Raw genomic sequence first — 140,312 nt, forward strand, 5'->3', positions numbered from 1 at the left:
TGAAGCGACGCGACTGTGGCAGGGAGGAGAGGGCAAGCGGAGCACCAACGGAGGATCCATCTTTTATTGGCGAGGCGCTCTTGTCATGAAGAGCTTTTCCGCTGGCTGCTACCGCCAGTGGCCCCCGTTAAAAATTAACCAGCTGTTAAAAATTAACCACCTGCCCGGGGAGATGAGCCGGGGAAAAAGAAGAGAAAAAGTGGAAACAGAGGTGGCGGAGGATTTCTTTGTGGTGCCAGCCTTTGGGATGCTTCCCGGAGCGGTGTCGCGGGGACACCAGGAAGAAACCCCCAGTGTGGGGTGGGAAGAGGCAGCTGCCTCCCCAGCAGCCGTGCTGGATGTCATCCCAGCTTTTGCTCCTTGCTGCTGGCTCCGGCGTCGTGGCGAGCAGGAGGAAACGAGCGCATGGAAACAAGATTTGCCGGATAAGCCGCATCCAACAGGTTTTTCTGGCCCTGGCCCACCGGGATCAAGCTGGGTTATCCAGAACCACCATCACTGGGAGATGGTGGCAGCTGGGGACTGGTTGGAGAGGGAGTACAGGGAAAAGCACTCGGTGTACGAACCAGCCGCAGCCTTTGGATGAAACTCCGGCTTTTCGGGTCCTGCTGTTTATAGGAAGAGCGGCGGTAAATATTATTGCAGCTACGTACTCGCCTTGTCAAATAACCACTAACAGGCAGCACCTGCGCTGCTCGGGAGGCCGGGACAACGGCCGGCGAAGGAAACGGAGACGTCAGGGGGTTCCAAGGGGAAACCCAGGCTGAGACCTGGTGGTGGACAGTGTTACAAGAAACATGATCTGCCGTGGTTACGGAGCCAGCGTGGCGGAGGGGCTGCTGGTCGCACCTCCCTCCTGCAAGCCCCTGGGTGCTGCGGTGAATCCGGCAGCGCTCCCCTGCTGGGGTCCGCAGCCCTTCCCTGTCCCCCGGCACGGTGGGTTTGGTGGGGGATGCTGGAGAGGGGTGTCACCACCCAAATGGCAGCTGCTTGCTGCAGGGTGGCCTCCCCAGCTGGGTCCTGCAGAGAGCGGTGGGACAGGGAACCTCAGGATGGTGGGGCCGGCGCAGCGTTATCCGGCAGGACACCGAGCACCCACGGGATTTGGCGTGTGATGGGCAGCCGCAGCTCACTGGGAAAGCGGTGGCTCTGGGGTGGGTGGATGTTTTCCTGTCCGTCTCACGTGGGTTTTGCCAGTGTTAAGAGGGGATGAACCCACCTCCTGCTTGGTGAGACCGCGGTGCTGCCGTCCCGGCTCCGCACTCGGCCCCAGTCGGTGTTACTGGCCGAACTGGAGCTGGGATGGCTGCATGATTTGTGTTTTGACCTCCCTGCGCCGGGGGAAGGCTGGGAAAGTGGAGCTCAGAGGTGGCCACCCCCCCGCTCACCCTGTGCCCGTCTTGTCTTTGCAGATGCGCTGGCTCCCTCCCTCCGAGGCTGGTTCTCAGGGCTGGAAGTCCCGTCAGTTCTGCTGAATGCCGGGTGAGTGCCACCTCCTCGCTCCCATCCTCCTGCGCTGGCACGGTGGGCTGCAGGCCACCTCCACCCTTACCCTGAGCAGCTCAGGGTGGGGGGCCAGACCCTATGCCCGCTTTCTGGCAGGCACCATAGGTCCCGAAAAAGCCCTGCAAGGGAGGTCGGGAAGATACACTCTGCAAATAACTCAGGATAAATAAACAAAGGGGATTGGAATGGAAGAGGGGAAGGAGGCTCGGAGGATGCGGAGCATCGCTTGCCCTGCGATCCCAGCCTGCCCTGACCATCCCAGAGCTGCGTTCGCACCCACCTCCTGGATCAGCGGATCCAGCCAGGCTCCAGCACCCGCTGCCCGCGCTCCTGGGCCACCGCTCTGCCTGTGCGCCCTGCCCCCGCGGCCCTGCACCGTGGCCACGAGACTCACGCATCCCAGGAGGGCAGGAGGAGCGGCTGCAGCCGAGCTGAGACTTGGATCTGCAAAGCCTTTACCGGTTATTTTAGGCCCAGCAGATAAAACCAGGGAGCGGCGAAGCTTTGGGAACCAGTGGTTCTTCCAAAATACAGAGTGTGCCAATGCTTCCCTTATTTGGGAAGGGGAGATGAATGAACCTCTCGGAACAGGTCCACCTGCCCGCAGCAACCCCGGTTGCCGCGATGGGCGGTGAGGATGGAGGGTCAGGGACCTCCTGGCTCCCCACCACGCTCCTCCAGCCGGGAAGGGCTATGGCACAGCCCAGCGAAGGGTTTTGCTGCCGCCCCAGCTCTCCCATCCACATCCTCCTCGTATTTACCACGTGGAGCCCATCAGGGCAGGGTTAAGCTGCAAACAACCCCTTTGGGAAACGCCAACCCCAACCACGGCAAAACAAACCCTCTTGGCAGCACACCGACCTCGGTGTCCTGGTGTCCCTGACCCTCCGCCGTGTCCTCTCGCAGGTCTCAGGTGTGTGATGGTGGCCTACAGTCAGTCTTGTGGGTATTAACGGAGTCTTCCAAGGCGGCTACTGGGTTGGCGCGCTCTCCGCAAAACCACAGTGTGCTGGTAAGGCTGCGGTACGGCATCCGGCTGGACACAGCCCCCTGGGATTTACTGCTTTGGGGAGGGGGTAAAGGGGTGAGGAAGCCAACACCATGTCCCTGAGGAAAGGGGCAGCGAGGCGGGCGCGTCCCTGGGATCGATCCCTGCAGGGTGGCACCGCTGCGCCCGCTGCGGCACCGAGGCACGGCTCCGCCGTTGCCGCGTTTTATCATCGTTATCTGGGGCGAGGGTTTCGAGAGCCGAGGAATGCTTCTCGGCTTTGAATTACTCCCGGTAATCTCATCTCACCGCCGTCCTCGCTTCCTGCCTTGGATCAACAAGAGACTGAATTCCTCTTAAGCACAAAATTCAACTCCAACTTAACTCTCAGCTTCCCAGCTGGTGCCTCCTCAGTTAAAATCCCAGGGGCTACAGCCATTGGGAGGGGCAAACTCTGGGACCAGCGGGGTCCTTCCCCTCTGCTTGGCCGACTGACCCGGGGTGCCGACAGCCCCGGCTCTCCCCGCTGGCACTTCCCACCTTGCCCTTTCCCAGTGAAACAAATGCTCTTGGAGCGGGCTGCTCTCCCTTCCAAAAAGAGCCTCCTTCTCCCCACAAAGCCTCCCCACCAAGAAAGCGAGATTAACCACAGCCCCTTTTCTGCTCTGCTTCAGCCCAAAATCGCAGCTGCGTTTTGGTGGTTGTTGTTGTTAACACCTCTCTCTATTGTTACAGGCTTGAAAAAAAAAAAAAAAAAAAAGCAAACCCAAAAACCTCACACAAGTTTGGATTCCTCCAAGACTTTCCCACAGCCTCTATCACACATCTGCTCTCCTAGAAGAAAAAACAAAAAGCATACCTAGTAATAATAATATTTTCCTCTTTTACACTGTATATTTGTAAGAAAGAGCGTGTTACTTCTGAAAGCATGGTTTGACAGGCATCGCTGTAGTGTTTGAAAAGTCTTTTCAAACGGAACCATAGGAAAGCAGATTCCAAAAAAAAAAAAAAAAAGGCAAAACTAGAGCAAGTATTTTTGTACCAAACCTCCTAAATAGGACAATCTTACACCGGGTCGGACCACAGGTTCCGTGCTTGACTTCCGAATGCGTGTAACGAAGAGTCTCCATCCCCTTCCTGCCCCGCCAGCTGCACGTCGAGGGCACGACGGCCACGCGCACGCGGATGTCGGCGACGCACGCTTGGGGTTTGTAGGACTCGTGCTCCGGCTGCGTCGGCAAGATGTCTGCGGACGCTTCCAGTATTACCCAGATTTCTTCCCGGTCGTACCACACGACAACCAGGCAGGACAATCAGCAACTTTCTTCTGGTGTTTTTTTTTTGTTTTGTTTTTTTGTTTTTACCTTAGGGCTATGGTAATAGCTTGCTGTGCAAAGCTTCGGCATGGTACAACGGCTCGGATCAGGGACGGGCAGAGACAGCCCGCACATGTAGCAAGGTGACAATTTGCCTCCTCCTCCTCCTCCTCCTCCTGCCATGACTGCTTGAAGTTGTTACGGGCAACGTAAACTGCTGTACGAGATAAAAAAACCAAGGAAGCCTCGGTTCGCCCGGCTCGCTCGAGGTGGGGCGCGCGTGCCGAGCGAGCCGAGGGGCTTAGGTGCTTACCATTACGCCAAAGCACTGGGCTGAACTGGGGCTTTGGTGGCAAGGTTATGCTGGTCCGGTGGCTTCCTGCGTAGCGTTTCCACGTGCCAAGACAAGAAGGGAGGCTGCCAACACCCTTGGGGCTGTATCTTTAGAGAGATGGCATCCAGGCAAAGAGACCACTTGATGTACTAGTCTCTCCTTCTCCTTGCTCCAGGAGGAATTCGGAAAAAGAAAGAGCAAAGCAAAACCAAACCCCAACCCCAAAGAGATTTCAGTTTGCTAAAGGAGGCACGAAACTCTTCTCCTTTCATTGCCTTTCCCCACTGCCTGACCCCATCCCTCGGGTGCACCGAGCTCCGCCGCCGGCCGGGCTTCGCCATTGCCGGTTTCCCTGTGAAGACACAGGGTGCCCGTGGCCCTGTCAAACATCGTTAACCCTTTTCTTCCTCCTTCCTCTCATTCTGTGGGTGGGCCAAAAAAAAGGCGGCTGAGATTCCGGCTGCCGAAGCCAGGGTGGGGGGTGAGATGGCACGACGGAAAACTGTCCCGTTGAGGTCTTCTGTAAAAAGTGGGATTGATAAAAGCGACATGAGAAGAAATCAATTCCAAGACAAACCTCTGAGCAGCTCTAAAAGGAACGATACCAGCGTTTCCAAGCGACAGACTAACTCTTTTAGCAAACTATTTCCTGTACTTTGTCTTGTGGAGAGGAGAGAAGGTTCCACATTGTCTACTCCGCTTTTGGAAATACGTTTAAAGGTACTTTTCTATTGTAATTTTTTAAAAATAAAACCAGTGATTATTGTAAGTTACACGCAGAGCGTTGCCGTGTGCTGTGTATCTGGCTGGGAACAGGGAGAAGGATCCCAACACGCACCCTTCGGGGGGGAGCAGCAGCCTCCTTCCTCCCTCCCTCGGGTATCCGAAGGCAACGCTCCTGAGGGATGTGGCGATTTTTCAGGGCAGATACCATGCCCGTTTGGCTCGCTCGGATCCCTAGGAAATCTCCAAAATCCAGGCTGGAAAGGATCAGCAGGCTTTAAAGAAATGACTCCAAGTTTACAAAGATGTTATCGGTTAGTTTTTAAACCTACTAATCTTGGCACGGAGCACAGGAGCTAAGCTGCGATTTTCCATGAGCTCAGCCACAGCAGAGGCAAACGTAACCTAGAGACCGAGGCCAGATTATTTACTTAATTTTTTAATTTTTTTTTTTCCCTAACACGCTGAGAATTTTGAAAAACTCTCTTCCTAAGCCCAGCCTAGAAATTCCTCCCTCTTCCCTCCGCTCGCTCCACCCCCGCCGCGATAAATGTGACCAGTGTCCCCAGGAGCCTCAGCCAAGAGGCCAGACTCCGAAAACAAAGTACCAGGAGCGAGCTCCAGCTTAGCAAACCCAGCCCGGAGAACGGCGCGTTATTAAAGCAGGCTACAAACTGTCGAGGGTGGAAGAAGGCGGCACGGTGGTCTTCCTTGAAACCCCTGGCTAGCGGGGACGAGCCGGGGAGTTCAGCCCTTAACGTTGGATGCTAATCCCCCCGGCAGCCACCCGAGCCACAGCTGTCTTTCCGAATGGCGTTCAGGGCAGCGGTTTGTCGGCAGTCCCAGGGTAGGAAGGGAAGAGAGCGCCGAGCTGCGAGCGTGATGCCAACGCTTGCCGGTCAGAGCGGCGGTAACCGGCCGATGCCACCGGCCCCGGCACCACTCGGGACATGCAGACGCTTTCGGGAGCAGATTCAACAGCCAACATCCTCCAGCGACGAAAAAAAAGCGACGAAACACGCGCGCATCCTCCTGGACTTTGCCCGGGCACAGCATCTGCTCCCGTATCTGCCCTGCGAAAGGAAGCGTGGCCTTGCCAAAAATATTTAACCTCTTGAACTGTTTTTGTTTTTTGTTTTGTTTTGTTTTCTTAAATTTCCCCTGTAAGCCAAAACCGTTTTCAGCTCCGTGCTGGTCGGCGTTGCCCTCATCGGTGAGGGGTGGGAGGGGAAAGCTGCTCGCCCGGTCCCGGCGTCCCCTTTGCCCGCGGTGACCTTTCCCCATGCGGCCGGGGGAACATTCCTTCCCCGTGACCGTCGGGACGCTTACAGGAAGGCCCGAGCTGCTGGCTGACACCGGGAGATTGCAAAACGCGACCAGGGACTCCCGGGCCAGTGCTGGCATCCGATACCACAGATAAGTCCCAGGGGGTACAAACAGGCAGAGCTGGAAAAACCAAAATGAGAAAATTTCGCCCTCTCATTGTTTCCACTTTCCCAAATCTTTCTCTCTCCATCCCCCTAACACCGAGGCTCAGCTCAGGGATGTGAACGGTTCCTTCCTACGTGTCCCTGCATCCCTGCGCGGAGGTTTGCTACCTCAAGGCTGCTCACCGGGCTGGAAGCACGGCGAGGGCAGGGAACGGGCCGGGAAGGTCCGCGGAGAAAAACACAGCGCTAACTCCCCGCGTCAGACGGACGCAACCGAGCGGCTGAGGAACGGGAACAAGATGGGAGAAGGAGAGCTGGATCTCCCAGAGGACTGGCCGGGGGGTGGGCAGGCAGCCTGCACAGGCAGCGGTGAAGGCAGGCGGGCAGCAGTTGGAGCAGGGATTAGGGGATCGTGCAGCCGGGACAGGGAGAGCAAAGGGCAGACAGAGCCGGCGCCGAGGCCGGCTGGCAGCACCCGCAGCCCGGACGGGGCAGGGAGGAGGAGCGAGGCCAGCACCCTAACCCTTGGGAGAAGGAGGAGGGGAAGGAATAACACGGCCGGGAGAGGAAAGATGAGATAGCCCTGAGGTTTGGCCAGGCAGCTTAAGAGGCTGAGACACAGGCTGGGAGGGAAGCCGCAGATGCGTGCCCTGCAACCGTGGGCTGCCCGGAGAGCCAGGAATCAGCCGAGGTTTAAACACCCTTATCTGCCTTGCTGCCACGCTCCGGCTAGGAACCAAGATGACGGTGGAGCTTAAGAAGCAAAAGCTAAGAAACACCATTAGCAGATCCCTGAAATGCAGCTTCTAAAACATGGGGAAGTGAACCATTAGCAGAGTCTGGATGTCATCCCTGCAGTCTCCATAATTAATAACGAGCTCAGGAGGGAATAGAGACTACAACCTAACCGATGGAGGCAGGAGGAAATCGCACAACTCCTTCAGGCCTTGGATGTAAGCCCAGAAGTGCAGGTAGAGTCAAAAAATTAACTTAATGGAAGAACGACCTCCTGCCTTAACCATCCTTTTCCCCTGCCGCACTTGCACTCTGCACAACGTCCAACCACGAGGCTGGTGCAGTCCGACACGTGGGTGATGGGTTTTCAGAGGCACGGCTGGTTTTTTTCAGCCTTGCAAGCCAAAGCAGCAGAACACAAGCCAGCGAGAAACAAGGAGAACTGCTCTTACAGTGAGCCGGGCAGCACCGAAGGAAGCGGGGCTCGGACCCACAGGAGCACGTGGGTAAAAGGGGCCGCTGGAGGTCTTCGATCCAACCTCCCTCTTGCAGCAGGACTGTTGCCAATAAGACATCTGGGCAGCCTGGTCTTGTCTGAGCAATGCTTGAAACCTCCATGGATGGAGACACCTCCCCACTAGCTTTTTTTTCCTAATATCCAAGCCAAACTTCCCACGTTGCCCTATTATGTCATCTGCCATGGCTGCCAAAAAAGAGTTTGACCGCATTGTCTTCCAAATTGCCCTTCGTATCGCTGTACCTGCGATTAGATGTGCCCCCAGCTGCCTCTTCACCACGCCGAGCTGTCTCAGCTCCCCACTCTCCCCCAGGTCCTGACCAGCCCAGGAGCCCCAACCAGACCCTCCCCAGCACCCCTCTTGACCGCTGGGGTGGGGAAGGCCCAAATGGGACAGTTTCCAGTTGTGACCTCCCCAGTGGTGAGCAGAGAGCCAACAGCTTCCCCTGCTTGGCCGGCCCTTGCCGGAGCAGCGTGGGCTGCGTTGGCCTCATTCGGGAAGAGAGCACCTACAGCTATGAGGATACTCAGCGCGATGGAGAAGTTGCCTTCCCAACGAGAGCCCTGCTGCATCCAGACAAGCCCTCTCCTCCAGGGAACTGCCACTCTTCCTTATCTGCTTTACGGAGATGTGTCCAGAGAGCCTGTGCGGGACTGACAAGACAGACAGGGTTAGGGATGCACCTACGGAGCCTGCACAAGACCCGAGAAGCAGCGCAGCAGCAGACCCTCTCTCCCCCGGGGAGATCAAGCCCCAAACCACCTGGCCTTCTGCATGACACCAAAACACCAGGCCAGGGCTCCTGGCTGGTACGGCGCTGCCTTTTCCGAGCACCCTTAGGGCCAGGCTGGGCAGTGCCGCAGGAATGCCAGCTACCTGGGGTGGCTGGAAATGCTGTTTTCAGGCTCATCCCTCTCTTGCTGGCAACTCAGTGGTATGCCTGGACAATCCAGCCGTATCCCTGACTTGGCCAGCAGTAGAAAGCCAGTACCAGCAGATTGGGGTCCGAGCTCTCCTCTCCTTGACAGTCGTTAGCAGTTAGTCTTGCCCATCTTAACCAGTCAACAGTAAGCACTCAGCTCTACTGGACATCCTCCCCTAGATGCAGGAGCTGCCAGAGGCCCCCCAGGCAGTAGCACACAAAGGAATTTGGGCCTGCTACATTAGCAGCGACCGGAAAGCAAGCAACAAAGCTGGAAATAACGAGATGTCAGTGCCATAGTCGCTTCTAGTCATCTGCAAATGCAGCCCATCCTCATCAGCAGGGACCGGGAGCCTGGCTCTCCCTGGTGACCCCACACTGCCTGCCTGCGCTCATCGGAAGTGACAGCCCTCGCCGGCTATATCCACGTGTGGGGTTTTATACCGTTTGTCAGGGCTCCCTTGCCTCTCTCTCCTCCGCTCTCTAAAAGCCTTGAATGATCATGATGAATTATAGATTAGCTCTGCTACAAACCACCTTATGTCAGTTTTCTCATTCAACCATACAGAATCCTGCTGTTTTCCATCCCCTTCCAGAACAATCATCGTAACGGAGAGGGAAGTGGAATAACTCTTCAGTTAGAGCAACTTTTAGGAGAGAAGCCAGCAGAGCTCCGTGTTTAGAGGTGTGACACCCCTGGGCTATTCAACTTGTACCTTAAGAAAACAACAGTTCTTTTATTTCGGTGTGAGGAGGAACAGACGAAATAAAAGGTCTGGTTCATGTATACAGACACAAAGAAATCCTAATGAGCTTCTCCCGAAGGGCCAGCGCAGCCCCTGATCCCCACGGGCAGGTATGCTGACATTGCTATCGGATGCCCTACGAGATCCCTCCTCCAGAAGCAAATCCTGGACCAGCAATGCCTGGCTAGAGAGACAGAGCTATCGGCGATGTGATTCGGCTTACCCCGCTGGCTGCCTCCTCCTCCGGCTTCATCATGGGGGAAACATCTCCCTCCCAACGAGATGAACTATGGAGGGGGAAACAGAGGACCGGTGCACCCCTCTGGCTGCTTGCAGACCTCTAAAGAGCTGTATTCTCTTGGGAACAGCACTAGTGACTGCTGCAGATGCTGTCCTCACAGCCACAGGCTTAAGAGGCAATTGTGCAAGCCAAAGGATGATGAAGACAGCCAAGACATAACTCAGAGAGCTCCCATCGTTGAGACAGAGCGTCCTCCTTTTCCCCTGGACCCTGTCCATACGTCCATCAGCGTCGCAGGAGGTGGAAGTTGAATGCTTCTCTGCCCTGGCTGATGTGGCAGGGGGAGAAGCGAAGGGTGCTGCATCAGAAGAACTGCTCATCAGTGCCTGCATTCCTCCATTGCCCCAAAGGGTCAAACAGGCTCAAATGACAGCCCCACCAGGATCCACATGCCAAATCCTAGAGCTGAGGGAACAACATCATGGCTGGAGAGGATGTGCATCATGTGAGGAGCCTCAGGAGAGTGGAAGAGGCAAGTCCTCACCTGGCAGGGACAGGTAAAGGCCACACTGAGATGGGTTTGCCGAAGAGCCATGAGACGAAGGCGCCTGCCACGGATTAGATGACTGTTGTAGGTCCCTTCCAACTGAAACGCTCCACTCTGTGTTCCGTCTTTGACAAGGGCAGCCCGAGTCTCTTTACCTCCCTGGTTAGCAGCAGATGCTCCCAGGGAAGGACGAGAAAAATGGAGTAATAGGCCCACGGCCCCCAGGGGAGAGCACGATCCCCCTCAGCAGCCGGTCACACTGCCAGACTGAGGGAACAAGGACTTTGCCAAAGAAAGCAAGCTGAGGGCATGAGGGCTTTGGCTGCTGGGAGAACCATCTTGCCGGACACGGAATACATGAGAAAAACTTACTTTGTCTTCCTCCGAGGTGAAATTTTTAACTCTTATGCTGAACTTCAGCAAAAAGCCCGATTTGGACGTTACGCCGTGAAGGGACTGGAGGTGAACTAAAATGCTTTCAGCGAACAGACTCACGATGATATCGTCTGAGACGTTTTCAAGTCGCACCACCTGATTTTTAAAAGGTCGTGGAAAAAACCCATAAGGGCCGCTGGGAGCATCTTTGATAGAGAAACAAAAACCAACTCCTCAAACCCCCACCGAAGAGAGGAGGTCATGCTTATTTCCTGAACTTGTTTTTCTCACGACTGCTTGTCTATATTCCACGTCATCTCTAATGGGCCAACGTGAGCTTCCCTTAAGCCATTTTTGAGACTGTGCCCTAACAAGCTGTAAAACTTATTATGCCCTCCCTGCTAAGACAGCAGAGGAGAAGACTTCCTCCAGAGAGACAAAGCATCTAATCCAGTTTTTCCAACTGGACATCAACTGGACCATTTTGTTCCTTCGAACACTGCAGCCTGACAATGCCAGGACAGCACACGGAGCTGGTAGTCAATCCTCCTTCCCTGCTCTCCTATTTTTTGACCTAACATATTTTCCATCTTCTAAAGTAGCTGGAGGCGTTTTCTTTGGACTCCTCTATTATCTTAATCACTTGAGCAGAGAAAGAAACCAGGTAGCCTACCTTACAGTCTACTTTGCAAGCTTTGGTTCGCAGAGAAAAGGTAATGCCATATAAGATGACTGAGAAGTCACCCCATAAAAGCCCCCAAAGGAATGAAAGGCAACTCAGCACTCCCTAAAAGCTCTGCTTTTCTTCCAAGCACCACCACCAAAAAAAAAACCAAAACCAAATCAAAGCTCAAAAATCTGGCAGATGGAAGGGAACCTTTTTTTTTTTTTTCATCTTTTTTCAGTGAAGATGACAGAAGAGAGGTGAACAGTTTTGCAAGCGTGCCACGGGTGCTTTAAAGCAGAGCTGTAACGGAAAACTAAAAAGCTCCAAGAGGAACCACTTGTGCTGACCTGGAAGATATAGGAAACAAAAACAGCTTCAAAACCAGCTGCAGCAGCATGCTTTTTTATATAGATATATATATAAAGCATGAAAAAAAAATAATAGAAGAAACCTCTGACAGGCATTTAGCAACTCTTTAAACAGGGCTGACGTGCAGTGCTGGAAGCATGGTTTGCTTCTCAGAAGAGCCCTTTTTAAAATCAGGTGTATTACCCAGAAGGATAAATGCTACACTTACAGAAACATATTTCTCCTCCTGCGCTTCCCCAAGCAGACATAACTTGTTCAGCACTACAGCAACCAAGCCTTCTTCTTCACCTGTTCCTGTGTCCAGATCTGACGGCCTCTGCTTCAACCCCCCGTACACCGAGCAAGACGACGGCTCACGTGCACGCAGCAGCAACCCGCTGTCGGTGGGATAGTGCAGTCACCTATTTTATCTTTGATCCTAACCCTAGAAGAGCAGAGAAACAGCTCCTCTCCCACAGTGCCACGAAAACAGTATCAGCATTGACTGAATCTGGTTCAGTACATAAAAATAAGTTATCGAGAGGACGCAATTTGGCCACGTTCCACGTCGGTTTGTACTGCAGAGAACATCAGGCATCTACAGGGAGCTTTCATTTAAGGTGGTTCTTCCCCTTTCCCCAACCAAGAACGAGAAAAAGTTGACAGCCCAGAACAATAAGTCATTGAGAAGATAAAAACATAGCAAAGATTCCTTTACCTCCTCGAAAAGGAAAACGCAACAAGCACAAAAAGACCTTGATTCACTCATTCTTTAAGGAGGCAACACTGGAAACCAGCATTGTAAGTTTATTACTTTAAAAAAAAAAAAAAAATTGCTTCAGTATTACACTGTCATTTTATTTCCCTCCTGTCCATACAGTAGAACTGTGCAGCACTGCGCAACACACGTGCATCCACTACAGTGAGGAGAAACTGCCGAGGGCAATTTCTGATCAGCATTCGGAAGCTACAGCAGCATTGCCACCCTGTAGCCTGCTGGGAGCTGGGGAGAGGGTTTTCTTCTGAGTTTGCACCTCAGATGTCACCGCTGTTCAGTAAAGCTCAGTCCCATGGCAAGGAAGGAGCACACAAACTGTGGGTGTGTTTGACTGCGAAAGAAACTTGCCTGCAGTGATTTTAGGAAAAGGTTTTCCTGATATAGGTAAAACAAATGCCATATTCGATTCTGCTGGAAAGCCCCTTGGAAGGAATTTCAGGTAAATACCCATTAAGCACTGTAAAAGCAGAGTGAAACACTGACCAGGAACTCCTGCACTACATGCTGAGCACTGTTTATCACTCTATGCCAAGAGGCAACTGGTGAGAACCTCTTACCTAAAGACACATTTCCCATTAGCTAATTAAATTAAATTCTAAATTTAATAGTTCATACTTGCTCTTAAACTGACCTGTTCCATCTCGGCAGCTGCTGGGATGGGGGAAACACATCACATTACTATATACAGTCAGTCTTCCTGCGAGCGGACACCGAGCTCGAGTGTATAAAAATGCATGTTTGCTCCAGAACTCAACCGGTCACTGTTTGCCAGGAACGACATCGGAGTAATCTTTTAATACTCCAGCCAAGTGGTCATTGTGAGTCTTAAAGCGACGTTTCTTCTGAGAAGCGGGTTTCTTCCTCCTCTGAATAGGAACCTGCAAGAAGAAAGGAACAGAAGTCAAAAAGATCTGCCCTCCCGCTGCGACATCTGACCTGACGGGTGATGCTGCACAAGTCATCACTTCTAAAAAAGAAGAGCCCTGCTCCAACCAGGGGTGGGCAGGTGGGGAAGGTCCTCGCTTGTTTTTGTGAGAAGCAACAGCGTTGGATTCAAATCCAGGCAGGGAGACGACCCTGGGGACAGACCAGAGCCTCCGTATCCCATGCAACAGCAGTAAAGGTGGTGTTTATAAGTGCAGCTTCCAAACGCTCCCATGCAGCTACGGAACAAGGTACGTGCCCCATAATTCCATCCACAATTACGTGGTCAAAGACACATTTAGCATAAGAGGAATCCAAGAGGAGTGCCTACATGACGACAGGCATTAAAGCATCTAGTGTAGGGACTAGCAGAAACCAGGAATAAGTCCTGTGGGGAAGGGCTCCCAGGAAAGGGCAGTTTGAAGCCGAGTGCTGAAGAGGAAAGACGTGGTATATCACACACAAATAAATGCTAAAAAAATACTTGTTTGAAGCCAGGAAGAAAGCATCTTTGGAGAGCCTGCAGCCATTTTGGCCTCCCAGTAAAAGATAAGTGTATCACACCCAGTTTGGAGAACGATGCATGTGTGGTGGGAGGCAAGTTACATAGTTCCTATCAGGATTTCAAAGCTATTTAGCAGAAAAGTGAAAAAAACCCAACCCCATCCTTCTCCTAAAAAAAGTAATGATTCTTCTACTCCTTATGTATTGCACAGCTTGGAGTAGAAGCTTCCACTTTGGAGCTCACAGGGATTTCTGGCATTTTCCCTCTTCTTGATGCTGCTTGGATTACACTGGCTCAAACAAGTTATAAAAACACTGACTGCTGGCTACAGCATTGTGTTTTGCAACTTCTTAAAAATCGGTCACGCTTCCCCGAGCTACACAAAGCAGCTGTGCAGAGGCTCACCGACATGTTTTGGGATTAACACTGCGGGGTCAGGAAGGGGGAAATCTCCTAGAAAGATCTGTAATCTGTATCTCTTACTATTTTCTTTGGTCCGGTTTCTTGCATGGAAGAAATACCCTGTCGTTTCAGATACTCTTCGATTTTCTCCTCATCCATAGAATCCACGGGAATGCTCCTCCACAGCTTCTGAAATTCTGCAACACCAAACGAACCTTCCTTTTATATCTCAGTGAACAAATCCCGGGCGAAGCCCCCGCACGAAGGGAAAAAGACTCAATTTCAAACACCGAAGCATTCTGGCACGTCAGCCTGTGACCGTACAGACGCAGGGATCGCTGCCAGCAGGAACTCGATCAGCACAGCCTTTACCCACTCCAAACGCCAAAAAAACACCAAAAAAACCCAAACCTCAGCCAACAAAACAACAACAAACCACCCCCGGTGCTTAATGGGAAAAGATGAGTTGATCCTCATCCGTGCTAACGGCACTCCAGCATCTCAGCACCCACGGGCAACGTGCTTTGAACGTTAATTTGCTACGGAGTCTCTTTCTCTGCCTCCCATCTCTACAGCTGTGTAGACTGTCAACGTGTTTTATAAGCCCCGGTTCAAAAGATCTTGGTGAAGGGTAATAACTAACCATAAAGGGCAGCTTCATTTACACATCTCCAGCTGCCATTGTCTTGGGAGACTCGTCATCTCACAGTCCAATTTACTGAAGATTCAAGACATTGACTTCAGTGGGTTTAAGCTCGTTCATCACTGCAATATAATACGTACCGCGCTGTACAGATAATAAATTACTAAAATTCCTCTGGTGTTAAAAAGAAGAGAGATACCTTAAAAGCCACAGCAGCAGGAAAGAAGACAGAGACAGTAAGTCTTAATTAGAGCAGCTGCCATCTGCCTGCACACTTTCTGCCGCATGTAAAGTTTCGCAGAGCCTCTGGAATGCCTTCTCCAGGCAGAGGCTGGTACGATCCTACCTCCCTTCATTCCCCAGGCAGTTAAGTCAGATACATCCTGTCAGCAGGTTTGGCTAACAAACTATAAATAAAACACGAGGCGCACACAGCAAGGCAAGACTCAATTTTTCCCTTTATTTCCAGATAAATTTAGTATACAGTTGTCAAAACAACCCCAACTTCTGCATGCTTAAGAAGCTGTCCTGTGTGGCAGGCGATGAAACGCTCCGGCGACGCTCTGCCACAGGCACACTGGCTCCAGGGGCACCGCAACGAAACGGTGCCGTACAAAAGGTGTACCTAACGGTTCCCGTGCTCGGACCGGTTCCCTTCCTAAGGCATCTTGGTTTTTGTACGAAAGTACGCGCTTTAAGACTCAGGTCTTTCTTTTCTTCCCATTGCCAACAGCAAGGGAGCTGTTCGAGCTTTCCAGGAAATAAAGGAGTTTCTCCAGCGAAGAATAACAACGTTCATTTTTGGTAATGCAGCGTTTTTGAAGAGAACTAAATCCTGTCAAAGCACCACTTTTGGTTGCAGGTTACAGCCTGCTTCTCGCAGAGGCTATACGGCACGGCGGGATCATCGAGATGGCAGTTTTGATTTAACTGAACGCAAGGGCTGACACTGTAGTCAAGACATTCTCTGTCTGCTCATCCATTTGGAGTGTGATTCCGGGCTTTTGGCACAGCTCGCGGTACCCGCTATCGCAGATCAGCTCTCACCTAATCCCGTTGCGGCAGGCGGAGAAGGTTGTGTTACGATCAAAGCCGAACGGACAACAGAGAGATTTCTCAGTGATGAGCGCTCAGATTAAGTCCCGAGAGCAGAACATGCTTTTTCCAGCTATTTCCTTTCTGTTCATGCCCCCTCCCTGTCCTCAACACCCAAGCTGCACACAGCTGGACACCGAGAGCCGGTGGTGGCGGAAAGATGAACCAGACAACGGGGGTGCAAACGCAGTATCGCGCTCGGCGAGTCGCCGTTATCTCAAATCACACGTTTCTGCAGTTCACACGTGAGGCGACAAGGCTGCACGTAAAGGCAGGACTATTAAACCGATCCCGGTTAGAGACACTTGGAGGTTGTGCTGTGCTATAATGCCTTTGGCCCTGCACAGACGGCTTCGATGGGAGCTGATGAGATGCAGGTCAGTCCTCCAAGATGCACGACAGGCACATGTACACGAGGTGACAGCAGCTGAGGGACTTGATAACTCTGAACTTTTACATGACAGTGTCCTTTTATTTACCATGTTCTGCACAACCACAGATGACGTGTCTCCTTATTGGAGTTCAAGATATATGGACAAATACACCCCGACGCCAAAAAAAAAAAAAAACACCAAAAAAATTGCTGAGCATAGGTGCTTAAGGTTAAACTGGTCTACATTCTTCTGGGGAACAGAAGTGAAAGATTAAACACTAGAAAATAAATGGTCAGCTCTTCAAGGATCAGCATGCAGAGAAGTGCAGATCGCAGTTAATATCTAACCACGGCGTTTCGCGTTTCTTGTAATGCAGCGGTTACGCTATCATTACAGCTTCACGTTCACCTTTTACACTCGGCCAAGAAACACGAACCTAACAGTCATCAAGAATCAAAACCGCAGAGCTGAAATGGACTTCACATACAGATAATTTAATCCACTAATTGGCCCCACCAGAGTCACTACACAGTATTCTGCAACTCCATTGAAAAACTCCTCCATAAATCAGGATGCTTTCAGCACTACTGATTGATTGCGGTAACTGCAAAAGAACCTTCTTCCCACGCTGAAGCTCCATGTAGGGCGTTAAAACACCTTATTGCCTAGGAAAGGGGGGAGTCACAACAACACGGCCCCGCCATGGAAGCACTCAGCATTAAAGGATTGGTTCAGAACTAAAAGCACGGGATGAAGGTGGAGAAGAGTATGGAGCTGCCCCCCTCCATACGGCTGTTTGCATTTAGGGTGCCACCTAAAGGGAAACGGAGATGGTATGTCTGTCATCTCATCCCAAAGCCCATTCCGTGTAACACCAGACACCGAGCTAAAAGGCAAGAACCGAAGAAAAAGAGCAGCTGTCTGGCTGGCACTGAACCATTTCCACATTACCTGTCAGATTTATTCGGAAGTCCCCAAGGACTATGCCCCTATCAGCTAGTGAAAGTTGAGACCTTGGGAACACGCTATCTGAATTATTGTGACATCCTCTCTGAAATATGAGAACCTATGGGAAAAGTCAGCAAGAACGACAGCTCTCACGAAACAACCCTCCACATTTGTAGCTGTGGTATTTCTGCACCTCAAAATTCATACCCTTGACCCAAGACAGATTTCTCCAGCTTCTTTGAGGAGCATCTGAAATACGGTCACCTTGGCCTTCGTGGTGGCTCCAAGCAACAAAGGGGGTCACCACCTGTGAAGAGCAGTTCACAAGAGGGGGCAGGTAGGAGAAAATGGCACGCGACGAGCCCATTGCTGTCACGCAACAACCTGCTTCCTGTCCTCCACCACCTGTGGAAGTGTCCACACTTACAGCTGGAGGATGCGGCAGGCTGACCTGTCTCTGGGGAGGGGAGAAGACAGAAAGAAAAATGCTGTGACGAGCTGATGTGTCTGAAGAGCAGACGACAGTGAGAGAAGGCAGCTCCTAGAGATGGTTTCCATATGCCTGATCCATTTTTTCACAACGTCTTTCTTTTCTCTGTGGACAGGGTGGAGGGAATTCGGTACTGGTGTGAGGGGTGGGAAGGGGATTGTTGGAGCAGGAAGCTCACTACACGCTGGCCTGCTTCAGTCAGGCATGGAGAACAGGTTCAGATACACGCATTCCTGCCGCGCACGTAACCGTTACCATTACAGAGCACATCCAATTTTCCTTCTCCATGTCCTGTCAACTGCTAGGTGATCTTTACATCATTGGAGCACGGCAAAGGTGAGAGAGTCTTCTATCAGAGCCACTAAACTATTTGATAGATCAGACAGAACAAGTGTGTGATAGCTAAGGAAGGGAAGAAACCGCGCAGCAGCCAAGACAGCAAGGCTTCACCTGACCACAGCAGGCAGCATTCAGACAAGCTGACAACTTCTCCGACCGCTTAGGCTTCTACGGCAAGATGGAGCCCAGAAAAAAATCCCCCAGGGAGAGATTTCCAAAGAGTTTCTGGCGAAAGCAACGCAAGTGCTATGAACATGAGAACAAGGAGACACGTATGTTTTCAGAGGAGCTTTTAAGTCCTGATGCCAATGCAGCTCTTCCTCAGAAGAGGCAAAAAGTTGTGATCCTGGTACCGGAGGCAGGTGCTTGGTGTCTTGCCTGGACTAAGAACAAATCCTATGTGCAATATCTTGCAATTTGATCACTAAAATATTTTAACTCAGAAGCTTGACAGAATCAACACTACTCACTCCCTTGCTCCTCCAGATCGATAACTTCTGGTCTTTCAAGTAACGAGGGGAGGGAATGACACCATGAGCTGATAGAAAGGCCAGTTTAGACGTCTGCTAACGTCTCCAGCATCGTGATGTCTGCATGCACTGACTTAAAACAAGAAGCTTTGACCAGCAGTAACCGACACGCAGCAAAGCAGAGGGCAGCACACAAAGATTTTCCAAACGCCTTCTCTCTCCGAAATACCCGAGGGGTAAGGATGCACAGTTCCCTCAACTTCACTGCATCGCAGGGTGCCTCACATACGAAAACAATTCGTGCTGCCATTCCCTGAGTGATTATACTCACGTTCCCTTTCTGTAAACGCTTCCATTTGGGGAACAAAGTCATGGGTAAATGGCTGCGCGGTGACTTCAGCGCAGCTTACCCTGCACTTCTGACTGCCTCACCTGCTTTAGCAAAAAGGTTGAGATGGCTTCTGGAGATAAACTGCTATATCACGCTGGTAATAAAATCTGCCAGAGATTAATAACAGCTTAAAAACCTTCGCTGAGCTGAGCCAAAATCTGAGCACAGGACAAGAACAGACAATAACAGGGCAGAAGGGAAGAAATAACTGAGTTGCGGGGAAGATGGGAGTCCTGCTGCGTTAACAGTCCCAGGGAACACAGCACTAGATTTATACTAGAAGGAAAAAGGTGATTGATATTAATTTGTGCTGCCCCTGGACCACCTTGGAATTCAAAGCCAGAGCCGTAAGTCATCACTGATCCCAAGCAATTTTTATACCGTTAAATTTAAGAGGCTTTGGCCATTCTTTAAATCTGTTCAAAGGCGCTTAGGAAGAATATTGAAACCATGTATAATGAAGTACCCAAATTTTTAGGCATTAAAATACTTCCGATATTGCATTCAGATGTGAAAGACACCATCTCTAAGAGTTAAGCAATCACACTGGCCTTTCAGAACTCAGCCTGCACGGGTGAAAGCTTGGTTCACACGCACGGTGCTTAGTCCCAGCACAAAAAGGCAGTGCTTGACTTGGCTGAAGCACCTGAAATCTAGCCCGGCTCTTATAAACGCTTTCAGCTCCACGCTACTGACAGAAGATTAATTGGTCAGGAAGTCAAGAAGGAACACATGCAATCTGAACCTTCCTTGGCTAATCACATAAGAGGAAGAACAAAAGCCGTTCCTTACTGCAAAAAACCTTTTCCAGTACCCCTGAGATCACAATATATAGGTACCGCACCGCTGCCGCAGTACATTTGGATTTATTTTTGAAAGGTTTTTCAGCCATGAAAACAACTGGAGCCAGGGCAGAGGTAGGCACTGCCAGAAAGCAGTTCCTCCCAGCTGCTTCAGCCAGCAACCCCCACGTTGCCCCTGCAGCTCCTCTTTCTCTGCTTGACTCCTGATGGAGCTCCGACAGCGATGGGAGAGGGCGCCGAACTTTCAGAGGATATTCATCTCAGCCAACATGTGTTCGAAACCGGTGAGTGTCATGTGGCAGAATCATGCACCGAGGAGCGCAGAGCCTTCATTTCTAAGGATAAAGATTAAACTAGAAACATATTTTGAACTGTCATCAGCTGCTAGATCAAAGAGTCCGACAACACTTCAAGGCTTATTTTGCAGCCTTCTAGAAACTTTGATTTAACGTTGCTGGAGATAATGAGCTGAAAGAGCACCGCTAACGCAGAAACGTGTCATAACTCATCCTGTACACAGACAATTCTACCTAAAAGACATGCTTCTGGTGCTCTGGAAAGAATCATAAAGCAAAACTGCTCGGGAAGGATGGGTTTTCTTCATCACAGGACAACAGGGATGGAAAAAGGACCCATTCCAGCTGCAGTAAGTAAGCGAACCCACTCAGGAGTGTTTTAAGAGTTGTGGCATAAGCAGGTAGATCACAAAACTGCACAAAAGTATTCCTGTCCCCTCTCAGAACAAAGCATCATCATCCCCATGAAAAGAAAAAGCAAACCCAGGAGGAACAGAACAAAAAACCACTTTTTGATCAGATGGGAAGGTGCTGCCACCTGCAGATGAAAGACAGCAAAGCCACCTTGAACTACAAGCAATCCGGATGCTCACCGTCCCTTCCTTAAACGCCTGCCTTCATCCGGAGATTGAACCCAACAGCTTAAACGCTTTGTCTCAAGGGGTTTTAGAGTTTGTTTGGGTTTGTTTTTTTTTTTTTTAATCTTTTCCCCCCTTTCATAGCAACAGCCTGCATTGCTTGTTCCTAAACACAGATCCGTGCTGGGTGTGCTAAAACATAATGTATATGAGCAGACTTGGATTTATACTGGCTACCTGATGGAAGAGTTGGCAGACATCTCTTGCTACGTCTTAGTAAAATGGGCTCTTTCATTAAATTTCACAGTTAATCCTGGAGTTATTAAAAACTAAGAGCAACAGGGTAGAGATCTCCCTCTGTTAACTCAAATTGTAGGATGGCTGGGTGCCAGTTAGCTGGAAAAAATGCACAAGAAGAAATGATAAGCATTTGTGACTGTAATATAACCAGTAGCTGCTAAAAACTTAAAAGCTTTGTCTTAACAGTTACTGCAATAGCACTGATTTCTATATGTTTTGGCCATGTTTGGATCCCTAAAAGCTGTGGGCTGGTGGACGGAAGAGACACTATCTGAGCAGGATGACAGCGTTAAGGGCAAACTCACGGTCGTTCCGGAGGTTACAAATTCCTCAGTGAATGCAGACTAAAGGCTTCTCATTCTGCATTTCACGTCTAGTTCTGACTGCTACTATCAAGAAGTGACAGAAATGATGGTTTAAAACGAAGTTCGCTTCAATATTTTGAGTCAATTTTTATATTCTTAAATGCTGTAGGTGTCACATCTACTTAATTATCTTTGTGGAAGAAAGCTATTATTACTGAGGGTACAAGCGTGGTACATAACAAATAAGTTAACGATACACATTCCCAGTTGCTTCATTCTATGGAAAATGAAGAGTCTCTCTGAGCTAGACAAAGAAAAAGAGAGCTTTATGCTTTGTTCTACGGTCTAGTTCAAGTTTCTATCAAAACTCTTCTTTTTTTACCATAATGTGACGTTATATGGTAAGATGGCTCTATGTGGCACGTTACAGGAACATTATGTTAACAACAGGAAGTGTTCAGTGTCACTGAGTCATTTAAAATGAGATCTTTTGACACAGATTGCCTTCTCCTTTCCCTACTTACGGGCATCTGACGTTGGCATAAATATAATTACTGGAACACGCCCCAACCGTCTAATTAATTTCTCTGCACAAACAGGCACATGGCACCAAAGGATTTTACCACTCTCTGTTAAACAGAAAACACATGCTGAACTTCTGAAGTCCCAAATCCACTCCAAGTCTAGGCAGCAGCACTCCCCACATCTGCACTCTTCTCCCAGTTGTAAACTACCACTTCTCAGGACTTTTGCTCACATCTCCTCCCCATTTGCTTCCTCCTTCTGTTCCGTTCGTGGCTTCTCGTTGCATTCACCAATGAAAGGCACGTGATTAATAAACTGGAAAAAAACCTCAACAAACGTGCACCCAGAAGCCATTCTTATGGGTTTTTTTTGGCTGCCCTTTACACAGCCAAATGTTAGATGCCATTTTAGTCACAGTCAGGTGATTTTCATTCTCTTCTATACTGCAATACTTGAAGAGAATTGTTGGTTTTCTGGTGCCATGTTCCAATGTATCCATCACAGAATCATAGAATGGTTTGGGTTGGAAGGGGCCTCAAAGATCATCTAGTTCCAAACCCCTGCCATGGGCAGGGATGCCTTCCACTACACCAGGTTGCTCAAAGCCTCATCCAGCCTGGCCTTGAACATCTCCAGGGATGGGGCAGCCACAACTTCTCTGACCAACCTGTTCCAGTGCCTCACCACCCTCAATGTAAAAAATTTCTTCCTTATATCTAATTGAAATCTCCCCTCCTTCAGTTTAAATCCATTGCCCCTTGTCCTATCACTACACGCCCTTGTAAAAAGTCCCTCTCCAGCTTTCTTGCAGGCCTCTTTGAGGTACTGGACGGCTGCTATAAGATCACCCGAGAGCCTTCTCTTCTCCAGGCTGAACAGTCCCAACTCTCTCAGCCTGTCTTCATAGCAGAGGTGCTCCAGCCCTCGGATCATCTTCGTGGCCCTCTTCTGGCCTTGCTCCAACAGCTCCATGTCCTTGTGTTGGGGACCCCAGAGATGAACGCAGTACTGCACGTGGGGTTTCACTGGAGCAGAGGGGCAGAATCCCTCCCTCGACCTGCTGCCCACACTGCTTTGGATGCAGCCCAGGACATGGTTGGCTTTCTGGGCTGCCAGTGCACGTTGCTGGCTCATGTTGAGCTTCTCATCAACCAACACCCCCAAGTCCTTCTCCTCAGAGCTGTTCTCCATCCATTCTCCGCCCAGCCTGTACTTGTGCTTGGGATTGCCCCAACCCATGTGCAGGACCTTTCACTTGGCCTTGTTGAACTTCACAAGGTTGTCACAGGCCACCTCTCCAGTCTGTCAAGGTCCCTCTGGATGGCATCCCTTCCCTCCAGCGTGTCCACCACACCACACAGCTTGGTGTCATCTGCAAACTTGCTGAGGCTGCACTCAATCCCACCATCCATGTCGTCGACAAAGATGTTACAGCACCGGGCCCAGTACTGCCCCCTGAGGAACACCACTTCTCACTGTTCTCCACTTGGACATCAAGTCTTTGACTGCAACTCTTTGAGTGCGACCATCCATCCAATTCTCTATCCACCGAGTGGTCCATCCTTCAAATCCACGTCTCTCCAGTTTAGGGAAAAGGTTGTCATGCGGGACGGTGTCAATTGCTTAGCACATGTCCAGGTAGACGATGTCAGTTGCTCTTCCCTTATCCACCAAAGCTGTAACCCCATCAGAGAAGGCCAGCAAGATTTGCCCTTAGTGAAACCATGTTGGCTGTCACCAATCACCCCCTTATTTTCCATGTGCCTTAGCACAGTCACCAGGAGGATCATAAACCAGAGAGTACTACCCCTGAGCTCAGTTGCTAGGGTTGTTAGTCTCGTGTTAATATAAACCATTCTCCTGACATCTGGATACACCTAATGTTCCATTATCACCATAAAAGACTGCTACACCTGAAAACTGCTTATACATGTAGGTGCTTAAGATGAGTTCGAACCAATTATCGTGGAAACACAGGTAGACAATGACCTACCTTCATCCACAGTAAACTGGCAGCTCTTGTCATTGTAGAAAAGAATTTTCTTCTTATCGGGGCGATTAACGAAGATGATCTGGTCCCCTAAAGCCTCAAAAACAAATGCGAAAGAACAACTCAAAATCACTTTGCTTCCAAGAATAAGGATTCCAATTTAAACAGACCGAGATCTTGCGCTACGAAAAGCCCAACAAACCAGAGAAGCAGCAAAGTAACCGGCAATGAAAAGCATCGAAAGCGGATGCTGGCGATAAGTACACCAAGAAAGCAAAGATGAGACATGGAGAACTGAGATCAAGGTATAAAAGCAGAACTAAACGCCTGTAGTCGGAACGCGGAAGATCAAGAATCTTTCGGGAGAAAGAGGTTTGACAGCTGTGCAGAGACATTGCCAAATCTGAAAGCGAAGGGCAATGCAAACAAAGGAAATGCAGAAACAGCTGCAACATTAGACATTCTGAAATAGCTTTTGAGTACTAAAAGAACAGAAACAACTCAGGAGGAAATTCTCTCTTAGCCACTCCCTCCCCTCCGAGGCACTAAGGGGAACGGGCTCCTCGCGGAATCGCGGACACGCACTACTCACCTTTATCGCTTTCTGTGCGTTGGGCAGCCCTTCCTCAATATCTTCTAAGAGGATTCCTCCCAGCCCTCGCTGGTCATGCTTGTCCAAGAGCCTGAGCAGAGCCTTTTTATCTTTCAAGTTGTACTTGGGCTTGAAAGCATACTTCCCATCTACAACTTCTATTTTGGGATTGTTGACTAGAGCCTGTAATAAGGACATAAATTTTAAACCTTGCAAAAGAGCACACGCTAGCACTTTTTTTTGTACTGTGCTTCCGAGCAGCTAGAGCACATCAGCCACACGTTATGGCTGCCAGTTTGGATGTTTGAGTTTGAAATGGATTTTAAATCCTTGGATCCTAGATCCACCAGCCCAAGCATAATTCTCCACAACGTAAAGCACAAAGGAGGCTTAGCATCGTTCACTTCGTGCCTTTGGGCTCCAAGGTCCGTGACGCCTCTTCCGGCAGAAAGCTGCACGTGTTCTTTTTTGAGAAAAGGATGAACAAAACAGGAGCCAGTCTTTGCCAACTGCTGTCAACTGGCACCAGCAGCTGTAGAAGAAATTCAGAAGAGCCGACCTCCTGCACAGTAGGATTTTACCTAGGTCAGAGTGAAGCTGACCAGAAGCTGATGGACAACTGAAATGTTTTAAGATATTCCCCGAATCAGTTTTGCTGTGCAGCCAGTACCACAATGGAAGTTCACCTGTAACAGAGGGCAACCCTACTTAGTTTCTTCTGCAGATGCCAGCCTGACCCTGAAAGGAGAAAGAGAAGAGACACAGAAAGACAAAAGCAGGGAGAAAACACCCGTAACAGAGAAGGTGACTAACTTGGGCACTGCAGGGTATTTGTTCACCTTTTCTCATCCAGTAACAAATCAGTGATAATTTTATATACACTTCTTAGGAAGAGCTTTTTCATTCCATTTTGATATTCTGGTTCACTATGGAAAAAACCTGGAGCTACCTTTCAAAAGACTTCAGCAAAGTCAAGCTTCCATCACAACTAACACTGCCAGCTTGGAGGTTTCTGTATCCCAGAACATTACTACTGGTAGCAAAGGAATGCTACAGGATAGATTAGTTAAAACCATCGTGGTTTTACTACGCAGAGACTTTTTTTTCCTCCGTGTCTCAACAGCCTTTACCACTCTGTTGCAAGGATTTTAAATATGATCTGAGCAAAACCAGGTACGCCGATCGAGTATAAATACCAAATATGGTATTTTGCTGATTTATTATTCTTGAAATTCCATGATGACATTCAATTAAGCAGGAAGATTAATATGGTGGCCAGTTACAGTGAACCTGTAAGACAGAAACCTAGCATCTAGAGTGAGACTAATGAACTCCAGCAGTGGAATTTGCAGACCTGGTATTATCCCACCATTTCAGACATAAATTTCACATCGGAATTCTTCATTTCATTAGGTAATAAAGAAGTGTAAGCCTGTGACTTTTGTTCCACAGTCCTATGATTTAGCTATTTTAACATCCTTGATACTGGAGGAGCTCTCCACTTGAAATGTTTTTTCAAAGAAATCCCGTAAGAAAAACAGCTGGTTTATATAAAATTAGTAACCAATAAATTCCCTTGACTTAAAATGTACTCTCTGTGTGACAATTCTAACAGGTCCTTAAAAATGTCAGAATAGCTTTCGTTCCACAGTGACCTCAACAGCAGGAAGTATAAGACAGACAGACGTGACGCAACGTACTTTCTTAACAGGGGGGATTACATATTTAAAGAGCTTGTAATTAAATAAACGTGGATAATTCAGGTTTATCACAATCCTTTATCTCTAATTAAAATATAAACACACGGGTTTTTTACCTCGCTCATTAACCATTGTTTCTGTTTGAGTCCAATATCTAAATGCTGCGTTTCATCCAAAATCTCTTCTAGGGTTAAGGGATGCGTATCACCACGCTGGTGCCGAGTCTGCAAAAGTAAACAGGATCTATTAGAGTTCTGTACTTGTTTTATTCAGTGCCTCAATTATCATTAAGTAACTACAACTGGTGTAACGTGCTGACAAAACGACTCTTGCAAAACCAGGACAGACACAGTACACGTAGCACAGGGGTTTCAATTTAGGATTTTTGAGAATACGAGGGAAAAAAGTTAGTACCAGCTGAGATTGATGACTGAGTCACCTGTCAAGCACCAAATTATAAGTTACTCTGATAAACAGCTCATGAATCCTAAAAGCTGACAGAGTTTTGCAATTCCTATTTCTACTGCAACTAAAAACCGTTATCCTGGGTTTTAAGTGACTTGGAATAATTAGGATTTCAGTAATGGAACAGTATGCTGACCATTTTGTTTATTGACAGCGTTTTGAATTTAACAAGCAAGTTTCTTGAAATTCTCCCTCTTGCAGTAAAAGAATTTTCGAGTTTGAAATATTCAGCATCTTTCAGCGACCACAGGAGAAAAACTAACTACAGTATCTAAAACCATTTTAATTTCACACCAAAACACCGTACCTTCATATAATTCACTATTTTAGCGAGGACTCCAAATTTGTAGCCAGAGCCTCCCGAAAGGGCTTTCAAGTTAAACGATCCATTGCTGTGATCTACAAAAGGAGAAAACAAACAATTCAACGACGCTTTCAACACCACCTTGTTGGCTTTGCACTCCATCTCTCAGTCTACTTCCATAAGCGTTCCGAAAGACAACTATGGACGGAAAGGCATGTTTCAGGGGCGGTCACCTCAGAGGACACTGTGCTAGCAAACGCGTTGATTTTATTTTGTGTTGATTTTTGAGTTACCTGTCAAGAGACACTGCTCTGGAACACCTCTGAGCAGAGCTCCATAAATATGAAGTTACTGGGAGTCGACCTTTAAGGAAACACTGAGCAACTGCAGCGTTACTACCGTGAGTACACGTTTAATTCCGTGGCTGAACATATCACAATCGGTAACGCTACGTGAATTCATAGAATCATAGAATCATAGAATGGTTAGGGCTGGAAGGGACCTTCAAAGGTCATCTAGTCCAACCCCCCTGCAAGGAACAGGGATATCTCCAACTAGATCAGGTTGCTCAGGGCCTTGTCCAACCTGGCCTTGAACGTCTCCAGGGATGGAGCATCCACCACCTCTCTGGGCAACCTGTTCCAGTGTTCTACCACTCTCATAGTAAAAAATTTTTTCCTAATATCCAACCTGAACCTACCTCCCTCTATTTTAAAACCATTACCCCTTGTCCTATATTTCATTCACGTTGAAATAGTGCACTGCATTTTTTGCTCAACAACCAGCTCTACTGATGGCTTCGTGCTCCTGAGACAGGAGCAGCCAGTTTCACTTATTCCAAAATGGTATTCAACAGTTACACACCAGGTAAAGGAAGGCTGTGCTTGTTGTGCTGGGCTTTTTTTTTTTTTTTAAAAAATAGCACTAATGGATAATTTATTTTAAAAAACCCCACACATTCAAAACAATTCAGCTTGATGTGTTGCACCACTGGAACAACAATTCAGAATCCTCTTTGTCGTCAAGTCTAGTTCTGTCTTCATGTATTGTGAGGTTTGCTAGTGTGCAAAGCTTGTTTCAAAAATTCTTGCAAGGTTGTTAATGGCTATTTCATTAACCGTGGCAATTAGCACAGCACAGGAAATGGAAATATCCACAAACCGCTATTGAAAGCCACAGACCTGTTACCAGCATAATGTTGCTCAAATTTAATGGTTATAGCTTTGCAGAATTTCACTTACTCCACAAAAAGAACATTTCCTCTTCGCCACCACAGGAATTTTTTAATCCATTGGTGATTTTTCATCAAATCTGACAGGACATACGTGTACCAGAGATACTGAGCTCCTATTATTTCTGTGAAAAAGTCAGTCGAGGGGGAGAAAAGAACAATTAAAGTCAGCGTTATTGACCGAGGGAGAGGTTGCAGCGGGTGCTGAGCAGAGCTGCTAAGCAAAGTCTTTGCTCTGCTGGGCAGCTGGAAGGTATGGATGAGAGTGGTGATAAGGAGGAGAAGGCAGCTCAGGGGTTTGTAGTGGTGAGAAAAGAAAGAAAAAAAAAATCATTATATTCCAGCAAATGCATCTAAGATGCTCGACAAAGACCCATCGCCTCCAGCGAGTAAGCAGCAGGCTTAGAGAAAGTGTGTTACGCTCTTCACCATGTTTAAAATTTCGATGCCTTTGCCAAGCTCTTCACAGGAAACCCCAAAATCCATTTCCAAAGTCACTGTGCTTTAGATGAATTGTTTTCATGCCTGTCCCGCTGCATCTCAAACAACTTCAAAGTTGATCTGTGAGTCACTATAAAAGGCAACGACGAAGAGGTATTCTTGGATGTAGTCAAATTCCAAATTGCAATAATTATTGGGAAGGCTTCATGGAAACTGGTGCTAATATAGCAAAAACCATAATGCAGAAGGAACAAATGTCAAACCTAAAACTTGGCAACTCGGTCACTGCGAAGCCATTACATGGCATCGTGTTAGAGGCTCTGCGCAGCACGCCGATTCCAAAATTAACGTAGAAGAATCCACAGAACTCCAGCTACAAAAGAACATTCTATTCTATTATTAAATCAATTATTCTGTTATTACATTAAGATGGAAAAAGGAAGAAGAACAAAAGCCAGCTCCCCCTGAAAATACAGCCTACAGGGATTTTCCCCTCCAGCGCCCCCTTTTATCATTAAAAATTTATGTCTGTACAGGCCTTTTTATAAATAAATAAACACGTGTGTAACGAGAGGTCTGAAGCGACCGAAATAAATTCAGAGGCAAGACAAACAGCCAAGATGACTTATCCCATATTTGTTCTGTCGATTGAATCAAGCAGATTATCTTTTTAATCTGCCTGGCTACAGCCTGCTGCAGGGCAGGACGAGCCAACCTGGAAACGTGCAGATATTAACACTTCAAATGTCACGGTCTGAGCGGCTGCTTTCCGGTGCAAACCGAAGCGGGATGCCGGCTGCCGGTATGCTTCTCCGCTAATGAGCTCATCGCGCGCAAAGAGCATCCCAAAAAAAAAAAACAAACCAAGAGTGGGAAGGGGTTTGTTTCTTATTTAAGACAGCGAGAGCCACGTTTGTGAAATGATTTACCACTGGGATGGAGGGCTCGATGCAAATGAGTCTAAAGGAAGTCGTCAGCAGCATCACGCGTTGGCCAATGGTAGGAAAGCTCCATCTTAGCTGTGCCGTAGGCTGCGTTAAAAAAAAAGGGACCAGACCGGCGCTCGTTCAGCATCCTTTCAGCCGAGAGGTAGGTGTGCATCATTTTATAACGTTGCCTTCGGTTTCTCTCGATGACGGAAAGAAAATATGCCTTTAACGAGCTGTTTAGAAGCAGAATAATTTTTCTCTAGGTTTAAGCAGGGTTTTACGCCGCTGAACGCGGAGGTGCTTGCCTGGCACGACAGGACAAGCACTTTCACCATCTGTGCACTAATGGAAAATTGATGACCGCTCCATCTTACAGAAAAGCTAATATGGCAAGCCAGGATTCAGTAAGCAAAATGGATTTTGTGCTTACTGGGGAGGTAGCTTGGTTCCTGCAGCCTCACGTTCCTTGTACCAGATTCTATACGTTTCTACCGAAATGACAGCGACAGGATTTTCCTTAAAACAAAGACAGCTAAACCCGAAATTTAAGAAACCGACCTCCCAGGTGGGTGTTGGGTAAACTGTATCAATTAAGCTGCCTTAAACAGATTTGTGTTTGTGGACATGCTAGAATCCTGCTCTAGAAATTTGGTACATTAGGGTCTGAAAAAAATCCAGTTGCATGTTATTATCCCGGTAAATACTGGAGCAGCGATCGGTACCATGGAAACAGACAGGTAAGAACCCATCTGAGGTTTGTAAATGCTATTACCCCACGATGTCTACTCAGTGGTTTCTTAAACAGGACTTAAACAGTACTCCACTGAAATGATTTTTTTGCCAGTCATTTCCCTCTGCTCCATGAATACCATTTCAAATAAAGCTGCTCCTCTGCAGCGTCTGAAGATGATGATGCTTTTAAATCAAAACCTAATACAGATACTACAGAAGCCAATCCATTAAATATTTAACTCCCTGCATTTTGGACACGTACAGTAGCTGAACTGCATTCCAATGAGACTTAAAATAGGAATTTAAACTGTATTGTTACAAAATGAGTAGAACTGGATGAAACAAGACCATTTCTGACAGCTTTCAAAGACGCTGCCCTTACTAATGCTGCGTTCGTTCTGAAGGCTCGGCGACGGCTACTTCAGTCTTGTATTTTAATAATTACAGCAACGAGCAGCTGATATTTATCTGCCTCCCCTCATTCAAATCTCAAGAGACCATCATCATCCTCGAGAAGCACGAACCACCTCCGGCACAGGGCATTAAATTCCATCTCCCTGAGCAAAGATGAGCTTCTCGCCGCCGTGCAAACCGCTGCCCTAATGGTGGCTGGGGGGTGGGAAAGGGCCGGCTGCGGCACGGCGCCGGCAGCCGAGCGGCAGGGACTCCTGCCCGGGGAGCCACGCCGTGCCAAAGATGCTCCTCTCCTCTCGGGAACGGAGCTACCGCCTTGGCGGGGAGCTGGGCCGGCAAAGGGTTCCGGCTACGCAGTGTCAACGTGTCCAGTCTCTCCAGTAGCCTCCAACCTCCATGGCTTTTAGCAACGACTAAAATCCTAAATTTCCCATCAGCACAAACGGTTCACTTTTGTGCCTGGTGTTCACAGAGTGAGCAAACTTACACGTAACAGATTCCAACGAAATCCTCAGTCTTAGAGATCTGTTTCAACGGTTCAAAACAAAACTCCTTTCTTTCCTGAGGACATTCTCTTGCCATTTAAAACAGGCATTTAAATCCTGCTTGTTTTAATCATCCCTCAGAGGGGACTCCAAATCCTTTTATTCAGCCTCCTGTCTCTTTCTCTCCCCCAACAGATTTTCAAATAAGCCTTCAGACCCCCTCTTCAAAAACCCCTCCTGACTTTCAGCCCCACCAAATAGGACAGCTGAGTTTCTTTCCCAGACCGTCACCAAACCAAGCCAACTAAACTCAGGAGTATTTTTAGTTTGGATTTGCTCTGTAAACTTCTGTTCAAGAAAAAAAAAAAATCCACAGTTTAATGAATCCTATCCCTCTCATTCACACTTTGTATATTCAGTTACAGATTTAACAGAGGAAACAGTAAGTTACTGCAAGCGCTCCAATAAATGTCTGTATCAAACGCTAACGCCAGGTAGCTTCCCAACAACAAAGCTGAATCCATTGAAGACAGAAGGATAAGGAACAAAACGTATAATATTTGAACCATAAATCACAAGCTGGTTTGGCTGCATCATCCTGGTTTTCACAATACCTTTTTTTTTTTAATAACACGAAAATAACGACGGGTGCTCAGACTGCTTTAAGTCATCCAGTTTAGTAGACACCAGCACACTTCACCTTTGTGACTTCCCATTTGGTCAGGCATTTTGTAATTCCCACTGCCTGAAGAGGCTGATTGCAGAATTATTTCTGGGATACGCAAGGTTCATTAAGGCATTACCTGTGAGCACAGTTTAATGAAGGAAACATCAGCTTACCCCTTCATTCCGTAGTTTTGACTAGTGAGTGAAATTAAACTAAATACGGGTCGCCAGGACCATTTTCTAACAAACACAGCTAGGTTTCCACTTTTTGCTTTACGTTCGAAGCAAAAAAATCTTTTGTTGGAAAAGTCTCCAGGTTTCTACAAAGTTCTTGTCTCGACTTTCTCTTCCCCTTCCATAATCCCACGGTTTCGGGGGCGCTCCAGCAGACAAAAGCACATTTTTGCGAGCGGCCCCTCGGCCGGCGTGCGCTCGGTGACAGGCAGACATGCGGGGCACAGTGCTGCTTCCCACTGTGTTTCACCTAAAAACTGCTCGAATTCCCTCAAAGTTCTCCTCAAACGTTCCCTCAAAGGAATACGGAGATCTGACTCGATCTCCTTCTCCTGCACCCACTTCTAAATTGCCTGAAGGACTCAAAGGTTATTATGGTGTCCTACAATACGCTACGACAGGTAACCAGAAGTTGCTGCGGCTTCTTGGACATTTTTTATGGCATTAAACTATACACCAAAATGAAGATAATTTCCCCTCAGCTTTAGAAGGTAAAGTCAGGGAAAGAACGACACCGGGGCAGGGGGGGAAAGAGACATGTAACTGTAAAGATGTTACAGCCAAACATCTGCCTACTTCTCCATAAGTCGCAGAGAAATTCCGAGACAGACAAAACTGCTTTTTTGTTCTGGATACACTACAGAAATTACTGAGGCACAGCCCACTTTCCCACTTTCCAGCAACGGCCCTTCCAAACCAGCACCTCTCCACAGCAATACCGTTCGTGCCAAAAGCGGATGTGCTGACACCAACTTCTTGTTTCATCTCTCCCCCACACCGCAAAGCAGTCTTGTCTTCTGCTGGGTACAAACAGATGGTGTTGCACCAAGGACGACACTCCTTTCCTAGCAGTTAAGCGAGGAACCCAGCTGAAAACAAGAAATCTGAACTCCTCAGGAGGGTTGGGGTTTTGAGTTTTAAGTTATTTTGTACTAGAAGGTCAGCCAAAAGTTCAGTTCCATTCTTTGGAAGCATCTCCCAAAAGAGTGACAACTTATCCATCTCTTTTTAAAGAGTGATTGCTTTGTCTCAAATAGGAGAAAAAAAACCTAAACCTAAACCAAAACAAGCCAACAAACTCCAATGACATTAACGTGTATTAAGTTCTTCCAATCACTCAGGTACGAGAGGGCCGTACACAGATCTCATTTTTCCCAGAATGCTGAAAAAAGGCTGAGGGCTTTCACAACCATGCAAGCTCCGACCTCAAGACCAATGACGGACAGGTCGTTGAACGCACTTGTATACCTTGAAAATTATCCTTGTAACCTTTTTGCCTTTGCATATACTTGAAATAAAGACACGAAGCGCTCTCATCCCAGACTAACTTACACTACACGACGCACGCGTGGACCAGTCATCACCGAAATAAACGTTCCAGACAAATCACAAAGTTGCACATTTGGCGTTTGGTACTTTTGTGAGCGAATATGCAACAACCCATGTCTATAGGAGGTGTGAGCACTTAGTCTCAGCCAAAGTTCTTCCAGTTTGGGATAAAAATCACAGCATGTTCTTGATCAACAGAGTCCTCAACAGCTTTGTTTTTTCTGTTTCAGCCCCCAAATCTGTGACAGCGAGCACAAAGACAACACTTCAAGAATGGCGACCCTCAACGCCACGCACTGGAACGAGACTACATCCGTTTCCCAGTATGTGGGCTTTCAAGTGCAGAAAATTTACCCTTTCCATGATAACTGGAACACTGCCTGCTTTATTATTCTGATCATATTCATCTTCACTGTAGTTTCTCTGGTGGTGCTGGCTTTCCTGTACGAACTGCTAGACTGTTGCTGCTGTGTGAAAAATAAAACTGTGAAAGACTTGGAGAACGAACCCAATCCCGTAAGAGCAATGATAAACAGCTTCAGGAAGCGTGAAACGGAGGTGGTGTAGGACGGACTGAGCAGCAGTGCCGGAAGAACGTTTGACACCTTCAATGAAGCCTCTTGTACCTTACGAATAAGCAAGCCACGTGCTTTTTGAGCAACGGTTATCATTTTATCTCTGGATGTGAACTTAAATTGGCAAAGGCACTCCGAGTGCTTTAGCAGAAGGATGATCTGTTGCAACGTTACGGGGGAAGAAAAGATTTTTTGTTTTTAAATGAACTTTTGTTGTTTATATTGAGTTACTAGCATAGATCTTTGTCTACCTGAATGTTGCCTAACAAGCATAAAACTATGTTGCTTAACTGGAGAAAACGTTTATAAAAATGCTCAACAACCCGATCATACACAGTGCAAAGCCACAACAGCGTCCCAGCACTGAGGGCAACCACACAGAGACAGGGAAGACATTCAAGGGGTGAGGAAAAAAAAAAAAGAGATAGGGTTGAATGGGGAGAGATTCCATGAAACAGGAGAGGCTTGTGGGAATCCTTGCCTTCGGCAGCTTTTCTTATCGCAGGTTTCTTGTTTTTAGAAGAGAGGGTGGTGGGAGGGAAAGTAAGCCAACATGAAACATCCCTAAAACGGTCTTTTCTAACCTCCCGTGGTACAATCTGACTCTTTTTCCCTCTCCTTCTCCAGTTCCAGAGAACTGCTCTCCCCGTACATCATATTCAACGTGTTTAACAACTTCTGGCTGTCGAGACAGGACTAACGCACTACTTAAAGAATGTCTGACTGTTTCCCCCCAAAAATACTGTAGTGGCACTACGGTCTAGAAGAAACAGGGACATTTTTCTGCCCCAAGGCTGCTGCCTCTGTGATCACCACAACACTACAGGGAGTCAGACGTGCCGGGTGTATCATCTCTATCTTAACTTTTCAAAGCTGAACTGGAACTGACTGGGTTCTTGCCAAGAACACAAGCAGACGGGTCGCGGAACTCCCGCACCGACGACAGGAATTTCATCCGGCCTGCGCGCAGCTCTCAGGTGTCGACACGCTTCCCAGAGGAGGCCACGTCAGGATAAGCCTTGGGCTAGAGACGGCAGGAGGGACGCACAGCGAGAAGTGACTTCATTTTGCACAAGGGAATCCCAGCTTGCTTCGTCCGCCTGCCGACGCATCCCAGAGCCTTCCCGCTCACGCCTTTCTCGCAAACCGGCGGCGTTAACGCTCAGACCTCTCGCTCACCGGATTATTTTCTTCTTCTCCAGCTACGTCGTGTCTTTTGTTTTTAAAACCATCTAAGTTTTGTATCAGAAATTACAACTGTAATAATGGTGTCCGACAGCGTGGCCATCAGTAATGTTTGTTAAGTCTTTCGCACTCCTGAACCCAGAGAGAAACGTCCCAGAGCAAAGCCACGTGTGGGACAAGATGTGCTTTAGCTATATAAAACACAAATAATATTCCTGTCATTAGGGAAACAAAACCCACCTAATGGTCAAAGGGACAAGTAAGTTACAACGCCGATCTCGCAACGGAGCCGTGTCAGAAACACTTTTGCGCTATGACCAGTACCTATAATTATTTCTTTTTTTTAATATATAAACTCCCTCTATCAGGTTCAGTTTGCCGAAGCTCCAGAAGATCTGGACACAATGAAAGACTTACTAATTTGACTTGTGCTCTTCCTGGTTGGTGAGAAGGAGTCCCAAGACACCCAAGGCACTGCTAACCAGCACAGCTAGTCCAGTGATTCACCTGGAAAAGCAATTTCCCTCTTGCAATCCCAAAACAACACGACTACCGCTGCAATCGTTCATCTCAGCCATGCTTGTCACGGTGAAGTTTCACCAGTACCGGTCCCACGTGCAGAGAAGGCTTTTAGGTAAAAATCAAACTATAAGCACAATTAACGGAATCTGACAAAGTACAAGAGAACTAAGGACTCGCCCTGAGATGTACGATGAAGATAACGTCAGTGATGATAAAGCCTTCTGCTCTCAGGGACGCTGGGCAGATGCCTCCTTACCTTCTGCCACATTTGACAGTGTCAGCCCTGAAAGACCGGTGTCCCGCTCCAACACGCACTGGATTAATTAAGACGCCTCTTTCCTGAAAGCAAACGCTCCCAACGGCAACGAGGACTGCTGGCCACTCGCCGTGTTCCTACGGAACGCTCATCACGGCTGCACACAACGCAGTGTGCAGGAAGTAGGCGGCCAGCCTCTGCTACGCCGGCTTTGTCTTCTTGTGCCTTCCTGAGAAGCACACACAATGAAAATCTCGGGGCTCATTCCAGCTACTTATTCCACAGATCTATCCAGGGGGCTGGGTGTCCGCACGAGGCACAGAAGACAACGATGTCCCCTTGTACAGCCCTAGAGCCTCAGGACAATCCTTTCTCACGTGTAGACTAAGTGGTGAAACAGCTCCTGGAGATTTCAACTCTTGAGCACTGTTGGCTAAGACCCTCAAAACAAAGGTGTTAAGATAAAGACACCTTAGCCACAACTTACTATTCGTTAATAAAAAGAAACAAACAGATATGATCTATTTCGTTTATTTTCCAGTTACTATTCTGAACCGAGTAAACAAGGCAGTTCTGAATTTTTCCAAATAACTTGTTTGAATAACAATTTCAAATAACTATAGCAATAACTGCTCTCGCTGGAAAGTCTACAACCAATCTTCACATGCAGAGCAGATGTAGCTATGCAGTGATTTGAATATTAGCAGGATCTCAATGCCTCTCCTCCCCAAAAAAGTGACATGGGCAAGTTCTGTTGAGTCACAGAATCGCAGAACGAGGGAGAACCTGCAAGCGCTACGCACCCAGAGAGTATCAATGCCAGCACACATTCATTGTGACGTTATTTATTGTCTTTGCGGTCACCGCACAACAAAACTAGGACTGATCATCTTAATTTCCGTTTCTTCGGGGTGGGTGGGACAGGGATTCTTCAACATCAGATTTTAACTCCACCTCCCCAAGACCCATCTCTGACACACACCTATCCTGACAGGCACCTAGCAACCTGGCAATTCAAACAACAAGTGGGTTTTGAGGCCAAAGACACTGACTCTGCAGCATCACAGGGCCACTCGTGCTCCTCGTGGTTGCTCAAGACGTTCAGTGGCTTGCCAGCCTGAACGTCTGTTCTGAGCCAACTCTTAACAACCAGAGAAAGAAAGTTGGTCCGCTTGCTCTCTGTTATTTTTCTTCCATCCTTGCTGCCTCTGCAGTAGTTAGTAAATACTCTCCAGGGGAAAATGAAAGGCAACTGAACTCATTCTGCATGAAAACAGTCTAGAAAGCCTGAAACCTTTCTGATAACATCTGGAATGAGGCCAGCAGCATAAAAGATAAAGTGTTATTTCCTCACAGCCACACGTTCCTATTTGTGCAAGCTAATCATCTGACAGCTGCAAAAGCACTTAAAAAAATACCCAGCCCACAAAATCACAGAAACAAAATTACATTTTATTTATCTGCTCTGCTGCTTGGCCACATATCTACTCAAATCCTCCAGATCAGACTCACAAGTGAGCTGTCTGCCCTTTTCCTGCCTCCCCTTCCCTCTTTCCCAGCAAACTGCTTTCACTCAGGATACACAGTTTAGGACGTTCCATGTAGAACTTTATTTTGAGAGGAGAGTGTGGCAAAGGTCTACTTGATTTATTTTAAAATGTCCAGCTGGTAACTGTATTTGGTGCCCTGAGAAGCTGGAGATACATACACAAACTCCCTACTCTTCTCCTCAAGACAGAAGCCGCTCCGCTCCTCCCATCGTCCTTGACGTTTTTCTCTGCTGTTTTTAGCTCTGTTGCTTCTTTCGGAGTTTAGGAGAGCCACACGTGGTATTCACAATACGAGCGTGCAATCAGTTTGCACAACAAGGAATCTTGTGTTTTAGTAACTCCTGACATTTCGTTTTACTTCGAAGTGCATGTGGGAACTGTCGGTGCTTTCAGAGAACCGAAAAGGACCCCCAAGTTAGGCGTGAAAGTGAACAGAGAGCACGCCGCTGCGTGCACACAAATCCTCTCCGCGCTGCTCCAGCTGCTGCACTTTTCACTTGCTCTGACTGTTTTGGTGCTGCTTTATGAATGACTTATTCGATATTGAGAGATGTGTTATCAGCACCGCCATCCCAGGGAAATGACAAAGCTCCCGACCAAAGCAGACAGAAACCTCCAGAAGCCACGGTGTTCATGAATGAGGATGAGCTGCCAGGTAAAATCAGAACTAATCACGACACACTAGCCAGACAAGATGTAAGTTATAAAACCCATCTCATGGACGGATAGCACCAACATTTTTAGGTGCTGTTGTGCCAGAAAGACAAAAAGAAGGAGACCACTGTTACTGCTTGTCCCACGGGTCTAGAAAGCACTGAAATCCATAAATCAAAGTTCAGCTTCATACCAAATAATATTCTGGCAGTAGTGATTCCTCCAACCGAGTGAGAGCGAACAAGTCACGGGGTGAGGCTTGACACACGTACACGGTAGCAAAAGTGTTTTTTTTCCCATTGCACAAGACAATTTCTCGACAAAAAGTGACAATTTAAGAGAAAGAACGACAAGAGCCACTAGCAAAACTCACAGACAGACTAATTTACACTACCAAACCACAGCTTAGAGGCAGACAGCAGAAAACAGCAGGCAGCTGTTTATCAGGAGACTTTCGCCCACCTGTGTTTTGTTTTGAGCTCGAGGAGCCGCCTTGTTCTACCTTTGCCTTCTTCTTTTTTGAGGAAGAGGAGTCAGAAGACGGCGCTGGACGTTTTTCTACCGCCGGCGTGGAGAGGGCACGCTTTTTGAACAGCTCTCGCTCTCTCAGTAAGCTTGGATCCATAATTCTGTTAGGGGAAGCCGGAGGAAAAAGGCAAGGAATAAACATTAGCGCCGACAAGACATTTAAGAGGAGCCATTCTGCCCACTAAGTTGTTTATTTCTTATTCGCACCCTTCTCTTCCCGCGCACAGGCTCTGCGAAAATCCCGGGGATTCCAAGCGCCGGAACGCAACCTTAACCGCAGGGAAGAGCTCGAAGGGGGAACAGCCGGTTCCTGAACCCGCCGCCGAGCCCGCACCGATTCGGAGCGGCGCCGGGGCGGGCTGCCGGCCAGACCGCCCGTCTCGGAGGCACCCGACGTTAACGGGGAACGTAAAAGCCACCGACGCGAGGGGAAACTTCGCCAACGAGGCGGCCGACCGCCCGCAAACCACCGCCCCCTTTACCGGCGCCCGCGGCAGGCACGGGCCCGGGGCAGGCGCCCCTCCTCGCCGCCGGAGCCTGCTTCTCCCCCCGCCCCGCACGGCCCGGCCGGAGTCTGAGCTCCGACCCTCTTCCCCCCCCCCGCCGCCCCTCACGGCCCCGCGGGCCCCCCGGCGCCGCGCGCTCCCGCTCACCCGCCCGCGGCAGCGCGAGGCGCAGGCCGAGCCCCGCCTCCCTCCCGCCCATTGGCCCACGCGACGTTCCCGGCAGCCCCCGCGCTCGAGGGAGCACGCCCCGCCCCGGAAGTTATGAGGCAGAGAGGGGAGGGGCGTACTGATTTTATTAGGGGGTTTTATTATTATTAAATTTCACACAGTGAAAAGCATAAACGTGCTGCCCGAGCCGCGTCTGTCTGGCCTCAGGCCGGAAGGGTGAGAGAAGGGTCATCCCTGAGAGGGAAGGGGGAACAAGGCCGAGGGAAAGTGGAGTCTATGGAGAAAGCTAGCATGAGAGACAAGGAATGTAAAAAAATAAAGTCTTCCTTAATCTATTCAACTGAAAATCCCTTTTTTCGGCTCTGTTTTCGGTTTCTTCGCTTGGTTTAGAGGCAGGACTGGCACTGCTGAGGTTCCAAACCATGCTGGTACTTTCCTCTTGGAAGGGGGATGTGAGCTCTGGAAGAACAAAATAAACATGGAACAAGACAAACAATTAAAGCCTAATATCATAGCTCTGTTCCAAAAAAACGATGCTCAGCACAACATAGGAACTGTCTATAGTGGCAGTAGAACACTTACATCTCCCTCAGATGCAATTCCTTTAGTTTATTAAAGGAGAAAAATTAAACAAGCTACAGTATTGAGAACTAAAACTGGGAAACATTAGGCCTGAAACAACGCATGCTGGCACATCTCTCTAACTGTTACCTTGCCCTTCAGGAGTCACCTTAAAAAAAAAATCACACAAAATGACAAAGACAACAAATGTAAGAACTGCAGCTCCTCAGTGCAACCTGTGAAAGTAAACAGCCCCAGGCAGGGACAAAAGCAGATGTCCCAAACTGGTGCCACATCAGCAGTACTTGCTCCCTTCCCTGATTACTACTTGAGGAAAAACAGACTGAAGCCCACCAACATCTGTGGGTACATCACCAGCTGTGCAAGGTGCCTTTTCTCCCCTCCTTCTCCTCACAAAGGTCAGAAGTTCTGCAGGACTCAATTAGGGCTCATGTTCCCCCAGCAAAGTCTGAAGATGCATCAGTCTCCATGACTACTGGGCCACAAGTGCTGCAGAAGATAGATCACTCCCCATGACTGCTGGGTCCATCTCTCGCACTGTAGTGGGAAGAAATGCTGTGGCAACACTAAGCCATGAATTCCTGTCAGAGCTTACAGCCAGGAGATAAATGGGTTTCTGCTCATCTTTCAGCCACCAGTTTTTAAATAATGGAAAACTAGTCTCTTGAGATACTCATCTCAAGGTAAACAAGACCCCTGGCCAGCTGCCTTCCAGTAACCCATCAGAAGGACTGATCCAGCCAGGAAAGCAGTTGCTCCAGTGCTTGCTCTAAGAGGTGTGGGCACAACACCAGGACTCCCAGACCAAGCCTGGGTGAAGCAGGAAGGGTGCTGAGAACCTTACACTGCTTGTGCTTGATTCCTGTGTCACAAAGGGGCTTTACTTGAAACTCTTGTACTCCAACTTCTCTGAAGCCATGACCAGCAATCAAAAAGATAAAGTTATAATGAGTTTAGTGTTTCAAATAAGGTAGGTGCTGTGCTGTTTAGCAGTTACACCTACCTAACACTGATCAGACCATGAATAATCATGTGTCAGCATCCTGTTTTGCACCCACAGCAATATCCAGTGTCCAACTCAAGCAAGCTGTACAGCACAGTGCTGACATGGGCCACCCCAGCTCCCTTGAGAAAAAACACCCCATGTGCCCTCCTACAACTCGTGTCTACATCAACACCAGGGCAAAAATCAAAAACCCTGCCTGGTATCAGCACGCTATGTCACAAAACCCTATACCCGAAAGGGGAAAGGGAGCCAAAGGTTGTCTTCAAGTCCACTAGATGCCTGACAGGACATGCTGGAGAAATTTTCTGTAGCTGGTTGATGCTGCATAAGGTGTTTTGGGGCATAGCAGAGGAAAAAGAAGCAGCATCCCGTCACTCTATCAAGGATATTAACAGGAGAAACTAGCTGGCAATCCAAGGTTTTAGGCATAGTGAAGAACTCCCACAGCAGCTGGGATTTTGGGTTGTTCAAGATGGATACTCCAAACGATCACCCCTGGGCTCTGCTCCCAGCAGAGCTGTGAGCAGTCTCACCTTGGGCACAGCATCAGCAAACAGTTTCTCCTTGTCCGGAGTGAGGACAGGCTGATGACAGGAGGCCAAGGGGATGGGCTCCTGGCACCCTGCTGCCCCTCTGCTGCATGGCAGGTTGTCATCCACGCTCCCTCCAGCCTTCCCACAGGACAAGAAAAGGAAGCAGATTGTTACATGTATGCCAACATTGAAGCTCAAGTCAGCATAAACCAGATGCAATGCTAAGGCTGTGTTCCAGAGGGGATTTTTTTGGGAAGTAAATGAGTCTTTAATCATTAACAGAGTTCCAACAGCTCTGCCTAAGGCCATCACTAGCTATTTCTTAACTGTTTCACCACCATAAAATTTGTCCAAGTGCTGTGCATCCATTTCAAACACAAGGGAACTGGAACTCGTACTTGGTTGTTTTCTTTGTAGCAGAGAACAAGTATTCCATCCCCGTGGCTTTGACAACTTCAAATACTTGCTTCTGGCTCCAAGCACTGTCTTTTCACATGTTTTTTACAGAAAAAAAGTCAGTTAAAAGAAGGCGTAGTGGGCACAGAAGTATTAACTTCTAATCTCCCTGTTGGTCCTAGGTTGGAACAGCCAAGCGAAGAATTTTGGAGCAACTACACATCTCCGTGATGCTGACAGCATCGCTAACAGCAATTCTACCATCTGCTTTATTCCAGTAAGAACAGCTGGTTACCCAAGCCCAAGGCATCGCTTGCAGATGGGTTTTCTCTGCTCCTTCCTTCCAGTTCAGATTGATCCAATTACCCTGTGAAAGCAGCACTAGTCTAAGGTGGTTAAAATCCCAGAACAGTCATTGGATTTGAAAGCTGTTTGCTACAGGGAATTATTAGAACCAGGATATCTTCTGGAGGAAAAGTAAATAAAGACTATTTGCATTAGCTTTTGGGTTTGCAGTCTACTCATTTGTATAATATTAATTTGATTTCTAACAGCATGGCATTCCTGTTATTAGCTCAAGCAGCTAACAGGAGCAGGAAAAAAGTGAAATTAGAGGTAACGCAATTGGATCGCCAGGAAGTCAACCTGAGGAAAAAGGCGGCTCAGGAACAGATATCGCAAACAAAACAACACTCAGGGATGCAAGAAACAACCAATTCAGCAAAATGGCAAGGCTTAAAAAATTGTTTGAGCCAGAATTCAAGCCATGAACTCCAAACCCTGTAAGGAACAGACATGAAATCCTAGCACAGGCAGCAGAAGGATTTACAGTTTGGAATTGCTTTTTTCCATTCCCAGCATGAGCACCTGAGTGCAGGGTGGCCTCTTGCACAAGGTGCTGAACGGAGCGAGACTTGGGTGACACAGAGGCCAGCCAAGGGCTCAGGAGAGTCTGGCCTTTCTCCCACAGCAATGAAGAGGTCCTCATTTCCTGAGACTCCTCCCCAATGAGTCACTTACAGCATGACACTTTTCTTACCATAGCTATGCCCAGCAGTTCCAAGCAACCAGGGAACACATGTAAGTGACATTTCTGGCAGGCATTGCCTCTTTCTTTTTTTTTTCCACTCAGTTTCTCAGTTTTTCTCCTATTTCAGAGCTTTCTGCACAGCAGGAAAATCACTTTTCGTAATTAGGAAATTGGTTGTCTCATGACTTGGCAGCCATGAAGGATCCAACTTACCAAAGGTTTTCATACTGGGGAGAAATTGCTATTTCAGCCTTTTGCTCCACAGCTCTAGCTACTGTATATCCAGGATTTTACAGAGGACCTTTCACATCCACATCCCAAAGGACTGAAGAGTAGCAGAAAACGTTCAACCCTCCTCTCTGAAGCCACTACTAAGCTGCAGTTGTGATGGTCTATATGAACAGACCACCATATTCCTGGTGTTTCTGGGCTGCATGTCCAGGATTTACTATGGTAGAGTTTATAGAATGGTTTGGGTTGGAAGGAACCTTAAAGATCATCCAGTTCGACCCCCCTGCCATGGGCTGAGACACCCTCCATTACACAAGGTTGCTCGAAGCCTCATTCAATCTGGCCTTGAACACTTCCAGGGATGGGGCAGCCACAAGTTCTCTGGGCAACATGTTCCAGGGCCTCACCACACTCAGAGTGGATAACGTCTTCTTTAGTTCTTACCTAAATGTCTCCTCTTTCAGTTTAAAGCCATTGCCCCTTGTCCTATCACTACATGCCCTTGTCCAAAGCCCCTCTCCAGCTTTCTCGTTGGCTCCTTGAGGTACTGGAAGGCTGCTAGAACATGCCCCCAGAGCTTTGTCTTCTCCAGGCTGAACCACCCCAACTCTCAGCCTGTTTCTATAGGAGAGGTGCTCCAGTCCTCAGATCATCTTTGTGGCTGCCTGAGGACCCGCTCCAACACTCCATGTCCTTACTGACATTGAGCTGAAGGCAGCACAGCAGGGGGGGGTCTCATGAGATTACAGCAGAGGGGCAGAAACCCTTACCTCAAACTGCTGGCCACACTTCTTGGGATGCAGCTTAGGACATGGTTGGCTTTCTGGGCTGCCAGCACACATGGCCAGCTTGTGTTGAGCTTCTCAACCAACAAGCCTAAGTCCTTCTCCTCAGGGATGCTCTTCATCCCTTCCCCACCCAGCCTGTGTTTGTGCTTGGGATTGTCCCAACCCACATGCAGGACCTTGCACTTGGCCTTGTTGGATTTTATGAGTTACCCACCAGCCCGCCCCTCAAGCCTGTCCAGGTCCCTCTGGATGGCATCCCTTCCCCCCTGTGTGTCCACCACACCACACAGCTGACATGGGAACAGATCAGCTCAGGTGATGTTTTGAACAGATCAGAGATCTGCACAGGGACAGTCCTCTTAAGTCAATGCTTTGCAAGGGGAACCCTCTGGTTCTGCTCTGAGTATTGCTCTCCTTGGAGAGGGAGGTGGTCCTGCTCAAAGCTGTGGCAAAGAAGGATTGTGAAGATGAGACACAAAGCACTACAGCAAACACCAACAACACATATGGGCTTTCAGTCTGCTTCTACAAAGAGGAACCTTTCTTTTCACAAAACCAGTGTTACCCATTCTTTTACTAACCTTTGTTTTACTCCCCAAGGCATCTTCCCTGCTTGCTTGATCTGCTCCTGTTTTTTCCTGCTGCCCTTCGGACCACACCAACATCTTTTTGACACGTGAGACATGCTGACTCTTATTTCTATCCTCCTTCTCCAATAATGCAATAGTCATCCTGATGAGATACAGTTCGATATTTGCAGGAACAAGTTTTCTAATTGCTTGAATTTTAGTGGTGTCTTGAAAAAACAGAAATACAAGATGAATTGGTTTTTAATCCTCTTGCCCCATATTCAGTTTTCTTCTCTTGTAAAACACATCAGTTGTCCCTCATTAAAGCACAGGATAGATTAAGGCATGAAAGTAGTAACACATCCATTTGTGAACACATAATGAGGTCATGGGATAAAACCCCACCTCATTCGTGCTCACTCGAAATCGAGTATCCTCAAATTTAGCCTTGAACATCAGAATCACCTACCTCCAACTCCCATGTCCTAGCAACTGTTCTCTCTTCAGATGAAAGCTGTATTAGTCAGAGCAAAAAGCCTCTCTGCTTTCCTAAATATAACACCATGCAAGTTCTCCACTTCAGCATGGCACTAGATTTAGGAAGGCAATCGCAGAGCCTGGTTGAGCCTGTAACCGGTGCCAAAAAGACACCTTAATCCACAATAGGACAAAAACAAGAAAGCCAGCATGTCAGCAAACTCAGCCAAGCTAAGGAATTAAACTACTGGGGCAAGACTGAACTTGTGAGTCACTCAGAACCACAAGTCAGTGCATGGTTGTCTTCAGCCTCTGAACAGCATCTTCATCCACAGCATGAGATGACAGCATTAAAAAGAGCTGCTTTTCCTGCACTTCTCTGCAAGGAACTTGTGATGATGAGGAGACAGTGAAGTTGCACTGTGGAATTCCTACAGCTCTTACTCAACCTATTTTCTGTAGAGGTCAGTAATTAAAGCAAGACTTGGTCAGGCTGATGTTTTTTCCAAAAACCACTGAGTAAATACAGATTCAACAATGACACCTGAATCTTTTTCAGTGTCATACCTTTCAGTGAAACAATTGGGCGAGGGATACCCTCTTTTGGCCTTTAATGAATCACAACACAACCCTGAAAGCAAAGCAATGACCCTGGCATTGCCATGCTCAGCCTTGCCACAGCCACAGGCCTTCCAGCCATGGTAAGTTCTACCTCAACAAGTAGCAGAGCTGTCAGTTTTGCATTCCCTTCATCTGTATGCCACTGTCAAGAGAAACTTCACTTAAGAGCTGCGATGCTCACCCGAGTCAATGGGAGGATTACGGATAACATCAGAAATGAGCTGTTGAACATCAGGAGTCAAACCGGCTCGCTCCAGGTTGACAGGGTAGCCAGCTTGCATCGCCTGGAACAGGTGAGCCCCAACCTCAGAAAGAGGTAGAGACCTGCTCTCACTTATTGTCTTCTAGGGAAACAAAGGCAGAAAGAATTGAGATGGCAGTACTGTCTGAAATACAACTGGAAGCTGAAAACCAGACCACCTCCCCTGCCTGAAAAGCAATGAGGGGATAATAGCACACAGCAGCAGAACATGCCCCATAACACTTCATTACTCTTAAATATTTCTCATTTCTTTTCCAGCTTGTAAAGAGCATTTCTCTCTTAAGGCTAGTACTTCCCAGCTTGAGTGCAACATCTCAGCTTGAACTTACTTCAGACGAAGAGAACTTATCCACAGCAAGGGTGCCATGGGGCCACTCAAAGACTGCAGTTGAGCCTTTGAGCTTATAGCTCACATCTCATGTCTCAATGCTCACTACCACTCCCTTTCCACCCACAGCAGCTGAACCCCATCCAGTTCTCCCTCCAAGGAAAGCGATGCTTTCACCTCACATTTAAGTCAGAGTATCAACTCAGCTCCTACTGCTGTATCAAAGCTTCAGATATCTCCTGCTAAGTAGCTGTCATGCACCTGACCTTCCAGAGGCCCATTTGATTCTTAACATCTGTGCAGAACATGGATAACATGGCCAAAACTAATTACTCCTCATTTCTCATCTGTTAGATGACTTCTCTTAAATCTTGGGCCTTGAGGCAAAAATCTCACCAACTTTAACTACCTTAACCTGTACTTTGATAAGAGATATTCAACTGGTTGTCCTCCTCAAAACAACAGGATTCAGGCTTCTAATTTCTCCCCAAACAATACAAATACATTTTAAAATCAGCATTAGTAGATAGAGAGCATCAAGTTACCTTTTAATAATAATACAACTTTTTCTTATTAATTATTCATTAGGTACACTTGTAAGTTAGGGACTATCTGACATCATTTACCTGTATTCTTGGGAGGGGCAAAGCAAGTATCAAAGCTACTTCAGTTCCCTACTGTAAAATTAAAAAGCCATAAATAAAACTATATCAAAGTCAATCATGAGGCTCATCTTAACAGGGCACACCGCGTGACACTGATTTAACCACATGCCCTGTAGCACTTGAACAGCTTACATGTCCTCAACTTCTGTTCGTAGCACGAAACAGCTTCCAAAATCTGAACTACAAAGCCACAATAGCACTTAGACTAAGTTTGCATGGAATCTTCCCATGAGCTTTGTTTCTTGACATGCAAGTCTAAGACATGGATGTGGCACATGCATAGGATGAGGAATTTGCTGCTTAAGCCAATAACAGAGTTCATGAGTTTTATCCCAATGCTTATTAACCTTAAAGGTATGCCTATGTGGAACCCCCAGCTCCATGTCCTTTCCAGCAGACTACTGAGTCAGGAATTTTTTCCTACATGCCCTTACTACTGTAAAAAAAAGAAAAAACAGTAACAGGCACAACTAACACATGGAATAGAAAACACACCGCATAACTATTGAAACAGGCCAACGAAGCAACAGCAATCATTCTGCCTGATGCCCCACCTGCCTTCATGGGCATTGTAACAAGTATGGAGTGGTGTCTTATTTCGCTGCATCCCACCCCACAGCAAACTCAGTTTTTCATACTTTTACCAGTCCATAAATCTAAGAGCTACCTCTTACCAGGAATGAGCTAGAAAACCTACCACTTGCCAGGAATAATACTCAGTGTTTTAAAGCAATCCTGCCCCAGCACTGGGCAGAGGGTGTTCAAGAACTTGGAAACCCGCCTCCTCTAGACAAAGGATCCCCACTGTTAGTTTTCAAAAAGGAAGGAACCTCCACAGGGAAGAGCTTACCACAGAGAGATTTTTCTCTTGGAACAAGACATAGGTGACATGCTCTGAGGGAGAAAGGGTTCTAGTACACTTCCAGGGAGATGCTTCTTTCTGGTCTTGAGATCCAGAGGCAGGAAATGTGTCCGTCTAAACAAGATAAACAGGATTTAGAAGTATTATATCCCAGTGACAACCAAGGGATCACTCTACCCTTACCTGAAGAGCAATACTGGATGCATTCATCTCGAGTTAAGTTTTAACCTCAAGTCCATGATGAACAAAACCAGAGAGGGAATCCAGATGGGCACCCACATACTCCCATCTTAACAAAACAAGCATGGGATTGACCAAGGGATTTGCAAAAAAAACCCAAACCACACACCACAAACAGGAAAAACAGCATCCAGGTCAACACAAATTTTTAAGTCTTGCTCATTACATGGAAAACTACTCCATCAGAACTAACTAGAGTATTCAGTCTGTGCCTTGGTATGGCAAACTCATCTGTTTAATATTTTGCTCAACACAGATTTCTTTGGAAAACAACGAAGACAAGAAAAAAAACAAGGAAAGCTTTTGGTCCCTGTTCCTAGATTGTAGCAGCTTCCTGTACAGCAGTAAGACAACTCCAAACAAGAAGTTTTGGTCTACCTGCTTTCTAGACTAGATAAATCCTTTAAACTGTAGATTTACATAAGAACTAAGATCTCCAAAGCAGAACTGCTTCATAGCTCCTCTAATTCTCTGCTCCATGGCCTCTCACCAGTCATGTATCTCACCATGGTGACTGATGAGGAATCACTCTACAGCAAATCTCTGACAGAATAAAATCAACTTAGAAATAGAGAACCAATGGGATTATTTCAAACAGCTGGAAGTCTAAGCTCTTCTGTCAGTCTCCAAAGGAGAGACTTTGAAGAAGCAAAGCCCTGTCTTCCAAATTCACTGAGTCAACAAACTCCAGTGAAGGAACATTTACTACCCCTTTGGCCTCCAACCCCAAATAACAATAACTAGCTGCAAGCTCTCAATATACAGCACCTATCTGACACTCAGCCTGGCCAGATGGATGACCTTTATAACCAAGTCATGGACTTCCAAGATGACCACACCCATCTGGAACATCAGCCAGGTCCCAATGTAACATTCAGATTCGGGAGGCCCATTTGCACGCAAAGCTGACATGATCTCTTGTCGTGCTTGAATGGAATAACTGTAACCAGCAACTCTGAATATGAAATCCAAGAGCTGCAGATCAAATCATGTCGTTGAGGCTCCTGCCAAGTAGCAGATATGTGTCAAGTCGTACCTGCAAACTGTTCACTTCGCAGAAGTCCTTAATTTCAGCCAGGAGAGGGACCAACATGGTCGATTTTGCTTCAGATACACCATCAATTTTCTTCACATTGTGAACACTTGTAGGCCTGGTTTAGGATTAATGATAAAAGCCACGTAAACATCCCGTGCCAACGCTTTGAAACATCAAGTGCCTGTAGACAACACACACTTGGACTACAGATCTCTTAGTCAAAACTTGCAAGTGTTATTACTGCACCCACATCCTCTCTTCAACTAATTAAGCTGCCTGTTTGCAATTCTGAAAGATGAAGCTTGACCATAGCAAAAACTTCAAGTTTGCTGCTTAATACTTTGGAGGATCAGTTTACCATGTACCTCTTGGCTTTTACCTCCCAAGAGCATGTAAGCCCAGAGCTTTTCCATGGAACAGCAACACAACATTCCCCAAAAGTACTACTGCCTTTTGTCTTCAAGCAGCTGAGGCAGGCACTTCAGATGCATTACCAACTGAGCTGCTCCACTACACCTTATCTTCCTTCCAGTAGTTGAGAACAACACTAAACAGTGCTTTTTCTTTTACACTACAGAGCCACCCATGCAAGGTAATGAACAGCTCCCAACCTGCATGTGACTCTTAGCAGGATATGGGCAAACTAAAGTGATTAAAACACATCCAGGAGAAGCAAATATAAAGGTAAGGATTAGTGAAAAACACACACCTTCCTCCTCTGACTCGTCAACCTAAAAGGAAGTTTGAATATCAAGACAAAGTTGTCTTTTACTTTGTTTTTTTTTTAAGAATAAGTAGAATGAAGAAGCAAGTGTGACATCTATAACTGCTTAACTTAAACCAGTCAGTGGTCCACAAGGGCATTAGAACAAATGAAAATCCTCAGGACAAGAGCTGCTCCTCTACCAATGAGGCACGCTCTCCCAACCAAAGCAGAGGAGCGATTTTTTGACTTGGCTTGCAACCTTCTCAGTTTGTACAACATGTGTGCATGCTGGCTTTACCTGATTCGTGCCATCTCCAGCAGGATCTTATTGGTTGCCAAGACAGCTGGAGGAATTGCCTTCTCATTAGCTACCTTCTGTCTAGCAGTCAGCAGCTTGCCATACAGGGTAGTCTGCAGAAGAGAGCCCAATTCTCATGAAGCACCTCTAGATCAGTTGCATAGATATCATTAATAAGAGAATAAAATTAGAACTTCCCTCATCCTTCCACTAACGTACAAGAAACTTGCAATCCATTCATCCATCTTAGCATACTTAAATCATCATCTAGGGTTTCCATTCAAACACTTTTGTAATATGAAGAGCTGCGCAAGCCAGCTGCACCAATGCAGGAGGAGTGTGGTTTGCAATTCACAGATACCCTTCCTCTTCAAAAAAACCACCCTTACCTCTAGTTCTTTTTCTCTCAAAGAAACAACTGATTCTTGGGGTTTCTGAGGAGAAGATTTGACCGGTGAGTGCTCTGCAAGACTGAAAAAATAATGTGTGAAACAAGCCCTGCGTTAAGGCTCATGTACTTACTGACATTTACCCGTAATTAGACTGCTATGATTGCCTGCTAACAAATACTGCAGTATAAACTGGAGTAAGAGCATCTTCTCCTAAGCTAAGCCTGAAATAACACTTGTTTTGGATTGTGGCTGTCCCTAAAATGATTTTTCTTCCCATGGATACAGTGGCCATTATTCAGCTTAAGTAACATATCCTATTTTCCTGTTGTCTACCAGCTCCAGGCTGCTTGCCTGAAGGAGAAATCAACCTGCTCAGAAACACAAGGTGGGTTTCATCTGAAACACCACACAAGCCAGGGCAACTTCTTGCTTGCTCTGCTTGTTGTAAAAGCTTGTTTTATTTCTTTCGATCTCAGGGAGCCTCAACTTGATCTCCGTCTTCTCCAGACTAGCATAGAAAGGCAAACCTACACTTTCACTTGTGGTCCCTCCACAAAGCCTAAATTCATTTCTTCCAGCTTTAAGAGCGAGTCACAACTTGGTCATTCATTTGCCTGACGTAGATTTGCAAACTGCTCGAAAACAACTATTCTCCATTCCTTATTTTAAGTCATCTCAAGTTAAAATCCATGACAGTTTCAACCAGCACATCCAAACCAGACAAAAACATTGGCCCAGTGAAAGTAGCCAATATAAATCTGCTATTGCTCCATTTCATGAACATTTGATCTATTTCTTGCTATTGAATTTGAAGTAACACCAGTGAGTAAGTTTGCACTTCAGCAATTACTGAAACTTGCTTTGCTGTGACACACTGCAAGTGTATTGAAATTTAACACAAGTTGCGAAATTCCACAAATCCCGTGAAATGTTGTAGTAGTTCAACGCTTTGAAATATGATGCAGCCTGTCACAAGTTTTAAGTGCTTGTCTCCATCTTTTTTCTAATGTATATTAAACATTTTCATGGTCACTTCAAAGGATAAACCTGCTTTTAAGTATCATCCTACAAACCAGCATATCCCTATTAACATAGCCAAAACTTGGTAATTCTGTTTTAATTTATAATAGTGTACCTGTTAAGCATGTTATTGCTTCTTGGAGGAGTTCTAATTTTTCTGTCATATGAAAACATCTCATACAGAGACATCTATGAAAGAAAAGAAAGAAAAGCTGATTTAGCAGTCTTTCCACTGAGGTTGCCATTAGCAGCAAAATATTTGTCTGTGACACCATGACACACTTCCAATATTTTGTTTTAATATAAGCAAGGATGGACCACAGCATTTAAGAGGGATTGTACTCAGACAGACCTGCTTGGCTGGTGACTGCGCTGTTCCTTTGGCATCTGGGGAGCGCTGTGTTGAGAGGCCAGGTGAAGGTCTACTGCTGTATCAAAAGAAATAATTTCTTAATCACAGAGCCAGTCATTTGGATAGTGACACTGCCATTTTATTAAAATTGAACATTTTGCTAACCAAATCATTTGAGCGTGTTTTAAGTTATTACAATCACCATTCTTCATCAGAACACCATGAGAACCTAAAGCCTGTTAATAAGAAAACTTAAAAAAGAACAAGAATCCTGCCTTATGAAAGTAGCACATGTTTTGGTGACAAAAAGTAATTTTTGTAACAACACTTGAATGAGATGCAATTTTCAAGATCCCATTATTCAAGAAAAAGTACCAACTTTCTGGTTTGCATTAAGTGAACAGCTTTCCCTGTTGCTTACTATTTAATTAAAAGCTTTTTTTAATTTTCAAAGATCTATAGACAGTAGCTCAAAAAGTCACAAGAGTAGAATACTAGCAGGCAGTAAAAAAATTATATTTCATCATTACCCAACATAATTTTTTTAGCAACACTATGACAATCTAGACCCCGGAACAGGCTCTTACGGCCAGCACTTAAGAGCTTTGTCGTAATGTTATTTCTTGTCACAGCAAAGCTTCTGCCATCTCTAGTTCATTATCTTACACTTCAAAAGGGTTGGTCAGAATTAGGGCTTGGGAAGACAAACAACTCTGCATTAGTACAGAAACCTTGATGGATCTTTCTCTGTTTCTTTTCATCAACTGATTACCATCTCCATGAAGATGCGTTCCATGACATGCTTCAATGCTACCCAGAACCACTGATGAATAAACACCCTTTTAGACTAGTTTTGGTTGGACAGGCTGGGAAGTGATTTCTCCCAACTACAATTCCCCACTAACCTTCCCAGGTACAGGACCATTCTGCTTAGCTGCATTGAAGACTTCAGTGATGAGGCACTGTCGGATCTCAGCCACAAGCCATGTGCTCTCAGGAGGACCAGACAACATGTCCCCCTGTCACCCTTCGTACCACCAGTCAGCAGTGTCTATCCAGGCACTCCCACTGACTTTTTTTGTGTTACCATATTGCCTAAGGCAAAGCTTTGGCTAGAAAAAAAACATCAAGCACACAAGTCCCCCATCCAACCTAACCATCTCCAGAAGCAGGCTTCAGAAACTGATGATCCCATGTTAAAAAAAACAAAAAAGGCTCAAGAGAACATGGGCAGTATAATTACCTTCTAGAGGGTTTCTGCAGATTAAGGTCTTCATTGGACTGTAAGAGGAGACTTGGATTTGAGGCAGATCTAGCTTCTAACAGCCAATTCCTACCCTGTAAGAAACAAACCATATGGCTTAGCTATAAGATGACTCGGAAGGCTTCCATGGGTAGTTTCACACCAAAAAGTACCTTCTGAGTAAACACACATGCGGTTCCAAACTTGTTATGCCCATGAACTTCTTTGAGGAATCCTTCCATTATCAACTGTTGGCAGAGCGATTTCCACCAGTTCTCTGGCCAGTCTTTCCCACTACCAAAGAGAGGGTGACTTCGGTATCTTTCTGGCAAGCGCTGAGAACGCTGAAATTATCAAAGAATTTAGTCATATTTCACCAGTCCTTGTGGAAGGAAGTTTCGAACATATCCAATAAACAAAAAACCTGAGATCCAAGGAGCACATCCTGAAGAATATTTTTCCATCAAAGTCAAGTCACAAACCAAGACCTTTTAGTCTGGATTACTTGATATCCACAACAAGAACCACACCTACAGCAGCTCTATGATGAGAGCATAAACTACGCCCATCACCTGAAGAACAGTTTCGTCTCTACTAATCTAAACCAACTCCAAAGCTTTCTGCCAAGGCCACGACAAGATCATGACTTTCTTTCATAGTAAGACCCCAGACAAACTTATTATCTGATCAAACTGTTAAAACATCTCCTTTCCTAAACAGAGAAGGTTAGAGACGACTCGTCCATCTACAGTAGAGAAGTCATCTAGTGCAGTTAGTATTCAACTGGTTCAGGTCCATCTTACATTGCATGAGTTGAAACAGGAGCAGTTTCCCACTCTGTTATTAAGGAAGAAGAGTCTATGGAAGTAAAAATAAATAGACAAGCCCTGTTTAAATCCCAGGACAGAGGTACAAAGCCAAAAGCAAGCTCTCTATGTCTGCTCTACCTCTCCTCCTCCGACATTCACTGCAAAGTGGGTTTTGTTTGTTCATTTTCTCTTAATACATTGCTGATTTACTCATCTCTTAACAACCGTTCAGAGTCTACAAGAGTTGATTAGCACCTGCCTGATGGCTTCTTCTCCCTGCTGAACTCAGGGCCCCAATCCGCAGCAACAGGCTGAAGCCCCTTTCACAGGAAGATAAACTCTTGGCATGAGCCTGACAATTCGAGAACTTTCCTAGAACAGGCAAGTAGCAGGGGATGACGCATCAGTAGGTAAAACCATCTCAGAGAAAGAAGTCTCAATTTTTTCTGGCATATGAAACCAAGAGGAAAGCAGGCTTCAAACCCTGTTTGTAGTAGACTTGCTTAATGCTCCTTCCATTGGAGTAACTACATGATCAAACAAATATTTTTTTGTTTTTATGTATAATCTGTACCTATACATGCACATGTATACATTCTCCAGAGAGTGTATGTGTATACACATACCTATCTGCAAAGCTGCTTAATTAAGGACATCCTATATGAGGAGGTGGTGAGAAAAAAGCCAGGGTGTGTCACTAGCTATTAGTGTGCCTAGAACCTGTGCCATGCCCAGAACCACAGAATGGTTAGAGTTCAAAGGGACCTCAATGATCATCTAGTTCCAACTCTCCAGCCATGGGCAGTGACACCCTCCACTACACCAGGTTGCTCAAAGCCTCATCTAACCTGGCCTTGAACACTTCCAGGGATGGGGCATCTACAACTTCTCTGGGCAACCTGTTCCAGTGCCTCACCACCCTCAGCAAAAAAATTTCTCTCTTAATTCTAATCTGAATCTCCCCTCTTTCATTTTAAAGCCATTGCCCCTTGTCCCATCACTACATGCCCTTGTAAAAAGTCCCTCTCCAGCTTTCCTGTAGGCCCTCGTTAGGTACTGGAAAGCTGCTATAAGATCACCCCAGAGCCTTCTCTTCTCCAGGCTGAACAGCCCCAACTCTCTCAGCCTGTCTTCATAGAAGTGGTGCTCCAACCCGCTTAATTTTGTGGCCCTCTTCTGGACCTGCTCCATGTCCTTCTTATGTTGGGGGCTCCAGAGCTGAATGCAGTACTCTAGGTGGGGTCTCAAGAACCATCTTGGATAACAAGAGATAGTAGGGTGGAGGCTCAACTCTTGCCATTTATAGGGCTGGTACTTCACACAGGCTTTCAGATTCCTACTATTATTTCTACCAGAATCCCTTCATGCTAGGCACGATGAGAATGCAGAGCTTCCATCCCCAAGAAGGCAGTTTCCCTTACAAAACAAACTAGAACAGTCTGATGGAGAAGAAAAGAGGTAGCCCAGGGAAAGAACTTCAGGGCAGGCAGCAGTTAGCACACAGTGGCCTGCTGAGCTCCGTAACATCTCCAGGGATCACAGCAAAGGCCAATTTGGAGAATGTCCGACAGCCAAGGAGCTGCTACCCTGTCCACACTGCAAGAGGAGCAGCAGGAATAGGGACTCGTCTCTGACTTTTCAGCAGCCACCTGCGGGCAGGAAGGACTCAGCTTACTGCCCCATGGGACCAGGGCACAAAGTCCTGATGGTGAATACAACCAAGTCACCTATTCAGGAGGTGAAGGATAAAGCACCAAGTCCCATCTCCTCCCTTCTGGAGAGCCCTCATTCAACCTTTAACACCTGTGACTTGAAAGCATGACTACATTGCTAAGCTTTCAGTTACACCAACTACTCCAACAGGTGCACATTTTTAGACCATGGTTTTGATTTGATTATTAAATTCAACAATGGAAATAACTGTAAAAGGAATAAGATGCAAAGCAATAAACTGGGTCCATGTTGGGGTTAAGCACTGTCAATCAAGCTTGGCATAGGACTCACCAACAGAAGCCAAAAAAGCAATTTCAAGTCTGTACAGGTTGTTACATGTTAGAGGTACCACTAAAAGCCACTCCCAACCAGTCACCTAGACTGACAGTGACAATGAATTAATTGCTGAAAGAGCTACCAATGCCCCTGTTTGCTGATAAAAAAGGGACCTTAAGAGTTGCATATTCTTCTTTTGTTTAGCAGGGTTAGTATAAGGTTTCTGTCAAGGCAGCTCTATTTCAAAGTTACCCTGAGGACCTTGTTTGCTTTCATGGCCTGACTCAACTTGCAAATATTAAGTTACTCTCTCTCTCGTTGTCCCTCCAAAGCCCACTGGAGGCCACCTGGTCTTCACAAAAACACACCACTAACTTCTCAAGAGCATGATTTTCCCATAAACTATAGACAACCTTTTCAAGCAACATACCCATCAGCCTCAGACTGATCTAGCATTTTAACTTAGGGTGGTATTATACCATACCCTCATTCTAGATTATACATTGATTCAACGAAGTCAAGAAACACTTTTTAATTGCAAACTATGTTAACCCAGAAAAGGGTATTTTTAGGCAGTAAAAGGTCATTCTGTACTTGCAGTGCACATTTGGCATCATCTTCACTTCTTCCCGTAATGTACGATAAATTAAATCCAGACTACACCAAAATCTGGAACAAAATCTTCTTCCCCTTGACACTCTTGTGTGACAGTTCACAATTCCTTTTGTTATTTGAAGGTACAAAGAAAATTATCCACTCAGTCTTATCAAGTACTACAGGTAATTTCCACTCCCCCTGGCCCATGTTGTAAGCAAACAAGTGATTCTGTTCTTACTCTCCTATTTTATTTCTGGTTTATTTCTTGCCCAGGATTTAAAACACATTACAAGGAAAGATATGGTAAAGCTATGTAGAAATCATTTATATTTACTCCAGTATCCTACTTCCCATCTCACTATTCCCAGTCAGCCGGAAGTACAAAGCTGCAACACAGACCATTGTTTGCTCTGTTCAAACATACCAACTGATTACCAAGTAAATTTGTGTTCATTCTGAAAAGGCTACTCCTTTCACTATCATGGAAATGATGCATCTTCCTGAAAAAACAACGAAACAATTACCTGTCTCTAAGGAAACATCAAACTCACCATAAAGAAAAGCTTAAACCTTACAGGAAGATCTTGAGAACCTCGGCCAGTACTAGAGCTGGCATTTCTATGTTTAACAGACAATGGTCAATAACCAACCCAAAAACCACCTACAAAACACAGGACAGCTCCACACACAGCAATTAACAGGTGCTATTTGTAAGCTGAACTCTTGGGCCATAGAGTGCCAAACGCAGCGTTTTTAAGAAGAACAGAAGTAAGATGACAACAGCTTCAAGGCAAAAGTTCTTTCTTCACTGCATGGGCATGAAATGAAGTACAACACTCTTAGGAGGTCCACTGCTTTTACTACTGCTGCCTTTGAAGGCAGCAATCTACTTGGCTGCATTGCAAGTGCTGCTTACAAGCTTCAGAAAGTTTAAGTTATCTCTACAGTTATCCAGCTCTTAAGGAAAAGGTACTAAATAGACACGTGTGTGTACACGCACTTTTATATGCACATATATCCATGTATGATCTGCTATATCAGTGAAGGACACTGTAACAGTCCCTTCACTCTCAGAACACAGGCAAGTATTTTTTACTACCACTTACAGATCCTCGAAGAAACAGAATGGGAGCTCTAGTTCCAAACTTCTCTTCCAGGGCACTCACTGCAGCCAGCAGCTGATATGCTTGCTTCCCAAAGTCCTGTAAACCACCGTCTGAGTCAGTGGAGACTGCCAAACAAGAGGCTCTGAAATGCACAAAGAGAACCCAGTTTGAGAAACATGCAAAATCAAGTCCCCTCCTTTCATTTACTGTCTATCAAGTGATCACTGAGTAAAACACACTTCAAGTTACATTAATAGAAACAATTAAAGATGTTTAGGCATACAGAACTACAACTGGAAAAATGAATCCAAACATCAGAATCACTTGTGGTTACAGACAGCTGCCCAACCCAATAATAAGCAGTTCTACACAATACTTGCTGTTACAAAGGAACACGGTCTCAACCATCTTCTGAATTGATTATTTGAGTATTTGGACCATTTCTAGCATACAAGACATGGCTTTAGTTGCACCTTGGAGCAAAGAGGTTTAGTGGTGAGTTTTGTGCTATTTTTCCTTTTTTTATTAAAACACAAAGGGGAAAAAAGAAACAGAAGATTGCTTTTTTCATGAAAAAACACACAACAGGCAAAGATTTCTCAACCCCTGAGCATAAAGAAGGCATAGATGAATTAATATTTTTTGAGAAAGCAACACAGCATAACATCTTGTCTCTGATCTGGAAGTATGCTACCAGCAAAACCAAGGAATCCTTTAACTTCTGAGCAAACACATACATGGAGAGACTGAGGAAGATGTTTCTGCTCGTAGCTGTGTGACTCAACCCCCTCGCTTGCCTTCAGTACATCTGACATGACAAGCAACACTAGAACAAACATCAGCACACGCTGTAACATGAGCACAGCTCCATTGACACTCAGGCAATTTAACCTCACACACGTGGTATCCCTCTCCATTTGCAAGTCTTATCTTTTGGAATTTTTTACCTAACAGGCCTTAAACTGGTGAACAATGTATTTCACAGTCTCAGAGCGTTGCTCAAGCTTTTAGGAACCATGACCACGCTTGCACAGGCTTTCCCACAGCCTAGCTTAGAACTTACAAGCTGTCTCATGGCTTGCTCAGCAATTCAGGAGAAGGTTAGAAATAATTGCTCAAAGGTAAGCTTCAGGCTAAACATCTGCAGTATCAGATAGGTAAGCAGTCAATTCTTTCAAATAGTTTGCCTTTCAAGTCAGCCTGAAAGAACATAAAGCTCTTGGATCAGTCTTGAGGGAAGACAGCTTACCTGGACCTGCAATTATCACAGCATTCTTCTGTGCCCATGATGCCAGAAGAAACCTTTCGGAGTTGTTTGTCTTCAAAATGAGACAGGATGATTCTACCCAAGGGCATATAGGGAATTAAACACAAGACCAAGAATTTACACATTACATTTAATGCAGAAAACAGTTGAAATAAGCATCATTAATTAATTCACTGGGGAACCAATTTTTTGGCCTTGATTCCCCTCAATAACAAGTTAATTTTTTTTTCCCCCCCAGTAAATAAGGAAAGATTTGATCTACACATAAATATGCTGAAGGCCATATTTTTTTTGGTACTGCTTTTCAATTTCAAACATATTTGCAGAACACAGTAAGAGTATAAGATGCCTTCTGGTTACAGCCTCCAGTTGTGACGGAGCCACAATGGCTCTTACCAAGCTGACTGAAATGACAAAAGCATTAAAGAGATTCCAGTACTCACTTCCTTCTGCATCTCTTGGACACCAGGTACTCCTCTATTTTTGCCAACATCTTCAGTTTGTACAACCGGAACGCTTCATTGCGCACTGCACTTAGCAGATGTCTGTCAGTCAAAAGGAAAAAATCAAAATCCTTAAATGCTGACCACTATTCCCCTGTCCCACACTGAAAATGAAGCATGGCAGTCATATTCACCAAAAACAGCTAGAAAAAAATTATTCTAAAAACAGACCCAAACTGCCTACCTGTTCCTCCAGTATCTTGATCCTTATAGCACAAGAAACACTCCGAAGAGCACCTTACTCGTTTTTCTCAATAGGATGATTATTCTCAGAGAGAGCTTCTTCCAACCCCACAGGCGACTAAGCTTCAGAAATCCATGCCAAAAGGCACAGAGGAGGGAAGAAAAGGCAGAAAGCCCTGACAGAGGACAACGTATCTCCCTAGTTTTCCAAGCTCTGGCAAGGTCTCATCAATGCCACTGCCAGATCACAAAAGATACTAAGGTATCATCCCTCTCTGAAGATACTCAGAGGTGGCATCTACTTGCTGCCTAGTTTAATATTCGTTATAATAATCACTGGAAGCATTCAACTGAGAAAGCAGCATGGGAGTACTCCATCAGTGTACAGAACACTCCCTCTGCCCATGCTCTGAGGGTATGAGCCAAACCCAAGGTACAATCTGCACCCCACAGCATCAAAAATAAGGTGATACTGCAGGTGTTGGGCACCACCTTAATGCAGCTATACCATTTCAGCTCAAAATTGAGCAAAGCAAGTTTCCACCTGCCTGGAAACAAGGAGCGGGAGAAGTATATGGTTTCACGTTTCACAGACTCTGGTGGTCTGCTAACACATTCAAATGACTGAGATGTTTCTGTGATCCTATACCAGCTATGGATAAAGTTAAGATGAGATCTCTACAACCAGAACTCCTCTATCCAGAAGAAAAAATACAAGTGTATTTCTCCATTTAGACATCTAAATGGTGGACAAAGTATTTCTACAGCATCAGCACTTTTAAGGGAGTGTTGACAGGTCTAAAACCAAGTCAGATGGGTCTAAAAACCAGGTCAGTTGATTGACAAGACAAGTCACCAGGTTTTATCACTGTCTGCCTCGCAAAGCATCTTCAGAAAGCACAACTAGAACAACAAGCTCACTAACATTAGTGCACTTGCAGATTATCTTGTGGACAAACAAGATAGTACTTAGTACTGTGTGTATGCAGGACAAGACTCGGAATGATTCTGAAAAATAAATTGCATTTTCAGCCTAGCCCATCCTGCTCCTATTTCTTTCGGAATGTTTTGGCTATCCTCGTCAAAGCAGTTGTCTTCAGTCAGTTACCTGTTAAAAGCCAAGTCTGTCGCAGTCCACAAGACATGACAAGACGCAGGAAGCCCGTCACGACCAGCTCTCCCAATTTCTTGATAATAGGATTCCATTTCCTTAGGGGCACCATAATGAATAACCATCCGGATATCTGCTTTGTTGATGCCCATCCCGAAGGCCACTGTAGCCACAACACACTGCGAAACAGAAGCCACATGCTGAGTGTCTTGGAGTGAGCATCAAGAACACGCCTGCTTTAATGCTTACGCATGGTGACAAACTTTTTGCTTCAGACTCAAAATCCAGCCTAAATCACAACAGCTTCAGACTCACACTCCGCTTCCACAGTAGTGCTCTTGAGTCTGACTTTGATCACAGCATGAATACAGGATCGTAATCATGAGAGTGATGATGTGTTGTGGCAAGTGCTAGAGTGCTTTCAAGTAGTTTTTCCTCAAACAAAAGGCCCAAAACATTGTGCAGAGGACGAGTAAGTCCCGCAATAACTCTTTCCCAGTTTAGCTGCAGCAGGAAGAAAGCAGCTCCCAGAACTTAAGACATTTTTCCAGCTACCACTGTTTTCCTCAGATGCTATGCATTTTTAAGTGACTAAAAGCCATCTGAAACACAAGCCAGGAGTTTTATTACTGTCAGCACAAACCACAAACTTCCTGGCCCAGAACTAGAGACAGAACAAACAGGAAACATGCTGATACTCCCAAATTCTTTCCTCTACCAACAACTGGGTAATTATTGATAGTATCAAGGAGACCTACACATGCTACATACCTGAATTTCATCCCTCAGGAACTGTTGATGGGTGTCTCTCCTTTGTTTGATTCCCATACCAGCATGGTATGCGCCACAGGCCACATGGAGTTTGATCAATTCAGAAACAACCTGTTCGGTGGCCTTTCTTGAAGGGCAGTAGATGATAGTGGGGCCTTCAAACTCATACACAGAACTGCTGTAAATAACAGCAACGTAAAGACACAGAACAGAAGCAGTCACCCTTCTGCAACAAGTCCAGCTGAACCCAGTTTAAGAGGCAACATGGCTTCTCCAGCAGTTCCCCTTCTTAGGGATTTAGAAATTCTAACAGACTTGAACTGATCCACTCGTACTCAAGTCGTCTGTCCTTTGGAAAAATGGACTTGCAAGTTACTTTGTGCTCTTATGTTTCTTTTGCGTAATGCAGATGATTTTAATCTCTGTAGAAGCAGCAGAAGGCCTCCCACTTTTCTGCCCATTATCAGGAAATAAGCTTTTAGAGTTGTCTCTCTTGTAAAGCCTACATTTACACAGCAAAGTACAGAAGAGCAATGAGGAATTTAAAGATACTGCTCTAAAGGCACACATGGTAGCTTACCACAATGAGAAAGACCAGGCCAGAACAGGTACACCACTGGGTCAGCTAACGTTGAAGGACTACAATTTTTCTGCTCAGATTAGCATCGATAAACCAACACAATGTCACCACATATTTATGGCACACATGTTATACCATGCCATTTGTCAAGTTAACCACCAGCCAATCCATCGTCATCATCATTCAAGTTACTACAGAGTCAGCAGGTTTTCTGACTATCCAGTGATCCTGAAGATCCTTACCTTAGAAACATGCTTACAGCTGGAGTCCATCCTTCCTTGCCTGGAAAAAAATCTTGTTTTTTTAAGTTGAGAGAGGGGGCTGAGCACAACACAGGACACAAGTGACTAGTAAGAAATCAGAGCCAAGCTATGGCGAAAGCCCAGGCTCCTCCTCACCTAATCAGTTTAAGACTGCTACCAATTCTTACTGTTAACTACTAAAACTCCAAAATACCTAAGCGTATCTGAAGGATTACCAAAACCAGACTTAAACCCTTACCTTCCTTTCCGAGTAAGGAACTGCTTCAAATCCCTAAGGATATTTCCACTTTGCCGCCCAACTTCCAAATACAGGTTAGGTCTGTCAAAGCTAGTACAGGTGACCTGAGGATTCTCCAGGTTCAGACAATTCAGTATGTCTTCTCTAATCGATGGACTTGCAGTTGCAGTTAAAGCAACAATGGGAACCTGCAATGATAAAGCATAAGAATATGTCTGAGACCTCTCACTGAGATTTTTTTAACTAGAAAAAATCGTGAGTCAAAACTCAAGTAACACACATACAGGCACTTTTTCATGATCACTCAATAGTTCAACTATTTTTCAAGGTACTATTAAAATGTAGCTTCCTAGAGCTTCAGTCTCCTCTGTTCAATAAGGTAGACAGAACCCTGCTGAAACAGAGGTTTATTAGAAATGTGCTGTCTTTAGTTACATGTTCAATTCATCTGCAGTAATTTTGTGATGTGGTTGGCTAAACTCAGGGAACCTAGGACAAAACTTCCTAGAGCTGCATGTGAAGTTCAGGTTTTGATTTTTGAGCTTATGCAATAAATGCTCAAGGAATGACTAGAAACCAGCGTTGCTCGCTCTTGCAAGCCACTCGGTCAACTGGTTTGAAAAAAGATCCCTCAGTATTAAACCAGAAGCTTAGGGCCATCATCTTCTACAGCCTAAGGATCCAACAAAGTAATTTAGCTTACAGAAGTTTCTAGTACTCCAGATTCAGAGCACCCTTCATTTAAGCCTTTGGAAAAAACCTACTAAGTTCAATAACTGACAGTGACTGCCTCAACTCCAACAGAACATGTTAAGTACACCCAAAGAGCAATATCAGACGACAGATACTTCAAACTGCTTTTAAAATGAGGTATTTGCCTTCTCTTACATTGGAAATGAAAGAGATTAAAACCTCACCGATGGCAGAGCCTTCTTCAACAAGCCTAAAAGTCTAAAGGAATTTCTGAAGTCATGGCCCCACTCGGAAATGCAATGAGCTTCGTCAACAGCTATGAGGGTAATACCTGGTGGGCACAAAACCACAGCATGGACACATGAACAAGACAAACAAACATGCAAAGGGACCAAAAACAAACTCTCTATTCAGCTCAATTTCAAGCTTTCCTGAGAAGGCACCAGCAGTCTGTCCTAATTTTCCTTTCTAGAACCACTTCTGTACTGACTCCCCAAGCTCACTTTTCTAACACCCTCTTTTATAAAAAGGCCTAAGAGTTTTTACAGACTCCTCCACCACCAACTCTGCTTCTTTCTCCAAGCTGCAAGTCTCCAACATCACTCACAACAGGTCAAAATTTCAAGCTAGTTCTGATCCGACCTCTTCACACCCCTGCTTCCCAGATTTTCTTAATAGTCACAAAAGCTTATTACAGATGTCCTTAGTTTTATCTTCTGTATTGTAAAACAAAGCCTGAGCATCTGAGGTCTGCACTGAAGAGCTAAGTGGAAGTCTAGAAAAATATGAGGAGAGGGGTTTGAGATACCCCTGACCAATAACCTTAGTTTTTTCTGATTCAAAACAACTCCTCAAATCAAGTACAGCTGTCCCTTTCTCCATGCATGTTCAAAGTGCCCTACTGTCAGAGAGGCCAAGCTTTGAGTTCCTTGGACCTCCAGAAACTCAGATGTCTTGTCTTCTCCCTATATAGCCCTCCCTGCCTACAGCACTACAAACTTAGTTTCTCATTTAAAAAAATATTGGAGTTAACATGTCTTGAGTTTAGCCTACTGTGAGATGCATCAGCTGCATCATCTTTGCTGAAAAGAGAACTGATGATACACTGTAATGTTTCAAAACACAATTTCATTGGTACATTCTGAGAAAGATCAGAGAGATGAGAATACTTAGAAGGCTGAAATATTTAGCAATATACCTTTAACTTCCTGTGATTTGAAGACCACTGTTTTAGCACCTCTGCTCCCAGTAACATGTCTAGCATCCCCATTCCCAGACCTTACTAAAGACAACTCACACATGACTTGATTCCAACCAGGACAGGATCTTCTGCCACCATTTCTCAGCAGTCACTACACTAGCCTCTGAGCTCACTAGTGGCAAGAAACACGAGAAGTGTTCAAGCATTACATAAAGTTTAAATGTAACTACGAATTTAAGCTGCCTGCCAGCTCATCCACAACTTATGCCCTACTTACCAATAGTTTGGTCAAGATCCTGAAGTAAGTCTAAGTTCCCCGAACAGAACTCTGGAGTCATATATATAACTCTGTATTGACCCCTGAAACACCAAGAAAAATACACAATCACAGAAGGAAAACCCCAGACAACTCAACCAAATGAAACAAAACCATGACTTTCCTAGAAGATGTTAATGACATCAAGTACTGACTTCTGGATAGGGAAAAAGACAAAGGAAAAAAACTGTACAAAGCATTCCTGACCTGTAGGAAGGCAAGGACGTACACAGGGTTACAGGAAAAGCAATAGCAGTTGACAGATATACTAGCCTTTGGCACAAGAAGGGACTGTTGTGATGACATGGTGACAAATACAGGTCTAAAACATGTGTAAAATCATGTTTAAGTCACAACTTAAAGCTGAGTCAACAAGCCCCATCTGCCCAGCCTGAGGGCACCAGAGGGAGGCTATAGCCTGCCACCCCCCTCAGCCTGGGTCAACACAAGCAAAAACACTGACTGTCAGTTTCCAGGTCTGGGCCAGAACCTACAGCTCCAGCAATGACCCATCAAGGACACACCCTAATTGTCCAATACACCTACATCAGAACTTGCAGTCCAATGTTCAGTGAAGACTCACCCTTTGATGCCTTCTTGGATATTTTTTGACTGAGCCGAACCAAGGAAGCAAGCTGGAACATCGGACATGCTGCAGAAATAGAAGCACAGTCATGGATAGACGTACCATCAGTGCTTTCCACCTTAGCTTTCTACCTATGCCAGCATTTTGCAACAGAAGTTCGAGCTTCTGGGTCAGAGACTACTTTCTTCCAAGGTTTTTTGTGGGCAAAACCTTTTGAAAAAGCACAAGTAGTCTGCAGCTATTGCTGCCACTCAAACGCTCTTCCACTTAGCCCCCACCTGTCCCCCACTCCACACACACACTTGACCTGTGCAATAAGCAGTCACAGAAATAAAGACCATCTCCTTTGCACAAAAGTTAACTCCACTAATAAAACATCACCAATAATACAGTAAGCATATTTTCTTTAGCTAACATCTTACTTGGTTCATCTCATTTGGACATAAGCCTTACTAGCTTGAAACTTTTTGCCTCTCAATTTCTGGTGACCTATTGGTGCTGCATCTGTTTATGTTCTACCAGGTGGCTGCTTTTGAATGAGAGATTCAATAATTAAGCTTACCAGCTCAGCCACTTCCTATTAGACCTTTTTCAGGACACTGCAACCTCTGTCTCCTTAACTGATTTATTTACTGCATTTTATTACAGCCCTTGGTTTCTATAGCTTCTCCCCTCTCCTTCCTCCGTGTTTCAGTCCTTGGCAGAACTGCACCAGACTGACAAATTACTGAACAGCTTAAGTTGTAGAAATTCGGTCTTCTCAGCCTTCAAAGTGAATGACCCGCTGAGAAGGCAGTGAATAACCCCCTTTCCACTGAGGAAAACCGTGTAAAAGCCAAAGAAGCAACTGAATACATATAGACACCCTGCTGATTAAGACTCAGTCTAGGAGCTGGCTATTAAGTCAGCTTAGGCTCTCCAGCCCTTCATCTGCACACAGTCATGATGTGCAGCAGAAAATACTGCACATGATTGATGTTCCTAACTTCAAAAAACACTTCCTATCTCCTCTTTCACAAGAGACCTGTTCTTTAGAAGTTGGACAAGGCAGGAACAAACTAGACAACTCAGCACCATTCCCACAGCGTAAATCAAAGTGTCACGAGTGAATAGCTGTTATAACTAGGCAAGTAAGCATAGAAAAAGCATTATCAGGTAGTAAAATCAAAGACATCTATCTCTACCACATCTATAACTGCTCCAGTAAGAGCAGTTCAGTGTCACCCACTAGTTCCTCCATCACAACTTTTAAGTGAAGAGTCCAAGTGTCAGGAGACCTACTACACTGCCCAACTTAAAGCCCGTGTCCTAACTCTGAGCTGAATGGCACAGAGCTTCCAACTTTATGTTGTTCAGATGCTACTTCTCAGTCCCAAAAAAGTCCTACCAAATTTTGACCCAGCTCTCACATGCTGAAACAGTCCATGAAGCTCCTCCATCAGTTCAGTCTGTGCAAAAAGAGCTTGTGAATCCATAAACACTTAATAAAGATCCACCTTCAGGAACCACCAACCAGCATATATCCTTCACAAATTCAGCCTACTGTTGACCTAACCAGCAAATCCAGTGATTTTAGACCATTTACACAGTTTGCACATGTTCCTTGAGAAACACACTTTGCAGCTGACACACAAACAGCTTGCTGCAACCTTGAACACCAACCAGGAAATGCCACAGGCAGAATCCATGGCTTTCCACAGCAACTACAGCAGCAGCTTATTACTACCATGTTACTTACGTCAGCTGCAGCACCTGGTCCTCCATCAAGGAGATAAGAGGACAGATGACAATTCCTGTACATCCAGTGTAAACAGGAGGAAACTGGTAGCACAAGCTTTTTCCATAGCCTTAAAAGAAAAAAGGCAGAAGTGAAACATCGTGTTTTCCATGCAGCTATTACAGACAGCTAGATAAGACATTTCGTTGAGTCCTAAAAAAGGCAATATTTCTTCTGCTAGTAGAGCACAAGAGACATGAGACAAGTAGTCAGCATCCATTCGATACCCTTCTCTACACCAAGGTCAGTGACAAAGGCTAGGACAGGAAAACAAGCAGCCTGCATAGCTGGCTCAGACTTACACAGTCTCCATCAGGGCACCCTGCTCATGTGAGCCACATGGACTGTCTCCAAGTTTGAGTCTTACCCTCCCCAAAAAGAAATTTATTTTTTTACCATGCATCTTAAGATGTAAAGGTCGCTTACCAGTTGCCATGACAACAAGATTGTCTCTTCTGTCTTCTAAAACAGAACTGATCACTTTCCACTGGACCCTTTAAATGAAACAAAGGGGAATATCTTATTTGTGCCACTACACATAGCACGTAACTTTTGTGAAACTGCATGTTCAGTTGTATTTCAAGTTAAGGGAACCCTTCTGGCTGCCTTACGGAGTGTTGTCTTTGCACACTGCAGCCACTCAAACACTCCACATAGTCCCACCAGTGTCACAGTGGGGATATTTAACAAGACTAAAGCCAATGACATTTGATGCCGCCTTCCACAGAAGATGACCAAAAACTGTGTCCCATATGTTAATAACTAATCCACAAATCATGTGAAAATTTCAGTTATCCTCAATGCAAGAGATGCTTAACAGGACCCTGATTTTGCCAAACCATCTCATGATTTAGTCAACTCGCGGACATACATAACTGAGGTCAACTAAAAAAAATTGCCCTACCCCATTACAAAAGGTTTACCAAATATTTTAATAGATTAAAACAGCTTCCCTCCCAAGCATGGCTCTTAGGCTGTGTCCTGGACAGAAAGTGTTCCACCACCAGTCATCCAGGAAGATTTCATCCCATTCCCACTGAACTTAACTCTAACAGCAACGCTGGAGTACATAACCACATACTGCTGTGAGACTACACCTAGACAGAGAGTTTGTCCCTCCTTGATAAAAGCCACATAACAAAGGATAACCAGACTAAGGTAGTTGACCATACGGAAAATAACATCTGCGCAGTGTGTTTCTCCCAGTTTAACACCCCTGAACTAGACCAGATACAATAAAGATTTGATCCCAGGAAGTATGCCATCGGAAGAGTCAAGAAACTCATCCTCTACTGTGAGGATACAGTATTGTAGTTACAATCACCTAAGTTTCATTTTGACACCTTGCTGTGGCAAAGGCTGCTTTTCCTTTCCTAGGGATTTTGCACAGGTCCTAGTTTTAGTAGTTTTTGAGTTAAGTAAAAAGACCCAAAATGAAACTACGTCAAGAAAATGAACCCTGGAGTGTACACGTTAACACATAATACACTTACGGTTTGAAAGAAGAATGGCCAAAATAAGTCTTCAGACACGCGATGTGGCTTTCACTAGGTACTGGCAGCAACGGATCTTTAGTGGTAGACACAAAAAACCTCATCTGTGATTAAGTTTTAAAACCATGAAGCACTGTCTTGACAAACAATAGCCTGCTCATAGTTAGCTATGTCCAGCACCTTGGATCTGGGCAACTCCAGTGAGAAGAGAGACAAACTCTGAAGATCCTTACAGGTCAAAAAAGCTGACATGCTCCTCAGGCACGAGGAAGAGAACATGTAGCTTGATGAATAAGATCAAATAAAGCCATAGGTACAGTGATGCACAGCTGCCTTACTTGGAACATGCTTCTATGAGGTCCTAGGTATGTCTTACTAGGTTGGCCTTTAAAGGCCCTACTGAAGTTACACTAATCAACACCAGACTCTGCATGCTGCTAACGAAGTGATGGCCTAGAAACAACATAGAAGCAGATCCTTATCTTGCTGTCAACACTCAAACATACTGAAGATGTCTGATCTCTGATGTTAACACTCAGCAGTATGAAGACATTTCCTCCTAGTTTCTGTCTGCTGGGCAGCACACATTCCCTGTAACAGCCTGTCTGACTCCTGTTTAGAGAGATGAACCAGCAGAAACAATTAACTCATCCCTCCTCATCTAGCTGCCCATGTTTTTCCCCTCCCAGGGAAGTAAACTTTCACACAGTGACAGTCCAAAAAAGTCAATGTGTATTTCACCTCACATTTCAGCCTTTCCCCAACTTGATCCGTCTCCACAGAACCAGCTCCAAAAGATTAGGAGGTCAACATCACCCAGAAGCCAGAAATTTTTATTAACTCCACCACAAAGCAACAGTAGTGGGACAACAGAACAAAAACATGCAGTAGAAGGACAATCTTGCCCCCTGCTGTGTTCTGAATAGGTCCCCTCAATTCTTCATGACCTCCACATCCCCAGATCCATTTGACTTCCATTCAACCTTCATTACATCTACTGACTCCCATTAAACATTCATAACATCTACTGATCATGGCATCAGTCACCCATGTTTGGCCAAGGACATCATTCAACTTGGATCTTGACATGCAGGCAAGTGTGCCTTTCGAAACCCACATGAGCTTTAACCTTCAGCTTGAAGCAGCTAAGCACAACACATCCCTGTGCTTCCACATCTGCTCCCATGGATAGTGGTTTTTTTAACTGTGCATTATAATTTACAACTTACCTAAACATTCCACCTCTTCTTCCTCAACGCCTTCATCTTGATCACCATCTGGTGCAACATTCAATTCTAGGTCAGGAGTTATCCTGGCTTTATCAGACTCACTTACAGTTAAAACTCCTTTGCCATCATCTACATCTTCTAAAGACTGAGAAATGAGGAGAAAAAGTCATTTTAGAGCATGAAAGGGTAGATGTGACACCTGTCTGAGATAGCATGATATAGCAACACAAGTTTCAAACTACTGATGGTAGAACATAGATCCATTGGCACACAGTGCAAAGTAAAGACCAGTGGTCCAACTACTTCATCAGTAGCATTGCAATTCCAACAGTCAGTTCCTGGGTACTATATTACAACAGGTTTTGTTTGTTCTTTGCAAAAAAGTCTTGGAGATTTTGAAGACATTAAAACAGGTTATTTTATAAAACCGACCATTGTGTTCAGAGTTTTTTTGACTTACAACTATATGAAGGTTTAAGTTTCACTGCAAAGTGACTTGGGAGGCTAGTCGCAAAAGATACAAACAGAAAGGACAGGATCCCAATGCTAAACTAATTGTTTCCAAAACACTGTACTCAGAGGAACACTGACTAAACTCCTTCTATTCAAGTCAGCTTTCTCAACTGAAATGGCATCTATACAAGTTTGAACTGCAGCACTGAGAACCATCCAGTAGATACTTGGTCCCTCCCTAGAAGAAAAAAGTTTCTTCCACCAGACCTTTGAGTCTTGCTTCCTACTCAGCTGTAAACAACGCACTTAAACATGACACCTGTACCAGCACATGAACATTTGTGACTGCTCTGGTGAAAATGTTCTGTCACTTGACTCAAATACATACAGCACACTGAGCAAGCAGGACAAGGACAACAGTAAACAAATCCAAGTCTCAGTATCTAAGTCATCTTAACAGGAAATCAAAGTTACACAGTAAAAACTTTTTCAAGAGCCCTGCAAAACCCAGCTAAAAGCAATTTGACCTACAGCCCAGGTTAGCAGTGCCTGCAATGCACAAACCATCCCACCAGCTCGCCCTCTCGGGCAAGGGTTTGAATGCATGACACCCAGAGCAGATCAGTTTATTAATGATAAGCCACCCAAACACAGTAAGTGGGTGGATAAACTCAAGTTGGTACAGTAAAGACGCAGTAGGACGCAAGTGATAATTCAGTCTAACACTAGGAAATCAAATTCTTCAGGAATCCCCCTATCATCTGTCTTCTCTCCACTTCCTGAAAGTAATACTGTTCATTCAGTAATAAGTTCATATTACCTCCCCCCAAACACACTACCCTTCACCATGACCCAAGAGCATCATCATTACAACAAAATCAAGTAGTAAAATGCTGAGACACTCACTTTAAGCATCTCCATTTCCAGTTCTTCGTCGCTTTCAATGACAGAGGAAATATTTTGTTCATTGTCTGTGGAGCATGCCTCCTAAAAAAATTGTTTTCTTATCAGCAAAGTTACTTCTATTTTACCCACAACCTTTCAACCTTCTGTACACACTATAAACCATTTCCCTGTATGCTTTACCTTATTACCCAAAATAGCTAAGCTCAACATTAAGCTCTGAAGCCTGCTCACCAAAACTCAATATATCTTAAAGAAGTATCAGAAAAAAACAAGGCGCTGTAGTAAGAGACAAAACCACTATTATCACCAGATGTTACAAGCATTTGGAACGTAAGAGAATTATAAACTGATTAAAGAGGCATCAATTCACATTCAGTAGTCAGTAGAAAGGCTGCTCTTTACAGATCCCTTAGAAAAAGATCTGCTTTTTATTCACAACCAAGTTGGAGACACACCAGTGCAGAATTTGACCCCGTACTGCAAGAAATGTTTTCATAACATATTGGTAACTGCCGCAGGAAAACTAATGAGGCTACCTAGAGCTTCTGTATTCAGTATTAATCCTTCCAACTACAGAAGTTAAGAGCAGCTCAGTGCTTGACTACCTCCACAAATCTTTTCCAGACTGAGCCTTCTTCCAGCCCACCTTAATATTCTCTCAGGAGCAGAACACTTAAACTCTTGGGGGAAATGAAGGATGAGCTCATTTCCTCTGCTGAGTCTCTATGATTAACGAGGGCTTTTCTCATTACCTCAGGCGCAGCTTCGTTGACCAATTCTTTTGCAGCCTGCTGTTCCAAGAGCTCAAGTTCTTGCTCAGTTATGTCTAGTGACATGAAGTCATCTCTCCCTGCCTTATCCTCAGAGCTTGCTGCTTCAGCCTCATCTTCCACAACAGTATTGCCTCTCTCTACCTCTTCTTCACCGCCATCTCCTTCCCAGACACCAGCCAGCGTAGCATCAGAGCAGATGTTGAAGTCACCTTCAGGTTGTTTTGCAAATTCAGACACTTGAACTTTTTCTGCTTCAACATTTGCTGACTCTGCTTCAAGATTTGGCAGAGTTGCATGACAGCTCCTCTCCGGTACGCAAGGGGAACCTGAACGAAGCAGTGTGCTTCTTAAGGCATTTACGTTATCTGATATGTCAGCTAGTATTTCTGCAACCCTAGAAGGTAAAACAATAAAGTTAAACCAAAACAGTAAAAGCAGTTATTGCACACACCTTAGCCACAAGCAGACCTGAGGATTCTGAAGTAGTCTGTTTCTCAGTGGAGTTTGTCCAAAGCTTCACATATAAAGGCTCATCACTCATATGTAATTGGCATTCCACTCCGATGAGAATAAAATTACTTTACACTGAAAAAACTACAAGGACTCTCCCAAAACATTGTTTGTGGAATTGCCCCCATGCTTGTATCAAGTCTAGTATTGAGTCCTGTGAGAGTCCTGAGCACTTACGAAAGAAGGCCTTGCTGTGCATTTCAGCAAGAACAAACAGATTCTAAGTTCAGTGTCAAACCTACTGCAGTTTGACCAGTGAAAACCTACACTCCTATGTATAAAGACAGTATTTTCCCATCAAGTGTACTGCGATTTGTTTTCTTGTAAGAGGACCCACAGAACAGATGGCTTTTAACACACATGCACTTTCTCACATGGGACCTCAAGGATCAAGAGCAGAACACTGATCTTACAGGTCAAATAGAGACAGGCTGGCAAAAGTCTCACCTCTGCAAATTGCCAGTTTGTCCAGACGTGTCAGGGATGTGAGAAGCCAGGTCCATTAGCTCTTCAGCTAGTGAAGTCACACGCTCCTTCACACCCTCCGACATGTCATCTAGAAGTGCCATCAGAATTTTTACACAATAATTGAGCTCTAACATCTATACCTAAGTCCCACCAAAGCATATGCAATCCTTCAAGAGCTACAGCTGATAAAATAGTTTTTTCTAGTGCTTAAAAATTGAGTACACAAACAGGCCAAGCTTCCCTGTACTTCAGCACTGCATCATCCAGCAGCCTGTTACACATGCTCAGGGAAAAAGGATTCAGAACAGGACCGTTACAAAGTGATGCTTCCCCAGTATACCCTCTAACTTTTAGAAAAAGTGCTGCTAACAGATATGCTGACTAATCTGAAGCTGGAAAAATTGCACATCATATTAAGGAGATAGTACTGCCACTTGCATCTTGGATAAAAAAGGTAAAATTCAGTCAGTACAAAAAAAGAAACAAAACTTGTCCTACCTATTTTCCAACCATAAGCTACATGCAGTACTTTGACTTATGAAGCATGGAATTGATCAAAACCTAATATTTTAGAATCACTTTCCTGATGAAGTAAAAAATGATAAGCTATTAAAAAAAATTTGGTCTAATTCATACACCTCAAAAGCATTGCTCCACAAAATGTATTTTTTCATGGTCTTATTTCTTCTGAAATAACATTTTTGTCCCTGCATCATCAGAACGGAAATTAAGTCATTAGAGTGTTTCCATAAACCAACTGGAACAACAACAGGAATTGTCATTGCATACAGCACAAGCAAACAACATGCCAAGACTGCATTCCTACATCACTAGGGAAAGTAGTTACGCAGTGTGGTATCTCAGGTCACCTGAAAGCCTGTACAGTCTGCTCTCTGTGGAAACTATCTCTACCACCAAGAAGCCAAACAATCCTGCCACAAAAATCCTAAGGAAAAACCTTTTGGGAAATAAAATATTCCCTTTTATATTGAATAAACTCCTTGTGCTTGAACATTTGATTTACCTCTTCTTAGACAAAATAATTGCCGATCCCTCTTATTCATGTTTTTCAGTTTTTGGTAAATGATGAAGCCAGCCTGTAAAAGAAAAGAAAAAAAATTATTTTTTAGTCCTCTGCAGAGAAACAACATGCTAGAGACTAAAACAACCCAAAAATTAATTCAGCCAACCACAGCACGAATTCATTGGGAACACAAAACTCCACCTTATAGGCCCATGCTGTACAACAGCCAACGGTCCGCCTAACCGCACAGTCCATCACAAACAGATTATGTTTCACAGAATGGTTCACAAAAGGCCAAGTCCTGACTTGAGGTCTACATTGTAGTGGATACTCTTACTTAGCACCCACCACAGTTATCTTAGGATGTTAGCTGCAAATAGAGAGCTCCAAGTAGTTTGCTCCCTGTCTCACCATCTGCTCCACCTCATTCACATTTCATGTAGCCCTCCAAGAGAGGAGCAATGAACCTACCAAGAGAGATTCTGTGTGCTTAATAATTCCCTTGATATGAATAGTAAGTTCTAACAGGAAAACACAGCCTCAAGTCAGCAATGTGCTAATTAGGCTACACATGTTCACCAAGGCATCTTAAAAAGGAAAGAGAAAGAAACAAGTTACTCCCTTGTGTTTTCCTCTGAGGCTCCGAAAGCCAGGCCAGAACACAGCAAGAAAGAGGTATTGCCTAGAAAAAGATGACAGCAGCTGCACCAGGCATCAAAAAGCTCTTTTCCATACTGGTTTGGGTTTTAACAGGTGCTAAAGCCTCCACAGTTTACTATTTAACTAAAAAATACACAATGTTTCCTGAGACAGAAAAGAAAAGAAACCACTGCCCTACTTCCCTTCCTCTACCTAACCTCATGACAGAAATAAAAGCCTAAGGGGATTCAATTTTGCTGCCATAATGACAATTTTCTCCAGGGAAGCAGGTAGCCCCCAGCAGCATATTGGTAAATCCCTTGACAGAACCACAGGAAAAAAACATTTTCTTTTCACAATGGTGAAAAAGCAGAGACTTCTACAGAGGTACACAAACTCACATGCAACTGAATTACTCTTCCTGGTAATCCATACTGTGGCTCTGCTGTACTAACCACTGGACAAAGTTGCATTTCTTCTAGTTTGCTTTTTAATTTCATCTCACATATTATATTTAGAAGTATTTTAGTTCTTTAGCAGCTCAAGAACAACAACCAAAAACCCCAATCCAAAAGTGCTAACAAGCTACAGTGAATACCTGCAGATAAGGAAACCAAAGAAAATTATCCACCCTTCACTTCCCTAACCGATTACTGCATTTAAAACACTCATCACCCACTTTACACCTATGTGAGATAATGACACTGCAACAATTTAGGCTTCCTCCATACCAACAGATACAAAACTCACCGGATAGCTCCATCAAAACTCACTTCTCTGAACTGACAAGTTGAAGTGAGCCCAGGCAGACACTCCTCAAGCACACTTGTCAGTGCTCGTGTTACTTGGCACGTTCACAGCAGAACTTCCAGCTCTGCTTAGTGAGCAGACTTCACTAAAAAGGCAAATTTCACAGCACTGAAACCTGAAGAGTTAAGGACCTCATGGGAGGCTCAAGGCTGCTGAGGAATGGGAGTTCTTTCTTCCATCTACATTCCATTTCCTACATGAAACCTTCACCACAATATCCTCTTCAAGCTACCTCAGCAACAAGACAGGTTACAAAGTCAAGTACAAGGAGTGCCATCTTCAACAGTGAAGATATGACAAAGCTCTGGATGAAGACTGAGGCTTAAAGACTTAAGGCAGACAAAGAATTGCACAACTCACTTGGCGTGATTTCCACCTCGAAGCATCCCATATCCCCAGCAGACCTCAGAGCCTACCTACATTCATTATGTTCTGTAGCAAAAAGGCATTACAACAGCAGCTAACAGCACTTTAGAGAAGCAATTTATTGATACGAGTGGAACTGTGATCTCTTCTTGTACGTACATAGGCATCTGTGGCTGCATACAATTTCTGCTTCTCATTGAGGGGAAATGCTTCCCAGTTACCACAGCGGACAGACTTATCCTTCAAAAGCTGCTTGCCAAAGAGGTGTTTCACCAGACCATTTAGACTCCAGATCTCCTTACACTTCAGCTGGGGGGAAAACACAAAACACAAGGAAAGAGTTCACTTAATTAAACAGGAAAGCAATCAGACCTGGCAGAATGTATTCCTTAAAGTGGCAAAGCGTACTTAATCCCTCATTAGAAAGCAAGCATTCTGAGTTAGTCAGAACTAACTAGTTACTCACAGCAATGACTGCACTCCAGGCCTAATTCTGCTCCCATCATATTCAAAGGTACTGTGGCCATTCAAAAGCTGTACTTCCCTGCCCTGAAATTGTTTTGTTGGGACATAACTATCTTGTCAAGCTGGAAAGATGGCATTAGGGCCAGATAAGTCCATGCAACATGAGGTGGTACTGTCACGCTACCAAAAAGGGGAATATCTGTACCATATAACCTCCAGGTTGATAAAGCCATAGACTGAAACAGCAACTCCTCTCTCCTCCAGGATTTTTCTATTATTTGCCTCTATAACTATAGAAACTCACTAACAGCAGCAACATCTAATATAAATGCAGGAATACTCAAGTCTGCCAGTAAGCATTCCGTTATCTTTTCCAAGGCCAAAACCAAGCACAAGAGCACAGTTACAGACCACACTAACCATTACTCGGCACGTGCTGGAAGCAGCTCATCAGAAGTCTCGACAAGTCACTCCACCACACCACTGTTTCCAATTGCTTTTGTAACTGTACTGGTCCATCACAGTTGCCACACGCTTATTGTCTTAAAAGACCATTTGGGAAAGTTACCTTCAGACCCCAAGGATGGATCCAGGACTCACAGGCACAGCCGTGGACTATTCCTACTCATGAGCACTTACAAAACATGCAGAACTGCCAAGCCTCACAGCAGCAGTGCAGCATTATCAGCTCATTCCCTTAAATATGGTACCAAAAAATGTTTATTTTTGGTTCCCCCAGCCCTCTCCTTGCATAAGGCCATTAGATATAACCGTATTCTTCCTTCTCTCGAGTTTGACTTCCAAGTTTATTTTTGGCCTGTTTTCTCTTGAGCAGAAAACTTGAATGCTGCTAGTGGAGATCACATTACTCAACTGCGGAACTGGTTATCCTGGAGTCAGATGCTGTGATTCCAAAAGAAAAAAGGGGGGAGGTGAAGTGGGGAAACTCCAAGACTGAAAAGCAGCTGCTGCTTCTACTGCTTTGGCCAAAGAGTTGAATGCACAAGCTCTGACTTGCTACAAACTGAAGCTTCAAGGTGGCTCTTACGGAGAGCACTGGCCCAAACGCTGATGATAAATCACCTTCTCCTCTCCTCCACTGTGATTTAATGACACAGGGTACATAAAGCACAGAACAGAGACAGGTTGAAGTATAATTATTTCTGAGCATAAATCTGTCCTCCATCAGGAAGCTACAGCTGTTGCTATGATTTTACCAAAAAAACCTGCACAGAAGGCATGAGCAGCGCATGGAGAGACCAAGTACAGGTCAGGCAAAGCCTTGCATGGACATAAACCAGAAAAGCTTGAAGGGACATGCTAGAAATAAGAACAGCAGGACAATTTGGAAACGGTCTTCCCTAACAACATGGCACAGATCTCCGTACATGAAGTGTAACATCTAACCAAAATCCAACTAAACTGAAATTCAGGGTGTGCCAAATGCAACACTTCTAAACAACAGGGCATCAGACATTGGAAACCGCACCCCCATGAGAGCAGAGGCAGTGTCAACTTCAGCATCATGGGAACAAAGATATTGCTACAGCTTCAGATCATGTGGCCAACACCTGCATGGAGGAGTTGGAGGAAGATCGGGATGCTTCCTTCCAGGACCAAGCAAACCACAGCAGTAGGGCTGCCTCCCTTCCAACAGGCATCCCCAACGTGAGAAACATGGAGCAGCTGGAGAGGGTCCAAAGGAGGCCACTAAAAGTTTCTGAGGGCTGAAGCACCTCTCTTATGATGACAGGCTGACAGAGTTGGGGTTATTCAGTCTGGACAAAAGAAGAGAAGGGGTGATCCTATATCCACCTTCCAGTACCTAAAGGGGGCCTACAAGAAAGCTGGAAAGGGCCTTTGGACGAAGGTATGTAGTGACAAGACAAGGGGCAATGGCTTTAAACTGAAAGAGGAGACATTTTGATTAGATTTAAGAAAGAAATTTTTTACATTGGGAGTGGTGAGGCACTGGACCAGGCTGTCCAGAGAAGTTGTGGCCGCCCCATCCCTGGAAGTGCTCAAGGCCAGGCTGGATGAAGCTTTGAGCAACCTGCGTAATGGAGGGTGTCCGTGCCCATGGCAGGGGGATTGGAACTAGATGATACTTGAGATGGTGAGTGGGGTTCTAGGGACACACCCAAAACATTCTACGATCAGTCCTTGACTGTCTCCGCAGCACTTATTGCATCTTAGGTTAAAGGACTTGACCCAATCTGGCTATTTTGATCACTTAGAAGGAAACAAAGTCCTTCTGCAGGTGAATGAAAAAGGTGTACCTCATAAATACAAAAGGTTAACAGACCTGAAAGGGGACAAACATTCATTAAGAACTGGCTCAGTGAAAAACAGCACTTGGTCTGCAGACTTAGAATTCTTGAACTTTTTTAGCAAGTCACAAAACATCTCTGCTTTATTCTACAGAAAGCATTTATCAGAATTGAAAGCCTATCAAGACAATGAAGCCTCCTTATGCACAGCACAACCAGATTCCCTCCCACAACAAAAAGGTTTTAAGTTTTACTTTCTCATTAGCAACGTCAGCCAGCTCCACAAAGCTCTTCAGTCTGATTTCAAAGTCACTCATCAGCTTCCATTGATCTCCCTCAATTCCTACGCCAACCTTTTTAATTGTTTCATCTTCGAGCAGTCCTTTGAGTCCCTTGGGAAAACCTAAAATAGATTAAGCCCAAACATGAGAAACTAAGTACTGGAAGATGCCAGAAAGTCTAACGGAAACAACCAAATCCTATCACAAAGGCCATCTGCAAAAACCTGTGCTTTTAGAGATAACAGCCCCAAAGTTGCCCTGTTTATGTGACTGACTGTACTCTGGAACAACTGGAAAGACCAATGGCTTTTAATATATCATTTCCAGAGAAGCAGGAATGAAATCTTTGAAACACTCATCCTGTAACTGAAAAGAAATCAAGAAAAATTCAACAACTTAATTTCATTTGTCTTATTAATTGTTAAACCACATAACAAAAAGGCAACCTCTACCTGGAAAACATACTTTATTCTCAAGAATTGGATGCTCATGAAACCATATGCATGCATTATTTTACTCTTTTCCACATTTTTCCTTCCCAGTTTTTGCTATTACACATTCCCAGGAAACAGTTTAAACCCTAAGCATGGGGAATTACCAGGAAAAGAGATTCCATGGAAGCATACTAGGTGCTAACACTGGGCCGGTCCAACAACAGCATTTGGACAACAGAAATGACCAACCAGATTCTGCACCGAGCTCAGACAAGTCAGTCTTTTAAGCAAGAAAATCTCCAAGGATGTACACAGATGCTAAGTATTATATTTTGGTTTATTCCAAACTGCTGGCTCAGCAATCCTGGATCAAAGGGTATTTTCAAGTTTAGAGGACTGAATAGGAGCGTGCAGCTTGTATATCTGGTTTTTTACAGGGAACAGGCACAGACACTCCATACTTGAAGGAAAGCAGCCTCTCCCCTGTGTTCGTTCCCATCAAAAATTCAGAGGATCTTATTTAGACACATACCTTCAGGAACCCCCAGATGGATACCCTGAATTAGTCTCAAGAGTAATTCTAGTACCTACAAACACATAGTACTTAGTATCTGGCTTGGTCCTGATTCCTAATTTCACCTTTTCACTAGTTTAATACATGTTTATTTCAACCATTTCTCTGCATCGCTGATTTTATTTTATATACCCATCTCCACACTCCCTCAGCTACCACTGACACTATACAGACACATTTGCACCTATAGCCACAATGAGCTATGTTGTGGACTGTCAAGTTGCAGGACCACTTCAAAGCATTGGAAAATTACTCTTCAAAACCACCGAACTGTGGTAGCCTGGTGCTGGAAGATGCAAATTACAACATCGACAAAGCACCCCAGTCATAACATCAGGAAAATCCTCTGCAGAAGATGTAATACAGTTGAGCTCAATAAAGGCATCCAACACATGCAGCTGACTTAATGAACAAGGCATTTCCACCTCAGGAGTATCATCAAGAGAAGCTTTTAGGATGGCAACTTCCCAGCAGAATATTTCTGCTCCATTTTCACCACCATAATGCTAGAAAATTGACCCTATGAACTGAAGAGGTCTTCAGTTCAAGACTATACCAAGACTGCAATCTGAGTAACAAGCCACCTTTTCTTAGAAGTCCATAAGGAGAAAAAAAGAGTAATAAATGGAAAACTATTAATAGTCTTCCTGATAAATATAGGTAATTTTTGTCCTTTCCACACAGTTCAAGAACTTGCCACTCTTCCCACTGCAGAAGGAAGCATTTTTTCAAACAGAAAACAGTAAATCTTATCCAACAGGCTAGTTCTGCCAACATCTACATTTCCACAAATCCAACGTATTCTGCATAATAAGCAGAAAGTGGCTGTGGTTCCCACAAAAAGGCTGACAGCTCACCCAGTTCCAAGTCCATCTCCCATTGGGACGAACACAAATTTTAGAATATTTTTCAGGAGGACACAGCATCCTCTGCTTTAACACACAGTAGCCCACATGCAACAGTACTCAGCGTCACACAGAGAAACTCTTCACTTGCACTATCTAAAGCGTTTCAGCTCTTCATGACTCTCCTTGCCTTATCTTCCTTTCCTGAAATCTTTCTTTTGTGCACTGTACCTTTCTGCCTCCCAGATTGAACAGCCTCCAGCAATTAAATTTTCCACCCCATTTGCTCTAAGTGACAAAGGACTGAACACCAACATTAAAATTATCACTATTATACCTCAGCAGGCAAACCCCAGGGAAATCAGAGACATCTCATAGGCACAGTTTCAATCTAGCAATCAAACCAAAGGTTATACAACTGCAGTGTCATTCCCTCATTCCCATTTTCTCTATTTGGAAGCTTTTCTTCACATTCATAATGAATTCAGACTCTACTGAGCACACTCCCTTCTCGTCCCACAGCTGCACCACACTAGGTATCCAGTGTTCTTCCTGAAAACCAGTGTCACAAAACACAGGTAGTAGGAACAAACAGCACAACAGACATCATTTTTGAGGGTTTTATTATTACAGTCAAATTAAAACGCAACAGAGCCTGCTAAATTTAGGCTCTTTGTTTGTTTCGGCACAAAACAGAAAGCTCATTGCACAAGTAGGGAATTACATGTTAAAATCTGAATTGAACTACTCTTTCCCAGAAAGAAAAATAATCCTCAGTTAAGGTTCTCTTTCCGTGTTCAGAACGTACAATGCTGTATGCCAGCACACAGGACAAGACTTGGGTGAAGATCCCCTTGACACATGGAGGCAATAGTCAAAGAATAAACTCCTTTACAGGCAGGAAAGGGGAGAAGGATGATTTTTTACTATCCAATGTAGTGTGAAGTATCAGCTATTGCTCAAGGCTTAAGTTCCAACTTAATCACAACAGAGGGCAACTTGCGTCGTAACTAAGAAGAGAGGAAGTACAGTACCTGACATGCAAGAGATGTGAAACAAGTAACACTTCTCCTCAGTGACACATATCTGGATTACAGCTATTTTGGCCATTTTTCCTTTAGTACGCGATGGTGGCCACTCAATATCAAATCCAACAGCAGCTCCATCTGACAAACTCTGCCTGAAATGAAACAGATTTTCTTCACATTTAACTGTTCACATTCTACCAGTATGTAACATGTCAGGTTTAAGTCACCTTGCAGAAAAATGAGTAAGAGTATCCAGCCAGGGCACCTTTCCTTTCACACATAGACAACTCAGAAGCCATTTTAAAGTCAAGACCATGCGGAGGTGAAATTTCTGCTTGTTCCAAAAGCTACAAGAAACCCTTCAAACCTTAGCAGGTCTTACTGCACACAAACAGTAGGACAGCAACCATCAGGAAACAGCCAGATACAGAAGGGGATGGAATAGTTGATGTTCCCTTCAAGGCGTGTTGTTGATTTATCCACTCACACTCCAAGTCTGGCATATAGTTTACGTACTATGAGCTGTGCGAAGCAAAAATGGGGGAAATTATAATCTATTTGTATTGTGAATTGGCTACCTTTTCTTCAAACATTCACAAGTTACTAATTAACACATATGCTTGATTTTTTTACAGCTCATACTTCGTTCTGAAGTCACTGAAGTTCAAGGAATTATCCTTAACAGAGAAGGCAAAGAACCTGCGTTAGAGCCTTTACTGCTTCTGCTTAAAGGGACTGCCAGGTTCAGCAGTGGTGTCTTCCCTAAAAAAACAAATGGGCAACTGTAACTGCACATTACAATGGAGAGGTATTTTTAAACCACCACACGCTATCGCCAAACCAGGGATAATTCACCGTCACGAGAAATAGGTTGAGTTTGTGCCTGCAGCCAGTAAGAGACCTTTGCCACACGTAACAGCTCATACAACCCTGTGTTCTCTGGCTGAACTGCCAGGAGCAGAGACATAAAGACCCAAGTCCTTTTTAGAAAGGAAAAAGCACTCAGAAAAAAAGAAAAAAGAGTAGGAGCTATTACCTGATATCTTCTGAGAGAAGGGAACAGTCACTGGCTTCGTAGCTGTAGATGATGGAGCCACGGAACTCTAGGAACGGCAGCCCGTCTTCTAAAACACTCCTCTGGACAGCAGACTTCTGGCAAACAACAGCTGGAACAGTCTTGGTTACCTGGTCACAGAGACATTAACACTGCAACTGCTGCACACAACTTGAATGGCCGATTCCAGCAAGGCTGGTGCTACTGGTTACGGTAACCTTGCAGCAGAACCGTGCTCCACACCCAGCACCAGGACTGCAGCCAGAATAGGCACACGTCCCCCCTTGATAAAAACCTTCAGGTTGATGTCTAAATTTCTTTGCTTAACTCCAAGCACTTGGATTGAAGTCACACAAGCTGAATTCTCATCTCAACTTGGTTTATTTGGATTCTTCCTAAAGAGGTTCAATTGTTTTCCAACTGCAAGGTTAGGAAAACCATTGTCAAAAACCCCTCAACATTACTTGAAATTCGAGGAAGAAAATGGACAATATAATTTGTTATGGTCACTGTTGAAGTTCACACCTGGCCAGACTACCATCTTCAGACACCTCTATTCTATACAGCTCTCTACAACAGCTCAGTGTCCCCATTTCCTCTGTCCCATGTTCCAGTTAACCCACTGTGCTTAACCCTGCCAGATAGAGAAGAACTTCAATAGTCTAAGTAAACTCCACAGATTTAAAACTACATGAGATATTTTCAAGGACCCATATCCTCCAGCAACTGATGGATACTGGTTTACCAACTGGAGGTTTAAGCACACAAGGTAAAGTGCAGTTGGCATTTCCCCTTCCCACCCCTTTCAGAATCATAATTACTAAAAGTTTTTGACTGATCAACTTACTTGAAATACAAAACTTCTGATAACATAAGCCCGCCTGAAAAACCTTCAGGTTGCTTAAAAAGCAAGCAAGCTATGACGCCAGTAAAATCATATACGATTAAGTATCACACAATAACACTAGGAGAGCATTATCTTGTCAATCAAGAGGCCACATCACATGAAAACAGGTTTCAATACAGTTGCAGAAACAAATTGTCTGCAAGGGGGAGATGCTTGCTGATTTCATGCCTGCACAGAACATTTCCTCCAGTTAATAAAGGGTGAAAGTTTAATAAACACTTACTCAAAGAGCTTGTTGAGGCAGGGGGCCACAGTCATCTTGGTTTTAACTGCCATTTCTAAGTATCCATGCTACTAATCCTTCACTCCCACTTGACAGAAGGAAAACCCCTGAACTGAGTCTTCTGCTTTCCTCTCATTAATTTGTTTTGTAATTATTAAAGCAGGTTCACATGTTACAGGGGTAGCTCCCTTGCAGCAGGCAAGTTTACACTGAAACTGCCCATATATGCAGAAAGTAAACATCCAAGGACAAATGAACATTCTTGGAACACCAGAAATTGACATCATCTTGATGATGATTTAATTCTTCTTGTAACTCTGAGCTGGAAAACCTTCTGCAACACTGAACCTGTACAAGTGAAGGAGGCCTGAGGGCCTTACTAGAACTACCTCCTCTGTCAGGCTACAACTTGAGATCCTAAGTGACTTAAAAGAAAAAATCCCCAGTCCTTGGTGGTGCACAGCCCACAAAACTGGGTGAGCAATGCTCCAAAAGCTCCCTTACACTTCCATGGTTTTGTCACCAAAACTCAAGATTATCAATAAGAAATTTCTATGGAGGTAATGGCAACAGCCTGTGGTCAAGACCTGATATTTCAATGAAAATAAAATAAAGAGGGAGACTTCAACAAGCTAATTCCCCCAGATAAGACACAAGAGCACCTAAACTTAACTACAGTTCCTAGGACAACCCAGCTGTACAAATCCACACATGTCAGAGGCACAGGTTAAACTAAAAAGCACATGGTCCAACAGTGTTTTATTATGCAGCCTGCAACTAATCAAGTCCCTACCATGTGATGACATACCTTGTTATCACCCAAAACTCCCTCCTGGCTCTGTGTAAGCATCCACTGTGGGTATTTATTCTGCAGAGTAGTAGTTAGCAAATTCATTTTATTCATTTTTTCCACACTTCTGTTATTTTTACGTAAAAAAGAAGAAAAAATAAAACAGTCAGTATTGCATAGAGACAAGCTGTTACGATCATCAGGCCAGAAGAAGGTTACACCAGACCACTACCTTGAACTGAAAACCTTTTCTTCATGAGAACCAACACTTACAGAGCTGCCTGTGTTACATGGTTAAGAGCTTTAGGCCTCATGTTTTTGTTCATGTGTCAATAAGGAGAACTTCTTCTCAATTTTTCTGGGAAATCAAGTTCAGTCTAGTTTTATAAGGATCAGTACCTCAGAAGACTACACCCACTGCCATATCTGGTCAGCACAGCCATCATTAATTAGACCAATTTATCTGGTGTTTTGGATACCAGAAGAGGAAACAGTCAGCTGCATTTGTGACAAATTAAATCAGAAAAACTCCAACTCCAAAGAAGAACTATCACAGTCACACAAACATTGCCCCAAAGCCTGCATTCCCTGCACAGGACCTCAGGGCTTCAAGCCCACAACCAAGATAAGAAAAACCACACAGACTTTCTAGGACAAATTACTGCCCAACAAGGCACATGTTGTTAAGCTCTCTGTTGCAGATCAGATGATTTTTGAGGTTATTTAGGTATTTGTCAGCCCTGGACTCAAAGTGAGCTCACCAAGCAGAGGAAGCCTGTTCTCTGGCCATCAGTAAACGCACCACATACCCTGGAAAGGGAAGGCACTGCAGAGAGAAGCAGATAGAGACTGAATTCTGGAAGACCTGTTGTCTGAAATAGCAGTGGATTTTCAGCCCTAACAACTGGGGTTTTCTCTTTGGGAAGCAGAGCACAATTTTTTTAGTTGTGAGCACAGCATCACCATATCAGAGCTCTCCCAGCTTCTCGTGTGATTTATAAAACCTCCTGGTGAGGGAATAAAACAGCTCAAAAAGAAGAAGTTTACCATCCTGCTTCCTCCCATTAGTCCTGAAGTGCTCAATACATTTTAACAACAAAAGCAGACCACTTAGTTACAACACACGCACCAGCTGCACTTCCTCAGCTTCTTGGTTAAGGAAAAATCCGGGGAAAAACATGCTGTTTCAGTTACTCGGTACTCAAAAACGCCTTTTGATGATTATCCAGGCTAGGCAGAACTTGACCCTCGGTTATCCGACCACTTCTGCAGTAACGTAACCAAGGCCCCCCCCAAACCCAACTCCACACCGCATGTGAACGCTAAACCACTCGCGAAACAGCCACTCGCGAGCCGCCTCCCTCACAGTCGCTCTGTTCCCGGGAGCTGCCGCCGCTAGAAAGCGCAGAAAGGAACACGGCGACTAGAAACGAAGAGGAAACGCCCCGCAGCACCCACACCCCCACCCTAAACTCACCCGTGCCCAGCCTGGCGCGGGCAGCTGCCCAACACGGGCGACGAGAGCGGCTCCGCGCTAACACGGGTCGTCCCGGGACAACCGGCAGCAGCCAAGCCTTCATCCAGGGGCCAAAACGCCTTCTTTCTTCACGGGACAACCGCAGCCTCCGGGCGGGCACGGCGGCAACCCCGGGAGACCGCGGGGCGGGAAGGCCCCACGCGCCCCGCTCCCGGCCCACGGGCCCGGCGGTGCCCGCGGCAGGCCGGGCCCGCCAGCGGGACGCTGCCCCCGCGAGCGGCGGCGGGCGCGGCCCGGTCCACCCTTGGCCGTCGCACCAGCCTCTTGTCGGCCACCGTGCGCCGCTCCGGGGCGAGCGCAGACGCTGGCGCGCGCCTCACGCTTTAAGCGTCACGCATCGTCGCGCTCTTAATACGTCACCGAGGCGGCCGGCTCCGCCCCCCCCCGCGCTCCCCGCCCCCCCGCTGTCTCCCCGAGACGCGGCGGCGGGAGGTTACCCGAGGTGACGCGCATGCGCGTTGGGGCAGGGGGCCCGGCTGCCGCGGGGCATTGTGGGCACTGTAGTCCCGGGGCCGGGCGGGCCGCGCACCCTCCGGCGAGCCGACGGCGCCCACCGCGCTGCCGCCGCCGCCGCCGCCGCCGCCGTCCTCGGCCGGGCGGGGCCGGGCCGGGGCGGGGCGCGGCGGGGCGGGGCGGGGCGGAGCGGACGGCGGCGGCGGCGGGGGTGCGCGCCAGCCCGTGGCTCTGCGCGGCGGGGGGGCGGCGGGGCCGCCGGCTGCGGGCGGTGGCGGCGGCGGAGGCTGAAGGGCAGCGGCGGCGATGGGCGCTATGGGGTGAGTGAGCGGGCGGGGGGCAGCGCTGGGGGGAGCGACGGGGCACGGGGCGTGGGAGGGGGGCAACGATGGGGCAGGAGGTGCCGTGCTGGGGGGCGCCGGGGGGTCTGAGGGGCAGTGCTGGGAGCACTGGGGATCGGTACTGGGGCGCGGGGGGGCAGAGGGGCAGTGCTGGAGGGCAGGAGAGTGGTGCCGGTGGCATTGGGGGGGCAGGAGGTGAAGCCTTGGGGGTACCGAGGCAGGAGATGCGGTGACGGGGGGCACTGGGGGGGTGGTACGGGGGCACGGGGGAGCGGGAGGTGAAGGTCTGGGGGCAGCGGGGCAGGAAATGCAGCGATGGGAGCACTGGGGAGCAGCGCTGGAGTGCTGGGGGTGGTGGGGAGCAGGGCCTGGGGCACTGGAGGGGCAGTATTCGGGCGAGGGAGGCAGAAGGACAGGGGGGCAGTGGAGGAAGGGAGGCAATGCTGAGGAGGACCCCAGTGCCCCACCGATGCCCTGGGGAGGAAGAACAGAGGCGAGTGATGGAGGGGAAATGCAGCAACTTGGAGGGGGACCCTGCAGTGGGGAGTGGGAGCCCCGGGGGGGGTGGGCTGGGGTGCCCACCGATCGCTGGGGCAGCTGGAGGGGTCTGTAGTGCCAGAGAGATGGGGCTGGGGGGCAGGTTGCCATACTTGGGCCGGGGGGGGGTATGGGGTTGTCTGCAAGGCAGGGAGGGCTGCCAGGGTCGGGAGCGGGGGGCAGACAGACGGTGAGGGCACCAGTGCTGCGGGAAGGGGGGCTCCCGTGTCTGGGAGGACGTCAGCCAGCCGGCGGGAGCCAGAGCAGGGGAGGGGAAGAACACCCGGGATCCCTCTGGCTGCGATGCTGCGTGCCGTGGCAGCGGAGAGGGATGCAGGCGTCTTTGTAGGGAGAGCGGCGCCGAACGGAGACGCCGCCGAGATGCCGAGCAGGCCCCTGATGCTGATGTTGTCATCTGTGTCTCTGTTATGTATTATTTCCAGCTGATTGGTAAAGATGGAAAGAGAGAGAGGAGGAGGAGGAGGAGGAGGAAGGAACCTGGGAGGCTCTGGTCTGCACAGGAGCATTTATTCCCAGTCCCAGCAGTACCATTACCCGGCCTCCTCCCCAGGGGGCTGCATGGAGATCCAGGAGCTGGCCTCCAAGAGGGTGGACATCCAGAAAAAGCGATTTTATCTGGATGTGAAACAGAGCTCCCGAGGCCGCTTCCTGAAGATCGCCGAGGTCTGGATAGGAAGAGGCAGGCAGGACAATATCAGGAAAAGCAAGCTGACCCTCTCCTTGTCTGTGGCCGCCGAGCTGAAGGACTGCCTGGGGGATTTCATCGAGCACTACGCCCACCTGGGCCTGAAAAGCGTCCACGGTCACCGGCACGAGCACAGCAATGACAAAGAGCAGCATCCCCGGAGGCGACAGCAGCACCCGCCGCCTTCGCCTCCGGTGTCTGTCGGCTCCGAAGAGCACCCTCACAGCGTCCTCAAAACGGAGTACATCGAGAGGGACAACAGAAAGTATTACCTGGACCTGAAGGAGAATCAGCGGGGGCGCTTCTTGCGGATTAGGCAAACCATGAGTAGGGGACCTGGCATGATGGGTTATTTCGGCCACAGCTTGGGACAGGAGCAGACGATCGTCCTTCCGGCGCAAGGAATGATTGAGTTCAGGGATGCTTTGGTCCAGCTGATCGAAGAATACGGCGAGGGGGACATAGAGGATCGCCGGGGGGGAGGCGATGAGCCCCCGGATCTCCCCGAGGGCACCTCCTTCCGAGTGGACAACAAGCGCTTCTACTTCGACGTGGGATCCAACAGGTACGGCATTTTCCTGAAGGTAAGTGAGGTGAGGCCGCCCTACCGTAACACCATCACGGTTCCGTACAAAGCGTGGACACGGTTTGGGGAGAATTTTATCAAGTACGAAGAAGAGATGAGGAGAATTTACAACAGCCATAAAGAGAAAAGAATGGATGCTAGAGGGGACAGTGGTGAAGAGCAAGAGGGTCTCGAATAGAGTGCATTGGACTGGCTGTCTGGCAAAATAAACGGAAACAAAACAAGCAGAAATTGGTGAGAGGGACTGACCTATAGTAATTTCGAGGCGCCCCGTTTTTTTGTAAAGTCCTTTTCCGGTAGTTCTTGCTAATTCTACTCCGTGATGTTATAGGAGTCTGGTTATCCCGTTAAATCACGCCCAGAACATCTCTGTATGTCTTATGAAAGTACCAACCTCCCGAGTCCCTATGAGTCAGCTGCTTCGAGTGTTGGAGACTGTGGAAGTACGCGTATCAGCACAAAAAAAAACGGCACTCTGACCTTTAAATAGTCTAGATAAGGCTTGTGTGGCACTTCAACGTGATACAAAAAAAAAAACCCAAAACCCAAAGCTTATGTTGAAATGTATCGGTTTCTGCTTGTGATGGGTTTTCCGGGACCGAATTCTGCCCGTCCTCAGTCAAAAGGCTGAGCAGCGTAGCCGTAGGGCGTTTACGACAAAAATCGGCTTCCTGTGAATTGCTGGAACGCGGATGAGGAGAGGTAGAGGTTTTAAAATTGACATCTGCTGGTTATTGAGCTTGAAACGATATTCTGTTGTGGGTAAAAACCTCGATAACCAATCAGACCTTTATAACGTGCTGGGGAAGAGCGGAAAATTTTTTTTTCCTTTCCTAGTTTTGTGCTGACCGCGTAACCCCAGTGTCCCAGGGCAGCGAAGCTCTACTCGAGTCCTAAGCCTTCTGAATTAATGGCAATGAATAATGACCCACTCCTCATCTACGTGTTCTGCCCGCGCGAGGCTGGTGGGGTTTTTTTTATTTGTAATGTGTTTGTCCAAAATTTCAAAAGGTATTTTTGTATTAGGAGTGTTATGGGTTCCAGCGGGCAGCTGCGGAGCGGGTATTTGGAGGTGGAGGGACCGCCGCGACCCAGGCTCCCAGCTTCTCTCCCAAATGTGAGATTAACCCCGTTGTGACGTTACCCATGTGAGGAAGACACCGGGGCGTTGTTCTCCTCCCGCTGCGAGGAAGACCTTTGGGGGGTTTGGTGCACCGTTAGATTCGTATGAAAAGGGGATGTCTCTCATACCTACCGGTGGCGCGTTTCGGAAGCCGTGGTTAACGCCACGTCAGGTTTTCTGTCGTGTCGATTTTACGGGGGGTGTTGTTAGGAGAGAATATCCGTGCCCTGCCATCGCCCGCTTCCCACCCGCTCAGAGCTGGGGCTGTCCTCAAGCAGTTCGGTTCCCGATCGCCCACCGCCAGGTTTCAGCGTCGTCCCGCTAAAGTCTCCGTAACGTAAATTTTCCATCTCACGATATAAACTCTCTGCCTGGAAGGAAAACGTGTGCGATTAACCTGTTTAGGAGGTTGACGAAAGATTTTGAAAATTCTTTGTCGTATCTTAAAACGTGAATACTTAGAACATAAGGGGCTTTTCCAGCTCCGGGCGACCGGCTCCTTCTCCTCTAAACCGGTGGGAGTTCGATTGAGCTCCAGGTACTTCCAGTAACGTGTTGCCTACCTTTAAGGTTTGGTTTTTTTTTGAAGTAGGCGTTACTGTGTCTAATCAGATATTTTATAATCATTTGAATCATTTTTTAACAGAGTGGCCTAGTGCACACGTGGACCAGCTGTTTTTCCATCCGACCATTACACGGTTATTTTTTTTAATCTGTTGGGAAACGTACGTATCTCCAACCAGACCGTTCATCGCTCTTAGTCTGGACCCACTTGCACGCTGCACGGCCACGCTCAATCCGAATGCTATTACCTGTTAACGTCATTAACCATAACGAGAAAAGTTGGGGAGGCAGGGGTGGGAACCAAGAGGATAATCTGGACTTTAGTTTGGGTATTAAAACTACTTGATCTGTTTTAACTTTAAGGAAAAAAAAAAAAAAAAGAAAAAAAAATAAAAGCTTGCACCAAAGTCACCAAAGAACCTTTAGGAAAATGTTACAGTTGTGACAAGAAGTAAGAAAGATAATTTCACTGTTTTAGGTGATTCCCCCTTTAGGTAAAACCACACGTAGCGGTTACAGCAACCAACCTTTGGCTTAGTGTCAAAAACTCCCATCCGTTTCTGCGCAGATCGCTCTTCCAGGTACTTTTTCAACTCCTCGGAGAGACGTTCTCGCTCCACCACTCGAACAGCTAGCGGACCGTGATGAATCAGCTGGAGGTTAACTGGGGCGCTGGTTCATCGTCGCTCTTAGGGCTTTGGTCCCAATGGTTTTAACAGGTCAATTAGAAAAAAAACCCACAAAACCAACCTTAAAATAACTCCGTACGTCCTATTATTGGTGTGAAACCAGAATTTAGTGAATGAATCCTTGATGCGTACGTTAACGTATCGCTGACTGCTGCTGCCCGTCACAGTGCCTGGAGTAAAAAATTAACTGATGTTCCAACACACCGGAGCTATGAATGTACAAACTTTTTACGCTCTCCTTCCCTTTCCCGTTTCTACGGTCCGTTCCTCCCCTCCGAGCTTGACCTCTCCCAGTCCCAGCCTACCTTTGCCTCAAGGGATCGTAAAAGCTCCTACGTTGGGATTCGCCCGAGTGACCGTGTGTAAGTGCTCATGCCTTCCCTGTGTTCCTGTAGCGTTGGTGAGGAAAATACTTGCGACGGGCAAAGCGATTGGAAAGGGGTATTTTCTTCACCGTTTTAAAAGAAAAAAAAAAAAATAAGGTGCAGAACGGCTTTCCTTGTTGCTGCCTGTTTGTTTTTTTTTTAAAAAAAAACATTATCTTTTGTTAAGGAATTGGCCGATGGCGTTAGTTTATTGTAAATATCACCCAGGAATTCAGCGTCTGCTGGCTACCGGCTCGGGCTCGGTTCCGGCACGCAGGTATCCCGTAGGATTCACTAATGCGTTTACTCCCCCTGGCGCGCGATGCACCTTAAAATCCGAAACTGGATCGGGATCTTCACGTCCGTAGCCGATGGCCCGTGGGTAAGCCGCTGGCCACGGGTTTCCACCGCGACGGGAAGCACCCGTGTTTGCAGATGGTGGCGTTGGTGGGCAATGCAGACTCACTCGAAATGTAGCCATGCAAGACTTGTAACGGTGAGATTCGGAAACGGGTTCCTTGTCCTTTTTGGCGGCGCGTCTTCAGCTTCCGAGAGCGGCGGTAACGCCGGCTGCTCGCGCGCGGAAGGGCCCATCGAGGTGCTGGGGAACGTCGAATCCCTAATGCGTTTGAAGTGCTCGTTCCTGATGCCCTGAAACCGCCACGTCCCTTAAACTTGAGAAAACAAGCTTATTTGCACTAGAGAGAACGGCCAAAAACAATCCTTAGGAGGACAGGGTGAAGAGCACCGGTCTGAACCTCTTTTTCTCATGAGAGAATTTCCTATTCAAGCCCTCACCTCTGTTTCGAAATTGTATGGTCCCGGCAGAAAGTCTGTCAGTTCAATAATTAAATCGTAATGCACTTTATATTGTGTAAATAATACTAGGAGCACATTTCTGCTCCCGTTCTGGTAAGGGGATGCTTCGGTAACGTAGCCTAACGCCGAAAGAAGCCGTCTCCTGCATGCACGTGTCTGTTAGAGACCTGTCATACTTGCTTGGTCCAGCTCCACTCGTATGTTAGAGGAGGGCAGGTGCTGTATTGAGGATCCTCTCGAACCACCGAGAGTGGAATGATTTTATCTTTTCTTTTAAGTTGTGATTTGCAGAGCTGCTGGGCGTCCTCTGCTCCATCGTCGCCGCGGCTCCTCGCCCCTTCTGCAAATCGGGCCCCCAATGTTGCTGCTGCGGCTTAAACCTCAGCTCTTCACCTTTAGTCTCGACAAAGCCGAGTCCAGCAGCTCCCTCCTACTTGGCTTTCCCCACTGTTGGCACAGAAGCTGGGGTGGTCCCTAAAAACTTGATCCCGGCCGGAGCGGGGCTGGGGGGCTTCCCCTGCCTTGCAGCCGGGGAGTTGGTGTTGAGTCCAACCCATCGAGCCGGCTTTCTCAGTGAAGTACGGAGGCAAGGGCGTGCTAACGAAGGGTCGGGAAGGGTTTTACACTGGTGGAGCGAGGGTGACCCGCCGGACGCTCCGGAGGGGATGGCAAAACCTGCCGTGATGGCTTCATCCCGCCAAGTCTGGATGATGAACTTTACCCAGCGAGAAGCTGCAGCGGTTGTTGGTAACCTACTCGTCGTCGTGTTTCTTATCTGTATCCAATATATACAAATCCATATTCACGTGTAGGCATTAATATATTTATGTGAGTATATTGTAGCCTGTAGTAGCTCGTAGCGAAATAATCTTATTTATCCGAAGTACGCAGTGTAAAGAGGGGGTGGTTTTCTCCTACTACCGGTCTGGATAAACGCGTTATTTCTCCGAGAGCTGTTTGTCATGGCCCTTGTAAGATTTCTGCTCTTAAGCACTCTCGTCCCTTGGATTTTTGGCAAGGCTGCAAGGGAAAACGTAGGCAAAAGAAGGCAAAAGTCTTCCTTTGGCGGTGGCACTGAGGTGAGGTGAGAGCTGTAAGGAAGAGGCGGCTGCAGGTACCGCCGGCCGCATTGTGTTTCAGTGCCCTTTTACATTTTTTACATCTGCCCTTTGCTCTGCAAATCTGTACTACCATGTTCATAAAATCCCAAGTAGAAGTATTAAAAACCCGTCCTTTATCCAAAAAAAAAAAAAAGAAAAAGGAAAGCAATTACCAAAATCAATGTCAGCACACTTTTTTTCGGCTAAAGATGTCGTAGTCTAACAATTGCATTATTATTTTTTTCCCTATAGCCTGTCGAAGCGAGCTGAACTCGCAGGGAAGGGAGTTGGTAGTGGTTTGGAAGCCTACTGCTCGTTTGTCTTGCAGCCCTTTTATCTGAGCGTAGTAATTTTTATAGCAGAAAGAGGTTTACTATTGTGTATTTTTATTGGGCAGATTTTGCACCAGGTCGAAAATTAATTAATAAGCGGTTTTAGTTCCACGGCATTCCTACTTTTGCTGTACATACAGTATATATATACAATTTATAAAATAATTCTTAAAGAGAAATATACCTTCCCTTTAATTTTCTATGCTGCTCCCTCCAAAATTAAAATGCCCTTTATTTTTAACTATTTAACATGTTGTGATGTGTAAAATTCACCTTTCCCCCTCCTACCCCTCCATTCCTTTCAAGGAAAGGTTGTATCCGAAATAAAGAGTGTACTCAAGGAAGAATGGAAATAAAGGCTACACCTAACGACTCATAAGCTGCTTGCATAAACCCGAGCGAGGCTGTCACCTCACAGCCTTTGCCGAAACAAATCGTCCCTCCGGCGTTGATCCCGATGGCATGAATGCCGGCATTGGGGAGCAAAGCTTGTCCAGTGTATCTGAGATCTCCGAATGGACTGGGAGAGCGTGATACGTTCCCGTAGACGCCTGGCAGGCTCGGGCCGTGAAGCTTGTCCCCTTGGATGGGTGTGCTGATGGTGGCTTGAGGTGGCAGCAGGTTCAAGCCATCCTCCTCGTAGCTGCGGATGATGCCGCATACACAAGTTGTTTCCCAACTGTAGGACGTACTCTCAGTTGGGCGGTGGGTATATCATCTTTATGGCATTAACACTAGCGTGGTGATGTCTTCTGTTGACCCTCCTGGCTTTTCACTTTCATCTGGACTCATTGAAATTTCCTTGCGTAGATGCAAAAACAAGCAGATGTGAGCAGCTGGAGAAACAAGATTCACCCATTGGGCTTTTGTCTTCTTTGTAGAAGTGAAACCAGTAGTTGGTGGGAAGGGCCTCGGTTGCCCTCTGCGTCCTACGCGCTTGCAGGTCATTATTGCGTAGCCCGTCGGTGCTGTGAAATTGTGGCCGCGGACGTTTTGCGGTGATCCGGCCTTGCCTAAAAATGGCTTAATTCTGTCGTGATCACAGGAAAAAAGCCCTGGCCGGGGGAACGAGGTGCTTCTGGACTCGGGCGTTTTGGAAAAAGCTAAAGCCAGATCTTTCGCCGCTCTGTTTCTCCAAAATCTGCAGAAGCTTTCATGGGCTGACACTGATTTTTCTTCTTAATATTTTGCCACGCCCGTGTTCAGTTTCCCACCTCTACCTCCACAAAGGCAAGAGTATTTTAAAGCATCGAAGTAAAATAAAATATCAGCAACTCCTGATAGATGACTTGGTTTAAAAATTGCTTTTCCAGAAATGTCAAAGCATAAACTGAGGTTTTAGGAGGCGAACGTCGTATTGGCGTTTCTGCGACAGATGTAATTAGATTGTTCCTTCCACATGCCGAGGCGTCACGTGAAATGTGAACCAGCAGCCTCAGGGCAGTCTTATGTACGTTAACTTCTAGAAACGCGTACGCTGGATGTACCCTCTGGCCTTTTCATGCTTGTTGGATGTGTTTTGTGTTCGTAGTGTATCCAGAGGTACCAGCCTAGCCTCGAGGTGCCTGGCTGCCACCCCAATGAAACCATCATCAACGATTTGCTAATTCATTTTCCTAATTGACAGGCTACCTCGAAACGCTTGGAGGGGCACGTGGAAATTGGTAGTGAAATTTCCAGAGTAGCCGCTGTAAATAAAAAGAGATAAACTCCATCTTTTGGGTGTTTCAGACCCATCCTACGTACAAGCGTTCAACGGGGAAGGAGCACGGCTCTTGCCTCGGAGTCGTTGGCTGGAAACGCAGCCGGTCAGATGGGGTTTCTTAACTGCAGTGGGGGAAATCCATCCTGCAGGCAGAAGTTTGCGTCTGGCTCTTTCTTCGTCTGGCTCTTTCTTCGTCTGGATCGTTTGCCACGCAGAGATTAATTGGAGGATGAGATCGCCCTTCGTGTCGGTTGCTGGGAGAGAGCTACAGCTAAATCTCTCTGCCCAGCCCGGCTAAGCACGGTGCTCAGATAACATCTGTGAATTTATATGTGTGACACACATAGGGAAAAGGAATATTAAATATATATATATTCATATACATATTAAAAATAGTAATTTTTTTCCTGTTTCCAATAGGTCTTTCCCTTCTGAGACGTTAAAACGTTAGCTGTCCTCTTTCCTGTTTTCCGTCTCGGAGATGTTCACCGTGCAATACGAGCAGGGAGATAGATTTCACAAGCAATATCAACGTGCTATACTATTAACGTTACATCTTTCCGCTACAGATCGCGTGCAATAGAATCTGCCTTTCAAAACAGCAGAGAGTACGTGGGATAAAAGACACGGGTTAACTTCAGGCTCTTACGAGTATTCCCATCTGGTCGTTCTGAGCACACGTTGTTGGCACGATGCGGAGGGAGAGGGGGAGTAAGAGCAGAGATAAGTGCTTCCCACCGCCGCAGAGGAACGAAAAGGCAGGAGGGGGTGGAGGGAAGCGAGGACGAGATTCGTGTTCCAGGGAATCGCAGAGCACGGCGATGGTTTTATCTGCGGTAGGAGGAATGGTTGGCATTGTGACCGCTGGAGTCCCGTGGAGCCAGGGAAGGAGGCAGAGAGCCCAGATCCTAATGCTCCTCTTGAGGACCGCATGGGGTCTCTTTGGCAGGGTCTCCTTCCTCTTTGGGACACATCTGTCCGACAGTAACATGCTCTGCAAGCGTTGAGTCTCATCGACAAATCCATTTGGGCCAAACGGGTCCGATGGACGGAGTTATCACTTTTGCAGCTTGTTTTTTAAGACTCAAGTGGCTTGGCTCTTACTGTGCTCGGAGGCTTGCCCAGGAACACCTGCAGAAGCTTAGGGGAAGCTACAAGTGTTGGTGGCCTGTAAGGTTCGCCCGTGCCATCCCAATTTATGGATGCCTGCGTGTGCTTTTCACCGGAACCCTGCTCCACGCACTGCTTTGACTGCCCCCTGCTCTGCGAACCAGTTGGGGCTGTGTGATGGAGGATGATGTTATCGATGGGACAGCTTCTCTTTTCCATTGGAGAAGAAAGGTGTTGGTGAAGGCCGGAGGGCATCAGAGGGAAAGACAGCGGCTTGCAAGGAATGAACTCCGTGCCTGTCTTTGCAAAGGGGTTTGTGTCGTTTTTAACAAGCCTCTTTGCAGATGATCACCGCTTGTATCGCCTTTGTTTTCCTGGGCATCGCCGTTGGTACTCTGAGGTCTGATGTACGGAAGCGGTCGATGTTAACAGCTGCTGGAAGCTGTGCTTCGAACCAGTGAAGTGCTATAATAATTGCGAGAACTCTGGAAAAGCTGTCGGCATCTCAAGCTGGGCCTCCTGATAATGGAGGCTAGATCACTTGGACTTTATTCTGCCCGTGCCTATGTTCCCCACCGATAAAACGGGGTGGATGATACCTCCCTACCTCAAAGGCGTGTGATAACATTGAGTCCGGTTGGCGTTAAGAGTTGTTGTGATGATACTGATGATCTCCGAAAGCAAAACAAGCAGAAATTTGGCGTGACGCGTACCGAGTAGATACGTACGCGGTGTTTGGAAGGTATGCGTAGGTGAGGCTTTATGGCATAACTAATTAACTAAGGTACAGACCCTGCCTACAAAAGGCGGGCCATTTCCTCCTGGCTGTGGAAGAGGCAACGGCATCCTTGGAGCTGCAGCCCAGGCTGGTGAGCAACATCTGGTGACCCCAAAGTGATATGTCTGAGAGACCCTGAGGACTGCAACTCCCTTGCTGGAGCCAGAGTAGCCCAAGCCGGAGCCAGGGCCAGAGCAAGAGTCCTTTGGTAAAGAAGGTAAAGCCGCAAGCCCGGACGTGGTATTCGCGGGAGGGAAGCGTGCTGGAGTTGGAACGAATGGACTGGGTCTCTGCTCACTGTAAAGCCTTCACTTTCCTCTAAAGACCAAAAAACTGTAAAATGAAAAGGGGGAATTATGGCTTCCAATTATTATTACCCAGCTGGCTTGAATTGATTGGAACTGAATGTAATTAACTAATTAACTAAGGTTGAGACCCTGCCTACAAAAGGCAGGCCATTTCCTCCTGGCTGTGGAAGATGCAATGGTGTCTTTGGAGCTGCTGCCCAGGCTGGTGGGTAACATCTGTTGACTCTGACGTGATATGTCTGAGGACCATGACTCCCTTGCTGGAGCCAGAGTAGCCCAAGCTGGAGCCAGGGCTGGAGCAAGAGTCCTTTGGTAAAGAAGGTAAAGCTGCAAGCCCGGATGTGGTATTCGTGGGAGGGAAGTGTGCTGGAGTTGGAACGAATGGACTGGGTCTCTGCTCACTGTAAAGCCTTCACTTTCCTCTAAAGACCAAAAAACTGTAAAATGAAAAGGGGGAATTATGGCTTCCAATTATTATTACCCAGCTGGCTTGAATTGATTGGAACTGAATGTAATTAACTAATTAACTAAGGTTGAGACCCTGCCTACAAAAGGCGGGCCATTTCCTCCTGGTTGTGGAAGATGCCATGTTCTTGGAGCTGCAGCTTGGGCTGGTGGGCAACATCTGGTGACCCCAATGTGATATGTCTGAGAGACCCTGAGGACTGTGACTCCTTTGCTGGAGCCAGGGCTGGAGCGAGAGTCCTTAGGTAAAGAAGGTAAAGCTGCAAGCCTGGACATGGTATTTGCGGGAGGGAAGTGTGCTGGAGTTGGAACGAATGGGCTGGGTCTCTGCTCACTGTGAAGCCTTCACTTTCCTCTAAAAACAAAAAATTGTAAAACAAAAAGGGGGAATTATGTTATGCTATTATTATTACCCAGCTGGCATGAATTGAAACTGAATGTGATTAACTAATTAACTAAGGTATAGACCCTGCCTACAAAAGGCGGGCCATTTTCTCCTGGCTGTAGAAGATGCGATGATGTCCTTGGAGCTGCAGCTCAGGCTGGTGGGCAACATCTGGTGACCTCTATGTGATATGTCTGAGAGACCCTGAGGACCGTGACTCCCTTGCCGGAGCCAGAATAGCTTGACCTGGAGCCAGGGCTGGAGCAAGAGTCCTTTGGTAAAGAAGGTAAAGCTGCAAGGTATAGCTGATGTGGTATATGTGGGAGGGAAGCGTGCTGGAGTTGGAATGAATGGACTGGCTCTCTGCTCACTGTAAAGCCTTCACTTTCCTCTAAAAACAAAAATTTGTACAACAAAAAGGGGGAGTTATGGTATCCTGTTATTACCCAGGTGGTGTGAATTGAAACTAATGAACTAATTCCTGTTATTACTCAGCTGGCATGAATTGAAACTAATGAACTAATTAACTAAGGTACAGACCCTGCCTACAAAAGGTGGGCCATTTCCTCCTGGCTGTGGAAGATGCAGCAGCATCCTTGGAGCTGCAGCCCAGGCTGGTGAGCAACAATGCTTGGATTGCATGCAGAAGGAGGAAAGGAAAAGAAACCTATGTACTCGAGGAGGAGGGAAAATGGGAAGAGATTGTGTAATTAAGTTCTCTATGCATATGTACAAAGTAGTGGGAATTAAGGTTACTCGGATAATCCTTAGTTCTGGAACTTCTTGACCTTTGATTGCTCCTTTTTCCAACTTTTTTTGAAGCCGTATTGTCATATGGTTCAATATGATGGAATTGTTCAGTAGATTTGGGTTTTCGATCACAAACCTCACAAGAGCTCCTGCACTTCCAGCTTCCTTTCCAAGAAGGATGAAAGACCAAAGAATTCCAAGGGTGAGGAGGATGAGAGGATGTTATATGAGATGTGTTACAATAGGGCTGGCAGGAACCTGGGGAGAACATCAGATGTGGTCACCCAGTCACAGGTGAGACTACCTAAACCCGACCTGTTCTGCACACTGGTTTTCAGCTGAGCTGGCGCTCAGGAGTCTGCAGGAAGTTACAAAAGAGTAACCTTCCTGACTCTAAACTTAAGTTTACGAGTATGAGGGTGCCTCTAAAGGTCTGTTTCAAGGTCCACACAGCCAAAAGCATCTTTTTCCCAAGTTGAACAACCTGGGAAAAAAAATCTGCTCTTTTAACATCTGCTCTTTTATATCTCCAGTGGTGGCTGTTCCCAGGCTCTTTCAGTGGTTCACCCTGCTTGCTCTCAGACACTTTTCCTGCCGTCTGGCCTGCGTGTCCCTTACTGCTGTCTACTTCTATCGGTTTTTTCCTTACAGGCCGTCCTCTTGAGAGGAGTTAGGGAAGCAGTTTGTTCTTTTTCTTGCCGCAGCTCTTTTCCATAATTGAAGACTGTCATCAGGTCTCTCCTGCATCCTTTTCTAAGCAAATTGAGAGCTTTTCACCAAGGGTGATTTTTAGCCTTCTTCATGTTCTTGTTGCTTTCCAATGAGTTGGGTCTTTGTCTTGGCTCCAGAAGGACAGAATCCAAAGTGGAGAGGGGTTTTTTCAATTGTGATCTCACCAGCTTCAAGTGCAAGGATTGCAAATAACATGAGGTTTTGTACACCTGCTTTTTTGCAACAACATTATTTGCAGCCTCTGGACCAGTTTGTAACTCAGTGTCCTCCTTGGTAGAGCCACAACCAAGGCAGTGATTTCTTACTCTCTGTGTCTATTGTAGTTCTCGCCCTTCTTTAATAGTTTTAGAAAATCAGGACTATTAAAATATTGGAGCTCGCGTTTTCCACAAAAGCTTTGTGGTAGAATTTTTTTCTGGGTGGTGTAATTCATCTGTCATTCATGCCTCTGCTTATTTCCCAAAAGGACATCAAAAAGGTGTCCATCAACAGGCATTGTCCTAAATATTAAATATTCTCCTAAATACTAAATATTATGACACACTCCCCATCGTCACGATAGAAGCAGAAACTCTGGTGCTAAGAAGATAGCTCTTCAAACCCAAACTTAAAGAATGCATCTAGTGACAATATAAGCTCCCTGTACCAATAGGTTTGAAAGTACCTGCTTTTCCTTGTGTTCCCAAATCTCCAAGGATCATTACAGATAAGTGTATTTTCATCAGGCAAGAATGTGAGCAGTCCCCAGAATATTTACATGAACTTTGCTAGCTTCAGCTAACTTTTTGTCCGAATCGGCACTCCTCTCTGCTTATTCTGCCTCTCCTGTTTCCTCTCCTGCCCTTGTCATTTGCGCTTGTGCTCCGTCTTTTCCTCCTCTAACATCTCTGGGCTTTCTGATTTTCAGCAGCGTGAGTTTGACACTGCTGTTACTGGTGTCCTCCAAATCAGGATCTCAAAGCAGAACCAACCCCCCCTTGAATTTCAGTTTTCCATGATCTTTCCAGCAGTAAAACTCTCTGTAAAGGAAGGGCAGCTCGTTCTGCTTCGAACAGAGTCAGAGCATCAGGTCATTATCAGGACCTGGAAAAAAAAAATCCCCAAGTGAGCAAGACACTTGGCTTTTGTATTCAGTCCCAGGTGGGTCTTTCTTCCATGGGGATGTCCCTCCTTCCTCCAGATAAGTTTTAAGCCCTGCTGTTGACTTCCTGGGTGGGGAGGCTACATATGGTGCTGCTCAGGAAGTGTTTCAGCCCCCTTCTCTAAACATGGTTGTGTTGCCGTCTCCATCCCGCTGCACAGTGCCCACCTGGCTGTGCCATGTAGCTGCCTGAAGAACCCTTGGCTTTTGGTTTTTTTCCCAACTCTCAGGAGCTTCAGCCATGCTGAAAGTTAATTGGATTTTCCTTACTAAGGTTTTTATTGCAAGGTGATCTGATGGCTTTGTGTAGGTATAACTGTAGAGAGCTTCCTTGTGTTCCATGCAGGTTCTCCCACTGCTTCATCATCACTCGACACATATAGCCGAGCACCTTCCCGAAGTGCGTTTAAGTGTACGACTGACGTCTGTCACGCAGCAGTTGCTGTGTCCTCCCTTCTCTTCCTAGGGGAAACGCGGAATGTGCCAACGGTTATTTTTCTTGGTTATTTTTAACGTCTGTGAATTATCTCTGCCGTTCTGCCTCCAAGCTGTAAAGGGTGAGCTGAAAGCACATTGTGTGCCAGCAGCAGCAGACCCCGGCGGCTTCGCAGCACGGGAGCAGACCAGAGAGCTGGTGGGGGGCAAGTCCTGGATTTGGCATCGCTCCCCTCGGTAAGCAGTGTTGAACAGGAGTTGTTCTGTCTCTGCCATTTCCCTTTCGACCGTTGCTGCTGTGCAAATTGCTGGTTTTACTTTGAGCGGAGCGTGGAGGAGTTGGCTCTGCCGCTGTGCAGTTGGGAATTACCTGATGTTAAAAAGACCATCTCTTCTCTGGGAAGCTCGAGGGAGGGGAATTTAAGGCTGGAGACAGCAGGTAGGTTTGGGTGGAGGAGAGGTGATGGAGCGGTACTCTGGGTTAAACGAAACTCAGCGTGCAGTCAACGGACGCGTTTCTGTTTGGGATGCGTTCCTGGTGGCAGCTTTTTCTTTTCCTCCAGATTTTTGAGAGCTTTCAAGGTCTTTATAGTGCTGATCAGAACAGATATCTGCAAGGGAACTGAGCTGCCTAGGAGGACAGTCTCTTTGCCAATGAACTCTGGATAGAGTTTGAAAACTGTAGCATTGTGCTGGTGCCGCTTTAGAAGGAGTTTTTCCCAGCTAAGCCTCACAGCAGGGAAGAGCAGAGGCTGTTGACAGCCAAGAAGAGAGGGCAAGGCTTTGATTGAGTCCTTTGCCGTAGTATTTATCCTACATCCTGTAACTCCGTTGATGCACGCCGAACGCTTTTCTTCTCTCTCCGCCTTCGCGGTGGGTGCAGGATTATACTAGTGTGTCCATGTCTAGTAGTTAGTCCTCTGATCCGGGAGGGATTTTGGGGCAGGCTGCAGTCTTTTCTGAGTTCCGATGCTTTTGCAGATTCATAAGGATAAATATGCAAGGGCCAGCCCTAAAACTTGGTGCTGCTGCTTTCTGTGCTTCTAAATGATCCCTGGCAAGGGGATTTTGTCAACTGGTGTTCATTTAATGCATCCATCTCCCGTTCCACCCCAATCATCAAAAATTATTTTACTTTCAAGTCCTTTAAAGCTGTAGTGTGTCTCCTGTTGATGTGATCACTTTCCTTTGAGATACAAAAGGTTTTACTGGACCCTTCCCAAAGGTTGTGTGCACGTCACTGTAGTTAGCAGTGACATTTTTTAATTTAAGCATTTTTAGTAATCCCCCCTATCCTGGTAAAATTAGGGAGTTTTTTGGCTCAAACAATTACAAAGCTAAGAACAGGCACCACGTTTCATGAGGTGAACCCTCGTGCTTCTTATCTGAATGTATCATTTAAATTGGCATTTTATTTCTCGCTCCATCTGGTTGCAAAACATCAGGGTCACTAAAGCAACATGGGCAGCAACCCCTGTAGATGTCCATATCCCTCAATATATAGGAATGTTCTCATCTCGCTTGGCTCACAGGGCCCTATCCTGGTTCTGCTGTTCCTTTTTCCCCAGTTTGAGCACTTTATTTATCAGTCTGGTTTGTGTCTCGTGGACAAGCTGGCTCGAGAGCCCTGAATTGAGTTTTTCCTCAGCAGTTCACCACCTTTTTTTTAAGCCCTTGCTTATGAACCTCTCTGGGAATGTTGTGCAAAGCCCAAATATTCCTTGGTTCCCTCTGTCCCTGTGCGTTTGCTAACTGCTGCAGCCAATGTAGGACAAAATGATGTGTGGCTGGTTATATTTTTCCCAAGCAGCCGTTTTCCTCCCTGCTTATTTTGGTGTGCTTTGGCCTTGACCATCCCAGGGACCAAAGGTGTGCTGTTCTGCAGCTCTCATCTGCTTCTGCAGCCATTGCATGGATGGTGGGACTTTGGGAGGTGTTAACTCATGGTTGAGGCAGGTTCTTGCAGGGCTTGGGGTGGTGCTGCAGCAAAGGAGAAGTTATTTAACTGTTCATTCCCTCTGTGGTCTTTCTCATGGCAAGTAGGGTTGCACAAATGCATTCCTTGGGACAGATTTGATCACATGCTTCTCGTAGGTTTGCTGCATCCTCTGAACAGATAGCGTGCAACGTGTTGCTTGTAGATGACGTGTGACGGCTTCCCCAGGGATGAGCTTTACTGCATCTGCTACAAGTATTGGCTCTCAGCTTTGACTCTTGCTCCTCGCCACAACTCCCTGCTGTGCCTGGATCCTTTCTTATGCGTAACCTTAATTTTGCTTCTTTGAACGCGGAAGTAGGCTGCAGTCTGGAAGTATGCAGCTGGAACTAAATGTTGCCAGGATTTTGTCCTCCCTGGGACGGTCAAATTGGTTGCAGAATAATTAGAGTCACTTTTCTCTGTGTGTGTGACAGCAAGGCGCTTCCACATGGGTTTGGGAATCAACCCAAGGGTTTGATGTGGGTTTGTAAATTCAGGTACGTGGGACGAGTGTACCCGCAGCACAGCAGATATGAAGATGTTGAGATAAGAGCTGTGCCTCTGCCAAGGTTCTCATCTACTTTCTTACAGTCCTGCGCTGGCTCCGGTTGCTGCAGTGGGTGCCCATGCAAGGAGCCACCAGGATCAGGGATCATCAGAGCCTGCAGGCGGGACCTGAGTCAAAGCAAAAACAGAGACCTGAGCTCGGCGAGGGACCACCATGTTCTATATCACAGTACAAAAGGGAAGACGTAAACAGCTTTATCCTGAATCCTGCAGGAGCCCAACTATTTTAGCCTTCCTTTGCTGCCTTGTGGGACTTGGAGCTCTTGCCTGGTGCTCATGTAAGGCAGCTGCTCTGGAGAGCATACGGACATTTCTGTCCGGAGATGGCCGTGTGCTGGTCTGCATGAAAACCTGCTGCGTCCCGGCCCCTGCGCTCATAACAGCGTTTGCTGCCTACGCCAGCGCAGCCATCCTTCAGCGCCTTCGGGTCTAACCCTTTGAGTTAATAAGTGATAAGTTCCTTCTAGCTATCTTATTAAAAAAAGAGAAGAAGAGGAGAGAGGTGCTGGCATCACCTGGTGATCATTTTCACAGATTTTGACAGCTTTTAACCATGAGTTATCCCAGTGAAGGCATATTACAGAGACTTTTCTTTTAAAAATGGGTTAAAATTGTCGGTTTATTTGGCAGTGCATGTTTTGTGCTGACATGTGTGCATCCCCGAGAAAACCCACAATCCAGAGGTGGAGCCCACTCACTCCTCCTTGCAGCAGCAAACTGCAATTTAACCTGTTGCTTTCCTCACTTCTTTTCTGCTCTTAGGAGACACCCTCTAAAGTAGGGATAATGTCTCTCAATGTGCTTATCCCTTTTTAGACAACCTGCAGCCTCACAAAGTTTGAACAGCAGCCCACAGTTTCTGAAAGCTTCTTGCCTTTTCTGAGATGATCCAAGAACGGGAAGGGACTGCAGCTCCAAACCTGGCAAAGATGCAGTCTGTTTTGCTGGCTAACCTAGAAAGGAGCAGTTGTCACCCCCAAAGTATTTCTGCAAGCTCCACCAAAAGAGGAACAGAAAGTTAGAGGAGCAGCTCTTGAGACATGAGCCTAGAGGTAAGAGTGAAGACAGCCATTGCTTGGACTTTGCAGGTTTTTTTGGAGACCATGGTGGCTCTCTGGGGTGGAGTGGTCTACCACCCACCTTGTTTGTCACTGAACCTCCTCCTGAGGTGGGTTCTGAAGTGCCTCCCCGCAGAGAGACACAGCTTTCTCAGCCTTTCTGTGTCACAGGAGGAGAAAGAGAAGCACCAACTGCAAGATCCTCTTATCTTCCTCACCTCCTCAGGCTCTCCACGAAGATCTTCCTCCTCCATACCGCAGCCCTTGAGCTGTTGCAATAAGCCCTAGAGCTGCTCTCTCTGGTGGTTGAAAACCTGTGCTGACCTCTTCCTCTTGGCGAGGCTGAAGATGCTGTGCAAAAGCAAACAAGCTAGAGGTGAAGGCGTGAGTATTTTTCGCTTGCCTCAGCCTAAACACCAGCCTCCTCCAGGCTTTCAGTCTTCCAAGAGCTTCCCGCCTTTCTAGCCAAGGCGTGTGTTTTCTAGGAAAAAATTGGTCGTTTTGCACTAGCAATAACCGGAGTCCTCTTTCACTAGTGAAGGCATTTTCTTCCTCTCCTTTGAATTTTGTATGAATGCAGAAACCGATGTGAAATAAGAGTTGTCGTGTTGGGAAAGGGGAGATCAGAACAGAGCGTTCCTCTAGATAGGGTTTGATGCAATTTGAAGCTGATTGTAGAAGATTGGCTGGAAGGTAAACTGATTTGGGCTAAAAAAGCTGGTGCTGTTAAACTGCATTAGTGATTCTTCAGCAGATGGTTCAAAATAGCTTTTTTGTGACCTCTGCCCTCTAGGAAAGATAACGATGTTTTTGATCTTAGATTGAAGGTGCAATTTGTGCTGGAAGAAACTGATGTTCTTTAGAAACCACCTCAGGATGATGTTTACTATCAAAAATGTTGCAAGGAAGCTTAGAGAAAACAACCCTAAAATCACACACCTGAATCAACACCAGGTGAGTGGTGTTTGCAGAGCGTTGTTGCCAACCACAGGGACTTTGGGTTGTATAGAACTTATAATCCACCTTTCTGCCTTCGTGGTAATGCCAAATTTCTGGTAAACACCTGCGTACCACAACAAAGGGTTGTGATGAGAAGAGCAAAGAGCTCCTGTAATTGCAGCATCCTGCTTTGAATTTAGACTTGATCCATTGACTGTAGAGGTGTCGTGTCCTCCAAATCGAACATGGTCCCCTCTGACCTTCCTGTGTTGTGTCGGTGCTGCAGTGCCCGTACGAGGGGGCAGGTGCTGAGGTGGGTGCAGAGTCAGAGGGGTGCGTTTTGAGGGCAGTACTTGGTCACCAGCTGTTGTCTAGGATGCTGTGGCTTTTTGTGAAGCAGAAAAAAAAAATTTCTGGTTGAATTTCAAGTTAGGGGTCTGTTTTCTGCCAAGCTACCCAGCCCCCCCCCGCCGTTTCAACCGTACGTCATTCTCTTTTTCTTTCCACTTGTTCTGTTACGCACCGCTCAACAGCTGCTGCATTTAATCCCAGAAGCTGGAGTTGGTAGTGAGCAAAGTGATCTCCATATAACCTCTACCTTACTCGTAAGTGTGCATCATGGAGCTTAACCGATGGTAATAAAATGTTTTGCTTTCAACACACGATCCCTGTGGTCCAATGTTCCTGTCTTCAGGCACCGTCATTACAGCAGGGCAATGTATCAGAGTTATTCTGCTGCCTCCCAGGAACTTCTCTCCTAATGCTGGACACAGGCGCCATCGATGTCTAACAATGCGTGTGGATATGCAGCAAGGAGCGATGATGGAGAACACCGAGCAGAGCCCTTGCCGCAGCAGCAAGTTGTTCGTGGTGGCATCCCCAGGTAGAAGCAGCAGCTGCGATCCTGAGGTCCCCAGGAATAAATTCATCGCTTACGCGTTGCTCCCCCAGACCTGTTTGCTCTCTGAAGACTATGTCTTGATGGTCAAGGAAGAACTGCTGCAATGGGAGGACTTGCCAAGGCGCTTGGTATCTTGCTTGGCTGTGAACCAAAGGTAGAGGTTCATGTCTCAGTAACATAGTCTTGCAGTGCAAGTCTTGTGCTGGGACTTCTTCAAGGACTATGGTGCTACGTGAGGCAACAGGAGGGTTTTTTTTCCATCCCTTTCACAACTGCTTTGCAGGTTCAGAGTTTTTTATGTTGTTTTTTCTTTCCTGCATTCCAAAAAGGGCATTTGTGTGTTGTCCTGCACAATGGATTTTTATTTGCAGAGGGAGGAAAAAATGCTTCTCATCCATCTTTAAGCAACCACACAAAATGCAGAAAGTCTGCGTTTGAAATTTATTTTGATTTATACGTCATTGATGCTTTTATTGAAAGCATGTTTTCACCTATAAATAATTCAAAGGTCGTATGATTTTTCCTTCTTGAAACCGAAGGCATGAATTTCCAAGCGGGGATCTCCAAGCGTCGTTTCTGTGGTACGGTGGGTTGCGTTAACCCTCCAGCTGCTATGTGTTGAACAGGACAGGGTTTCCCATGTTTGAAATTTATAACGCTCAGTTTCTAAGCAGAATTTCCCGGGCAGGGCACCCCAGAACAGCAGCAGTACGTATGTGAATATATGGCTTTTGCAGGCAAGGATAACGCAGCCTTTTCCTGGAGATTGCCATTTTGTAAATAAGCTTCTTCTCGAGCGGCACGGCTGGGGCTACAGAAGATGGATGATGATTTCTTCCTGGAATTGCTCTTCCGCTGCAGGATCTGGTTTTCGTTGCGATAATTAGAACAGAATTAAAAATGGCCCCGCGGCTTCTGTTCGCCCTGCGCCTCCGGTACTGAGCGATCTGGGATGGCGTTTTACTCGGCAAGAGGCTCTGTCTTGGAATCACTTGATCCACTGCTGAAAATCAGCATTTAATTGCGGCGCAGAGATATCTGCGGGCTTTAACACAGCTAAAACCTCCACCTCCGAAAATCAAATGTTGCTTCTAGTAAACTTTCCGATGAGTTGGTTTTTGGAGGCTGGAAAAGTTGCCAAGAATACTTAGATTACAATCTAGCGTGCTGGCTGAAGCAGGATTTTACAAAGGCCTTTGAAATCCAGAGCTCGGGCTGAAGGTGAGGTCATGGGCTAGCACGCAGCCTTTTCTCCCAGAACACCTGTAATAGCTTTTCTTTTTAAAAATTGAACGGGCTTGCTGGTCCAAGTGGAGGCAAAATTGCAAGGAGTCTCAGACGTGGCCAACGGTGTGTCCTCAGGACAAACTATAGCAGCAAAAATGCGATGCGATATGCAAAACTCTGGTTGAGAACAGCGTGGGAATTGGCTGTGCAATTTGACACAGTGTCCCAGTGTTAGATTTGTCATCCACTTCCCAATCACCTGCCGAAAATCCTTATGATAGGAAGATGGGAAAGAATATGGTTCTAAAAAGACCTGGAACATGAGCCATTTGGATACAGAAGTTTTCAGGCTGGTAAGCTTTCCATACGTACAATGTATGGCTTTGCTCTCCATGTTGGGGTCAACGGCGCTTAAACCAACGGTGCCAAACAAACGGCCTGGGGAGCCACTTATGCTATTTGGTGACCTTTTTTTGGGGTGCCTGCTGAAACCTAGTGAGAAGTGAAGGTCTGGTTTCCCCTTTTTCATTTGCCACTTTTGTTTTGAGAGAAAACACCCTGTTTTCGCAAACATTTTTAAGCCAAATGTTATCCCAGCACCTCTGTGTAGGAAATGGTGATATACACCAGTCTCGCAACGTCAGGTTTGAGTAGGGTCCTGCAAGATGCTTCTTTGCCCAGCGTAAGGCTCAATGATTGCTTTTAACCCCACGAGGCTCCACCATCATTTACGATAAAGCCGTGCTGCGCGAGCTGGCACCGTTCTCCCCCGTGGCACTTGCTCTCCTTCACCCATGGACTCGTTCCTCGCTGGCTGGATCATAGACTGACACAGTTGTCTTTGCCCACCATACTCCCACAGAAATCTGCAGCCCTTCTCGCTGTGGGGCACCACCCATCTCACCCTGCCCTTTTCCAGCTCCCACGTCTTTTCCAGGCTCTTTTCTTTCCTGTTGGATGTCCACAAAGGTGGATCTACATCTGTAGTCCCTGGCTGTGCAACCTTGCTTTGTGCTTGTTTAAATACAGGGCTTTGTAGTGGGAGTGGAAATAAGTGACCTGGGTTTGTAACTGTTTTGTGTTTTTTTTTTTTCCCCCCTGGGGTTTTAGTGTCATCTCCTTCCAAAAAACCATCTCCCTAGTGTTTGCTCTCCGATTCAGAAAATGTCTGCACACCCAAAGTACCCTGCCAACTGCAGCAAGACAATAATTCTGTTTGAATAAGAGCTTTCTCCATAAAAAAGATTTGTACCCAGCTCTGACACAGCAGATGCTGCCCAGCCAGACCTTGCCTTGGACGACGCTTGGGAGAGTTGACAGTGATGCATGTGGGGCCTGGGGAGCCACTTATGCTATTTGGTGACTTTTTTTGGGGTGCCTGCTGAAACATGGTGAGAAGTGAACGTCTGGTTTCCCCTTTTTCATTTTTTTGGGGAGAAAACACCCTGTTTTTGCAAGCGCTGTGCTCCCAAGGGAAGGGGACGCGAGAATGCTGCTGGAGCATGTCCCAACTTGCAAGGAGCCGCCTCCAGCCCAGAGTGAGGACTGGGACCAATGCAGACCTTAGCGGGGAGATTTCCTGCACCCTGATTCCAGCGAGCAGAGTCCTCACTTTTTTAGCACGAGTATAAAGGTAGGGTTGGGAACAAAAAAGTTGATTTCGGAAGCTGGAATAGGCAATGGGGCAGTCGGTGGGAAGCTAAAGAGAGAAAGGGGGACTGCCTGATATCTGTCGGGATGAATCCTCATTTTCCAGCCTCTTTCCAGGAGCATGCTGATCCAAAACCCTTTTCCAGAGCATGTTCCTTCATGAAAATGAAGATGGGACATGAGTAACGTCAGTGTTTACTAGACTGCCTTTGTTGTCTTGTTCTTGCATTCATTGTCCTTTGACTGGTAGGGTGGTTAAGAGAAAAAAAAGCTGGCTTAATGCAGAGTCAGAAAGCTAAAAAAACCCACAAAAAAGCAAACCACATATAAATAGGTAAATAGGATAACTGTAAGATAGTGTGTAAAAGGAGGCAGTCTGCGGCGCGACTCCTCTGTCAAGTGCATGATAAGCGTCAGCGAAGCTTGTCGCAGACACTGGGCAGGCTTTCCAGGGTTGCTTTTGCTAGACTTCGAGTATCATAGTTGCAAAGACTCATAAATGTTCCGAGAGACTCTTGGTTTTGGGGTGGATTTTGTTTGTTTCGTTTTTTCCCGTAAGGTGTGACCACTTGCTTTCTGAGTGGGTTTGTAGTGATGGGGTTTATGGAGCTCTTCTTTATCGTAACCTAAAAGGTGTCCGTCGTTTGCTCGTATGTGTTCGCAAAGCTGAGCCGTAGCGTTCCGCGTCTCTCCGCGATGGTGTGACTTGAAGCACTTTTGGTGTGGCATGTGCAGTTGCAGTGCTGTCTGGTTTTAATTTCGCCCCTGGCTGTCCCCCGTGTTCTGCCCGTGTTTCGGACACTCAACCAAACCAATGTTGGAACTAGCACTTTAAGTACTAGTAGTCACTTTGCTTCTGACTATATTGAGCACTGCACTTTTGTAAGTACTGTTAGCATTGAGTTTTGACCCGTTTATTCTCCCCAGTCTGTTTAGCCTCTTAGGCACGGTGTGTTAATTACTTAGGGGCCATCAGAAGATTATTTCGAGGTGTATGTCACCACTGTCTGGTGCCTGACTTGCATTACATATCCTTTAGCCGTTTGAGAAATCAGGGAACTAAACCCATCTGAGTTTATTTTACACAACTGAACGAACATCTGAATGACTGACGTCCAGGCAGGCGTGGTTGTTGTAAACTTTGAGGTCAGCCAGAGACCCAAGCGCATGGCTTTGAAAAAAAAAAACACCAAAGATACAGGAGAAGTCTCAAAATGGATGAGGACGGGGCAAGATTGTCTAATCTACGCTTGGAATTGAGCGGACGGTGGGATGCATAGCAGACCCGGAGCGAGAAGTTTAGGGCAGACGCTCTTGTTTTCGGTACGAGACCCCGACTTGCGTTGGCAGGGCCAGGCCGTGGGACGGCGAAGGGAAAACTAGTCTGAGAGGCTGGTGTCACTAAAGACTGCGCTTTAAATTGCAATAAACGCCATCATTGTGCCTGTACCGAAAGTACAGATGGATTGTGGGCTTAAACTACAAAAGGTATTTTCAACTAAAAAGACTTGTAGATGATTTAGAAGATGGGGTTTGCTGTTGAATTTGAGCCACGGCATTAGGAGTGGATCAGGTCTCGTGTTTGGAGGCGATTCAGCTGCACGTCGCTATTCTCGTTGAATTCCTGTGGTGTTCCAACATAGGGATGGTTGGGGACTAGAGCTCCCTCGCCAGCAAGAAATCAGTAGGGTAGAGTTTGTAGTAAAAGTAGTCGTAAATCTCTAGGATTTGAAATGGGATGATGATCCCTGGGATGCAGAACAATCTGGGTTTGGGTGTTCCAAACTGTCTGCTCTTGACCAACTGGTGGTGTTTTGCTTCTTTAAAAGCCCTTGTGGGTTTTCCATAGCACCGAATAGATGACGGTGGTCGGGCGAGTGCCGCGTTTCCTTCATACTGGGCTACCTGGGGACTCCTGCTCGTCGCTGTTGACGAGCTGATAGTCGATCCAAGTCCTTCTCTGGCAGTACTCCCTGGTGGAGTATTGGGCCCTTGATGGATAAACCCCGCTGTTACAGCGTGATCAGTTTGAACAGAGAAGTGTATTAGGCCTTCTCCTTCACTGCTAGCAAGCAGACATGATGGAAATAGCCTTCGGCAACAGAAAAACAAGGTGGCTTGGGTTTGCTTGTTGCAGCAGATGAAGGATTTTTCCCAACCAACTCCACTTTAGGTGGCTGATTTTGCTTGGCTTCAGTTCAAGCTCCTTTCTCCGATAGACCTTCATGGGTTTGGGTATTCAGTGGGCATTGGAAGTGGTTAAAAAACACAAACCTTGAGCAGCCCAAAGTGTTGTGCTCTTATATCCTCTTGTCATTGGATTTCAAAATGGAAATGTAAATAGAATCGGGGTTTTTCCTTTTTTTCCCCTTTTTTTCTTTCTCCTCCCCTGCAAATCTAGCTTTAAAGAAATAGCACCTGGCAATGTTGCTGCTATATCTGAGCCCCCTGGAATAGTAGTGGCCGAGGGGATAGCCTCTTCAGAAAGTACCTTGATGACTCAGAGCCTACATCTCACTCGCTGTCACGAGGATATAGGAGAACCCTTTGGAAAATTCACCCCCTCAGTGAGCTCATGGTTCTCTTTAAGGCCTTGGGAATTGAGCTTGTGAGAAAGGGGGATGTGGAACAGGCTGTTTGGGTTTTTTTTTAAGTTTTCTCCTGCAGGTGTAGTTTTTTTGCCCATTGGAGTTGGCATCTTGTCCTGAATGCAAAGCCTAGCACAGCACCTCTCACTTAGGAAGGACGTTTTAGGCAGAAAAAAGCTCTTGTAGGGTTTGTCAGTTGTTAGGATTTTAAGATAGCTCATGGGAAGCACATCGTAATGGCACACAGGCAATGTTGTAATGACTTCTTTATGTCTAAGAGAGACTTTTTAATTTGCGTCATTAGTTTACAGTTTGTTCCCTTGAAAGTCTTTTTGGACCCATGCAAATGCCCTTGAAATGAGTCAAGTTTAGCAAAACAAATTGTGCATTGCAGGAGGCAGTCTCAAAATGCGCACACACCCATGCACCTATCTGCCTGTACGTGCGTGTGTGTGTGTAAACATATAGATATATTATTTCCCCAACTGATCCTTTTTTATTTTACTTTTTTGGGTTGATTTGGTTTTTGGGGTTTGTTTCCCTCCCACCTCCCAGGATATTAACCAAAAGGTGTTTTAAAGTCATGGCATGAAAATTCTTACATGTAAATCTGAGTACCTTGTGATGCTAATTAACAGTTTTCTCTGAAACTTTATGTGATGCTTAATATTTTTCTTGGGAAGTTTTGTTTAATGTTAGATCTTTGTTCTGGAGGATGTTGGTCCTACTGGCGTTAAACTAATGGAAATAAAATGCATGTGTTACAAGTGTAGAAACGGTGAAGAATTAAGTGTGAACTTACTGTACGATACTGATTCTGTTTTCAATCAATCTGTTTTGCTGTTCAATAGTTGACATATGGAAATGCCAATGTACTGTAATTTAGCACTTTTCCAATGGACCCTGTTCTCACTATGCCTGAGGGAAGAAGTGAGTTTGGCTCGGAGCTGTCTGAACTCCACCTCTGGACCCTTTCTGTGTGTTTCTGCACCGGAATTGACCAGGGGGAAGCTCACATTTGACATTTTCTCATAGGTTCAGTGGCTGGTGCGGGCGGAGGGATGGTGGCTCTCGGCTTTAGGACAATTTGGGTGAAGACCTCGGCACAGGCAGACAAATTGGCGGCATCCCAGTCCGCCAGTGCATCCTTCCTGGGGAGCCTGGCTGGGGACGGGCTGTCTGAGCTGGGGTGGGCTGGAGGTGTGTCTGAAAGGCAATCCCCGAAATGAAAAAGCAGAAGGGTTAAACCACCAGCCACCTCCCTCCCTCCGGCCCAAAGCCTCCTCTCCTAGTGTTAACAGGGTGCAAAGTGTTACTTGTCATGTACTGTACTGAAAGGGTTAATTGATCAGTGGCTGTATTGTACTGTATGAAAACTCATGAATTGCCTTGTATTGTTTCTAATGGACTGTACCATGTCCCCCCCACCACTTCCCAACCTGTCCCCCACCGTTTTTTCCAAGTGACGCATGTTATCAGTTACGTCCTCCAAACTCTCTGGTGCTAACTCTCCCGTATCCGATGGTGCTTCTGCGGATGCTAACTGACGACATGCCGATCCAGAGCTTGAAGTTCACGGCGTCTTTCTTGTCTGTTTGTATCAAGTCCACACACACGTTCGTGCGTGCACTCAAAGAGAAAAAAAAAAAAAATCCACGACGATAAACTTGAATTTGTTTCAGAGCATCATTGACAATCTAATGTTTTCTATGTCTGCTTTTGTTTGAGATGGCTTTTCTAGAAAGCAGCGCGCCAGCACCTTCACACCGGGAGGGGATGTTGTCCCGTTCACACTGCGGCAGCTCCTCTGGCATCCAAGGTGAGCTGCTCCCTCACTGACTTCTTGGGCTCAGCTGTGGCAGGTCAATCCATCGGGAGCTGGCGAGGAAGAGGAGGTGCAGGTGCCTTGAAAGATGCCTGACCCTAAAAAGCAGCTGGTGTCCCGGTGACCGTCCCATCTGTACATAGGTGGTAGGTGGGCACCGAGGGTCTTGGAGGGGATGAACCTACCCCTCGCTTTGTGGCAAGAATTGGCTTTTTATGAGAACAGAGGCAGAAAATCAGAGTCAAGGGGAGCCGAAGCTTCCAAAGGCACCTCCATCTCCTCTTGGCATCGCTCATCTCCACTGGCAGAGGAGCTGCCTCCCAAGCCTGAGGTTTTACAGGTGACACAGACCTCGGATGGCGTGAACAGACCCATCCCCTCCCAACCCCTGCCCCGACGCGAGCTGCTTTTTGGACGAAATAAAATCTGACTATATTTTATATCGATTTGAAAACTAAGTCTGATCTTTACCCCTGTTCTCAACTGAATTTGCATATTGTTGTTCGCCATGATATTTGTTCTGTCTTCAAATAAATTTGCTTACTCGTGTAATCTTAACTGTCTGCTCTGGTTCTTACCATCGGATTCATTGCCGCTCCGACGTGCCTGCGCGGCAGCTCTCCTTTGGGCGCTTCCCGTGAAGGCGAGAAGAAAATCTCTGGGAAATCATTCCAGCCGAGAGTCAGCCTATAAACGTTTCTCTCTCGGTTATCTCGCATTCATCTCCCCAGGGCTTTTCAATTTGACGTCCTTTTTTTTTTCCTCCAGTCTTTCATCAGACCCTTCTAGCCGGTAAGCGCGCGACAGAGGAACGGCCGTGCTTCAGCCCGCTTAATTTAAGAGATGAAATTGTTGCTAACGCGTTTCTGGAAGGGTAAGTCGTTTCCGATGGCGCTGTTTTGCATTCGAGAGCGAAGGGATTTATGGCTATGAGCTGGCTGAAAGCAACGAGCAGCCGAAAGCTGCGGGCATCAGCATCGCCATCCAACACCAGTTCGGTCTTTAACGGCACGTTGCGTTAGTGGGAAGTTGGCATCAGTCACTGGAGACGTCGCGGCGGAAGGCAGTGCCCTCAAAAGGCTGGGAAACCAATTTGCACATGCGTTTCCAGGGACGTAATCGAATCAGCCAGCGGGTTCAATAAAAGGAATAAGGAAATATTCCACATTTGCTTGCCTCTGCAAGCAAAACCTGCTGCAAGACTCTCAGGCTTTGAGGCTTTTTCCCCCTCAAAAAAAGCTATTTGGGGATTAAAAACATTCCAGGCTGCCACAGGAGGGCATTTTATATTCCCTTAGAGACGTGTCTGTATCTAAGAGGAAAATTTCAGGGGAATCCATGCAAGGGCAAGGGCTGTCACCCTTCCTTCCCATTGGAAACTGTCCCTGTGCATACATTATGGCCCCAGAGTCCGTTTCCAGTGATATCCCCCTCTCCAGGCACCATCCCAACTCTTTCCCTCTTTCCTCTTCCCTGACCTCTCAGTCTTTATTTCCCAGTTTATCAAGGTTTTGTAGATGTTTCCTGCTGCTCCTCGCAGTACAAGCAGCACTGCCTATGGTGATGGATGCCAGCATGGGAAGGAGGGAGCAGAGATGAATCCCATGGGGAGAAGCCAGGAACGAGAAGCCCGGCGTTGTGGAGGGTGCTGTTGGGTACGTCTGCCTTCCATTCTTAGCAACAATGTGGTGTCAGCACCCCGAAAACGCTCCTTTGTCACCTTTTAGCCTCAAAACAGGGGGCTGCGGGCTGTGCTCGGTCCCCGGGAGTGCTGAGCATCAGTGCCATCACCCCAGATTTCCTTCCCCAGCTGGTTTTTGGTGGCTGCACCTTGCCCTGGGGCAGCTCTCCTGGCGCTACCTCTCCCACACCTGTGCCACTGCTGTCACGAAAGTACTGGGGCTCAGTAGTGGGTGCTGTGGGAGAGGTGCGGGTGACGGCGCGGGAGATGATGCTGTGGTGGTGCAGGACAGGGTGGAGGTGCCTGTGGGGTGACGCAGATCCACATGGGGCACGAGGTGAGGGTTACGTGTGGGGTGCATGTGGACATGGGGTAAGGGGGCACAAGGGAAAATGAGGTGCCCCGTAGCGGCATGTGCTCCCTCCACTGTGGAGATGGGGACGGTGCCACCAGGAGCTGTTATTTTCCATGGCAGAATAACTCCCTGCAATAAAAGATGCAGCAGGGGAAATTCGGATGGATCTGAATGGAGGGAGAAAAAAAAAAATGGAAATTCGAGTAGCTCCTTTTCTCTTCATGAGTTTTATTCTCCGAAGTGAGGCTGGCTACTAGAAGCCACGTTGTGACTCTAGTCCGAGGACATGTCCCAGTTTGGTGCGCTCAGCTGCTGACAGAGGAAAGGACTTTACTGGTTTATTTATTTTTTCGTTTTTTTTCTCTCTAAAATGCAGGTCTGCTGTTAGGAATACACGGCTCTTTGGGAAGCAGTGGATAAAGCAACACCTTCCATAGGCGGTGGTGGTACTAAGTACTTATTTCTGATTTGGTTTCCCTTGTGTTTTGTATCACATCCTAGAAGACCCAAGTTTCAGTTGAAAAATCACAAAAATAAGAAAGCAAGGGTACCCAATGAGCAGTTTAATGTTGCAGAGCCAGCATTTTTTTTTTTTGTTTTTGGGGGGCCTATTATGCCACTTTCACCAGCGTCACCTTTTCAGGTTTTAGGGCAGAAATTAGTGGATTTTAGAGAAGCTGGTGGAAAATCCACTGGCTAAACAAGCCACTGCTGCTGGAAGTGCCAGGGGCTGAGGGCCCATTACTTAGAGGGCGGATGTCTGGGCAACTGAGCCTAGAAAAAAAGGGAGAAAAGCAACCCAACACCCCAAGAGTATTGTTCTTTGGCCCTGAGCATGTTTTTTGAGGCAGTTAAAAGCCTTGTTGGGAAAGATAGAAGGATGTTTTTAGAGAATACTGTTGAGGAGGAAAAGAGACGGCTTCTCTTCGAACTCAACCATGCGGCCCTGTCCACACCCAGTGAGGTCTGCCAGCTTAAAACTGGAAGACTTCATAACGAGATGGATAAGAAACGGCAAGCCCCGGCGTCGAATTGTTAGAAAAGTCAAGCCCCAGAAAATCCCAGTTTCGCATCCCTATTATTTGATGCCTGGGGGAAATGCTGGAAGGCGGCCACCCTGTGGATCTCAGGAAGCTGCAGATGCTAATGGTGAGATGTGGGGAGCGTTTTGAGACCCTGAAAAATTGTTTTCAGGTTTTGCAGGAGGAAGGCACAAGCAAACTTCTGATGTTCAGTGAGAATGCGTTGGTTGCGGTGAAGAAAGGCAGCCTTAGTACCGGTGTAGTCAAGCCCGAAGCTGTTGAGACCGACATGGAGGTAGTCGTGATGCGTGAAAAGGTGCGCTTTTGAAAGAATCTGATGACAAAAAAAATAAAGGCAGAAAGATTCTGGGGCTTATTGTGGTTCAATTTATCACTTCTCTTGGAGTTACTTCACTGCTAAGAGCAAATGGCTTCCTTCTCATGACCCAAAGATCATTCAAGAGAGACCTTGGGAAGAACAGTTGCGTTGGCCATCTCCGGTAGCCAGCTAGACTACAACCGGTTTATGGGATTGCTTGGATATTTATAATTGACCGCCAGGAAAGATTTAGGGAAAATGGCTCGTATCATGAGAATGATGAAGACCATTAAGCGCAGGAAGTTTGTCTGTGCCAGGGAAGGGCACTTGCTCCTCTCGCTGCCCGTCCACCAAATGCTGAGAAACTGGAAGAAAATTCGCCGATGCAAAATGAGGGGGACCATGACAGCTGACCCGATCCGGAGGGGACCCCAGAGGTACACTGCGAGTTTACAACACCCCCTGGGTTTTTGCACGGCATAAGATGTGCTGCAGAGCACCCACAGCACGCCTGGGCGGGTTTTCTCTCCTCCAGGCTCGCAGCCAAGATCCAGATCGCAGCGTAGCGCCGCAGGCTCCTGCCTCCATTAATTTTCTCTCGGCGAGGCTTTTCAATTTTCCCTGCCGGGGAGCCTGCTGAACATGCCCCGTTGCTGCCTGGCGATTCGCCACGCTCTGTCCCTGCCGCTCCTTTGCAGGGAAATCCACACGTCTTCCCGAGAGCTCGCTCTTCCGATAAAGCACGTCGAGTTGATCCGAGGACGGTCCTGGTTCAGGCTGCAACAGCCGTAGTTGCGAGGTTTCACCGGTCCTTTCCTGATGCCGGGGAGAGGGCGCGCGCGCCATCTCGGATCGATACCTAAGAAACCTCTTTTAGTTCCTGGTAAGGAGCCAAGAGGATTTTATCTACTCAAGCTTTCCGTTTAGGCTTTTCCTATTAAATATTTTAATGGTGGTAAGGAAGCAGCAAATAGAAACTTATCACCAAAGTGTATGTATATATATCCATATGGATAAATGTGTCTCTCAGTATAGCGGGATAGAAAGGGTTGGCAAGTAGTTACCAGATAATTGTTTCCAATCTAAAACTTAGGATAATAATCAACTTATTAGTTAGCAAGTGCATAACTAGCTTAACTAGCTTTCTAACAGCTAGTTAATGCTCTTCTCTGATTTTGCTTCAAGCCTCGGGCTACATGGTATTTCTCCCAGCAGGAATGATGTGAGACTTCCATGTTAACGCATGGCCTTCTTTCTGATTTTGTTTCTGCATATTAAATGACAAGGAAACCTTCAAAATTTGAAAGACAGAAATAAATGCCGTTCTGCATTTTGTCTTAAGGCTGCATCGTAACCTCCTGAGACTCAGGACACACTTTTTTTGGTCATTTTGAACAAGCCAGGAGACGATATTTACAGTGGGTGTTGGTCTCCCTTGCCCTCTTGAAGGCACACTGCGCGTGCCGTCCTTGGGAAGCTCTCGGGTGGAAAGATTTATTGTCCGCTGCCACGCTGGAGGTTTCGCTTTCTCCCAGGGCCGTTAAGTTCTCCGCCGCAGTGCCACGAATGTGGGCAGTCAGTTAAAAATAATCTGCTGGAAACAAACGAGCAAAGAAAAGATCCAGGCGTACGTGAACGCTTCCTGGCAGGCGTCTTTTCTGGGTCCTGAAATGGCAAACCGCATGCAATCTTTAAAAGCAGCTACAAAATTGGTGTTTATGCATCTATATCGCTCCCTTTTACTTTGTTAAATGCATTTTTTGTTGGTAAGTTTGCTTCAGGGATGTGATGTTTTGAACTCTTTAATTATCTCCTTCCCCTCAGCGTGAAGTCCACAAGTCCACCTGCTTTACCCAGCAGGGATGAAGGAAACTTCGACCGGCTTTGGTGTTCCTGGTAGAAGAACACCCGCACAGCCTGAGGAGGCCCTCCACAATTCTCAGCTTTTCCATCTGACATGGGAAAAAACCACCACAGAGCCTTCACTTGTTCTGCTAAAAATCCCAGGAAAGCTTCCCGCCAGTGATCTCCTACCATCCCGGTCCTCGCTGCCACTTGGAACTCCAGCGTACGTAGCGCTCCAGACCTTAGCCGTGTCATAACCAGAGTTATTACATCATTATCACGATACATGACTGTTACATTCCGGTGTAGAGAAGACAGTAAAACAAGTCGAAATTGGCACATGATCAATTAAAGAGCCGCCTTTGCTTCAGGAGGTAGACATGTTCAGGGGTGCGATGCACTATAGGGCTGACGGTGACATGAATCGAAAACCTGACTGTGAACAAGTACATTAATTTTTATGCCAAATAATTACTATTTTCAGTGGCTTTTGTAGGAAACGGACAGGTACCCCACCTCCCTTAGCCCCCTCACGCAGCGATGGTCATAGGGGCCAGCTGCAGCCTTGGAGGAATCCCAACTGGCACGGCGACGGCAGTGGCCAGCTGCAGCGAACGGAGCTCGTCTCTTAAGTCCTGGCAGAAAGGAGAAATTCAGAAAAATTCCCCCAAACGCTGCCATGACTTTTAAGTCACAAGAGCGCAAATCGGCCATCGCCCAAAGCCCCGGCCGTGGATAACAACCTGAATCTGAGCTGGGCAGCGAGGGGCGGAAGGACGCTGGGAGGGGCGGGGCCCCGGGCGGGAGGGGCGGGGCCGCGGGCGGGAGGGGCGGGGCCGCGGGCGGGAGGGGCGGGACCCCGGGCGGGAGGGGCGGGGCCCCGGGCGGGAGGGGCGGCTCGCGTAGTGCGCCACGGAAGCACGCGGGGTGGGCGTGGCCGGAAGTGCGCAGGGTCGGGAAGGAAGGGGAGGGGGCCGCCATTACGCGGAGCCGAGCGAGGCCGCGCGTCCCGCTTGTTGCGCCGTTCCCGTTAGGCGGGCCCGGGCCTCGCGGGCCGCGAGCGCGGCGAGGCCCCGCGCGGCGGGAGGCGCCGCCGCCATGGAAGAGAAGGGCCTCGCCAAGGAGCTGGACCAGTGGATCGAGCAGCTGAACGAGTGCCGGCAGCTGAGCGAGAGCCAGGTCCGCAGCCTCTGCGAGAAGGTGAGCGCGGCGCCGGGAGCGCGGGGGGCACCGTGGCGGGGAAATAGGTTCGCGTGGCTTTCCGCGGGGCCGCCGTGCTGCCCGTCGTTCATCCCAGGCTGGCCGTCCTCAGGCGTGCAGCGTGTTCCTGGCATCAGGAATGCCACGGCCGTAGGAGTTTTTCCCCGCACGTAGCCTCTCTCAAGAGAATGGGTTTAATTTTTTGGCTCTGAGTTGATCTGAGCTGCGGAGGAGGCTCGGGGCGATGTGTCCCGGGAGGGATCGGTTCCGTCTTCCCGGGGCCTCCCGTCGCGCTTCTCCCGTGCGTCTCGGAGCGCCTGGTGGGAGCCGCGTGCTGCCAAGTCAGCCGTGGATCGGTGAGGGAACGTTCTGACACCCGATGGGCGATCTCGGAAAGCGAAGCGGGGTGAGGTAGGCTGGAGTGCTGACCTGAACAGCGGCGGACCTAAAATAGAAGGAGAAGTGGTTGGATAAAGGACGTGATCTGCTATTTTGGACTGTTGCTTGGGCGGCCCTTGGGCAAATTCCTCTTTGGACTTACTCAGTGTAGGCTATCAAGAGCCTTTTTTGTTCTTATCAGGAGACAAATCCTTCAACTTGTGTTATTTTTTCTCTGAGAAGTTAAATATCTCCGTGTGAACATTCTCTCAGTCCTGTAATCTAGGGCTAAGTTAGGATTTTTTTTTGGTCTTGCAAGATGTGACAGTTCAAGAATTGAAGTGGTAACAAATATAGTGCCAAAGATGATTCTTTTAATTGCTTCTTGTCTCAGTGACCAGCAGAGACCATTGCTGCTCATCAGGGGTTCCAGAGAAGCTCTCAGCTTTCTCTCCTGGGTGGACTGATAATTAGAAGGTGCCGAGAGTAAAGCAGAGAGTTCAGTGTTCCCTTTAGGGTCATGTCACTGATGGTGAACTTGGCATAGTCCCAGTGCTACCTGTGTGTCTCACTCAGTTCTCTCAGAAGTGGAACGTGTTTTCTGATGCCTGTTCATGGCAACACGTTTTGGCCAGTGACTAAACACCTCAGTGCCAACTTCAGAAGACGCAGTTATTTCTTTATATCCCATCCTCGCTAGACTACCGCGGTGGAAAGATCTGAACAGTGGGAAGGGTCTGTACTGCAACCTCATGTAACGTTCCGTGGGTTCTCATCGGAAAGGTAGGAGCTGTTTGTTGGAATGCCACAGGCAGAGTCTACGCAGGACTCCAGGCTCTGGCTTCCTGATAGATGGTTTCACTAGTGGTTCTGATATCTCGCTCTCCCCTACCCAGTCTCTGTTTTCTTTCCCTCTTTCCCTTTTTTTTATTCCATACTGGGGCTGTGTGTTTGTTTTATGACTTTTTCCTCTAGATCTTCATCAGTTCCAAGGGAGTGTGGTGAGAAGGACTGGTGCTACAGCAGGCAGCGACAGCAGTAGCTTGAAGAATAGGTATATCTTGAAGAGCGAGAGCTCCTCATGGCTGTGCTGTCTCCTGCGTGAGGCCGAGCTAATAAGCCTGAAAGAATTTATTAGCATGATCTGTGCCTTGCTCCAAGCATTGCTGGTTGGGAACCGCTGTTCTAGCCAGCAAGCTGTTACGGAAAACCATTCTCTTCTTCTCTGGCTGCATTGTTAATTGAGGAGTTGTGGCTGCTGTGTTTTGGGGAGCTGGAGGACAATGCCAGCAGACTGTGGCCGTACGTCAGGGATCGCACAGTAAATAGGGAGCGTGGCAGCTCAGTGCACCGTGTCGCAGCTGGAGGTGGAGAGGGTGTTTGTCATCCAGATGACAGGTAGGAACCCTGAACCTGTGTTGCACGGTGTGAAACGAATGTCATCTGTCACAGCACCTCGTTCTTCAAGGGGGCTTGTGACTGACAAAACGACTTGGGTGTGAAGTACATGCTCAGTGATGCTCTTGCGTGGCTTATTCTTAAGTTTTTGGGGAGTGGTTCTATCATCCAGCTGGTGGTAGAAAGGAGCTTACAAAAACTTTTGGGTGTGCAGGCTTCCTTTTGGTGTGAAGCAGCCCTGCCAGAAAGCTGGTTTAGTTTGTTTCCTGGAGATAATATTTGGAGAAACCCTAACCAACCTTGTCTCACTTGTTGTCACTCCCTTTTGTGTGACTAATTTCTAAGAGGCCAAGCATAACAGTACTTCTTGCTTCAGGTTTACGTTTCTGGAAGAGTGTGGTAGTTAAAAAAAAAAAAATAAAAAATGTTTAAATCAAAAATAAGGGAGAGGGGGCAAGAAAGATTCCAGACTTGCCTGGGTGAGTCATTCTTGTTTTTAATTGCTGGCATAAGGGACAGTCATGAGGGAAAAATGGGACATAGCTAGAGTTGATGAGGGTATGCCAAATTATTTTGTGCTCTGAAAGTTCTTGAAATCTGCACCTGTAAAATCACATTCTGTCTTCACCTGCCCGGTTGCGACATAATTTTGGCAGCTAATCAGTCTTGTATTCTTCATAAAGTTAATCAAGATATCATCTCTAGACAACATGAAAACACTTGTTGCGCGTTCTGCTGGTCTTGAAAATGAAATCCAGCTAAAATCGTGCTGACATTTTGAGGATTGTAGAAGGACAAACAATTATGATCACTACTGGAGCTTGTAGACACAAGAAATGTTCCAGGATGTTGGGGAAATGTGCGTTCCATGTCTTGCATATCATACTACTTCTCTGAACATCGTGGTCTTAGTCTCTCTTGATAGGAGAAGTTTGTGAAAACGTTTTTTCATCATTAAATAGGCAGTGAAAATCCATGGAGTTCTGCCTGGGATTATGTCTGCACTTCGTCAGAGGTGCCGTGGCAGCTCTCTGTGCTGGTGCTACCTTCGAAATTGCTGACTCTGGTGCTGATAGCAGGGTAGTGCTGGCGGTATTGAACTGCCTTTGAAAGTGCAGAGGTTGTAACCTGTATTTTTGGACAGCTAGAGTCAGGTTAAATGGCCAAGAAGTTGGATTGGTTCAACAGGAAGCACTCCCGAGTTTAGATGCGGAAGCCTCTTGGTTGCTTATGTTCTAAAGTTCAAGTCAGGTCAGCAAATGAATCCTGGTGCAGGTGAGAGAGTTGAGAACCTGCTTATCCCAGGGGAAAAAGGTTTTTCAGTAAGGTAATAAAATGAGATGTGAAAGAAGGTGAGTCAAGGGCTGTCTCTTAGATTAATCACAGACAAGCAGCCATCCATAACCGCCGCGCTTTTTCTAGCTTCTGTTTTCTATCCTTGTTCTTGGAATCTGTAAGAAGGGCTGCAGTCTCGTTGCTGTGAGCAGCTCGAGAGCTTTGTGTCGTGAAGTGGTGGGAGGAGGATTCTAATTGCTAATGAAGACTTGGGTTTCTGGGACAGTTACTGAATGGTAATTGTAAACTGATGCTTCAAACCAAGCAGCAGGAGCCCGTTGATGCTGTAGGGAATATCGCTGTTAGTGGCGTGTACCTGTGGTGCTTCTGCCCTCAGAGATCGTTTCACTGAAGAATAATTTTAGCAGAGAGTTAGCAAGCTCTTGTGCATTAATTGGTGAAATTAGTGTGAGTGGTGGAGCCAAGTAGTGTTCTGGATGCTGTTCAAACCATGAAATTCCGAGTCTTGTGTTGAGTTACAGCCAGGAATATTTCATGTCTCCAGCCGTGACACTCATCCCAGGGTATGCTGGCCCAGGTACCCCTAGGAGCACGTGTGCGCCGTGACAGTCCCTGTAGCTTTTGAGGCTCCAGGGTATCCTTGGCTGCCTTTTTGCTGAAGGACAGGACAGGACAGCTCCGTCCTTCAGGCTTCCATCTCATTTGGGGAGAATCTAGCTGGTTCTTGTGCAGGCCAAGCTCCTTGAGATTTTAATATCCTCGCACGCTTGTTGACATAGTAGTTTGATCTGTTGCAGCTGATGGAATGACGGTTCAGTTGGAATTGGGTTGGAAGCTCCATCGCTGCCTTCTGTGACTCCTGAAGTAAGAGCTTCTACGGGTCAAACAACGCTGAAAACCCGTCTCCTGGTTGGATTGTAATCCCCTCACCCTCAGAATTGGCCTACACAGTTATCGTAGATGAATCTGAACAGTGTGATGGTTGATGTGGATTTGATGGTTAAGTCTCTCAGGGAGGGCTTAGTCTCCTGGTGATCCCAGTGGTGGTCTCGAAGCTGGTGTAGCATCTCAGGTTTTGGAGCAGGACATTAATGGGTTGTGTTCAAGCCCTGAGACCACTTAGTTTCTTGTAAGACAGTAAATTATCAGGACGTGCATTCTCCAGCCTCCTTCCACGCGGATTGAGGACCGGACAGCAGACAAGCTCGTGTTCCACTGTACAAATGGGATCTACGGAATGTAAAACAGGGAAGAAGAGTGGAGTTGAGATGATCAGCAAGCTCACAGCCAACAAAGTCTACTCTTCAAAGGAATTTTGAGCACAGATGGTAACTATTATGCTTAAAGGAGGCGTACTTGATAAAAAATATCTAAAAGCTGCTGCTTTTTATTCGGACCTGGCTATGCTTTTCATCCAAAACAATTGAGACACGTGCTTAGGAAGCTGGTAACATTAGTCACCGTTTTCTAAAACAAAGGTAGCTAAAATATGACTTTAAATCATAGTCATTTCACAGCCTTTTTAAGTAAATGACGATAACGCAGGACGTCTCACTTGACTCAGAGGTTCTTTATCCTTGTTTTGTAGTGGTGCTTTTGTTCTTTTCAGTCATTTGACTTCAGTGTTAGCTCTGCACAGTTAGCTGCTGCTTTTCTGGAGTGTTTTTAATGATGCTTAAGATTTTTCAGCTCTAGTTCTGCGTTGAAGTCATGTGAGGGCAAACTTCTGTGGCCAGCCGAGCTCCGCTTCCGAGCCTGATTGGAACCAGCTCCGCAGCGTTAAAACGACCGGAGTTAATCCGTTGGTGTGCGCGTATGTTTGTCTACATAGTAAGCTAAAATAGACTGCACAGTAACAGCTGCTAGGCAGCTTAGGAAAAGCTACTGCTCTTCACTGCTGGCTCCTTCTTTCTCATGAGGGGAAGCTTCTAGATTCTCTGGAAATAACAAAATTTCAGGACTCACACTGGCCCACGTTCCTAGGGCGCGTTTAGTGTGTGTTAGCCCTGTTGCTGCATAAAAGGAGCTCTTCTCTGTTGCCTGTCCGGCGTTACCCGTGTATGTTTTCAGGATGAGTGCATGGGTTTTCTGGGCAGATCGGAGTGGTGGAGAGTCACCGTGTGGCTGAGACACCGGTAAGTAGGTATGGCATCTGTAGTGTCCCGCATCTTCTCCCAGGAGGCTTGAAGCGAGTGTATTTATAGTTTTTACGCAGTAAAAAGCAGCGTGCATGATACAGAAAGTACCTTGCATCTTTTGTGGTCAAGTGAGCTCCAGCTCACAGCAAAACCCAGTCTGTTGCTTTGTGCAAGTCAGAACACACCGAGCAGCTGGTTTGTGACGGCGTTTTACATGTGTCTCTCCTGGAGGGCAGAAGCTCTCAAAAGGTGCTTTTAAAGATACGTGAACAGAATTTAAGTACTGCTGTTGCACTCGGAGATGCAGTACATCCAGCAGTTTGCAGTCAGTTGGGAACTGCCAGGGTAGACCCTACGTCATTGGGTCAACGTGCAGGATGTGTTTTTGAGGATCGGGGTCACGTGCCTTGGGTTAACCTACCGTGTAAGGGGCACGCTGGATGCTGTCCAAGCCGTTGACTGCTTGGGTTGTAGTTCTTTCCAAGTACACGCTTTCCCTGAAAGAGGCAAGGCAACTAATGTTTGCATGTGAACACAGGTGTCCTCGGGGACCTCGCTGAGGGTGTCCTTGGTAAGCAGCTTCCCTCTGGGAGCTACATCATCCCGAATTGAGGGACTTGGCGATGAACAGCCAGATCATTGCCTGCTGGTGGCTGTTCAGCACTGGTGATCTTTCATCCCTTTGTCCAAATCAGACTGAGCCAATCTGTGGGTGTTCACTGTGCCTCAGATGAGCCTGGAGCGCTGATCTACATCGGTTGGTGAGCTGTAGGCAGCAAGACAAATGTGATGTTTGATAACGATAGTAGGGTAATCCAGATAGGCTGCGTTACATGGCTGCAATTAGCAGAGGAACTGCTGGGTGTAGAGGAAGAGATGACTAAATCCAGGGATGCCATCCCTCCATCTGTGGTCATTTTGTTGCCAGCTGGGTACAGCCAGGGAAGGTGGTTGTGGCTCCATATGTTTAAATTGCCTCTGACTTGGCTTTTCCAGTTGTACGTGACCTCCTTTTAGAAGTTGTTAAACTGTTGTTCTTTGAAGAGGATGGAAAATCTGGCAGGCAACAAGTGCCTTGGCCGAGAGAAGTGCCTCTTGCATACGCAGTGACGTTCTGTGCCAGGTCAGTAAAGCGAAGCGTAGGAATACTTGTTTTCCTCGACAGCTTAAGCAAGAAGAAATCTGGCCTTCTGCAAGGAGAACGGATTTGTTGGTTCCCGTGTCTTCTGGGAACGTGCAGAGAAGGTTCCCTTTCCTGCCATACAGCTCCAGTCCCCTCGTGCTCACCGTGACGCAGTCTGAAAGCGCGGTACCTCCGGAGAGCCGAGGCAGCCCCATCGGCCGTCGGCGCTGGCACTCGTGTTGGTTAGTGTTGGGCAGAGTAACCGCGGCGTGGCTCAGCTCATCGGGTGCCGGAGCGGTTGCCCGGCGTTTCTGCCAGATGAGCCGCTTTGCGCAGCCTTTCTGAACGCCATCTCTGCTCAGCTATCACAAGATGAGCTGGCTTTGTTGGTATGGAACCAACACGCTGTTCGTAGTGCTGTTTCCATGGCACAGACCCGCCGCTGCGAAATCCTGGGCTTCGGAAGAACTCTGGAGGTTTACGAGCGTGCGGCAATGAGAGGAAGCCCGAGGGATCCCAGAGGAGGAAGGCAGCGAGGAGTAGCTGCCAGTGCTGGCAGAATAGTTGTTGCAGTGTGCTGCTGTGTTAGCAGGAAAGCTGGCAACGCCACCGGTTCCACGCGACTGCGTGGGATTGAGAGCAATCCGTGGAGCAGCTGAGCTGGTAGTCAGAGTAAAACGTGGCAGGAGACAGTCTGTGTTTAAGTGCCTGGTTGCACATCAGATGACTTCTGTCAGAAGTCTAGGAGGTCAGAGTTTTCCTACTAGTGTAAGTTTAGGGTTATTTCCAGCTTTATGTGTGCTTTCGCAAACCAGCAAATCATAATAGTCGCCCGAGTGGTGCGCACCGTCTCCTCTGGTATTTCTACCTAGAGAAGACCCCAAGAGTATTGACTGATCTCTGTTCCTACGAGTTCTGCACTGAATTCGTCATGGCAGGGTGCGGGGTGGCCTCCCAGACTGAGGGGACAGCTGTGGTGCTGGAGGAAAGAGCTTCCAGGTGTCGTGAAACTGAATAGCACTGGACTTTGGCGGTCGGATTAGAGTGCTGCCGTAGTTGACGCAGCTGAGATGAACAGACCTGAGCTCTGCTCAACATGTAGATGAGACACGTCTGTCCAAATCATGTATGTTAAGCAAAAATCAGTTGTGCTTAAGAAGGTAACATCTGCCCGTGATGGTACTGAAGCTTACGGGAATAGTGCTTCGTCTTGTCTGCGCTTGAGAAATGTTTGGAAGAAGTGTAGGATTCATGGGTGAACCTCGACGGTGATGTAAGTAGTATATCCAGTGCAAGTCTTGGAGTTCACACTGCTTCATTTCAGGGGTGGCTGGAAATTAACTCCAGTTACCACTTTGAATTTGTTTGTCAGTGCTTGGAGTACTGTAAGACCTTAATGGCCTGGCCTCCCAGTACCAGACCTGCTTGTCTTTGTGCACAGGGATTTGTAAAACACACTTTATCTCTGCTTGCCCGACAGACTGGTTTTGCAGTGGTCAGCCTGAGCTACTGAAGTGAAATCGGGTTTCCAGTGCAAACACGGTAGAATAACACCTTCACCTGCTTATGGAGGAGCTTCCTACCTTTTTGTCCTAAATGTGTTTTTCTTGCTAGGCTAAGGAAATCCTTACGAAAGAATCGAATGTGCAAGAGGTCCGTTGCCCCGTCACCGTCTGTGGGGATGTCCACGGTCAATTCCACGACCTTATGGAACTCTTCAGAATTGGTGGGAAATCGCCAGACACAAACTACCTGTTCATGGGAGACTACGTGGACAGAGGCTATTACTCGGTGGAAACGGTGACTCTTCTAGTAGCGTTGAAGGTACAGCTTGACAGCTTCTCTACAGTAGCCTCGGGCAAAACTTTGCTCTCGGGGAGCTCGGAAGGGATCGCTTCTCCCGTTGACGCTGCCGTTGGCTTGAGCTAGGCAGATGTAAATGGAAGTGTGTGAATGGCCACGTGTTGTGTGATGACAGAGCTGACTGCTTGACTGCTATTCGAAATACTCTGTTACTGTTTCTTTCCGTGTCGGTGGCACGATTCGGACGTTCAACGATCGTTTTCTTTGTCCGTAGGTGCGTTACCCGGAACGCATTACAATACTGAGGGGCAATCACGAGAGCAGACAAATTACACAAGTGTATGGCTTTTACGACGAATGTCTGCGCAAGTACGGCAACGCCAACGTCTGGAAGTATTTCACGGATCTCTTTGATTATCTTCCGCTTACGGCTCTAGTAGATGGCCAGGTAAGCCTCGAGTAAGGAAAACGCTCCGTTTCGTAGAGTTACGCAGACCGTGTTGTCTGTCCTCTACGTGAAGAGCCCCAAACAAGCCCCTTTAACTTGTCATCTGAATTGTTTGAAAGCCCATCTACTTCTTGTGGGTTTGGGGAAGAATTGAGTGAGGTGCCAATAAAATTTGATGGTGCAGGAAGCTTTGGTTTCTGCTGCTGAAGGAATGGCAGGGCGTTGCATGTACGTTGCGCTTTAAACGAGCGCTCGGCAAGCGAGGAATCCCCTCGTGATAAATAGAGGAATCCCCTCGTGATACATGAGATGGAAGTTGAGTTGTGGCTGTGATGCAAGATACCCCTAAAACGGAAGGCGTGGTGTTTTTTGCTGTTGCTCTGATCCCTGTGTGCAAGGTGCAGCCCTTTACTTTTGTTTCCTTCGGCAGAAATTAAATTTCATTTCCGCCCTGCGAGGGCGAGATGGCTGTAATTGTAAAAGAATGATAACGGAGTTAAAACCAGCTATTTCTGAGATCAGTCTTCCCATAACAATATGCACTGAATGGATTGCTTTTTTTTTTAATTTTGGGAACAGATATTCTGTCTCCACGGTGGCCTCTCTCCATCCATAGATACACTGGATCATATCAGGGCTCTGGACCGCCTGCAAGAAGTTCCACACGAGGTAACCGGAAAAGAAATGCGTTGTGAACTTAAGATATCTGTTGGTGGAAAATGCAAACGTGGCCTCAGGTTGAAATCCATTTAAACAGGGAGACATGAGGTTACACAGCGTGTTATTGCCTTCCTAAGAGCTAGGGCTGATGAACATGCATTTGAGCAAAACACACAGGTCAATATGTTTAGATTACAGCCATCTACAAAAGCAGAGCTGTGGGGTTTTCGCAGCTGTTTTTCACAGAACCACAGGATTTTTTGGCTGTCACACTGACTCAAATAATAGTATTTGACAGGGGAAGGTGTTCCCTACCTTCAGCCTCATGGCAGACTTGCTTGTGAACAGACAGCCACCACGTCAAGCCATATTGTGTCACCATCCTTCTTCCCAGCCAGTCCTTTCTTCTGTGATGTTTGACCTTGTTCATCGCTCTCTGGAGGCCTGAGATCAGACTGAAGAAACCAGCTTCTGAGCTCTCAGGGTAGCAGGTGGCTCTTCTGTGTTGGAGTGGCTGGGGGCTTACAAATGGACTTGAATGTTCCCCTGATGAAAATAAACCTCGTGTCCTGCAATGTCTTTCGTATAACAGCAAGAACAATGCAGCAAGGTCTTCCCAGGCCTTCCCAAAACCTGAAATAAGCTGTGTAAATAATTCCCAGAGTTGGGGGGCTACCTGATGGGACATGGACCTGTAGTTAGGCCTTATTGTTGCTCTGGGGTTTTCCCGGTCCTGTGTTACATATCTGTGTGCTGAAATCTGCCTGTCCTGAGGACTTCCACATGTAGTCAGTGTGATCCCTACCGCAGAGCTCGGATCAGCGGGTAGGAAACAGCAGGAGGCTGGGAGAAACTAGGGTGTCTTTACTGCCCCTCAGTAGCTCAGCAAGAAAAGCTGCTGAGCTTCATTTGTGATGGTTAGAAGATGTGCACCAGGATCTTTTTGCATAAGTCACGTCCAACAACACACTGTTTAGGAGAGGAAATTAAATGATTAATACCCTGCAGAAAGGGCTACTGGAGCCTTAACATCAATCTCTGGAACAGTTAGTTCATAGCCTCCTATGGATCATTGCCCTTTCTTTAATTTATTGCAACTTGGCTGGCACCGGTGGAGCCATTGCGTGTCCGTGGACACACCTACCTTCTCACCTGGCCTTCCTTCATTATCCTGTAAGAGTCAGGAGCAAGAACGTGGATCTGCTCGCCGCCTCTTTGTATCTCTGACTAGTTGAAGTGAAATGGTAAACGGTGTGTGTGGAAGAGGTGGTGGGAACGGTTTTCCGCTTCCATGGGCTCCTTTTTTAGCTGTGTACGTCTCCATTTCTTTGGGAAGGATGCTGACTGACACGGTGAGTAACTACTGGTACTACATGTGGTAAATGAACTCACGTGCCTTGTGCAGAGAAGGTCGTGCTGGCAATCTTGCTGCTGTAAATAAAAAATATTTCTGAAGTGGCTTTTTGTAACCATCTTGCTAGCGGTCTAACGAAGAACGCTTCACCTTTTTCAAGGGTCCGATGTGCGATCTGTTGTGGTCGGATCCGGATGATCGTGGCGGCTGGGGTATATCTCCACGCGGTGCTGGCTACACCTTTGGGCAAGACATTTCCGAAACGTTTAACCATGCCAATGGTCTCACGCTGGTCTCCCGTGCTCACCAACTTGTCATGGAGGTAGGGCAAGCGCTCTGCTAGATGGGGCTAACAAAACATAGATGCGAGTTCTTTTCTCCTCTTGGGAGGCCTTCTGCTGATGGGTTTGCATGAACTGACACCTAAATGTTACGCAAGAGGGACTTAAATGGTGTGAAAACAAGCAGCAACAGAACATGATGTGCTTTTCTTCCCTGCCTGGCAAGTAAACTGCCAGAGGGACCCTGTCACAGCCCATTTGTGGAAGTAATAATCTTCTTACACGCCCGCTGCTCTACTTAGACTGCTGCTGCATTAAGGAGGCTGTCCTATAACACTCGGCCGTCAGATGTGACAGGGATTAAGCCATAATTTTGGCTGTTGATAGGCTGTTCTGGTATGTCTTGCTGGAAGATTGCCAGGTGGGTCAATGGAGCAGATGTATTTTTAAAATCCAGTTCAAGTAGATCCCTTAAGTAGTACCGTGTGTCAGAAGTCGCTCGCATCCAGCCGGCGAGTTCTCAGTTGTGGTGGATGAAAGCCGAAGGCGTACCTAAGAAATCCCGAGGTTTCTTTGTGGTACAATCCATGATTTGTGTACGAAACGGGTCAACGCACGAGCGACACATGGCCCATTTCTCTGCCGAGTGACTGGAGTTGTTTTTGCTGAGTAACTACTGCTTGTTCTTGTGGTAGAGGACTCTGCAAAATGCAACTAAGTCGTTTGGAAATAACTTCAAAAAAGTATCTTGTTTCACAAACACCTTGGATCATTTCAGCCTTCAAGAGGAACTTCAGATGGGCTGAGGTTTGAGGTTTAACAGAGACTTTTTTTTTTTCCCCCTCTTTTTTCTCTCTCTCATTTTCTGGCAGGGTTATAATTGGTGCCACGACCGAAATGTGGTTACCATCTTCAGTGCTCCCAATTACTGTTATCGCTGTGGGAACCAGGCTGCTATCATGGAACTAGATGACACTTTAAAATATTCCTTGTGAGTAACCTGGCTTGGGCTGGTCTCTCTTCCTCACCTTTCTGTATTGTGACCAATGTCTGATCCTTTCCAAAGGAGGTTGTTTTGTGAAAAGTCAGCTCAAACCACTCAGGAATTAACGTCGTGTGCTCTACCTGCAAAAATAGCTAAAAATAAGTAGTGAGTTAAGCTCTTGAAAGCTTCTCCTGGGTACTGCATTATCTTCTCTTCCTGGCTCTCTGGAGAGTTGAAGCTTCTCTATATTTGCAATCACTCTATTGCCCAAGCTTGATGGAGAGAGTAAAGGCAGATTGATTTTATGGGTTTATTTTTATTTTCGGGACCACTAGGCTTTGTCAAGATGGGTGAGGGAGTCTGAATTCTGCATTCAGCTGAGCCCACGTGAAGGTAGTGCTGGGCTGCTGGGTGGTGTTCCCTCTGTAAGCAGCGTTTCGACCAGCTGCTGAGTTTTTAACTCCCACGGATGCTTGTTTTGGGACCGGAAGGTTTTATGTGGAAGCAGCTGGGATGAATAGAACAATAGCAGCAGGAGAGCTAGTGTAGTGTTTATTGTGGTGTTGGAAAATAATTTGTGGAGGAGAGGGAACTGATCCCTTTTTTCTTTCCCGCAGCCTCCAGTTCGACCCAGCACCTCGTCGTGGAGAGCCTCATGTCACCCGTCGTACCCCAGACTACTTCCTATAAACCTCTCCCGACCTTTGCGGAGGGAAGTACACTTGGCGTTTTCAAGAGCAACAATATTTACACGTTTCCGTAAGAAATCGGGATTCGTCTCAAACTTCAAATCCCCCATCATGGACCAAAACGTGCCATACAGAGGACGAAGGGCGTTTAGCACAACTCGAGACTGAATTCCTTACAACACTATATATATCCTGTACCCGCCAGCCCAACGGTCAGTTTGCCTGCTGTATTTGTAGTCATTGTTTTTTTCTTCTGGACTGTTCAGAGAGGAAAAAGGTAACTCTTAATAACACTTCCATCCCCTTTGATGCTTCTTTGTAAATTTTTTTAGTTCTAGTGTTTAACTGGCATGAATTAGAGTTGATTTTGGAGAGAAATGCACACTAACTTCTTCCCCCACCGCCCTTTATTTTATTGGAAGACCGATCGACTTAACTGGAGAAAGGAAGCAATTCCTGCTTGGGAGTACGTTGTCATAACACGGATAAAAGCGTTCCCTTTTTAGCTCGATTCCCGTTCCGTGTCGATCCTGCCTTTATTTTTTTTTTTTTTCTGGTTTGTTCTTTTTTTGTTGTTGTTGTTATTTTCCCCTTCTCCCTTCTGTATATTTGTCCTGGAAGTGCTTGCAGTCCTCCTCGCTGTACCTTAAACCAATAAACTTGCCGTTGTCAGCCCCAAGCCGTGGTGCCTCTGCTGGGATGGGCGGGAGTGGGCGGGATGGGGCGGACCGGAGGCGGACCGGGAGAGGCGGGGGGTGGGTGACCCCGGGGCGGGGCCGTAGCGAGCCGGGAACGATGGCGGCGGCCGCTTACGAGTTTCTGGTGCTGGGCGGTGGGTCAGGGGGGTTGGCAGGAGCCCGGCGGGCAGCGGAGCTGGGAGCCCGCGTCGCCTTGGTGGAGCCGCACCGATTCGGTGGCACCTGCGTGAGTCCCGGGGGCACCGGCGGGGGGGGGACACCCGGTCCCGGGGCTGGGCGCGGGGGGGGGGCGGTGTGGACACACGAGTGGTGCGGGTCCGGTTCCCCCTATCTGACCCCGACTCACCGGAGCTGGTGCCCGTTCCCCCGGGGCTGATCCGGCTCCTGCGGCCGGAGCGCGGGGAGGGAAACAGGGGGGCAGGAGCGGCCGCGCCGGTCACGGAAGGTTGCGCAAGGATCTGCCTTGTCATGCCCAGCTCCGTGGGGCAGGGTCCGGTACCCGCTTCCCGTGGGAGGGTGCTGGTTCTTTCTGGGTGTTTTCAGGCCCGTAAAGGGACGGGGACAAGTCGAAAGGCGGCAAAAGCGGGAACGAGCAGGAAAAAAAAAGAAACTTGTTCTTCAAACAAGCCGGGGACGGGCTCTAGTTTTGCGCTTTAAGTACATTCCCTTGAAAAAGTTGCCCTACTAGGACCAGAAGTGTGGGAAAGGGATGGCAAACACCTTTCTCCTAGTAAATCTCTCTTAAATTAGTCATGGAAAAAACAAAACAAACAACTTGGATTTGAAGACCGTGCACCTTCTGTGTTCTGCTTCAAGGAAGTGAAGGAAAACAGACAAACCACGAGACCTTGAGGCACCGAAGGCGGTTACAGTCCTCTTTCATTACCAGAAACATATAATCCCAGCTCTTCACCCAGGAAAACAAAAGCAGGATTGATGTGGGATGCTCTCTAGAGTGTTGCCTTTGGAAAATTAAACCTTAATGCTGAGACTTGCTCTTATTTCCCCCCAGGTCAATGTTGGGTGCGTGCCAAAGAAGGTAAGGGCGCCTTCGCCGCTGGCTCTGGCAGCGCCTCAGCCGTGGGTTGGGTTTGGTGCAGGTGCCCGCCGAATTGCGGGGGCGTGGGGAGGAAGGAGCGGGGAGGAAGCAGGGGCTCGGAGCGTATCGAGCCATCGAGATGCCATAAAGCACTCAAACCCCTGTCCCGTGGGCTGCTCCGGGCAGAGGTGAGGCTTCACGGCAAGGGTTTTCCCAAAATCAAAGCGGTCTTCCCGAACTGACTCGCGGTTTGTGCCGGCAGGTGATGTGGAACGCGGCGGTGCACGCGGAGTTCATCCACGATCACGCCGACTACGGCTTCGAAACGCCCAGCGTCAAGTTCAACTGGAGGTAACTATGGAAAGAGCCCGTTGGAAACAAGCGTCTCCCGGTGCGTGTCCCACAGGGAGCAGCCACAGATGGGCGCTGTGGCCCTGTGGCTCATTGTCCACCCTGAAGGGGGTCCCTGCCCACTTTGAGGCTTCCCGTGGACGGATGCTGAGCTGGTGACACGGATGGGATTTTGGAAAGGAGAAGGGGGCAAACCGGCCATGGGAAGAGACTCCTGAAAAAGAGGGGTCAGTGGGGAAGGCTGCTGGGTAACTCGGGACCGTTTTATTTTGTGGCCTGAGCGCCACGTTCCGAAGGGATTGAATTGTTTTTCGCTGAGCTCTGTAGGTTCATTCACTCGCGGTGACGATAACCCCCCGCTCTGTTCCAGAACGATTAAAGAGAAGCGCGATGCTTATGTGAGGCGCCTGAACGAGATCTACGAGAATAACCTAAAGAAGGTGAGAGTGCTCTGGGGTTTTGGCCACTTTTCCAGCCTTAACGAGCGTCCTCTCGTCTATCTGGGGAAGCCCTGGCTCCGTCAGCAGGCTCCCGCACCTCCTCCTGCCGTTAATCATGTTCCCATTCCTCTCCAAAGGCTCACATCGACATCATTCAGGGCTACGGCAAGTTCACCGCTGGTCCCCAGCCCACCGTTGAAGTGAACGGGAAAAAGTACACAGCTCCTCACATCCTCATAGCCACGGGCGGGCGCCCGGCCGTCCCTCCCGACAGCGAAATTCCTGGTAAGCCTGACAACATTCCCCCCCGGGCTGCCTGGAGAGAGGTCTGCCGAAGCAAAGCGGGTTCGTGGAGGTGGAGGTGGGAAGTGGGGGACTGGTGAGGGGTGCGAAAGGGGCTCTGCTTTGCAGGTGCCAGCCTGGGGATAACCAGCGACGGCTTCTTCGACCTGGAGGAGCTGCCCAGGTAAGGTGGGCTCACCCCCCACCAGCTGCCGGTGACAGCGGCGGCTCGGCACGCCGGCACACGGCACCGTCACTTCTCCACAGGCGCAGCGTTATTGTCGGTGCCGGCTACATTGCGGTGGAAATGGCGGGGATCCTTTCCACGTTGGGCTCCAAGTCGTCCCTGCTGATCCGCCAGGACAAGGTAGTGCCACCAGCTGTCCCCAGCTGCCCTTGCACCTGGCAGCTGCATCCCAGCTCGCTGGGATTTTCCGGTCATCAGCTCCCGTGAGCTGGTAAAGGAGGATCCGTGTCGGCGCAGGCTCGGGAGGGTGGGAATGGCAATGCAGAGGATGGTGGTGTTAGGCTGATGGGTGGAAGGAGGGGCTGGGGGGATCGGACAGGGGGAGAAGAAGAGCGTAGGTGTGCTGCTGGCAGGATTTCGGCAGCACCGACCGGCACACCCGGCGTTTGTGCAGCCGTGCACGCTGCCGCTCCCGTTTCCTTCAGCTTTATTTCAAGTTGTGACTTGAGAAAAGAGAAATATTAAAGGAAAAACAATCAGATGATAACTTTTATCAGGAACCAGAAGGGCCCCAAACCTCTTCTGGGCCTGGTTGGGGTACAGGCGCAGGGAAATGCCTGTGGAGGGGGCTGCCAGGCAGTGTCTTCACCTGCGAACCCTCATCTGATGGGGCTGGTGGGTCCCTGCCCAGGTCCTGAGGACTTTTGACTCCATGATCAGCTCAAACTGTACCCAGGAGCTGGAGAACACCGGGGTGGACGTCTGGAAGCACACACAGGTATGGGCGTGCAGAGCAGCCCCTCGGCTGATCCCATCTCTCCTGGAGAGACAGGGCTGGGGGAAAGACAGCGTTTTGGGCGCCGCTTGCCGGGCCACGGCTTTGGCGGCATCTCTGGTTCTGCGGCACGGCTGCCATCGCCTGTTGCAAGGCAAAAGCTGTCGGCACCGTCTACTCCACGGCTCCTGTTGTTCCCCGCAGGTCAAGATGGTCACCAAGTCTCCTCGCGGGCTGCTGGATGTGACAGTGACCTCCTCGGTGCCCGGTCGCAAGCCAACGGAGGGAGTGATCCAGGACGTTGACTGCCTGCTGTGGGCTGTGGGGCGGGAGCCCAACACCGAGGAGTTGTGCCTGGACCAAGTGGTGAGATGGTGGCACGTCCCTTCTGCGCTGCCGCGAGGATGCCCACAGGTCTCCACAGGTCCCATGGGTCTTCAGGGGGTCCCATGGGTCTTCAGAGGGTCCCACAGGTCTCCAGGGGTCCCACAGGTCTCCACGAGTCCCACAGGTCTCCAGGAATCCCATAGATCTCCAAGGGTCCCATGGGTATCCAGAGGTCCCACAGGTCTCCAGGGATCCCATGGGTTTCCAAGGGTCCCGTGGGCCTCTAGGGATCTCATGGATCTCCAGAGCCTGCTGCAGGATGGTGTTCCCCCATGCCTTATCCCCAGTTTGGTACATGGCAGCCACCAGCATGGGTCCCCCATGGGCATCGCTTGTCCCATCCCTCCCATGGCAGGGTGTGCAGGTGGACGCCAAGGGCCATGTGGTGGTGGACGAGTACCAGAACACCACCAGGAGAGGAGTCTATGCTGTTGGGGATGTCTGCGGGAGAGCCCTCCTCACCCCAGGTACCGCAGCCGTGCCCCCCTCCCCAGCCCCTTGGTGCCACGCTGTGCCGCAGCTCAGGCTCCCCGTCCCTCCCCACAGTGGCCATTGCGGCCGGCAGAAAACTGGCCCACAGGCTCTTCGAGGACAAGCAGGACTCCCGCCTGGACTACTGTGACATCCCCACTGTCGTCTTCAGCCACCCGCCCATTGGCACCGTGGGCCTCACCGAAGGTGGGGACAGACAGGGGGCATGGGGGGGTGAAGAGGCTGGGGTCATTGTGGCTCAGTGGTGCCGGGTTGATGCTTGAGGAGACGACCTGATCTCCAGCAAGTGGTCTGAGCCCTGCAAAATGGGCTTTGACTCCCTCTTTGTAAATGCCTCGTGATTATGGCGCATCCCCTTGACCTATGTGTCGTGTCTTCTGCTACAGACGAAGCCGTGGCCACGCACGGGAGGGAGAACGTGAAGATCTACAGCACCTCCTTCACCCCCTTGTACCACGCCGTCACCCAGAGGAAGGTTAAGTGTGTCATGAAGCTGGTGTGTGCTGGCAAGGAGGAGAAGGTGCGTGGAGGGGACTGGGGGGATAGCTGCGCACTGCTGGGAGGTAGCGAGGACCATGGCTGGCTGTCCTCTTGTCCCCGCATGGTCGGTCCTGACCTGCACAGACTGGGTCTTGGGCTGGGATCCAGCTCCCCCAGCACCAAGCCCAGCATCCAGCCTGGATTTCGTCAGTGCTGGGTCCCATTCAGCCTCTGGTTTCTTCCCTGAAGGTGGTGGGATTGCACATGCAAGGACTGGGCTGCGACGAAATGCTGCAGGGCTTCGCCGTGGCCATCAAAATGGGGGCCACCAAGGCCGACCTGGACAACACCGTCGCCATTCACCCCACTTCTGCCGAAGAGCTAGTGACGCTGCGCTGAGGCCGAGGGTGCAGGCGGCACCCGGGGACGGCAGCTGCATCTGGGAAAACTGTTTTATATGTCTTTAAAGATGCCTTAATGTCAGGTGGTTGCCTGCAGAGCGTGGCTGTAAAATCAGCGTGACTTGCTTTGGACTGGAAAATAAATCCGGTGGTGCTGGCGAGTCTCTGCCTTTGGCTTTACGGTGCCTGTCTCCCGCCGTGCCCAACCGCGGAGGGTGGTGGCACGGTCCCTCGGCGCCGTTTGGGGGAAGGCTGCCGGTGGCCGGGCTCCCCCTCTACCGTCCCTGAGGTGCTGGGGAGCGACAGAGTGGGACAGGACAGCTGGGTGCTCAGGGTGCTGGTGGGCTCATGGAGGAGTGCATCCGCGTTGTTGGTGAACGTGGGATCACGGAGGAGCTGCTGGCATCTCCCTGCTGCATCCCAGAGGCTCCCAAATCCCCTCCGTTGCCCTGTTGCTGTCTGCTCTTGGTGGCTGAGGGTCTCGAGCTCTCGGAGCGTGAGGCAGCTTGAAGCGGCCGAGGGCAAAGCCGGCCTGGAGAGGAACCGCTGGCTTCTGCTTAGATTTTGCTGTAAATAAATAGTTTTGTGTGAAATCAGGCTATCTCTGAGGTCGAAAATTCCTAAGGAGAGAGGTGAGCCACCAAGGGAAGGAAACGCTGGTGCTCAGCTCCAGGCTTTGCCAGACTGTCTCCATCCCGGCCAGCAAAATCCTGCCCAGCCCTCCTAACCCCACCAGGATGTATTTAAAGAGTATGTTGGATTCCTAGGGGCTGAAGGACAAGCAAAAGCCCAAATATTACTGGTGTCCTCAGTTATCCACGTTAGTCTTTGAAAGAACAACAATTTCCAAGGCTTGTTGCTAACCGAAGCGCACATGGTTTCCTCTGGGCTTGCTCCTCAGGCATCTCAGAGGAGTCAGTTGGAGTTAATTCCTAGTTAATTGCTCCGTTTGAATCACGGTGGCTTCACCCTCTCAGTCAACATGCTTGAATGGCATTTTGTCAGTATTTTTTGTTTTTTCCTCTTAAATGACAGGTTTGATTTTAAGGCACATTTTCGCGTGTTTGCCAGATTCGTCCTGTACTCCAGAGCCAGAGAAATGATCCAAGTGTAACGCCGGTACTGCGGGATGTGCCGGGCTGCCTCTCCGCTCCGCTGCGGAGCCGCGACACCGGGCAGGGGGTGCCCGGAGCGGGGGTCCCTCTGCTGCCAGCGGGAGCTGAAGTCAGACCGGGGGGTTTTGTAGCGACACGTGTGTGTGTGGTGTGGGGCTGATCCCGCTGCTCTCACATGGGGGGATTTTCCCATTTACTCCAGGTGCATTTTTGGTTTTTATCACATCTCGTGATGAGAACACTTGGAATAAACAGGGAGCTGTGTACATGCTTGGCCTGCTGTGTGAAACTTAAAAATACAGAAATACACGATTCCGCTGTTTATTGGAGGATGGGAAGGGGCGCTGTATGCTGTAAATATGGTAAAGGGGAAATAAACTTCGATTCTATCCCGAGCATTTGCAGAGTCCGGGTGCTCACTGCGCTACAGAATGATGCAGTTTTAGGAGCCAGACACTGTGCTGAGATCTGAGGAGAAGGAGAGAGAGGAGGAAGGGATGGGGAGCAAAAGAGGAGTCAGAATAGGATATCGGAATCTATAGGTATTAAAAGCAACTAATTAAAACAGCTGCAGCAAATGCAACGCTATTAATTTTGGTTTAGAACAATAATAGGACCTAAGGAAAAAAGTAGTTTTTGTTTTGGTTTTTCCTTACTTGTTAACGACACTGATGGTGCATTAAGACTAACAAGTGGGAAAGGCAGACACTGCCCTTCCTGAGGTTCCCTTCCTCCAGCCTTGGGCCACGTGAGGAGCCCCAACTTCCATCTCCACCTCCAGAGCAAGACAAGAACGAGGAGTTCTGCCG

General features: G+C 47.2%; 7 protein-coding genes across 16 annotated transcripts in view; 5 read left to right on the forward strand and 2 right to left on the reverse strand.

Annotated features, from left to right (window-relative positions):
* Window positions 1-1,475, forward strand: part of RBPMS (RNA binding protein, mRNA processing factor) — a 10,265-nt gene extending 8,790 nt beyond the window's left edge. For both annotated transcript variants that reach the window (XM_086611958.1, XM_086611960.1), the window contains exon 7: window positions 1,413-1,475. In XM_086611958.1, coding sequence (XP_086468084.1) covers window positions 1,413-1,475 — 63 coding nt within the window. The remainder of the gene's footprint in view (window positions 1-1,412) is intronic.
* A 10,781-nt stretch (window positions 1,476-12,256) lies between these two features.
* On the reverse strand, window positions 12,257-39,027 carry GTF2E2 (general transcription factor IIE subunit 2). 3 transcript variants are annotated; one of them, XM_086611695.1, is made up of 8 exons: window positions 38,998-39,027; window positions 38,279-38,445; window positions 26,617-26,708; window positions 25,961-26,068; window positions 24,145-24,327; window positions 23,556-23,649; window positions 14,087-14,202; window positions 12,257-13,052 (listed from the first exon to the last, which is right to left on the reverse strand). In XM_086611695.1, exons 2-8 carry the CDS (start codon window positions 38,439-38,441, stop codon window positions 12,933-12,935), a joined length of 876 nt encoding a protein of 291 aa, XP_086467821.1. In that variant the 5' UTR covers window positions 38,442-38,445; window positions 38,998-39,027; the 3' UTR covers window positions 12,257-12,932. The 3 variants fall into 3 exon arrangements, with proteins under 3 accessions (XP_086467821.1, XP_009990254.2, XP_086467822.1); XM_009991952.2 differs by lacking the exon at window positions 38,998-39,027 and having other exon boundaries at window positions 38,279-38,548; XM_086611696.1 differs by lacking the exons at window positions 38,279-38,445; window positions 38,998-39,027 and adding an exon at window positions 27,795-27,822.
* On the forward strand, window positions 33,348-33,641 carry SMIM18 (small integral membrane protein 18). The gene has a single exon (XM_009991951.2). It carries the CDS (start codon window positions 33,348-33,350, stop codon window positions 33,639-33,641), a length of 294 nt encoding a protein of 97 aa, XP_009990253.1.
* Window positions 39,028-39,330: 303 nt separating the features above from the next.
* Window positions 39,331-84,544, reverse strand: WRN (WRN RecQ like helicase). The gene is made up of 36 exons (XM_086612436.1): window positions 84,461-84,544; window positions 84,206-84,314; window positions 82,250-82,365; window positions 81,220-81,365; window positions 78,306-78,454; window positions 75,476-75,625; window positions 73,502-73,574; window positions 72,457-72,565; window positions 71,479-71,893; window positions 70,727-70,807; window positions 69,368-69,512; window positions 68,139-68,214; window positions 67,072-67,139; window positions 66,607-66,715; window positions 64,866-64,934; window positions 64,244-64,326; window positions 62,990-63,096; window positions 62,073-62,260; window positions 60,992-61,169; window positions 60,218-60,399; window positions 58,867-58,968; window positions 58,406-58,498; window positions 57,157-57,298; window positions 52,829-52,999; window positions 52,656-52,750; window positions 51,413-51,488; window positions 51,176-51,249; window positions 50,038-50,119; window positions 49,649-49,761; window positions 48,645-48,759; window positions 47,357-47,482; window positions 45,433-45,595; window positions 44,166-44,380; window positions 41,831-41,902; window positions 41,140-41,277; window positions 39,331-39,477 (listed from the first exon to the last, which is right to left on the reverse strand). Exons 1-36 carry the CDS (start codon window positions 84,511-84,513, stop codon window positions 39,355-39,357), a joined length of 4,506 nt encoding a protein of 1,501 aa, XP_086468562.1. The 5' UTR covers window positions 84,514-84,544; the 3' UTR covers window positions 39,331-39,354.
* Window positions 84,545-86,458: 1,914 nt separating this feature from the next.
* PURG (purine rich element binding protein G) lies at window positions 86,459-116,358 on the forward strand. 5 transcript variants are annotated; one of them, XR_015222148.1, is made up of 4 exons: window positions 86,459-86,497; window positions 87,499-88,345; window positions 115,381-115,536; window positions 116,294-116,358. XR_015222148.1 is itself a non-coding variant. In XM_086611516.1 (3 exons), exons 2-3 carry the CDS (start codon window positions 87,512-87,514, stop codon window positions 114,668-114,670), a joined length of 855 nt encoding a protein of 284 aa, XP_086467642.1. In that variant the 5' UTR covers window positions 86,459-86,497; window positions 87,499-87,511; the 3' UTR covers window positions 114,671-114,893. The 5 variants fall into 5 exon arrangements, 2 of the variants coding, with proteins under 2 accessions (XP_086467642.1, XP_086467640.1); XR_015222147.1 differs by lacking the exon at window positions 116,294-116,358 and adding an exon at window positions 114,650-114,755 and having other exon boundaries at window positions 115,381-115,418; XR_015222149.1 differs by lacking the exon at window positions 116,294-116,358 and adding an exon at window positions 114,650-114,755 and having other exon boundaries at window positions 87,499-88,326; window positions 115,381-115,418.
* Window positions 116,359-120,201: 3,843 nt separating this feature from the next.
* Window positions 120,202-133,540, forward strand: PPP2CB (protein phosphatase 2 catalytic subunit beta). Of its 2 annotated transcripts, none has more exons than XM_086611868.1 (7): window positions 120,202-120,303; window positions 128,251-128,460; window positions 128,714-128,887; window positions 129,467-129,556; window positions 131,062-131,223; window positions 132,055-132,173; window positions 132,785-133,540. In XM_086611868.1, the coding sequence occupies exons 1-7, from the start codon at window positions 120,202-120,204 to the stop codon at window positions 132,855-132,857; spliced, it is 930 nt and encodes a 309-aa protein (XP_086467994.1). In that variant the 3' UTR covers window positions 132,858-133,540. The 2 variants fall into 2 exon arrangements, with proteins under 2 accessions (XP_086467994.1, XP_086467995.1); XM_086611869.1 differs by lacking the exon at window positions 120,202-120,303 and adding an exon at window positions 123,033-124,703.
* Window positions 133,541-133,651: 111 nt separating this feature from the next.
* GSR (glutathione-disulfide reductase) lies at window positions 133,652-138,541 on the forward strand. Of its 2 annotated transcripts, XM_086611867.1 has the most exons (13): window positions 133,652-133,780; window positions 134,567-134,593; window positions 134,856-134,944; window positions 135,315-135,384; window positions 135,522-135,669; window positions 135,796-135,850; window positions 135,934-136,033; window positions 136,545-136,631; window positions 136,833-136,994; window positions 137,371-137,482; window positions 137,562-137,693; window positions 137,894-138,027; window positions 138,237-138,541. In XM_086611867.1, the coding sequence occupies exons 1-13, from the start codon at window positions 133,652-133,654 to the stop codon at window positions 138,384-138,386; spliced, it is 1,395 nt and encodes a 464-aa protein (XP_086467993.1). In that variant the 3' UTR covers window positions 138,387-138,541. The 2 variants fall into 2 exon arrangements, with proteins under 2 accessions (XP_086467993.1, XP_086467992.1); XM_086611866.1 differs by lacking the exons at window positions 133,652-133,780; window positions 134,567-134,593; window positions 138,237-138,541 and having other exon boundaries at window positions 134,732-134,944; window positions 136,833-137,693; window positions 137,894-137,969.
* Window positions 138,542-140,312: the final 1,771 nt, after the last annotated feature.

The sequence above is a fragment of the Tauraco erythrolophus genome, chromosome 5 (genome assembly GCF_009769465.1).
Source record: "Tauraco erythrolophus isolate bTauEry1 chromosome 5, bTauEry1.pri, whole genome shotgun sequence".
NCBI lineage: Eukaryota > Metazoa > Chordata > Aves > Musophagiformes > Musophagidae > Tauraco > Tauraco erythrolophus.

Bases quoted from the DNA above. Each gene is read 5' to 3' on its own strand.
- SMIM18 (XM_009991951.2), top strand. From the start codon at position 33,348: ATGGCGACCCTCAACGCCACGCACTGGAACGAGACTACATCCGTTTCC.
- GTF2E2 (XM_009991952.2), bottom strand. From the start codon at position 38,486: ATGTTTATTCCTTGCCTTTTTCCTCCGGCTTCCCCTAACAGAATTATG. The intron at 24,328-25,960 runs GTAAAAAACCCG...TCCTTATTACAG, and splicing joins AACAATGGTTAATGAGCGAG to GCTCTAGTCAACAATCCCAA. The intron at 14,203-23,555 runs GTAGGTCATTGT...TTGGTGTTGCAG, and splicing joins CCAGTTTACTGTGGATGAAG to AATTTCAGAAGCTGTGGAGG.
- WRN (XM_086612436.1), bottom strand. From the start codon at position 84,513: ATGAACAAAAACATGAGGCCTAAAGCTCTTAACCATGTAACACAGGCA. The intron at 68,215-69,367 runs GTAAGTTGTAAA...CTACCACTAAAG, and splicing joins AGAAGAGGTGGAATGTTTAG to ATCCGTTGCTGCCAGTACCT. The intron at 51,250-51,412 runs GTCTGTCTGAGT...TTTCTTTCATAG, and splicing joins CGCAGTCACCAGCCAAGCAG to ATGTCTCTGTATGAGATGTT.
- PURG (XM_086611514.1), top strand. From the start codon at position 87,512: ATGGAAAGAGAGAGAGGAGGAGGAGGAGGAGGAGGAAGGAACCTGGGA.
- PPP2CB (XM_086611868.1), top strand. From the start codon at position 120,202: ATGGAAGAGAAGGGCCTCGCCAAGGAGCTGGACCAGTGGATCGAGCAG. The intron at 128,888-129,466 runs GTAAGCCTCGAG...TTTTGGGAACAG, and splicing joins CGGCTCTAGTAGATGGCCAG to ATATTCTGTCTCCACGGTGG. The intron at 129,557-131,061 runs GTAACCGGAAAA...ACCTTTTTCAAG, and splicing joins TGCAAGAAGTTCCACACGAG to GGTCCGATGTGCGATCTGTT.
- GSR (XM_086611866.1), top strand. From the start codon at position 134,859: ATGTGGAACGCGGCGGTGCACGCGGAGTTCATCCACGATCACGCCGAC. The intron at 135,385-135,521 runs GTGAGAGTGCTC...TCCTCTCCAAAG, and splicing joins ACGAGAATAACCTAAAGAAG to GCTCACATCGACATCATTCA. The intron at 135,851-135,933 runs GTAAGGTGGGCT...ACTTCTCCACAG, and splicing joins GACCTGGAGGAGCTGCCCAG to GCGCAGCGTTATTGTCGGTG.